Source organism: Abramis brama (genome assembly GCF_963993115.1).
Source record: "Abramis brama genome assembly, chromosome: 1".
Lineage (NCBI taxonomy): Eukaryota > Metazoa > Chordata > Actinopteri > Cypriniformes > Leuciscidae > Abramis > Abramis brama.
Window position 1 is genome coordinate 4,473,514 of NC_139963.1, and position 144,179 is coordinate 4,617,692.

At 37.1% G+C, this 144,179-nt stretch overlaps 3 protein-coding genes across 9 annotated transcripts in view; all 3 read right to left on the bottom strand.

The window, feature by feature from the left end:
- Positions 1–44,155: 44,155 nt before the first annotated feature.
- Positions 44,156–118,426, bottom strand: LOC311079384 (E3 ubiquitin-protein ligase rnf213-alpha). Of its 7 annotated transcripts, none has more exons than XM_084108768.1 (72): positions 118,272–118,426; positions 116,248–116,366; positions 112,648–112,802; positions 111,437–111,933; positions 111,282–111,357; positions 110,372–110,508; positions 110,202–110,277; positions 109,890–110,020; positions 109,710–109,776; positions 108,546–108,694; positions 108,302–108,472; positions 108,013–108,224; positions 107,647–107,936; positions 100,772–101,031; positions 98,145–98,360; positions 97,797–97,989; positions 96,245–96,300; positions 95,930–96,089; positions 95,670–95,828; positions 95,478–95,576; positions 94,936–95,058; positions 93,936–94,128; positions 93,283–93,456; positions 93,051–93,203; positions 92,372–92,964; positions 92,106–92,265; positions 91,794–92,011; positions 91,576–91,713; positions 90,708–90,872; positions 89,343–90,618; positions 89,034–89,215; positions 88,791–88,946; positions 85,089–88,688; positions 83,651–83,775; positions 83,467–83,562; positions 83,259–83,380; positions 83,049–83,180; positions 82,869–82,963; positions 82,633–82,786; positions 82,407–82,542; positions 82,087–82,278; positions 79,611–79,732; positions 79,291–79,448; positions 78,228–78,437; positions 77,961–78,148; positions 77,248–77,368; positions 77,063–77,163; positions 76,276–76,458; positions 75,070–75,236; positions 74,874–74,979; positions 72,668–72,782; positions 71,715–71,910; positions 69,892–70,088; positions 69,682–69,804; positions 67,837–67,947; positions 67,197–67,439; positions 67,031–67,106; positions 65,963–65,997; positions 65,723–65,823; positions 64,813–64,969; positions 63,478–63,649; positions 63,286–63,380; positions 62,701–62,952; positions 60,341–60,479; positions 60,043–60,126; positions 59,576–59,756; positions 58,312–58,513; positions 52,541–52,618; positions 48,677–48,874; positions 46,348–46,437; positions 46,079–46,257; positions 44,156–44,988 (listed from the first exon to the last, which is right to left on the bottom strand). In XM_084108768.1, the coding sequence occupies exons 2-72, from the start codon at positions 116,351–116,353 to the stop codon at positions 44,835–44,837; spliced, it is 15,927 nt and encodes a 5,308-aa protein (XP_083964894.1). In that variant the 5' UTR covers positions 116,354–116,366; positions 118,272–118,426; the 3' UTR covers positions 44,156–44,834. The 7 variants fall into 7 exon arrangements, with proteins under 7 accessions (XP_083964894.1, XP_083964893.1, XP_083964892.1 ...); XM_084108767.1 differs by having other exon boundaries at positions 109,890–110,017; positions 110,372–110,511; XM_084108766.1 differs by having other exon boundaries at positions 108,546–108,691; positions 110,372–110,511.
- Positions 118,427–120,632: 2,206 nt separating this feature from the next.
- Positions 120,633–131,379, bottom strand: LOC311066695 (guanine nucleotide-binding protein G(o) subunit alpha-like). The gene is made up of 10 exons (XM_084087991.1): positions 131,261–131,379; positions 131,060–131,168; positions 130,264–130,355; positions 128,709–128,801; positions 126,632–126,792; positions 124,912–125,040; positions 123,534–123,663; positions 123,379–123,450; positions 122,276–122,363; positions 120,633–120,928 (listed from the first exon to the last, which is right to left on the bottom strand). Exons 1-10 carry the CDS (start codon positions 131,294–131,296, stop codon positions 120,738–120,740), a joined length of 1,101 nt encoding a protein of 366 aa, XP_083944117.1. The 5' UTR covers positions 131,297–131,379; the 3' UTR covers positions 120,633–120,737.
- Positions 131,380–135,276: 3,897 nt separating this feature from the next.
- Positions 135,277–144,179, bottom strand: part of LOC311095814 (ethanolamine-phosphate cytidylyltransferase-like) — a 23,756-nt gene continuing 14,853 nt past the window's right edge. Inside the window, exons 7-13 of the mRNA XM_084134621.1 lie at positions 142,406–142,544; positions 140,608–140,690; positions 139,849–139,926; positions 139,689–139,754; positions 137,999–138,064; positions 137,828–137,916; positions 135,277–136,637 (exon numbers count right to left, since the gene is read on the bottom strand). Coding sequence (XP_083990747.1) covers positions 136,535–136,637; positions 137,828–137,916; positions 137,999–138,064; positions 139,689–139,754; positions 139,849–139,926; positions 140,608–140,690; positions 142,406–142,544 — 624 coding nt within the window. The 3' untranslated portion in view covers positions 135,277–136,534. The remainder of the gene's footprint in view (positions 136,638–137,827; positions 137,917–137,998; positions 138,065–139,688; positions 139,755–139,848; positions 139,927–140,607; positions 140,691–142,405; positions 142,545–144,179) is intronic.

Here is a 144,179-nt window from a genome sequence, read left to right on the forward strand (position 1 = left end):
TAGGTTATGCACTTTTCGCATTGCATCGCACACCAGAACTAAATCATTCACATGTTCATTAAAAGACATAACGTGTGTTGTTGCATTGCATTGTATTGCATTGCATTGCAATGTATTGCAATGCAATGTTTTGCATTGCATTACATTGATTTGCATTGCTTTGCACTGCATTGCATTGCACTAAAGATCTAACGTTGTGCACTGAAGAATAACATATAGGTTATACTCTTTTCGCATTGCATTGCACACCAGAACAAAATCATTCCCAAGTTCATTATAGAGATGATATGTGTGTTGTTGCATTGCATTGCATTGCATTGCATTGCATTGCACTGCATTGCATTGCATTGCATTGCATTGCATTGCATTGCTTTTATTTGCATTGCATTGCACTGCATTGCATTGCATTGCATTGCATTGCATTGCATTGCATTGCATTGCATTGCACTAACGATCTAACGTTGTGCACTGAAGAATTAACATATGTTATGCACTTTTTGCATTGCATTGCACACCAGAACTACCTCATTCCCATGTTGATTAAAGACATAACGTGTGTTGTTGCATTGCATTGCATTGCATTTATTTGCATTGCATTGCATTGCATTGCACTAACGATCTAACGTTGTGCACGTATTGCATTGCATTGCACACCAGAACTAAATCATTCCCATATTCATTAAAGACATAACGTGTGTTGTTGCATTGCATTGTATTGCATTGCATTGCATTGCATTGCTTTGCATTGCTTTGCATTGCTTTGCATTGCTTTGCATTGCTTTGCATTGCTTTGCACTGCATTGCATTGCACTAACGATCTAACGTTGTGCACTGAATAACATATAGGTTATGCACTTTTTCGCATTGCATCGCACACCAGAACTACCTCATTCCCATTTTGATTAAAGACATAACGAGTGTTTTTGCATTGCATTGTATTGCACTATATTGATTTGCATTGCTTTGCACTGCATTGCATTGCATTGCACTGCATTGCATTGCACTAAAGATCTAACGTTGTGCACTGAAGAATTAACATATGTTATGCACTTTTCGCATTGCATTGCACACCAGAACTACCTCATTCCCATGTTGATTAAAGACAAAACGTGTGTTGTTGCATTGCATTGCATTGCATTGTATTGCATTGTATTGCATTGCATTTATTTGCATTGCATTGCACTGCATTGCACTGCATTGCATTGCATTGCATTGTATTGCATTGCATTGCATTGCTTTAATTTGCATTGCATTGCACTGCATTGCACTGCATTGCATTGCATTGCATTACATTGCATTGCATTGCATTGCATTGCATTGCATTGCATTGCACTAACGATCTAACGTTGTGCACTGAAGAATAACATATAGGTTATGCACTTTTCGCATTGCATTGCACACCAGAACTAAATCATTCCCATGTTCATTAAAGACAAAACGTGTGTTGTTGCATTGCATTGCATTGCATTGTATTGCATTGTATTGCATTGCATTGCATTGCATTGCATTGCATTGCATTGCATTGCATTGCATTGCATTGCATTACACTAACGCTCTAACGTTGTGCACTGAAGAATAACATATAGGTTATGCACTTTTCGCATTGCTTTGCACACCAGAACAAAATCATTCCCAAGTTCATTATAGAGATGATATGTGTGTTGTTGCATTGCATTGCATTGCATTGAATTGCATTGCATTGCATTGCATTGCATTGCACTGCATTGTATTGCTTTTATTTGCATTGCATTGCATTGCATTGCATTGCATTGCATTGCATTGCACTGCATTGTATTGCTTTTATTTGCATTGCATTGCATTGCATTGCATTGCACTAACGATCTAACGTTGTGCACTGAAGAATAACATATAGGTTATGCACTTTTCGCATTGCATTGCACACCAGATCTACCTCATTCCCATGTTGATTAAAGACATAACGAGTGTTTTTGCATTGCATTGTATTGCACTATATTGATTTGCATTGCTTTGCACTGCATTGCATTGCATTACACTAACGCTCTAACGTTGTGCACTGAACAATAACATGTAGGTTATGCTCTTTTTGCATTGCATTGCACACCAGAACTAAATCATTCCCATGTTCATTAAAGACAAAACGTGTGTTGTTGCATTGCATTGTATTGTATTGCATTGCATTGATTTGCATTGCTTTGCACTGCATTGCACTAACGATCTAACGTTGTGCACGTATTGCATTGCACTGCACACCAGAACTAAATCATTCCCATGTTCATTAAAGACATAACGTGTGTTGTTGCATTGCATTGTATTGCATTGCATTGCATTGCAATGTATTGCAATGCAATGTATTGCATTGCTTTGCTTTGCATTGCTTTTCATTGCTTTGCACTGCATTGGATTGCACTAACGATCTAACGTTGTGCACTGAAGAATAACATATAGGTTATGCTCTTTTCGCATTGCATTGCACACCAGAACAAAATCATTCCCAAGTTCATTATAGAGATGATATGTGTGTTGTTGCATTGCATTGCATTGCATTGCACTTAGCGATCTAACGTTGTGCACTGAAGAATAACATATAGGTTATGCACTTTTTGCATTGCATTGCATTGCACACCAGAACTAAATCATTCCCATGTTCACTAAAGAGATAACGTGTGTTGTTGCATTGCATTGTATTGCATTGCATTGCATTTGTGCATTGCATTGCACTAACGATCTAATGTTATGTTGTGCACTGAAGAATAACATATGCACTTTCGCATTGCATTGCATTGCACACCAGAACAAAATCATTCCCATGTTCATTATAGAGATGATCTGTGTTGTTGCATTGCATTGCATTGTTAGATCGTTAGTGCAATACAATGCAATGGAATGCAACAACACACATATCATCTCTTTAATGAACATGGGATTGAGTTAGTTCTGGTGTGCAATGCAATGCAAATTTGCCTAGTAAAAACAGAGTTTGTGTTGTTGAATCATATGAATCATAGTACCTCTTAAATATAGAGCTCATGACAAATAAAAGTTCCAGATGGACAAACATTAACTGCAAAACCCAGTGTGAATAACAATATCTTAAAATAAACTAGAGAGTGGATACACAGATATGGCCTATTTATGAATGAAATTCATGCATTTATTTGTCATTTAAACTGATGCAAACAGGGAAAGAGAGTAGAAAACACTTATTGTCCTGTCGCCCCCTCTAGTGGACAGCATTGAGTATTACGGCCTTCATTGCTCAGAGAACGCAAGTCAATGGATTTTTTGGGGAAAGTAAGTCTTTTTTTATTTTTATTTTTTATTAATGTTTATTACAAACTCTCGTGGAGACAACAGCAAAGAAAAAGGCATGGTATCAAACAAAATGCAGTTTTGACAATGAAAAAGATCAAATAAATAAAAAAATAAAATAAAATAAGGCATTGTTCTCAAATAAATAATATGTTTTACAGGACCAAAAACATTTCAGCAGCATAACAAATAGCTTCTACAGTTTGTTTAGAATTTTTTACAAGGTTCAAGGAGGATAATAACATACGAAATTCATTTTTAAAACAGTTTACATTTGGCAATTGTTTTTTCCATTTATTTTTGTGAATGTTCAAACCCATAATGATGATAAGGTTAATCAAAAGTGAAATGTCCCTCGTCAGTTTAGAATTATAAATAAGAATATCTTCGATTGTAAATTGTTCAAGTTCACTAATTTTATGGAAAAGCTGGTTGAACAAAGACTTTTTGTTTGATACAAATTACTCTATTATTCCACAAGGTGGCACAATGAGGGGTAAAGTTATGGGTAAATACCATCTTCCAATGATGCAAACTTGTTTATGAAACTCAGATAATTTAAAAAAAATTAGAAAATTTCAAAGTCACATTTCAAAAGAAAGTTTAACCCACCGAACCTCTTGAAAATACTTTTTGGAATTTGAAACCATATTGAATCCGGCTTCAATAGAAACTCTTTCAACCACTTTATTTTAAATGTTCCTAACATTGCCTCAAAATCCAATGTTTTGACCCCCCCCTTTAACCAACATAGTAGGTCTTATTTCTCCATATAAATTTATATATAGTTAATTTTCCTCGCGTTTTTTGGAGCAATGTAAAGAGATTGACATGGATAAATCAGTTTGGATACCCTCAGCCTTGGACAATAAGTAACGCCCAAAAATGGAAAGATCTCTACTAAGCCAGTGGTTTAAGGATAATTGATATTTGAATAAGGAAAATTTGAATAAGGAAAATTGATATTTGATCAATTTTTTCTTTCATATTAATTTCCTCTCTTTGTTTTTCATCTTTAACCATCTTAACTCCAAGATATTTAACTTCTTTTTTTAACAGGGATTTCTGTATCTATACAGTCATATAACGCAAGTAGTTCACACTTTCATATTTAAACGAAGACCTGAAGCTTTGGAAAAAATTTAAATTATTTGCAATGAATTGCTAACCATAGATTTATCCCATTAAAGATTCGCGCAAAACTTTTGCGATTTTTTCTAAATATCGATAAAAAAACTATTGCGAAATGACGGCGTTTCCATTAACCGATGTTATGCGACTGAAACGTCATTTTTTCCTCTCGCGATAAGTCATTCCAACGGACGATCATGGCAACGGACGTTGGTAAGTTTATATATATATAACAGCCACGTACCGCACTAGACATTATTATTATTATTAATGGAAGGAAACGTAGGTGTGTTATCCAAGCATTAATGGCAAGGAAAGACTCTTATACTGTGAGCGGCACATATGAGGTGTTTCTGGGTTTTTCTCCCTCATTTCTGCTTCGAGGTCTTGGTTGTGGCATTTCTTTGAGGTTTAGAATCCAGTATTTCTATCATTATTTTGTCTTTTATGAATTTAATAAAGAACTCTGTCTCGTATTCTGTCCAAACACACCGCGTCATCTACGTCAGGTGACCTGTAAATGCGCAAAAACTGTTTCCATTGCAGTTTTGGGAAATATTTCTTTTTCGAATTGCTTGAAAAACCAGCGGAAAAACTTTTTTGCGATAAATGGGAGTTTTGGCGAAATTGACGTGTTTCCATTGGGCGTATTTTCAATTCGCAATTTCAATTTGCGCAATTTGAAGGGTAATGGAAACGCGGCTAGTGTCGTCTGCAAACTGACTAAGGCGAAATTCGTAATAAAAAAAATGTATAGGCTACCCTGAAAATTTGGATGATTTAATATCAGATATGCTAGTAGCTGTGAACATAAAATGAACAACTTGGGACTAATTGGACATCCTTGTCTTATTCCGCAAGTTATATTTATTCTGTTAGTCCTGCGTTTAAGGAGACATAACTGCAAATATCAGTATAGAACATATTGATTACTGAACAAAATTTTTTGTCGAATCCAAAATTTTCTAAAGTAGAAAATAAAAAAATCGTGTTCTATAGAATCGAAAGCTTTGTAAAATAAAATCAGGCTTTCCGATTCCAGAATAGACCGATAGTCCAGCATGTCCAATATTAATCTCACATTATTACATACTTCTACCTTTTATAAACGCAGACTGAGTTTCATCTACCATTTTATCAATTACTGTTTTCAATCTCTCTGCATATATTAACGCTAATAACTTATAGCCTATAATATAACTTAATAATAGGCCTCCAATTGTCTAAATTTGTTTTATCTTTTTGTTTTGTTTTGGGGAGTAGGGTTATTATACCAGTTTTCATTGTTGGAGTAAGACATTCGATAAATGCATTCAATAACAATTCTTTGATATCTTCCCAAAAAACATAAAAAATTCCGAGGTAAACCCATCAATTCCAGGTGACTTCCCATGTTTCATTTTTTTTTTCAGGGCATTTTCTATTTCTTGCAGATTTATTTTGCCGTCTAACCTTTTTTTTGTCATTCTCCCCAATCCTTTTAATATTGCTCTTAATCAGAGTAAAAGGGATTCACAGTCCTCTTTGTGGAAATTTGAGCTATAAGAGTAAAAGAGTTGAACTTCCTCCTCTATTTGGCTATAGGCTCTTCTATGACTGTGTCATTTTCTGTTAATTTGCAGATTCTTTTTTTAGACTACCTAGACTTTTCTAAGCCATAGAAATATGTGGTGTTCTCACCTTCTTCGATCCATCTAGCCCTGGATCGTACAAAGGCTCCACTTGCTTTTTCTTGCTGTTTTTGGAGGGAGTTCAACTCCGTTAGTTCTTCCTCCGAAGCATTAGTTTTACCACAGAGTATGTTAATCCTTTTCAGTATTTCTTTCTGTTTAAGTTTACTTGTTTTTGACATGCTTTTTCCCGTTTCAATTGCCAACCTTTGTTTCAAATTTAAACCATTCCCACTTCCCTTTATTTGACATATCCATTCCTTTTACTTTTAGACAGAGGGATTTTATTTGTTTGCAAAAACCATCATTTGATAAAAGTATATGATTTAGTTTCCATATATTACCCGAAGAGCGGGAAAGTAAGTCTGACCAGTTAGAAAAGATATAAGCGAGTCAGACCAGTCTAAAGGTCTGAGCTGAGTTTGGTGAAGCATTAATAATAATAATAATAATAATAATAATAATAATAATGTTTAAATATATGCTGGCTTTCTAAAGCCAACATAATAAAGAAAACTCAGAGAAACATCGACCAATTCAGTATGTAATAAAATTTTATTAGTTTTATAATAAAACTAATAACATTTTAAAGGTATGCCGTGCTCTTCAGCCGACATGATTTTAATTAATCCCAAACCTGGTAATTTTGTCAGTATTAATGTACGTTCACTAGCTTCTACACATGCTTTACATTCATAAATATACATTTTGTGTCTATTAAAATTTCAAAATTATATATAGCCTACATATGTCACACACGTCTACCTGCCTTTTGATGTAAATAAAAGACGAGAGTGGTAAATGTTACGGACATATGGTCCGTACTGTACATATGGTACAGTTCAGCCTATTATTGGCTTATTTTTATTTCCACTTCCCTTTTACACAAAGAAACGGATCTATTTGCACTGTATTTATCAATGGGAAATACATCATGCTAAAATAATCTGTCATATACTGTGGCTCACATTATTGAGGTCGCTTGCAAGTCTCAGCAGCGCGAATTACGTGACCAGCAACATATTTCTGCTTCAAATATTGTGCGTAGTTAACAGTGAGTGGTGGTTTCGGACATTTTATATTTTATTACAGTGCATTTGTCAGTGCCGCACTCGTACCGACTCTTATTCTGCCTGACAGAAAGAAAAGCTCGTCGCTTACTGAAGGCGGAGCGTTTCGACCAATCAGATGAAAGGGGCGTTTCTGCACCGCCCACGTGTGCAAATGAAATATCTAACCCATAAACCGATTTGTAAACCACAAACGAAAAATGAAAAATCAAGCCAAAACCTCATTTTTCATTTTTTAAACTAAACTAAAAAACGAATAAACGAGCTGGTTTTCATTTCTCGTTATTCCATTCCAAACAGGAAATCAAATGATCAAAAAGTTTTTATTTTTATTTTGTATGTTTTATTGAACACCAAAAACGTAACAAAAACAGAATATACATCTATAATGGCATTGACAAATACAGATAAATGAGTAGGCACATGTCAGTCAAATAAATGGATAATGACAAAAGAACATTATGTATATTTGAAGGAAAAAAAGAAAAAAAGAACAAGAAGGGGTCTCTTCATTTCTCTTCTAAGAGATCAAGGTCTCTTATTATTCTAGCCAATTTCTGGGCCTTTTTACTTTTCATACATTGCAACGATGGAAAGAAATTACAAATAAAGTCTCTTTTAAATACAGAAAAATAAGGTTTCGTCTTCATACATTTGCATTTATGAATAAAGAATTTGCCCAGAATCAACATTACATTAATAAAAAATTCTTTTTTTTTCTCATCCAACAACATTCCAAACATAATATGCTTCCTAGCAAAAGTTGGCAGTGAATGAATCTTTGTCTCCAACCAGTAAGACATATTTTCCCAAAAGGTATTTGAAAAAACACAAGAAAAAAAAAGGTGATCGTTGTCTCTATGTCAACTTGACAAAAAGTACAGGCATTTTCTTCAAAATTAAACCGTTGTCTTAAAAATTCACTTGACCATTGAATATTTTAAAATGGGTTTCCTTAGCTTTAGGAGCCACTGGAAAGCTAATATACTGTGTTCGCAATTCTTTAACAAATGTCATAAGCTTGCAAAACACAGTTATTATACAGAAATATCGAATATAATATAGAATTGAAACAAGAGCGAATAAGTTTGTTGGGAAGCATTGCCCTGAGGTCATTGAAGAGAAGGGAGTTCACAAGATCCATCTGGCATGTTGACAGAAGCGTTTTGTACAAAACTTATAAAACTTTTTGGAATGGCATTTAAGACACGCTCAAATTGTTGGCGTTCACATTGTAAATTGTATTTAGTACAAAAGTCTCTAAAAGTTAACAAGCTCCCATCTTCATCCATTACAGTAAATGAAGAACTGACCAAATACCCTTTTCAAGCCAATCAAGAACTCATAGAGACTTGTATCTAGATACAATAAATCTATTGTTCCATATAGGGAATCTGTGTGGAGAAAAGTTGTGGTTATATAACAAAATCTGATGGTGAAAGGAAGATAATTTGATTGGCAGTCTGGAAACAGTAAAATCAAATCTCAGTAGAAAATCAATTCCACCCAATTTTCTAAATATACCTCTGGGAATGCAAAACCAGAAATTAGTTTCATTTGTTATACATTTTTTAAGCCATTTGACCTTCAACATACCATTTATACAATAGAAGTCAAAGGCTTGTAATCCACCATTTTCATAATCTTGTATAAGATTTGCCCTCTTTATATAGTGCACATATATATACTCCATATATAATTGAAATGAATTTGATTAATGGTCTTAATAGCTCTATTAGAAATGGAGAGACAAGATGCAGGATAAATACACACTTTCCATTTTAGTTAAATAAATTCTACCAAAGATAGACAAATCCCTTTGCATCCATGCATCAAGCCTGCCTTTGCATTCATTCCAACTATTCCAGACATTTTGCTTTTCCATCATGACCTCATCCTTAGAAATGTTTATGCCTAAATATCTGACATTCGACTTGACTGGAATATTATATGAAATTTTTCATTCATGTATGGTAATAATTTCTGAGAATTTAGAAAAATAGTTAACTATCTCAATTGCTTTAGGAACCTGGTCAAGACCTTTTAAAAATAATGTTGTATCATCAGCCAATTGACTAAGTATAATTTCCTGTCCAAACACATTTCATTTTTCAATATTTGAGTTTTTAATTAGGAGAGCCAACATCTCTGTAGCCAGAATAAATAATGAGGGTGAGACGGGGCATCCTTGTTTAACTCCTCTCTTAATATCAAATCTGGGTGAAGTACCTGTTGGTAGGGCCACTGAACTATTGGTATTTGTGTAGAATAACTGAATAACATTACAAAAATGTTCACCAAACCCATACATTTTCAAACATTTAAAAATAAATGAATGTTCTAACGTATCAAAAGCTTTATAGAAATCTAAAAATAAAATAACCCCATCATCCTCTGTTTCTTGATTATACTCCAGCAAGTCCAAAACCAGTCGAATATAGAACCACGGTTTTAGTGATTTCCTGAAAAGCTGCAAAAATAAATTCCCAAAAGTAAAGTAAATAAAAAGTAAATAAAGTCCCAAAAATGGCGCTAAAAATTAGACATAATACCATCTGGGCCAGGTGATTTATCCAATGACAAATACATAACAGCAGAATCAAGCTCTTCGATTGTTAATTCTGCATCACATATCATTTTGAACTGTTCATCTATATGAGGAACAAATTCTCAGTATTTTTAATGATTAAAATTGCCATTATTTTATATGAAAAAGTTAATAATTTTATTTTATTGACAAAATATTTTATTTTGTCTATTGTATATTTTTTGATTAGATCAGATAACATTTTAATCTGTCATATGATCATGTGATAATGTCTACTTGGGGCATGTTGTCTCATTTCACTTCATTCATTCAGGGTAAATCAAGAGAAAAGTATACGCTGTAATGAAACAAAACCACTACTAGACGTGTGAAATTAAGGGGAAAATAAATACTCTGAACCTTAAGTAGATTTACACAAACTGAGAAAGTCTAAAAGCGTAAGGTTGTGCCCCGCTCTCCCCTATCTGTAAACACTTTTTTTTTTTTTTTAATTTATGTCTAAAAATAAAAAAATAAAAAAATATGTACAAATTTAACATTTGCTTCTTTAATTAAAAAAGACGTTAATGTCGAGCCCTGATATGTTTTCCTTGACTGGTTTTCCCTGCAGAATTACGTTGTTGAAAACGAAAGTAAAAGAGTGAGGCACGTTCATGGGCTGCAGCAGGCACATTATGTATTACATAATTATAAAGTAGCCTATTTCTTTTCGTTTTGAATATTTTCGTTTAAAAGTAGACATTTCAAGCTTTCTATAATAGATAGCCTATATTTCTCAAATCTGTGAGGCACAAGCTGAGTTTCGGCGCCCTCCAGTTCACGTGCAATGCAAGCATTGTCTGCTATATATTTGCTTATTATTTATTAAATACAGGCAATTGGTTGATAAAACATTGATCAAAATTAAGATACAATTTATACAAAACGAAAATCTTTTAATAAAAAGTCTTTCTATAAAACTAAAGTCAATGAAGTGGTCAAAATCACTAGGTGGAGTACATTATCACATGATCATAGATTAAAATGATTAAAATGTTATCTGACCTTATCAAGATTAAAATGTTATCTGATCTAATCAAAACATATAGGCCTACAGAAGACAAAATAAAATATTTTGTCAATAAAATAAAATTATTAACTTTTTTATATAAAATAATGGCAATTTTTAATAATTAAAAATACATTTTGACAACACACACAGCTATACAGCATAGTTCAAAACATAATAATAATGAATAATTTCAGTCTTTATTCACCTTTTTCTCAATAGAATTGATAAAAGTATAGAATAGAATATCATAGTTCTAATAGTAACATTCATTGTAACTCATTGTGACAACATGCTAATTAATTCGTGTGCACTTTAAACCGGTTTTGTTAGTTTAAACCCTGCGAGTGTTTCTGCATTAAACAACTATCTCAACTGTTAAATAACAGATGTAAGATTAAAATAATATCAGATCTGTCTTATTTTAAATAAACACAAAAAAAACAGAGATGAAAAATTAACATGAGTAAGAAATGTTAATTTGCTCCATCTAGTGGCAATCGTCATGAAATGCCATGTTATACTATTTTTGTCCACAAGAGGTCGGCAGAGACACCCAAAGCAGTGCAATGAGTTATTTTGTATTTAAATTAAAGAATGTGGAAAATGTGCTTTTTTGTTTTGTTAAAATGTAATATTGTTTTATCTTGTTTGAGAACAATGACTCAAGGACTTGTCATTCTGATGGCAGAGTTCACTGACATAAATACTGACTTTTGAGAGGTGAACTAAGGGTTTTTAGGCTTTTGCAGATAATCCATTGTGTTCTGCGGTTTGTATGAATTGTTTGGAGAATTGCACTTACTGGTTTGCAAATGTTTTTTTTTTTCTCACTTTATTTAAATTTTCCATTTAAACAAAATATAACATACACTTACAAAACATATACTTATATAACCTTCATATATATATATATATATATATATATATATATATATATATATATATATATATTGTTAATAAAAGGATCCACACAACAAATAACAAAAGAATAAAATGTATACTATAAAAAAAGAACAATAATAATATTATATTATATTATAATATTATAATATAAATAAATGAATAAAATAATAATAATAATTAAAAAAAGAATAATTTCACAGGTACAAAAAGGTGCTAAACATCCTGAGCACAGCCGACATATCCCTAAAGCAGGGTACCAATATACCGGGGGTGGGAAATAATTACTACCAGAGGAGATGTGTAGTCAGGTGAATGAAGGCCTTTCATTTCCCTACATATCCTAGGAAAGATCCCCAAATTCTATTGAAATTATCCGAGGATCTCTTCATTGTGTGTCTGCTTTTTTCTAGCTTAATAAAATGGAAAATATCTTGAATCCATAAAGAATGAGTCGATTTCCAGTTTAATAAAATTAAACGCCTTGCCAGCAGTGTGACAGAGGCTACGAAGTCAGACTTGTATTTGGGCATATCAAGAGAAGTGGGAAGAGTACCGAATAAAGCAGTGAAAGCCAGAGGTTCAATATGATTTGTTAGAACTTCAGATAATGTTTTACAAATTAATTTTGTAGGGAGGGACAGGACCAAAACATGTGTGCAGTAGTTGCGTGGGCCTGGTGACAACGGTCACATGTGGGATCCACTTCAGGATATATTTTTGACAGTCTAACTTTGGTCCAGTGGGTATGGTGGAGAATTTGAAACTGAATCAGAGCATGTCTGGCACAAAAAGATGAAGAGTGCACACTTTCCACTGTTCTTCTGACATGTTTTCTCCAATGTCCTCCTCCCACTGAGATTTAATAGTTGCAAGTGCTGGGCAAAGTGCAAATGGCATTATAAAGATATGAGATCATACCCTTCATAATATGGGTGGGCTTGAAAAAAAAGTCAATAGGAGTAGCTCTAGGGAGATTGAGGGTGCATGTCTCGAACGAAGCTACGAACCTGCAAATACCTAAAAAAGTGGTGTGTACATTTTTCTGCTAGTTGCTGGAAAGATGCAAAGACATTATCTATATATAGATCGTTAAATGTTATAATGCCCAGTGCTGACCACTGTGAAAAAGTGCTATCATCAATGATGGTGGGAAAGCAACATTTGCTGCTACAGGTGTGAAGATAGAATAGGTTTGTTATCCAAAGTGGTGTCTGAATTGCCTCCAGATTCTCAGCGTAGTTTTAACAATGACATTTTTAGTATAGGGAGACGAAGAGCATTTAATGGGGGCATGTCAGTGAAGTGGGCATGCATGAAGTAGCCTCCATATTAAACCATCCAGATCCTGATCCTGATTTAACCAGTATTGCATGGCTCTGAGATTTGAAGCCCAATAATAAAATTGTAAATTAGGTAGAGCCATTCCCCCAAGTATTTTGGGTCTATGAAGGAATGTCTTAAGAATTGTGGGTATCTTTTTATTCCAGATAAATCCTAGGATCAGGGAATCAATTTTACGAAAAAAAGTGTTCAGGCAGGAAAATGGGTATACACTGAAAATAACAGGAGAATTTGGGAAGAATATTCATTTTAACTGAATTAATTCTTCCAGCCAAGGATAGGGGAAGCAAAGACCAGCGCTCAAAATCTTTCTCCATCTGGAGTAACAAATTAGCAAAGTTAAATAAGTAAATCTATGGTGTGCAATCATAAATGGAAAATTATAGTCCCTAGCTGCAGAATTCAGTGGAGAAATTTCACTCTTGCTCAGATTTAATTTGTAACCAGAAATTATTCCGAATGATTTCAAAATATTAAGAGCTGCCGGTATCGATCTAGCTAAATCAGAAATATACAGGAGGAGATCATCCGCATACAAAGACACTTTTTGCTCTGTACCCATTCTTTTTATTCCTTTTATAGTTGAATCAACCCTCAGTGCAATAGCAAGGGGTTCGATAGCGATGGCGAAGAGGAGTGGACTCAAGGGACATCCCTGACGAGTGGACCGCGGTGGAGGGAAAATAGTCAGAACGGGAATTGTTGGTTCTGACAGACGCTTGGGGGGCGGAATATAATAACCTCACCCAAGAAATAAAGTTATCACCAAAACCAAATTTCTCTAGTGTGTAAAAGAGGTATTTCCACTCCACCCAGTCAAAAGCCTTCTCTACATCTTCTCTGCATTCTCTGTGACAGTAAATAAAGTCAGTCTGGTTAGCAATAAAAAGTGAAGCTGGTAATGCTGTTTGTGGAGTTGTTTAGTCAGATCTTCAGAGAGTTAATGTCTTTTATCTTCAGTTCAAGGCTGTGTCTGAATAAAGTTGTAGTTTGTGTTCTTATTACTCTTTCGAAAGATGATTGAAAGAATGTTTCAGGAACATCACACTAACCTTTCAATAACATTCTAGTAACATTCAGGAAACTGGACATTTTTATGTTCTTGGAATGTCACGTTTCAACAAGAACGTTTCAGGAACATTATACCTTTTAAAACACGTTCCTCTAAAGTCAAGAAAGCTGGACATTTTTACTCTTTTACTTTCGTTTTCAACGTAATTCTCCCCAGGGAAAGGGAAAACAACACACAAAAAAGCACATTTTCCACATTCTTTAATTTAAACACAAAAACCACAAAATAACTCATTGCATTGCTTTGGGTGTGTCTGCCGACCTCTTGTGGACAAAAATAGTATAACATGGCATTTCATGACTATTGCCACTAGATGGAGCAAATGAACATTTCTCACTCATGCTAATTTTTCATTCTTTCATTAAGAAAGAGGGAGAATTGATGCTAAATTTATTGATTAAAGATTAAAGTGCACACGATTAAACAATAAGAATAATGATAAACACTGTAATATTCTGTTAAAAAAATATGATCAATTTTGAATTCATGGTGACTTTAAGTGAATGTCGTCACTTCCTCAGTTCCCGTCACTATGGTTACGGTAAACAGACACGGCAGAACAGCAGTGGGTGGAGCTGAACTAATGTTCATTCGCATCATTTATTATCTAACAACAAACAAACAAACAAACAAACAAACAAACGGCCTCCACTTTCGTCTTGTTGTGAAAGCGACGGAGGCAGGTGAGAAAACTGATTTTTATTTTCTCTCACGAAGTATAAATCATTCGAGCTATTAATAACTGTATATTGGGAAATAGTTTGATAAATTATATGTTTTTTCCCCTGTTTTGCAGAGGAAGACATGAACGAGTCATCCAGTTAGAACTATGAAGAACTATTATAAGGTTATTATAACTATTAAAGGTTATATATTTTTTAACCTTTATAAATGGCATTTTTTCCATAATTTTATTAAATGCATGCTCCATCTTTCATTTCAAATTCTTAAATTTGATCAATACATTCAATTAGAATAATAAGACACTAGGTTGTTACCAATCAAATAAAATAATTTACATTGAAAAATTACTGTATTAAATGAGATTATGGGAGTGTAAATATTTTTTGAATAAACAAATAAGGAATGTTGAAAAGAATGATACTTTGAAACTAAACCGCCAGTAGGAGGCGGCAGGCGACCGTGTTAATGAGCGAGTCATTGAGTCATTCATTCAAACGATTCATTCAATGGGCCATTGAATCTTTGAGTCAACCGATTCGTTCAAAACGCTGAATCATTCAGCGTTTGAAACATGGCTGAGTGTTCATGTGAGATGCGCGTGATCTGTGCTATCAATCGCCACTTACATTAAATGAAATAAAACCAGAATCATCCTCGCGTTTTCGGAGATTCCCTAGTAATTTTTTTAATTTTTAATTTTATGATAAAAATTATTTTAATCATGGCATTTGTCCGGTTGGGCGAGTACACTTCTCTTTCACGTGTCCCTTCAAAAAAAAAAAAAAAAAAAAAAACACACCTGTGCAAGTTAATGTGGAGCCCTGATATGTTTTCCTTGACTGGTTTTCCCTGAGGAGAGTTACGTGGTTGAAAACGAAAGTAAAAAAGGGGGACGCACGTTCATTGCGTTTTACAGTGATGACTTTATTAAACTCAACACATTATAATGATTTATCTGTCATCCACCCTCGATTAATTAGAATGTTTTTTTTTATTACTTGGCCCGCCCGACCCGCGGGTTATGATGATCCGCAGCGCTATCGGAAAACTATACGGTTTGCATTGCACTGCTTTGGGTGTCTCTGCCGACCTCTTGTGGACAAAAATAGTATAACATGGCATTTCATGACTCAATAGTCCACTAGATGGAGCAAATGAACATTTCGTACTCATGTTAATTTTTTCATCTCTGTTTTTTGTGTTTATTTAAAATAAGACAGATCTGATATTATTTTAATCTTACATCTGTTATTTAACAGTTGAGATAGTTGTTTAATGCAGAAACACTCGCCGGGTTTAAACTAACAAAACGGGTTTAAAGTGCACACGAATTAATTAGCATGTTGTCACAATGAGTTACAATGAATGTTACTATTAGAACTATGATATTCTATTCTATACTTTTATCAATTGTATTGAGAAACCATGAGAAAAAGGTGAATAAAGACTGAAATTATTCATTATTATTATGTTTTGAACTATGCTGTATAGCTGTGTTTTGCAGTGTGTGTGTTGTCAAAATGTAATTTTAATTATTAAAATTGCCATTATTTTATATGAAAAAGTTAATTTTATTTTATTGACAAAATATTTTATTTGGTCTTTTTTATATTTTTGATTAGATCAGATTTAGCCTCATAGCATAATTGCCTAAGTCATTTTTTGTTTTTTCTTGTTTTCCAAAGAAATTGAAATATGACTTAGGCAATTATGCTATGAGGCTAACGATATGATCATGTGATAATGTACTCCACCTATGGGGCATGTTGTCTCATTTCACTTCATTCATTCAGGGTAAATCAAGAGAAAAGTATACGCTGTATTAATGAAAGTTCCGTGTATCTTTTGATCATTTCATTTCCTGTTTGGAATGGAATAACGAGAAATGAAAACCAGCTCGTTTATTCGTTTTTTAGTTTATTTTAAAAAACTAAAAATTTGATTTTGGCTCGATTCATTTGCACACGTGGGCGGTGCTGAAACGCCCCTTTCATCTGATTGGTCGAAACGCTCCGCCTTCAGTAAGCGACGAGCTTTTCTTTCTGTCAGGCAGAATAAGAGTCGGTACGAGTGCGGCACTGACAAATGCACTGTAATAAAATAATGTCTGAAACCACCACTCACTGTAAACTACGCACAATATTTGAAGCAGAAATATGTTGCTGGTCACGTAATTCGCGCTGCTGAGACTTGCAAGCGACCCCAATAATGTGAACCGCAGTATATGACAGATTATTTTAGCATGATGTATTTCCCATTGATAAATACAGTGCAAATAGATCCGTTTCTTTGGATAAAAGTGAAGTGGAAATAAAAATTAATAATAGGCTGAACTGTACCATGATAATATGTCCGTAACATTTACCACTCTCGTCTTTTATTTACATCAAAAGGCAGGTGTGTGTGACGTATCATTTTGAAAATTGAACAGAAATAAAGTTTATATTAATGAATGTAAGCATGTGTAGCCTACTCAGTTCACATGAAAAGAAAGAGACAGAAAAGAGAGAAGCTAGAATCAGTGAACGTACATTAATACTGACAAAATTAGCAGGTTTGGGATCAGGTTAAAATCATGTCGTTGAAGAGCACGGCATACCTTTAAAATGTTATTAGTTTTATTATAAAACTAACACAATTTTATTAAATACTGAATTGGTCGATGTTTCTCTGAGTTTTATTTATTATGTTGGCTTAAGAAAGCATTTAAACATTATTATTATGCATTATTATTATGAGAAATTGACTCCGCCTAGAACTTTAATGCTTCACCAAACTCAGCTCAGACTGGTCTGACTCGCTTATATCTTTTCTAACTGGTCAGACTTACTTTCCCAAAAAAAATCCATTGACTTGCGTTCTCTGAGCAATGAAGGCCATAATACTCAATGCTGTCCACTAGAGGGGGCGACAGGACAATAAGTGTTTTCTACTCTCTTTCCCTGTTTGCATCAGTTTAAATGACAAATGCATGAATTTCATTCATAAATAGGCCATATCTGTGTATGAGAACAAGATTTACACTTCAAGCTTTACAACTAATTAAAACTTTAACCCTACTTCAAAGTTTGCCACTCTGTCATTTATTTTAAGATATTGTTATTCCACTGGTTTTTGCATTTAATGTTTGTCCATCTGGAACTTGTATTTGTCATGAGCTCTATATTTAAGATGTACTAGAAAAAAATATGATTCAACAACACAAACTCTGTTTTTACTCGGCAAATTTGTTTTCCTTTCAAGTAGGCTATAGCCAACAGGTTATCCTGCTTTTTGCCATGGCTTGCCACACTGCCCAGAATAAACTATATTTTCTCCACACGAGATGTGGACGAGCGCATATCTTACACAGCTTCCAGTTCTGTTTAGGCTATTGTAGTTTGTAATGCTTGTTATGTTCCTTAATTTAGATAGAATCTGGTTGTCTGTCTGTCTGTCTGTCTGTCTGACTATAGTGTTTAAACATAAACATATTACCTTTTTTAAACTATTTAAAAATCTGCTATATATCACAAAGGAAGCCCATTTGTTGCCGTTGGTGTTATACGAGAATGACATTCTGAATATGAGCCTATTGTTAGCTGGTTTAAAAATGCGGATTGATCATTGCAGAGTTATTCCTTATTGCAATGCAATACAAGAAGTGCATAGCCTATGTTATTCTTCACTGCACAACGTTAGATCGTTTGTGCAATGCAATGCAACAACACACATGTCATCTCTTTAATGAACATGAGAATGAGTTAGTACTGGTGTGCAATGCAATGCAAAAAGTATTATTAAAGAGATAACATGTTGCACTGCACTGCACAAACGATCTAACGTTGTGCATTGAAGAATAGCATATAGGCTATGCACTTTTTGCATTGCATTGCACAGCAGAACTAACTCCTTCAAATGTTCATTAAAGAGATAACATTTTGCATTGCACAATCGATCTAACGTTGTGCAATGAAGAGTAACATAGGCCATGCACTTTTTGCATTGCATTGCACACCAGAACAAACTCCTTCCCATGTTCATTAAAGAGATAACATGTTACATTGCATTGCACAAACAATCTTGAGCATTGAAGAATAACATATAGGCTATGCACTTTTTGCTTTGCATTGCACACCAGAACTAACTCATTCCCAAACTCATTGCGTTGTGCTTTGAGGCAATACAATATGTGCTGTTGCATTGCATTTCACAGACGATCAAATTTTGTGCATTGAAGAATAACATATAAGCTATGAGTGCATTGCAAACATACAGCAACTATCTCATTCCGATGTGCATTGAAGAGATAACTTTTTTGGAGTTACATTCCACTGCATAAAAGATCTAACTGATAAAGTTAGATATAATAATACATTATAATTCAACGCTAATTCTTAGATCGTTTGTGCAATGCAACACTAATGTTATCTTTTCATTGCACATGAGGTATGAAGTAGTTTATTCTATGCATTGTGACGCAAGAGGTAAATTCAATAATTTCCCTTCAAAGCAAAAATGAATAAGTTAGTTATTCAGTGCAATGCGATAGCACATATGTTATGAGTCAAATCAGGCATACTCTGATATAATATTAAAAAATTATATCTGATATAATATAAAAAATTTTTTAGGACACTTTGACCACAAATTAGTTCAAAAAGTCAGATATGGAAATCTATATGGCTTATGAAGCATCAGAAGGAGTCTATGAGTATGTATAGAAAGCCCAAGATCGAGGACTCTTTGGCCAGAAATATGTTCTGGAGGTCAAAAGGGGACCTCTGTATAGCTGATTTATCATCAAAAGGAGTCTATAACTTTATATAGTTTGAAAAAAAAATAGGATTCTTTGACCACAAATAAGTTCAAAAGGTCAGATATGGACATCTATATGGCTTATGAAGCATCAGAAGGAGTCTATGAGTATGTATAGAAAATGCAAGATCGAGGACTCTGGCCAGAAATATGTTCTGGAGGTCAAAAGGGGACCTCTGTATAGCTGATTTATCATCAAAAGGAGTCTATCACATTATATAGTTTTAAAATTTTTTAGGACACTTTGACCACAAATAAGTTCAAAAGGTCAGATATGGAAATGGCTTATGAAGCATCAGAAGGAGTCTATGAGTATGTATAGAAAGCCCAAGATCGAGGACTCTTTGGCCAGAAATATGTTCTGGAGGTCAAAAGGGGACCTCTGTATGGCTGATTTATCATCAAAAGGAGTCTATAACTTTCTATAGTTTGAAAAAATTTTAGGACACTTTGACCACAAATAAGTTCAAAATGTCAGATATGGACATCTATATGGCTTATGAAGCATCAGAAGGAGTCTATGAGTATGTATAGAAAACGCAAGATCGAGGACTCTTTGGCCAGAAATATGTTCAGGAGGTCAAAAGGGGACCTCTGTATGGCTGATTTATCATCAAAAGGAGTCTATAACTTTCTATAGTTTGAAAAAAATTTAGGACACTTTGACCACAAATAAGTTCAAAAGGTCAGATATGGACATCTATATGGCTTTTTAAACTATATAAAGTTATAGACTCCTTTTGATGATAAATCAGCTGTACAGAGGGCCCCTTTTGACCTCCAGAACATATTTCTGGCCAAAGAGTCCTCGATCTTGGGCTTTCTATACATACTCATAAGACTCTTTGGCTCTTTGGCCAGAAATATGTTCAGTAGGTCAGAAGCGGACCTCTGTATAGCTGATTTATCATCAAAAGGAGTCTACAACTTTATATAGTTTGAAAATTTTTTAGGACACTTTGACCACAAATAAGTTCAAAATGTCAGATATGGAAATCTATATGGCTTATGAAGCATCAGAAGGAGTCTATGAGTATGTATAGAAAACGCAAGATCAAGGACTCTTTGGCCAGAAATATGTTCAGGAGGTCAAAAGGGGACCTCTGTATAGCTGATTTATCATCAAAAGGAGTCTATCACTTTCTATAGTTTGAAAAAAATGTAGGACACTTTGACCACAAACAAGTTCAAAATGTCAGATATGGACATCTATATGGCTTATGAAGCATCAGAAGGAGTATGTATAGAAAGCCCAAGATCGAGGACTCTTTGGCCAGAAATATGTTCAGTAGGTCAGAAGGGGCCCTCTGTATAGCTGATTTATCATCAAAAGGAGTCTATAACTTTCTATAGTTTGAAAAAAAATAAGGACACTTTGACCACAAATAAGTTCAAAATGTCAGATATGGACATCTATATGGCTTATGAAGCATCAGAAGGAGTATGTATCGAAAACACAAGATCGAGGACTCTTTGGCCAGAAATATGTTCAGTAGGTCAGAAGGGGACCTCTGTATAGCTGATTTATCATCAAAAGGAGTCTATAACTTTCTATAGTTTGAAAAATTTTGAGGACACTTTGACCACAAATAAGTTCAAAAGGTCAGATTTGGACATCTATATGGCTTATGAAGCATCAGAAGGAGTCTATGAGTATGTATAGAAAACGCAAGATTGAGGACTCTTTGGCCAGAAATATGTTCAGTAGGTCAAAAGCGTACCTATGTATAGCTCATTGTTATAACATTATGTGCTTTGCACAAACGATCTAACGTTGAGCATCATTAAAGAAACATAGGTTATGCACTTCGTGCATTGCATTGCATTGCACACCAAAACTAACTCAATGCCATGTTCATTAGAGAGATAACATGTGTTGTTGCTTTGCACAAACTGTCTAACGTTGTGCATTGAAGAATAACATATAGTCTGTTCACTACTTGCATTGCATTGCACAACAAAACTAACTCATTCCCATGTTCATTAAAGAGATAACATATGTGTTGTTGCAATTGCATTGCACAAACGATCTAACGTTGTGCACTGAAGAATAACTTATAGGTTATGCATATTTCGCATTGCATTGCATTGCACAGCAGAACTAAATCATTCCCATGTTCATTATAGAGATGATATGTGTGTTGATGCATTGAATTGCATTGCACTAACGATCTAACGTTGTGCACTGAAGAATAACATATAGGTTATGCACTTTTCGCATTTGCATTGCATTGCACACCAGAACAAAATCATTCCCATGTTCATTATAGAGATGATATGTGTGTTGTTGCATTGCATTGCATTGCACTGCATTGCATTGCATTGCTTTGCTTTGCATTGCATTGCATTGCATTGCATTACATTGCACTAACGATCTAACGTTGTGCACTGAAGAATAACATATAGGTATGCACTTTTTGCACTGCATTGAATTGCACACCAGAACTAAATCATTCCCATGTTCATAAAAGAGATAACGTTTGTTGGTGCATTGCATTGCATTGCATTGCATTGCACAAACGATCTAACGTTGTGCACTGAAAAATAACATATAGGTTATGCACTTTTTGCATTGCATTGCATTGCACACCAGAACTAAATCATTCCCATGTTCATTAAATACATCACGTGTATTGTTGCATTGCATTGTATTGCATTGCATTGATTTGCATTGCTTTATACTGCATTGCATTGCACTAACGATCTAACGTTGTGTACGTATTGCATTGCATTGCATACCAGAACTAAATCATTCCCACGTGTGTTGTTGCATTGCATTGCATTGCACTGCACAAACGCTCTAACGTTGTGCACTGAAGAAAAACATAGAGGTTATGCACTTTTTGCATTGCATTGCACTAACCTTGTGCACGTATTGCATTGCATTGCACACCAGAACTAAATCATTCCCATGTTCATTAAAGAGATAGTGTGTGTTGTTGCATTGCATTGTACAAACGATCTAACGTTGTGCTCTGAAGAATAACATATAGGTTATGCACTTTTCGCATTGTATTGCATTGCTTTGCACTGCATTGCTTTGCACTGCATTGCTTTGCACTGCATTGCACTGCATTGCACTGCATTGCACTGCTTTGCACTGCTTTGCACTGCTTTGCATTGCATTGCATTGCACTAACGATCTAACGTTGTGCACTGAAGAATAACATATAGGTATGCACTTTTCACATTGCATTGCATTGCACACCACAACTAAATCATTCCCATGAACTTTAAAGAGATGATATGTGTGTTGTTGCATTGCATTGCATTGCACTAGAGATGTAACGTTGTGCACTGAAGAATAACATATACGTTATGCACTTTTTGCATTGCATTGCATTGCACACCAGAACTAAATCATTCCCATGTTCATTAAAGACATAACGTGTGTTGTTGCATTGCATTGCATTGCATTGCATTGCTTTCCACTGCATTGCATTGCATTGCACTGCACTGCACTGCATTGCATTGCATTGCATTGCATTGCATTGCACTAACGATCTAACGTTGTGCACTGAAGAATAACATATAGGTTATGCACTTTTCGCATTGCATTGCATACCAGAACTAAATCATTCCCATGTTCATTAACGAGATAACGTGTGTTCTTGCATTGCATTGCATTGCACAAACGATCTAACGTTGTACACTTAAGAAAAACATATAGGTTATGCACTTTTTGCATTGCATTGCATTGCATACCAAAACTAAATCATTCCCATGTTCTTTAAAGAGATAATGTGTGTTGTTGCATTGCATTGTATTGCACTATATTGATTTGCATTGCTTTGCACTAACGATCTAACGTTGTGCACTGAAGAATAACATATAGGTTATGCACGTTTTGCATTGCATTGCACACCAGAACTAAATCATTCCCATCTTCATTAAAGACATAACGTGTGTTGTTGCATTGCATTGTATTGCATTGCATTGCATTGCATTGCACTAACGATCTAACGTTGTGCACTGAAGAATAACATATAGGTTATGCACGTTTTGCATTGCATTGCACACCAGAACTAAATCATTCCCATGTTCATTAAAGACATAACGTGTGTTGTTGCATTGCATTGTATTGCATTGCATTGCTTTGCACTGCATTGCATTGCATTGCATTGCATTGCATTGCATTGCATTGCATTGCATTGCTTTGCACTGCATTGCATTGCATTGCATTGCATTGCATTGCACTAACGATCTAACGTTGTGCACTGAAGAATAACATATAGGTTATGCACTTTTTGCATTGCATTGCATTGCATACCAGAACTAAATCATTCCCATCTTCATTAAAGACATAACGTGTGTTGTTGCATTGCATTGTATTGCATTGCATTGCTTTGCACTGCATTGCATTGCATTGCATTGCATTGCACAAACGATCTAACGTTGTGCACTGAAGAATAACATAGGGGTTATGCACTTTTCGCATTGCATTGCATACCAGAACTAAATCATTCCCATCTTCATTAAAGACATAACGTGTGTTGTTGCATTGCATTGCATTGCATTGCATTGCATTGCATTGCATTACATTGATTTGCATTGCTTTGCACTGCATTGCATTGAACTAACGATCTAACGTTGTGCACTGAAGAATAACATATAGGTTATGCTCTTTTTGCATTGCATTGCATTGCATACCAGAACTAAATCATTCCCATGTTCATTAAAGAGATAATGTGTGTTGTTGCATTGCATTGTTTTGTATTGCATTGCATTGATTTGCATTGATTTGCATTGCTTTGCACTGCATTGCATTGCATTGCATTGCATTGCATTGCACTAACGATCTTACGTTGTGCACTGAAGAATTACATATAGGTTATGCACTTTTTGCATTGCATTGCATTGCACACCAGAACTACCACATTCCCATGTTGATTAAAGACATAACATGTGTTGTTGCATTGTATTGCATTGCATTGCATTGCATTGCATTGCATTGCATTGCATTGCATTGCATTTCATTGCATTGCATTGCATTACATTGATTTGCATTGCTTTGCACTGCATTGCATTGCACTGCATTGCATTGCACTAACGATCTAACGTTGTGCACTGAAGAATAACATATAGGTTATGCACTTTTTGCACTGCATTGCATTGCACACCAGAACTAAATCATTCCCATGTTCATTAAAGAGATAACGTTTGTTGGTGCATTGCATTGCACACCAGAACAAAATCATTCCCACGCTCATTATAGAGATGATATGTGTGTTGTTGCATTGCATTGCATTGCATTGCATTGCACTAACGATCTAACGTTGTGCACTGAAGAATAACATATAGGTTATGCACTTTTTGCATTGCATTGCATTGCACACCAGAACTACCACATTCCCATGTTGATTAAAGACATAACGTGTGTTGTTGCATTGCATTGATTTGCATTGCATTGCACTAACGATCTAACGTTGTGCTCTGAAGAATGACATATAGGTTATGCACTTTTTGCTTTGCATTGCACATCAGAACTAACTCATCCCCATGTTCATTAAAGAGATAACATATGTGTTGTTGCATTGCATTGCACAAATGATCTAACGTTGTGCACTGAAGAATAACATAGGGGCTATGCACTTTTCGCATTGCATTGCATTGCACACCAGAACTAACTCAATCCCATGTTCATTAAAGAGATAACATATGTGTTGTTGCATTGCATTGCACTAACGATCTAAAGTTGTGCATTGAAGAATAACATATAGGCTATGCACTTCTTGCATTGCATTACACACCAGAAGTAACTCATTCCCAAACTCCATTGGGACAGTAGTCCATGTTTGACCTGCTGCACATATTTCTGACCCAAAGTAATCGATCTTAAACTTTCTATACATTCTCGTAGAATCTTTCTGATGTTACATCAGCCATACAGAAGTCCATTTTTGACCTACTGAACACATTTCTGGATAAAGAGTCCTTGAACATTAACTTACTAAACATACAAGACTGACTTCTTGTGATGTTATATAAGCCAGACAGTAGTCCATATTTGACTGATTGAACATATTTTTGACAAAAGAGTCCTCAAAAGGTATTTTGTGTATATTATAAACTTATAGACTCCTTCTGATGTTAAATCAGCCATATAGAAGTCCATATTTCAACTACTGGGAAAAAGAGTACTCGATCTTGAACTTTCTATACATACTCTAGACATCTTCTGATGCTTCATAAGCCATTTAGAAGTCCATATCTGACCTGTTAAACTTATTTCTGGTCAATGGGTCCTTAAAAGGTTTTAAATATATATAATCTTATATAATATATAATACTTAAGCTATATAATCTTATAGACTAATTCTGATGTTAAATCAGCCATACAGAGGTCACTTTTTTTACCTACTAAACATAATTCGGGCCAAAGAGTACTCAAACTTGAACTTTCTATACATACTTGTTGACTCCTTCTGATGTTACGTCAGCCATGAAGTAGTCCATATGTGACCCAAGGAACATATTTCTCATTCCTCATAATTTTTCAAACTATATAAAGTTATAGACTCCTTCTGATAATAAATCAGCTATACAAAGGTCACCTTCTGAACATATTTCTGGCCAAAGAGTTCTTGAACATTGTCTTGCTATACTACAGATTGACTTCTTGTGATGTTATATTAACCAGCCAGTGGTCTATTTTTGACCTACTGTACATATTTATGGCCAGAGTCCGTGAACATCAACTCACTATACATATAGACTGACTTCTCGTAATGTAAAATCAGGCAGACAGTAGTCCATATTTGACTGATTGAAAATTTTTTTGACCAAAGTGTTCTCAAAAGGATTTTGTCTATCATAAATGTACAGACTCCTTCTGATGTTAAATCAGCCATACAGAAGTCCATATTTGACCTTCTGAATATATTTCTGGCCAGAGACCTTGAACATTTACCTTACTATTTATATTTCTCCTACCATAAAGACTTCTCGTGATGTTATATCAGCCAGACTGTAGCCATATTTGGCTGATTTAACATGTTTTTGGCCAAAGAATCCTCAAAATGTTTTTTACTCTTAGAAACTCATAGACTCCTTCTGATGTTAAATCAGCCATACAGAAGTCCATATTTGACCCAAGGAATATATTTATGGCCATAGAGTTCTCGATCTTGACCTTTCTATACATACTCATAGACTCCTTCTAATGTTACATAAGCCATATAGATATCCATATCTGACCTTTTGAACTTATTTCTGGTCATCAAAAGTTTTTAAACTATATAAAGTTATAGACTCTTTCTGATGATAAATCAGCTATTCAGAGGTCCCCTTTTGACCTACTGAACATATTTCTGGCCAAAGAGTCCTAAAAGATTAACACTATACATTCAGACTGATATCTTCGGATGTTATATCATCCTGACAAAAGTCCATATTTGACCTACCGAATTTTTTTCTGGCCAAGGAGTACTCGAAACTTGACCTTTCCATATATACTTGTTGACTCTTTCTGATGTTACGTCAGACATACAGAAGTCCATATTTGACCTTAAGAACATATTGTTGGCCAAAGATTCCTCGATCTTGGGCTTTCTATACATACTCATAGTCCAACTCCTTCTGATGCTTCATAAGCCATATTAGATGTCCATATCTGACCTTTTGAACTTATTTCTGGTCAAAGTGTCCTCAAAATTTTTCAAACTATATAAAGTTATAGTCTCCTTCTGATGATAAATCAGCTATACAGAGGTCCCATTTTGACCTACTGAACATATTTCTGGCCAAAGAGTTCTTGAACATTGTCTTGCTATACTACAGATTGACTTCTTGTGATGTTATATTAACCAGCCAGTAGTCTATTTTTGACCTACTGAAAATATTTCTGGCCAGAGTCCGTGAACATCAACTCACTATACATAAACCGACTGAAAAAAAATTTGACCAAAGAGTTCTCAAAAGGATTTTGTCTATCATAATCTATAGACTGATTCAGCTATACAGAAGTCCATATTTGACCTACCGAAAATATTACTGGCCAAAGAGTCCTTAAAGATTAACACTATACATTCAGATTGATATCTTCGGATGTTATATCATCATGACAAAAGTCCATATTTGACATAGTGAAATTTTTTCTGGTCAAAGAGTCTAAACTTGAAAACGCCAAAGAATCATTGAACATTAACTCTCTATACATATTGACTCAAGAGTCAAAATTTGACCTCTTTTGGTCTGATTTATCATCAGATGGAGTCTATAATTTTACATAGTTTAAAAACTTTTGAGGAACCTTTGACCAGAAATAATAATAAGTCATAAATATGGACATAAATATGGCTTATGAAGAATCAGAAGGAGACTATGAGTATGTATATAAAGTTCAAGATTGGCCACAAATATGTCCCTTGGGTCAATTATGGACTTCTTTATGGCTGATGTAACATCAGATGGAGTAAACGAGTATGTGTAGAAAGAAACATCAGAAGGAGTCAATGAGCTTGTAAAGAAAGTTCAAAATCGAGGACTCTTTTACCAGAAATATTTTCAGTAGGTAAATTATGGAGTACTCTCTGGCTGATGAAGCACTAAAAGGAGTCAATGAGCATGTATAGAAAGTTCAAGTACATAGACTCGTTGGCCAGAAAAAAAAAAAAAAAGTCATTATGGACAGTTGTCTGGCCGATGTACTATGTGAAGGAGTCTATAAGTGTGAATAGAAAGTTCAAGATCAAGGACTCTTCAGTCAGAAATATGTTCAACATGTTAAATCTGAACTACTTTATGGCTAAAGAAACAAAATCACTAAAGGCGTCACTGAGAATGTATAGAAAGTTCAAAATCGAGGACTCTTTTACCAGAAATATTTCAGTATTGACTACTGTCTGGCTGATGAAACACTAAAAGGAGTCAATTAGCATGTACAAAATTTTCAAGTCAGAAATATGTTCAACATGTCAAATCTCGACTTCTGTATGGCTAAAGAAACAAAATAAAGCATCACTGAGAATGTATAGAAAGTTCAAGATCGAGAACTCTTTTACTTCAATAGTCAATATCTACAATTGTCTGGCCGATGTACTATCTGAAAGAGTCTATAAGTATGAATAGAAAGTTCAAGATCGAGGACTCTTCGGTCAGAAATATGTTCATTATGTCAAATCAGAACTACTGCATGGCTGATGAAACACCAGAAAGAGTCTATGAGTATGTTTAAAAGGTTCAAGATCGAGGACTCTTTTGCCAGAAATATGTTTAGTGGGTCAAATATGGACTGCTGTCTGGCTGATGAATCAGAAGTCAATGAAGATTGAGGAAGAAGATTATGAATAGAAAGTTCTAGTTCAAAGACTCTTCAGGTAGAAATATGTTCAGTGGGTCAATTATCTATATGGAGTCACTGAGAATCTATAGAAAGTTCAAGACAGAGGACTCTTTTACTATAAATATGTTCAGAGGGTCAATTATGGACTATTGTCTGCTTGTGAAACATCAGAAGGAGTCAATGAGCCTATATAGAAAGTTCAAGTTCAAGACTCTTCGGGCAGCAATATGTTCAGTAGGTCAATTATGGACTAATGTCTGGCTGATGAAACACTAAAAGGAGTCAATTAGCATGTACAGAATGTTCAAGTTCATGGACTTGTTGGCCAGAAATATGTTTAATAATTAATATGGACAATTGTCTGTCCGATGTACTTTTTGAAAGAGTCTATAATTATGAATAGAAAGTTCAAGATCAAAAACTCTTTGGTCAGAAATATGTTCAACATGTCAAATCTGGACTTCTGTATGGCTGAAGAAACATCAGAAGTAAATGATTATGTATAGAAAGTTCAAGTTCATAAACTCTTCGGGCAGAAAAATGTTCAGTAGGTCAATTGTGGACAATTATCTGGCTGATGAAACATCAGAAGGAGTATGTATAGAAAGAATAAGATCAAGGTCTCTTTGGCCAGAAATATGTTCAATTGATCACATTTTGAAATACTATATTGCTGTTGTAAAATCAGGAGTCATTGAGTATGTATTGAAAAATGTTCATAGACTCATTGGTCAGAAATAGGTTTAATAGGTCATATTGATACAATACAATACAATAATGTTTTGCTATTGTAACATCAGAAGGAGTCAATGTATAGAGAAATCAAGATTATAAACCCATCGCTCAGAAATGAGTTTAGTAGTCAATTATGGATCATTTTTTGGCTGAAGTACTATCTGAAAGCGTCTATGAGTACGTATAGAAAGATCAAGGACTCTTCCAGCCAGAAATATGTTCAATTGTCAAATATGGATAATAGCCTGGGTGATGAAAAATCAGAAGGAGATAGTAATTATGTATAGATAATTAAAGTTCTAGGTCTCTTTGGCCAGATATATGTTCAATGGGTCAAATTTGGACTAACAATATGGTTGATTTAACATCAAAAGTAGTCGATGAGAATGCATATAAACATACCTTTTGACGACTCTTTTGGCCAGAAATATGTTCTCTTGGTCAAATATGGACTACTGTATGGTGGATGTAAAATCAAAAATAGTCTAGGAGAAGGAACAGTAAGTTAAACTTTGATGATTCTTTTGCCAGAAATATGTTCAGTAGGTCAACATGACTTCTGTCTCAATGATGAAACATCAGAACAAGCCTATGATTATGTATAGAACGATCAAGATCGAGGACACTTTGGTTATAGAAATGTTCAATAGGTCAAATTTGAACTATACTGTATGGCTGATGAAACATCAGAAGGATTGTAAAAGCAATTAGTCTAGAAATTTAAAGTTCAAAGTCTCATGTCTAGAAATATGTTCAAAATATAAAATTTGAACTACTGTTCAAATACATTGGATAGCAGATCGGATAGAAGATACATAAATTAACAAGTATGTTTAGAAAGTTCAAGATCGAGGACTCTATGATCAGAAATATATTCAATGGGTCAAGTATGGACATCTTTCAGGCTGATGAAACATCGGAAGCTGTCAATGAGCATGTACAGAAAGGTCAAGATCAGGGACTCTTTGACCAGAAATATGTTCAGTAGGTCAAATATGGACTTTTGTATGGCTAATTATTATAAGAAGTCAATAAGCAGAGAAAGTTAATGTTCAAAGACTCTTTGGCCAAAAATGTGTTCAGTAGTTCAAATAGGAACCTCTGTATGGCTGAATTAACATAATAAGAAACCCTTTGAGGACCCTTTGACCAGAAATAAGTTCGATAGGTCAAATATGGAATTCTATATGTGGCTTATGAACCATCAGAAGCAGTCTAGGAGTGAGAATGCAAAGTTCAAGATTGAGGACTCTTTTTCCGAAATATGTTCCTTGGGTCACATATGGACTACTTCATGGCTGACGTAACATCAGAAGGAGTCAACAAGTATGTATAGAAAGTTCAAGTTTGAGTACTCTTTGGCCCGAATTATGTTTAGTAGGTAAAAAAGTGACCTCTGTATGGCTGATTTAACATCAGAATTAGTCTATAAGATTATATAGCTTAAGTATTATAATATAAATTATTATATTATATAAGATTATATATATTTAAAACCTTTTAAGGACCCATTGACCAGAAATAAGCTTAACAGGTCAGATATGGACTTCTAAATGGCTTATGAAGCATCAGAAGGAGTCTATGAGTATGTATGGAAAATTCAAGATCGAGTACATGTTCACTAGGTCAAATATGCACCTCTATATGGCTGATTTAACATCAGAAGGAGTCTATAAGTTTATAATATACATAATATTAGTCTATAAGTTTATAATATACATAATATTACAATGCATAGAATAAACTACTTCATACCTAAGAATTAGCGTTGAATAATAATGTATTATTATTATATCTAACTATATCAGTTAGATCTTTTATGCAGTGGAATGTAACTCCAAAAATGGTATCTCTTCAATGCACATCGGAATGAGATAGTTATTGTATGTTTGCAATGCACTCATAGCTTATATATTATTCTTCAAAGCACAAAGTTTGATCTTGTGTGAAATGCAATGCAACAATACACGTTATGACTTTAATATTGTCTCAAAGCAAAACGCAATGGAGTTTGGGAATGAGTTACTTCTGGTGTGTAATGCAATGCAAGAAGTGCACTAGAAGTGCACTAACGATCTAACGTTGTGCATTGAAGAATAACATATAGATGTTATTCTTCAATGCACAACGTTAGATCGTTAGTGCAATGCAATGCAACAGCACACATGTTATCTCTTTAATGAACATGGGATTGAGTTAGATCTGGTGTGCAATGCAATGCGAAAAGTGCATAACCCATATGTTATTCTTCAGTGCACAACGTTAGATCGTTAGTGCAATGCAATGCAATGCAATGCAACAACACACGTTATGTCTTTAATGAACATGGGAATGATTTAGTTCTGGTGTGCAATGCAATGCAATGCAAAAAGTGCATAACCTATATGTTATTCTTCAGTGCACAACGTTAGATCGTTAGTGCAATGCAATGCAATGCAATACAATGCAGTGCAAAGCAATGCAAATCAATGCAATGCAATGCAATGCAACAACACACGTTATGTCTTTAATGAACATGGGAATGATTTAGTTGTGGTGTGCAATGCAATGCAATGTTAATGCAATACAATGCAACAACACACGTTATATCTTTAATCAACATGGGAATGAGGTAGTTCTGATGTGCAATGCAATGCAATGCAATACAATACAATGCAATGCAAAAAGTGCATAACCTATATGTTATTCTTCAGTGCACAACGTTAGATCGTTAGTGCAGTGCAATGCAAATCAATGCAAATCAATGCAACAACACACGTTATGTCTTTAATCAACATGGGAATGAGGTAGTTATGGTGTGCAATGCAATGCAATGCAAAAAGTGCATAACCTATATGTTATTCTTCAGTGCACAAAGATCGTTAGTGCAATGCAATTCAATGCAATGCAATGCAATACAACAACACACATATCATCTCTATAATGAACTTGGGAATGATTTTGTTCTGGTGTGCAATAAAATGCTATGCGAAAAGTGCATAAACTATATGTTATTCTTCAGTGCACAACGTTAGATCGTTTGTGCAATGCAATGCAATGCAATGCAATGCAATGCAATGTAACAACACACGTCATGTCTTTAATGAACATGGGATTGAGTTAGTTCTGGTGTGCAATGCAATGCAAAAAGTGCATATGTTATTCTTCAGTGCACAACGTTAGATCGTTAGTGCAATGCAATGCAATGCAATGCAATGCAATGCAATGCAGTGCAATGCAGTGCAATGCAGTGCAATGCAGTGCAATGCAGTGCAATGCAGTGCAAAGCAATGCAAATCAATGCAATGCAATGCAGTGCAATGCAATGCAATGCAATACAATGCAATGCAATGCAATGCAGCAACACACGTTATATCTTTAATCAACATGGGAATGAGGTAGTTCTGGTGTGCAATGCAATGCAAAAAGTGCATAACCTATGTGCACAACGTTAGATCGTTAGTGCAATGCAATTCAATGCAATGCAGTGCAAAGCATTGCAAATCAATGCAATGCAATGCAACAACACACGTTATGTCTTTAACCAACATGGGAATGAGGTAGTTCTGGTGTGCAATGCAATGCAATGCACCAACACATTTTATCTCTTTAATGAACATGGGAATAATTTAGTTCTGGTGTGCAATGCAATGCAATGCAAAAAGTGCATAACCTATATGATATTCTTCAGTGCACAACGTTAGATCGTTGACACGTTTGCAATGCAAAGCATTGCAAATCAATGCAATGCAATGCAACAACACACGTTATCTCTTTAATGAACATGGGAATGATTTAGTTCTGGTGTGCAATGCAATGCAATGCACCAACACATTTTATCTCTTTAATGAACATGGGAATAATTTAGTTCTGGTGTGCAATGCAATGCAATGCAAAATGTGCATAACCTATATGTTATTCTTCAGTGCACAACGTTAGATCGTTACTGCAATGCAATGCAACAACACACATATCATCTCTATAATGAACTTGGGAATGATTTTGTTCTGGTCTGCAATAAAATGCAATGTGAAAAGAGCATAACATGTTATTCTTTAGTGCACAATGTTAGATCGTTTGTGCAATGCAATGCCAATGGAATGTTATCTCTTTAATGAACATGGGAATGATTTAGTTCTCGTGTGCAATGCAATGCAATGCGAAAAGTGCATAACCTATATGTTATTCTTTAGTGCACAATGTTAGATAGTTTGTGCAATGCAATGCAATGCAACAACACACATATCATTTCTGTAATGAACATTGGAATGATTTAGTTATGGTGTGCAATGCAATGCAAGAAGTGCGTAGCCTATGTTATTCTTCAGTGCACAACGTTAGCTCGTTAGTGCAATGCAATGCAACAACACACATTTTATCTCTTTAATGAACATAGCAATGATTTAGTTCTGGTGTGCATTCAATGCGATAAGTGCATAGCCTACATTGTTGTAAAAAAAGGCCAAATTCTGATAATATCATACCAGTTTCCATTAAAACAGTAAATATACTGTAGAAAACAAAAATAGCCTACAGGAATATACTGTAAATTAACAGTGCTCAAAATCGGCACTCAGAGGCTGTTTTTCCAATCACACCCCATACCCTCATTCACTATTCCCTACATTAGTCCCCTTGAATGAGTGAATGAAAATAAGTGAGTGAATTGAGACACTGATGAACACCTGATAAGCAGAATCACTGAAGGAAACAAGAACAGAAAAAAGAGAAACACAAGAACTACAACTGACTTCCAGCCACCGAGTGTGAAAACAGTTTACAAACCAGTTTAACATTATTTCTTTCGTACAAAAGTTATTGTTGAGAATTAACAGATATTTAGTTGTTGATGTTTTATTGAAAATAATAAAGTTATTATCACCATGATGGAGATCAGTATTTGTTTTAGTTGGGCTCTTGAACCATTGACTTTATTATATCAGTTTTTCTCTGACTGCTTTAACTATGAGTTTATAAAACACATTTGTTATGGCAAGAAAAGTCAAGAGAAAAATGATAAGGTGTTTATGACTTTTGTGATGATCATTTGTGATGATCCTGGACATGTCTGATTCTCTGATCTTAACCAGTGTAAAAGCTTTGGATTTATGGGTATTTCATATTAATCATATCTGTTAATCTATAACATGAAATACAGCAATGTTTCTGTAATTAGTTATTCAGAAGAATATTGAAATAATGTAGTGCATTAAAACATTTTGAACTCCTGCTTGACTCAGACACACAGACATCAACAATCAGCACATGAATCTCAACAATGGCGACAATAAAAACTTTCATGTCGCAGTGCATGCTGGGTTCCAGGATAGTATAAAATTCCCAGCATGCACTGCTGCATGAATAAATAAATAAAAATAAATTATTGCCACCATTGATGAGACATATGCAGAATTTTGATATATCTGTGTAAGACACTGTAGCTCTGTTTCTTTCTTTTTTAGGCTGTGCATTGTGTGTTCAAAAAATTATCATCGCAACTTATTACTGCAGTTTCACAGTGGTGGTAATATAACACTTTTGATACAGGATTTAAAACTGAAAGAGTGAAAGAGTTAGTTCTGTATGCATTGTAATGCAACAAGCGCACAGTTTATATGATATTATTGCTTTTTATTATTACTTGTATGTTATTCTCAATGCAAAAGTTATTCTCAATGCACGTTTGATCTTGTGTCTGACCTATTGAACTTAACATTCAGAGGAAGCTTTCTATAGTGAACAATACTTATTGACTCCTGATGAAGCATATAGAAGCCATATAGAAGTCCATATCTCGCTTATTGCTGGTCAAAGGTTCCTCAGATTTGAACTTTATATCCTCATAGACACTTTCTGATGTTAAGTCAGCCATACAATACACCTTATTTGACCTGCTGAACATATTTCTGGCCAAAGAGTCCTTTTTTAGCGCAATTTTCCAACGGACAAAATTGCGATTGTTAACTCATGATTTCTGTTCTGTCTGTGCGCACCAATCTTGCACTTCTATCTCCTCCTCAACCAGACCACCTAGAGACTTCGGGTTTTCGGCATTATGTTAAGGAAGGTCTAATCTCGGGAACGCACACAAAAAAAAAAAAAACATAAAAAGATTTACTATCTCTTAGTGTTGTGATCCCATCACGTCAGAAAATTGCGCTAAAACACTCACTGAGTTTTTATTACTTGTTTACATTAAGTTTACTATATATACAGATTGACATCTTAAGTTATATTAGCCAGACAGAGTTTTGACCTACTGAACATATTTCTGGCCAAAGAGTTCTTGAACATTAAGTGACTAAATATACAGATTGACTTCTTGTGATGTTATATCAGCCAGACAGTAGTTCACATTTGACCTATAACATAGCCTTTCTGGCCCAGGAGTACTTGATCCTAACTTTCTAAGCATACTGATGTTATGTCAGCCATACAATACTGTATATGACCAAAATAAGTTCAATAGGTCAGAAAGGCACCTCTGTATGGCCCTCTGTATTTGGGTGTTGCACTCATTCCGATTTGCATTGGTGCACAATTAAACAAATGAGTTAGTTCTTGTATTCAATGCATTGAAATATATGCATATATTATTTTTTGATGCACGGAATAAGTTCGTTTTTCTATAAATATAAAGAAAAACTACATTTCTAATTTCATTTTTCTCAGTGTGCCATGGTTTATTGGAAGATTGCTGCCATCTACTGGAAAACAGACACTTAAAATAAAAGAACATTACATTTCAACTGCAGCCACTGCAGTGCGTCTCTCACTGGCTCATTTGACACTTCTTCATAGATTTATGTTTAAATCTCGTTAATCTGATAATAAATAAATACTCTTTGACAATCAAAACAATCAAACTAGAAAGTTTGGTCGTGTAAGGCAGATCATTTGAGAAAGACGAAGGGAGAAAAAGGAGAGAAGAATAAACTGGAACAACAATAAATAAATAAATAAATAAATAAATTCCTTTTTATAGGTATTCAGTATTGAACATTATTAATAACATGTAAAATCCATAAAAATATAATATAAATTCTCATAAATAAAAATAAATAAAAAAGTATCCACAAATATGTTTTATGTCACAAACACATTTCTGCCAGGCATTCGTTTATGGGATGCTTTTTGTAGATCACTTCATGTGCATTTGTGGAAACATTTCTAGAGTCTAGAGCAGGGGTGGCCCCCAGAGAGACACAGTCCTGCAGGGTTTTGCTCCAAACTCTGTAAAAATAAAGTCAAGTATTAACTTAGACATTATTAAAAGCAAATTATTTTAGCCAAAGCATTTGTATCAATGCTTTGTGTCTTTTGCCCTATGCTGGTTTTGTCCTTTCCACACAGGTGGAGCTACAGCTTTTCAAGGGTTTCGCCCTCAAATTAGAATATGAGGGAAATAAATAAAATCCCATTAAAAATAATGCAGATATGCAAATAAAATACATTTGAATACTTTTAATAAGAACATGTGTTGGTGGAGGATAAAAAAGCACATGTTATGTGTAAGTGCGAATCTCGTGTGCAATGAGTGGAAATTATTGAGATCGCTTGTGCATTTGAAGTATTATCTGCAATGCAAAAATGAAAGCCATTTCTCATTATAGAGCTTTTAACCACAGCAATAATTCGTCTTTGCTTGTTAGTTCTTGAAAGAAATCTTAACACAACAACATTCTTTGATAATAGAAATCTATGAAATAGAGTAGCCTATATCTTATGTTTTCGCTTCTATAACAGTTATAATTCGTGAAATGGATGCAATTATGCTGTCATCGAAACAAAAGCTTCTAAAATGAAAATAATGTGCAATTTCAGCTAAAGCCACTAGATGGCATCAATGGCATTTACCATTTCCATACAAGAATAATATTTAATTTGCACACGTGGCCGGCGCTGAAACGCCCCTTTCATCTGATTGGGCGAAACGCTCCGCCTTCAGTAAGCGACGAGCTTTTCTTTCTGTCAGGCAGAATAAGAGTCGGTACGAGTGCGGCACTGACAAATGCACTGTAATAAAATAATGTCTGAAACCACCACTCACTGTAAACTACGCACAATATTTGAAGCAGAAATATGTTGCTGGTCACGTAATTCGCGCTGCTGAGACTTGCAAGCGACCCCAATAATGTGAACCACAGTATATGACAGATTATTTTAGCATGATGTATTTCCCATTGATACATACAGTGCAAATAGTTCCGTCTCTTTGGATAAAAGTGAAGTGGAAATAAAAATCAATAATAGGCTGAACTGTACCATGATAATATGTCCGTAACATTGACCACTCTCGTCTTTTATTTAGGACATTAGGACTTTTATTTAGTCTTTTATCAAAAGGCGATTTAATTAAATCATGTCTGTTGAAGAGCACGGCATACCTTTAAAAATGTTATTAGTTTTATTATAGAACGAATACAAATTTATTGCATACTGAATTTGTCGATGTTTCTCTGAGTTTTCTTTATTATATTGGCTTAAGCAAGCCAGCATATACAGTATTTAAACATTATTATTATGTATTATTATTATTATTATTATGAGAAATCGATTCCGCCTAGAACTTTAATGCTCCAAACTCAGCTCAGACCTTCAGACTGGTCTGACTCGCTTATATCTTTTCTAACTGGTCAGACTTACTTTCCCAAAAAATCCATTGACTTGCGTTCTCTGAGCAATGAAGGCCGTAATACTCAATGCTGTCCACTAGAGGGGGCGACAGGACAATAAGTGTTTTCTACTCTCTTTCCCTGTTTGCATCAGTTTAAATGACAAAGAAATGCATGAATTTCATTCATAAATAGGCCATATCTGTGTATCCACTCTCTAGTTTATTTTAAGATATTGTTATTCACACTGGTTTTTGCATTTAATGTTTGTCCATCTGGAACTTGTATTTGTCATGAGCTCTATATTTAAGATGTACTAGAAAAAAATATGATTCAACAACACAAACTCTGTTTTTACTCGGCAAATTGGTTTTCCTTTCAAGTAGGCTTATCCTGCAGGTTATCCTGCTTTTTGCCATGGCTTGCCACACTGCCCAGAATAAACTATATTTTCTCCACACGAGATGTTTAAAACCCTGCATTTAGTTTTTGTGAAGACGAGCGCATATCTTACAAAGCTTCCATCTAATCTAATAGAAATCTATGAAATAGAGTATATCTTATGTTTTCGCTTCTATACCAGTTATAATTCGTGAAAATGTTATGCAATACGCTGATTTCACGCAGCCGTTATTTTGAAATCGAAAAAGAGGCTCCGGTGGGAAGAAAATGGGAAGTATCGCGGACCGTGTACTACTTCCGGTTTCTGGACTGACTGCAGTAACACGTCTCTGTCCATGCGGGGGCGCTCGCAGGCGAGTGCAGAATGAATGGAGGTCTATGGCGCTATACCCCTCAAAATCCACTTTTCTCAGGATATAATTTTTTGTCTAGTAATTTGAATGTTGTATTCGAAAGGAGATGCAAAGAAATTACACATAATTACACATAAATTACACACAAAACACAAAAATCTAGGGTGTTAGATTTTTTAGAGTCATTTATTTGCTTTAAAAAGTCTTTTAAAATGTTAATGACGTCATACACATCGTACGACCAGAGATACAGCTTTACGGCAATCCTTCAGTCACTTTGGTGCTTTCGCGCTCTGCACTTTCTTTTCTCTCGAGGCATCGACAACACAGCTGACACAGGCAAATACACGTGCTAGAAGAGTTTTTGTTTTGTTGTTTTAAAAGACCACGCTGAAAATACACACACAGGATGACATCAAGCGGTGTCTCTGGTCGTAATCAGTCCTTCACTGACCAATCAGCGTTCATTAGCAGAATGCTAGCGTGTTATGGGCAACAACAACTCAACCTGTAAGAAATCGAAAGGACATAAGTACTCGTTCATTCAACTTTCGACCTATAACCCATGTTGAACTTGCAAAACCTACAATAAAATCTGAGATTTCTCAACGGCAATCGGGTGAAAGAGACACATTTAGCCGCCTAGCCCCATAGACTCCCATTCAGTCTGCACTCGCCCGCGATCACCTCCAGTGGAATTCTAATGGAACTGCAACCAAGATCTATACAATGGGGCTAATAGGAAGTGCCAAGGCTCTCCGTAGACGGGCTCTGGTACTACGAGCCTTTCTTCTGTCAGGCAGAATAAGAGTCGGTACGAGTGCGGCACTGACAAATGTACTTTAATAAAATAATGTCTGAAACCACCACTCACTAACTACGCACAATATTTGAAGCAGAAATATGTTGCTGGTCACGTAATAACGTCTTGTAACATATTATTCATATTTTTAATGAACACTCGTATAGCATTAAAAAAATCTGTACATCAAAAGTAGTACATCCGTTTGTTAATGGTTTTGATTACCTAGGAATTAAAATAACCCCCAAAATAGCTCAAATGAGGGCTGCGATGTTCTGGTTCTCTAGAGATACCAATATGCCTTGGTTACAGGTTGAAATGTTGGCTGTAAAAGGCTTGACACTGGACAGCTTTTTACATTCAGCACCCCTTCAAGAACTAAAACGAAAAACAGACAATCCATTTGTGAAGAATACCATTATGATCTGGTACGAAGTTCATAAATGTCTCGGAGAGGCCCCATTGCTGTCTTGCTTCTCCCCAATTTGGGGGAATGAATATTTCACTCCAGCTAAAAATGATATGGGGTTTAAACTATGGTTGAATAAGGGTTGAATATTGAATATTGATGGATTTGAGTATGAAGACAATATTTTAATGTCATTTGACAATCTGGTATCAAAGGAAACATTTTTTGAAATACCTGCAGCTTAGAAGTTTTATTTTGTCAAAACTAAAGAATTCTGTGCAACTCCCTTCATTATCTACACTGGAAACCTTTTCCACACAAGAATGTCTCAGTAAAGGGCGAATTACCCAATTATATAATATACTGGTACAGAATCATAAAGAAAATACTGAAAATAAAAGACGAGAATGGATGCAGGATTTAAATAAAGACATTTCATTAGATGAGTGCGGTAAAAGCACAAACTCAAACTATAAATACTCGTTTGAGACTTACAGTATAACTGTAGAACTTATATCACTCCTGTGAGATTAAATAAATGTAACCCCAGTATTCCTGACTTATGGTTTAAATGCAATAATTACCAAGGCACATTTTTCATTGTGTGTGGGAATGCGCCGCGGTGAGGTCCAAAAGTTTTGGAGGAAAGTGACTCTGATGTATCTCAATTTACTACTACCCCTATCTCTTTAAGCCCGGTAATATGTGTATTGGGTGGACAATTGCTCTCTGCCCGTCAAAGAGAAAAAACTGGTGGATTTGTGCCTACTACAAGCCAGGCGTTCAATTGCCCTTTGCTGGAAGAATACAAGTTGTCCTTCCCTTGAACTTTGGCTGAAAAACTTGATATCCAGTTTGGCCCTTGAGAAACTAACATATGTGATTAAGGGCAAGTCTTCTGAATTTTATGAAATTTGGGAGATGTTCTTGAGATTTGTCAAAGAAGGAGATATTGAAGAGGCTATAGATGTGTGAAGTTGTAGTAAATGCAGATTATATCTTAACAGATATAAATCACTGTGTGTTTAAGGATTTTTTTATTATTATTTTTATTTATTATTATTATTTCTGTATTTATTTTTTTATTTTTTTATATATTTTTTTACCAACTGCCAGGCTTATTGTGGAGGGGGAGGGATTTGAGTAAGTTATGTTTGTATTTAAGAGGACTATGTTTGTTCTTTTGTTAAATGTGTTGTAAAATTCAATAAAAAATATGTTTGCAAAAAAAATCTGATTAGGTAATGCATGTTACTTGTAACACATTACTCGTTACATCAAAAAAGTAATCTGAATGCGTAATGCATGTTACTTGTAAAGCGTTTCCCCCAACACTGCTCATTTCAGATGAGACTGATAAAACATATCTCTAGGTTTTCTCAGAGGAGGACTGTGCTAGAAATGTGTTCATCTTGACCATAAAATCTCTTTGAAAAATGTGTAAAAAAAAAAAAATAAAAAATAAAAAAATCTTGTTTTTCATGCCCTAAGAGCACTAAAAACACATAGGAAAAAAAATCCTGACTGAGGTTATCATAATTCATGCATGAAATTTATATGCATAATAATTTAGTTTGATATCATGTTTTTTCTTATATGATATTACAGACATTAATATCCCCATTTTCCCCATTGATGTAAATATACTCAAGAAATAATTCATTACTCTTAATTCATTTAATTGAAGACAGATATACACACAAATTCATTTAGTTTATCCAGTAATAATTCAGTTAGTTGGGATAACAGAGTTGTTCTTCAGCACAATGATAACCACAACATTCAATAACAGAAACAACTCTAAATGTCCCACTGAACATTAAACATTAAAAATGAAACTAGTGCTCATTTGCGAAGCCATTTATTGCTTCTAACACCAGAAGAAAGCAATTTCATTCATGATGATTACATGAAAACTGTGCCATGATTTAGTGGAAGATTGCTGCCATCTATTGGAAACTAAACAAAATTAAAGTAATATGACATTTGAACTAAAGCCGCTAGATGGCTGCAGAGATCCAGAGGCTCATTGGCCATTTCCACACAGGTGGAGCTACAGCTTTTCACGGGTTTCGCTTACAAATTAGAATAAATAAAATTCCATAAAAATAATGCAGATATGCAAATAAAATACATTTGAATAGTTTTAATAAGAACGTGTTGGTGGAGGATAAAAAAGCACATGTTATGTGTAAGTGCGAATCTCGTGTGCAATGAGTGGAAATTATTGAGATCGCTTGTGCAATTGAAGTATTATCTGCAATGCAAAAAAGAAAAAACATTTCTCATATAGAGCTTTTAACCACAGCAATAATTCGTCTTTGCTTGTTAGTTCTTTAAAGAAATCTCAACACAACAACATTCTTTGATAATAGAAATCTATGAAATAGAGTATATCTGATGTTTTCGCTTCTATAACAATTATAATTCGTGAAAATGTGATGCAATTATGCTGTCATCGAAACAAAAGCTTATAAAATGAAAATAATGTGCAATTTCAGCTAAAGCCACTAGATGGCATCAATGGTATGGAAATGGATGATACCATTTCCATACAAGAATAAATCTTTACACAAGTTTCCCATTTACATTTTTACTTAGACATTAGAAACATAACACTACTATTTAGTACTATTTACTATATCCTAATTTAAACTTTTCTCCTTTGCAAGAAATGTCAATTAAACATATTTATACATTGTTAATTTCCAATTGGATAAAGCCACTAGATGGCTGCTATAAATAAAGAAACAGTTATGAATAGGTTATATTCACCAACAATACTTTCTTGCCACAGATCAGACATTCTGCATATGAATATCAACAACTGTGACATGCTTCGTGCCGCAATGCATGCTGGGAGTCACCATAGTATAAAACTCATTGCTCCCAGCATGAAACATGTCACCATTGTTGAGATTCATTTGCTGAATCTTGATGTCTGTGTGTCTAAAAGTAGGCTACATATTTTACTACACACAATGTATAAAAAAAGTCTGATCTGGAGCAAGAAAGCTTTGTTTGATGAAAATAATCTATTAATAACAAATATCCACTATTGGTCAGTGATAAGATTAATGAATTATAAAATGACATCATTTATGATGCTGAAAACTATATCGCCTGATCATCTTTGTTTCTGGTTCCCTTTGCAACATATTATGTGTTTTGGTTCACTGTTACAAAGACCATAACTCGCATAAAAAGGACCATGGTGTAATGGTGACCAAACATTTTCAATAAAAAAACATCTGAATCTGTTAATTCTCAAATGAAGTTCTGTAGACTTATGACGTGTGTTTGTGATGATCTTTTTTCTGTTCTTTTTCCTTCTTTCCTTCAGTGATTCTGCTTGTTAACAGCAGGCGTTCATCACTAATGCTCAATCAGAACTTAATCCGTTATTCATCTCATTAACTTTAACTCTGTGAGTGTGGATTCAGAGAGTGATTTAACACTGGGGGTTTTGCTGTGAACAAGTATCAGTCTCTTATGTCTGATATTAAGGACAGTGGCTCAGTGGGAAACACTGTCGCCTCACAGCGAGAAGGTTCTGGTTTGAGTCCCAGCTGGGCCAGAACGTCTTTACCCTCACACCTGAGATGTGTGAATCATCTGAATGTGTGCCTGTCGATGGATCCACGGCTGAGTTTCTTGGTATCACTGGGCTAAAATCTGGGTAGAATACTGCATTTCTGAATTATGAGAGTTTTTGATGTAAAAACCTTACTAACATCATAAGTCTACCTCAGGAAACATAAAAAAAATGAATATATAGAAAGGCTCAAATGAACAGCCAACCATCCAAGGTGTTTCTACACTTATAAGGAGAGTTTCCAGAATCCCCACAACCCTACATATGACAAGTGAGGTTTGGAGAATAGATGGATGGAGATTATAATTCAACAATAAATGAGGAGAAGATGGTAAAAACAGTGGTAGCAGGAGAAAGCAGAAATGGGTTTGAGGACATTACAAGAAAGGTAGAGTAACAGAACAGAAGAGAAGAAACCATCATCTTCAGACATGCAGCCTTTAATATTAAACTGTCAGGACGAGACAGCAGAACGTGACGATGATCTGACCCAAATATTATATAACAACTTTATTCAAACCCATGTTTATCATAGAAAAAGACAAACAAACACAGTTTTGCACACAGCATAGTTCCAGCATATGTGTTGGTACACTGAAACATTGCTTTTAGCAGAGAACAAGATAAAGTGCAAAAAAACATGAGGTTGGTAAGGACATAAGAGCGTCCGGTTCTGGGCTCATGGTGCGCAGTTTATATTTCAAACCAGTCTACATCTTTAAATCAGTCTATACGGATTCTCAAGTAAACAAATACAGAAGGAATGGTAATACAATTGTTAGCAACTTCCCAAAACTGGAAGGAAAAAAAGTTACAGCACAGGTTTAGCAATGGATTCATGATTGTTTTGAACTTTGAAAAGATTTTAAGCAAGTAGATCACAACTTATTATAATCAAAATCAAAAGAGACCGGACCGTCATATGACAGTTTATGAACCATCATATGACAGAGCTGTTTATGAATGAGTAAATATACCGCAGAACACTGAACCTCAGGTGCATAAAAGGCACAGTTTTCCAAAGTCTGTAATGAGAATGGCATTTGTAAATGAAAGAGAATCTTTCCCTGATACGAGTGATTGGGTAAGCCAACAGAAGCTCTTCATCTTTGGTTTCGTTCTTGTCTGACGTGGACCGAGAACTTCCATGTGTCGGTGTATTGCGCGAGCAGGATCTCTTTAGGGAAGAACTCTTCCACCTCGGGAGGAACGTCCAGATCTTTACGCTCCATGTAGGACACAACCGTGTCTTTCAGACTGCAGACACACACAGATCACTGAGTTCAGCCAGAGCTTTAGAGACACATCAACACAATCTTAACCAGGCTCACAGTTTATGTAGAATAGGAATATTTCCCCATATTCCCCACCAAATGTGTGTTTAATTTACTAAATATTTTGCTTAAATTGATTATAGTAATTTAAGTAAGTATTTTCCACTTCATGATTACCACAGTTTTATGGAATGGTCCTTTTTTTGTCAAAATGGGTCAACGAAAAAAGCTACATTTATACTCTGATATTCTTACAAACTGTAGTAATTTTCGTGCTGCTAAGACGACCAACATCCACGTATACACTGCATTTAAAAGTGTTTGTCTCTCCTGAAACTCTGCAGAGTGAATCCGCTAAAATATCCCCAATATTATAAACACAGTGAAGGCTCATATTTAGCTATATGTTCTTTTAATTTATGGAAACATCTAAGCATTTGTTATACACGCCTGTGGTGTGATTTATGCACATTTGTTTGAAATAGCCTACATCATGTGATCAATCTGCCCATACAGGCTCAGATTTTGTATTGTTTACACGACGGATACACACTCTCATTTTTGTTCTGTTAATTATTACCATGTTGGGGTGCGTGTCTATTTTTCATAAAATGCATCAACTCGGAATTCATAATGTTGGTTTGATTGCTTGTTTTACATGAGAAAATAAATCATTTGAGTCTCCCGGATGTATTAGATTTAATGGTCCGGGTCGCTGTCTTTATGTCAAACGGGCCGGGAATTAAAAGAGTGGTGCTGTCGGATAACGGGTCGGTGTTCTGTTAGGTAGAACGTGTGCGGGTTCACCAAACAGGACTCTGACGTGAAACAGCTTCATAAAGAAATAAATACAAAAATACACTTTTTCAGAGCACTTGACAGATTCGCTCAGATCTCTCAAATAGGAATGAAAAGTTTTGACATTTATATGCATCTATACACCTGTAATTTAGGAATTATATGTAAATTATGAACTGAGGCAAAACTGAACCCCCTGCAAAAGAAGAAAAGCGAAAATTGGTCTAAAAGTTGCAGCAGAGCTACTACAGTATCATCCCATCATGAAGGCTCACCCCCAGTCAGGCTTGAAGGTGTCCGTGGCTTTGGGGTCCTTCAGGACCAGGAGCAGGAACTCGTGCATCTCCAGCAGGAAGGCGTCAGCGCTGGACTTGGTGAAGAAACTCGTGAGCAGAGTCTTGTGTTCCTCCTGCAGAGGACGCTTGTACTCTTTGCTGATTCCCACAAACGGGTCCTGAAGTGCAGATGAACACAGTCATTTTCACACACACACACACACACACTGAATATGGCAGAACACGGTTTAGTGTGTTGAGTGTCTCACCCTCTTCAGACGAAGCATCGTCTCAGATTTCAGAGAGCTGAGCATCTGCCACAGCGCCACACAGTGTTTCAGACTGCACCTGCTCAATGCCTGCGCACACACACGCACACACACACACACACACACACACACACACACACAGTCGTCAATTAGTTGAATTATGAATGAGTAAAACACTGCTGTGAGGATGTTTCGGTAACACTTTACAATAAGGTTCATTAGTTAACATTAGTTAACTACATTAGTTAGCATGAACTAATAATGAACTGCACTTATACAGCATTTATTAATCTTTGTTCATGTTACTTTCAACATTTACTAATACTTCATTAAAATCTTGTTAACATTAGTTAATGCACTGTGAACTAACATGAACTAACAATGAACAGCTGTATTTTTATTAACTAACGTTAACAAAGATGAAAAAATACAGTAACCAATGTATTGCTCATAGTTAGTTCATGTTAGTTAATACATTAACTAATGCTAACTAATGAACCATATTGTAAAGTGTTACCAATGTTTCAATACGTTTTACTGAGTTCCATCACACTGTTTTATGAACCAATCTAACTATACACAGCTTCCTTGAGGTGAGTTCTCCTAGTCAGAGATGCACCGAAATGAAAAATCTGGGCCAAAAACCAAAACCGATAATTTAGGATACACTGAAACTGAGTTATACAAGCATTTAAATTACACATAAGGCAGTTTTTATCTCAACTGTTTCATAACAGAACTATTTCTTGTTTTCATGACTGATTTATTCAAACATACATTAAATAATGAAGACAGGTTAAGTAAAAAATATTGAAGACAGGTTAAGTAAAAAATATAATGAATATGTAATACAGTGCATATATTTATCAAAATGCTCATCTCTAGAGTTGTTTTCTAGCTAACTAATGAGTTTATGGACACTGAATAGCTTTCTTGCGGTGAATGTAAGGTTAACTGTCTTACTGACGTCTTTCCCTGGTTGAAACACTGATAAACAGCGATTACATGAGACAGGATTCATTTTGGTAAGTTGTAATGTATCTTTGTTTCCTATGGAAGCTTGTTTCCGCCACAGAATAAAACATTTTAAAAGATAATTGCGACTTTTTATCTCACAATTGCTAGTTTATATCTCGCAATTCTGACTTTATTTCTCAGAATTGCAAGTTATAAAGTCAGAATTGCGTGAAATAAAGTCGCAATTGTGTGTTATAAAGTCAGAATTGCGTGATATAAAGTCAGAATTGAGAGAAATAAAGTTGCAATTGCGTCTTATAAAGTCAGAATTCTGACTTTTTTTCTCGCAATTGTGACTTTATATCACGCAATTCTGACTTTATATCACGCAATTCTGACTTTATAACACAATTGCGAGTTTATATCTCGCAATTCTGACATCTTTCCTCAGAATTGCGTGTTATAAAGTCACAATTGTGTGATATAAAAACTCCAATTCTAAGGAATAAAAAAAACTGACTTTTTTTTTAAACCTCAGAATAGTTTATATCTCACAATTCTGACTTTATAACACGCAACTGCGACTTTATATCATGCAATTCTGACTTTATATCTCCCAATTGCGTATTATAAAATCAGAATTGTGAGATATAAACATGCAATTCTGAGAAAAAAAGTCAGAATTTCAAGTATATTTCTCACAATTTTGACTTAATAACACACAATTGCGACTTTATATCACGCAATTCTGACTTTATAACCTGCAATTGCAACTTTATATCACGTAATTCTGAGATAAAAAGTCAGAATTGTGAGATTAAAAAGTCGCAGTTACCTCTGCTTACACACCCTCTGCTGTTCACCCATGTTTATTGCGTGCTGTAACTAGTAAAGAGGAGATGAGATGATCGGTTCTCATGCCGCTTGAACTGAGGTTACAGCGATCCGTCACGCCGTATTAAAGAGCGCCAAAATGACATTTACTGTTTGAATTTCATAATCAAATCGACAGAGCACAAAGCCTTTCGTGATTATTGGATGGCGCACTCCAAGTTCACTCCAAGTGTGATGTTCACGCATCAGCAGAGACTAAAAGATTTTAGATTTAAGAAACCATATGGTTACCGATTAAAATCGAGATATTAAGATTGTCAATCAATTCAGAGCCAGTGTCCACACAGCTGACATGTTAAACTGTTGTAGCTTATTGACATTATCAGCACTTCTCTGATGACGTTCTGACTGTAGCCTTGTTTCCACCACAGGGTCTTTCCCCAGGAACTAGGGACTTTGGGCTGGTACTCGGTGTGTTTTGACCGAAGGAACCAGGGGCTAAATGAAGTTACGGGTAAATACTGTGCTCATGACCCACCTTGTAGATGTGCGAGCCCATGTGGTCCGTCATCTGAAGCACCTCTTTGAGATAGGAGCTCAGCTGCATGTGTGGGTCAGCGCCGGTCATGGCGAGGAAGCCCAGGGCCAGCTGGACGGTGGACAACGCCTCACACACGTCGCTGTAGGACTGCAGATCCTTCACCAGGTCGTGCTGCGTCAGCGGCTGCAACGGCTCCTGCCACACACAACACAACACAGCTTGAGGAACGCTTTCAAATCTCACAAATATCATTGATTTCATTAAATATACAATTTAAAAGGCGCATTTAAACAACAAAAATGTTCATTAAGAGCATTACGCACTATACGCTTGCTAGGAACGGGTTTTCTTCGTGGAAGTTTTGCATTTGGTGAGCTGATAAAATATTAAAACTCAGTCAAATCAATATTTTGTGTACAGTTATTTAATTACGCCATCTCGCTCTCTCGTTTCATACAAACACAGTGACTTAAAAAAAGCGACATTTTGCGACTAGTGTTTTGTACACTGTTGGATTATAAAATACAAACAGGTATGATTTTAAACCAGTTCATTTTGAAATCAATATTTCTTATCTCCATAATTATTTATGTTGTGAAATGCTGTGTAATAAGTGTTATGATTGTACCATATCTCTGTCCGTCTAGTCTGAACTTGCCGCTGAAACTGCTCTCTCCAAAAGCTATGCATTTAAAGACCCAACTCAGATCAATACTTCTAATTATTTGTGTCTATGTGTTAAATGTGTCTAATTATTTACTTATGTGGCAAGTAGCCGTGTAATAAGCGGGATAATGTACATCCAGCCGGTTGTTATCTCAGAATAAACCCCCTTCAGGCTGATGAAGACCTGATCCTGATCACCCCGTTAGGGTTTATTCTGAGATAACAACCGGCTGGATGTACATACATAACCAACACAAAATATAAGTAAGGAATGATTGGAGTAAGGAATAAAAAGTAAATTATTCCACTTATACTACGGTTACGGTTTAAAGACAGCCCTACTGTGAGCTACGAAGTTGTTAATCGATAGTATTTGTTACTGTTAAAGCCGTTAGCCCGCATTATTTCAACTTCTTTAACACAGGGTTCGTACACTTTTTCCAAGGTCAAATTCAAGCACTTTCCAGGTCCATTTTAAAGCTTTTCCCAGCACCTTACACTACCGTAAATTACATACCAATACATAGTTAAAATTATTATTTAGTGTTTTTATCACATCAAAAGAGATAAACAGCCAAATGTTTCATAATAGCAGAGGGCTGCACGATATTGAAGAAAAATGAGATATGCGATAACTCATTAAATAATGCGATATTCAATATGCGATACGATAATGCTTAAAGTGTGTCAAATTAACTTAAATTATCTTTAAAATATCTTTAAAATTATATAACCTACACATACGTGTTTCACATTCTTTTTGTGATAAGAAAATATCCCTACAACTTCTGACAGTGAACATCAGTGTTTTACTATAGCATAAGAAGTGTTATTTTAACATCACTGGGGTTTAGGGGTTCAGGTTATCCTACATTAGGTTTATTTAACAACAGAAACTGATTAATCAAATGTAAAAATAAACACTGCTTAGTTTTCACTGCATGAATTAAATATACTGATTCTTATTAAAGCTACAAAAGTTAGCCTATTCAGCCAAAAGCAGTGAGTGATTTTCTTTGTCTTTTGTTCATGACCCCAGTTATTGCAAGCCGTTGCGATATGCAATTATGCATATTGTAATATATACATTTGCAATATTTCGATATATTGTGCAGCCCTAATATTTAAGCCAATCAGAAGTTTTATTCTTCAAAATGTATCACTAAGTATATAGCCTAAAGCAGGGATAGACAACTCCGGTCCTGGAGGGCCACTGTCCTGCAGAGTTTAGCTTCAGCCCTGATAAAAACTCACCTGCCTGTATTTAGTAATCCTGAAAACACTGATTGCCTTGTTCAGGTGTGTTTAATTAGGGTTGGAGTTAAACTCTGCAGGACAGTGGCCCTCCAGGACCGGAGTTGTCTATCCCTGGCCTAAAGCATATGAATAATATACTTTTCATTATATTAATGTCCAAATATTGCTTATCAGATAATGTGATTTATAGGCTGTAAAACTGAATTAATTTCAAATATGAAGACTTAATATTTGAACAGAAATATTTGACAGGGCTTCCCGTTTTGGGACACATTCTTGATATAGACAAGGTTTGAACAATATCTGAGTGCACAGGCACCTGCCTGATAAATGTATTTCATTGCCAAGATGTCTCGGGCCAAGACATAACGTTACCTAATATAGGGTGACCATATTCCAGGACATGTCCGGCCGGGGTTTCGAGATCGCCCAAAATATCCGGGATACGGCTTTTGCTTTATCGTCGCCATTCATTTTGTTTACATGCACACCTTTTGATTCAGTAGGACTAAATTAATTCCGATTGGTGAATCTGAATGTAGTGTTTACATGAACGCTAAACAAGTGATCGGTTGATGTGCGTTTTAGCATTGCTAAGAAAATTCCTGTGTTTTCGTCTCGATCGGGATCCGTGTGAAGCAGAATGCATGACCTGCAAAGCTGGCACGTAGGCTACATGTCAGTCAAATAATGTAATAATGTAAACATAATGAATGGTGACTGTAGAAAGCAAAAGCCGAATCCCGGGCATTTTGGGCGATCTCGAAATCCTGGCCAAACATGTCCTGGTTAAACAGGACGTATGGTCACCCTACCTAATACATTTACTGTAATAGAGCAGTGTAAATATTGCATAGGGCCATCCTAAACCTTACAGTAACAGTATAATACTTATGACACTGACTGATTTCAGTTCAGCAATCAACGACTGTTGTTATGCACTGGGCTAACGTTTGCAGGTTAATTTGCACGTTACAGTTCTGTAATTTTGGCAATGTTCACTGCATATTCCACAAATGAACGTGACATAACGGACATGCAATACTCACATTACATTATCACACCAAGTACTCTCAGTCACTAATGGCCCTTTCAGATAGGACGCGGACCGCGCTGCGCTATGAAATGAAACCGATATATTTCAATGGCTTGCGCCGCGCGACTCGGACCAAAGCGGAGCTCAGCGAGCTCGCGCGCACGCCGCGGTCAAAGTTTAAAATAGTTCAACTGTTACCGCTGCGTGGCCAATAAAAACGGTGCATCCAAACAACCGCGGAAATCAAAATGAAAACTCCGCCTACTTTTGCTCTGGCCAGCGTAACGCAAATCAATCTGTATCTGATTCTGAAGGGCTACATTTTTTTTCTCCATTTAATAAAGAACTATTTCGTCAGAAAGATATTTCTTGTGAAAGAAATACAGTTACAAATTCAAGCATTTTCAAGCATTTTATCCAAAATTCAAGCACTTTTCAAACCTTGAAAACACAACATCAAAATTCAAGCACTTTCAAGGATTTCAAGCACCCGTACGAACCCTGTTAACAGCACAATTTTTGTTGAAAAACTACATTACCCATAATGCTGTACAGAAAATTCCACCAATCAGAGTCAAAACAAGCAAAAAGCACCAAAGGATCTCAATAGCCCCGCCCACTCCCATGAATCACTGCGAAAGACGTAATCGAAGCAACCTCTCTACGCTCTCAAATTAGGCTAGTCTTGGTTCATGGCTGATAATGCTTCAATGAAGACTTCTTAAAAATCCCTATGGGCGAAATGATTGGAAAAATACTTCTGGAACCAAACCAGCACTGCTGAAAACGTGGACGGGTGATATTGCTTTATGATACACTATCGCACACGTTAGAACATCTGTCAACCAATCAGAATCCAGCATTAAATAAGATACAGATTAAACATGTATAATGTGACTTACTTGTTGAACTTTGCCCTTCACATCTTTTAATATGATCTCATAATTTCTGTCCTGTCTGTTCACCAATGTCGGAATCCCCTGAAAAACAAAATGAGAATAAATAAATCAGTAAATACAACTTTTCTAATACATATACTCTGCAGAAGCCTGAAGAACTCCTATAAATCGCTCTGAGCAGGCATTAGTCAGTGGTGCAGTGACGTACAGTAATGCTGACGTGTGTCAGTGGTGCAGTGACGTACAGTAATGCTGACGTGTGTCAGTGGTGCAGTGACGTACATTAATGGTGATGTGAGTCAGTGGTGCAGTGACGTACAGTAATGGTGATGTGTGTCAGTGGTGCAGTGACGTACAGTAATGCTGATGTGAGTCAGTGGTGCTGTGACGTACAGTAATGCTGACGTGTGTCAGTGGTGCAGTGACGTACATTAATGGTGATGTGAGTCAGTGGTGCAGTGACGTACATTAATGGTGATGTGAGTCAGTGGTGCAGTGACGTACAGTAATGCTGACGTGTGTCAGTGGTGCAGTGACGTACATTAATGGTGATGTGAGTCAGTGGTGCAGTGACGTACAGTAATGGTGATGTGAGTCAGTGGTGCAGTGACGTACATTAATGGTGATGTGAGTCAGTGGTGCAGTGACGTACAGTAATGGTGATGTGTGTCAGTGGTGCAGTGACGTACAGTAATGCTGATGTGAGTCAGTGGTGCAGTGACGTACATTAATGGTGATGTGAGTCAGTGGTGCAGTGACGTACAGTAATGGTGATGTGTGTCAGTGGTGCAGTGACGTACAGTAATGCTGATGTGAGTCAGTGGTGCAGTGACGTACATTAATGGTGATGTGTGTCAGTGGTGCAGTGACGTACAGTAATGCTGACGTGTGTCAGTGGTGCAGTGACGTACATTAATGGTGATGTGAGTCAGTGGTGCAGTGACGTACAGTAATGGTGATGTGAGTCAGTGGTGCAGTGACGTACATTAATGGTGATGTGAGTCAGTGGTGCAGTGACGTACAGTAATGGTGATGTGTGTCAGTGGTGCAGTGACGTACAGTAATGCTGATGTGAGTCAGTGGTGCAGTGACGTACATTAATGGTGATGTGTGTCAGTGGTGCAGTGACGTACAGTAATGCTGACGTGTGTCAGTGGTGCAGTGACGTACATTAATGGTGATGTGAGTCAGTGGTGCAGTGACGTACAGTAATGGTGATGTGAGTCAGTGGTGCAGTGACGTACATTAATGGTGATGTGAGTCAGTGGTGCAGTGACGTACAGTAATGGTGATGTGTGTCAGTGGTGCAGTGACGTACAGTAATGCTGATGTGAGTCAGTGGTGCAGTGACGTACATTAATGGTGATGTGAGTCAGTGGTGCAGTGACGTACAGTAATGGTGATGTGTGTCAGTGGTGCAGTGACGTACAGTAATGCTGATGTGAGTCAGTGGTGCAGTGACGTACATTAATGGTGATGTGTGTCAGTGGTGCAGTGACGTACAGTAATGCTGACGTACAGTAATGCTGACGTGTGTCAGTGGTGCAGTGACGTACAGTAATGGTGAAGTGTGTCAGTGGTGCAGTGACGTACATTAATGGTGACGTGAGTCAGTGGTGCAGTGACGTACATTAATGGTGACGTGAGTCAGTGGTGCAGTGACGTACATTAATGCTGACGTGTGTCAGTGGTGCAGTGACGTACATTAATGGTGATGTGAGTCAGTGGTGCAGTGACGTACATTAATGCTGACGTGTGTCAGTGGTGCAGTGACGTACATTAATGGTGATGTGTGTCAGTGGTGCAGTGACGTACATTAATGGTGACGTGTGTCAGTGGTGCAGTGACGTACATTAATGGTGATGTGAGTCAGTGGTGCAGTGACGTACATTAATGCTGACGTGTGTCAGTGGTGCAGTGACGTACAGTAATGCTGATGTGAGTCAGTGGTGCAGTGACGTACATTAATGGTGATGTGAGTCAGTGGTGCAGTGACGTACATTAATGGTGACGTGAGTCAGTGGTGCAGTGACGTACATTAATGGTGATGTGAGTCAGTGGTGCAGTGACGTACAGTAATGGTGATGTGAGTCAGTGGTGCAGTGACGTACATTAATGGTGATGTGAGTCAGTGGTGCAGTGACGTACATTAATGGTGACGTGAGTCAGTGGTGCAGTGACGTACATTAATGGTGATGTGAGTCAGTGGTGCAGTGACGTACAGTAATGGTGATGTGAGTCAGTGGTGCAGTGACGTACATTAATGCTGACGTGAGTCAGTGGTGCAGTGACGTACATTAATGGTGATGTGAGTCAGTGGTGCAGTGACATACAGTAATGCTGATGTGAGTCAGTGGTGCAGTGACGTACATTAATGGTGACGTGTGTCAGTGGTGCAGTGACGTACATTAATGGTGACGTGTGTCAGTGGTGCAGTGACGTACATTAATGGTGATGTGAGTCAGTGGTGCAGTGACGTACATTAATGCTGACGTGTGTCAGTGGTGCAGTGACGTACATTAATGGTGATGTGAGTCAGTGGTGCAGTGACGTACATTAATGGTGACGTGAGTCAGTGGTGCAGTGACGTACATTAATGGTGATGTGAGTCAGTGGTGCAGTGACGTACATTAATGGTGACGTGAGTCAGTGGTGCAGTGACGTACAGTAATGGTGATGTGTGTCAGTGGTGCAGTGACGTACATTAATGGTGACGTGAGTCAGTGGTGCAGTGACGTACATTAATGGTGACGTGTGTCAGTGGTGCAGTGACGTACAGTAATGCTGACGTGAGTCAGTGGTGCAGTGACGTACATTAATGGTGATGTGAGTCAGTGGTGCAGTGACATACAGTAATGCTGATGTGAGTCAGTGGTGCAGTGACGTACATTAATGGTGACGTGTGTCAGTGGTGCAGTGACGTACAGTAATGCTGACGTGAGTCAGTGGTGCAGTGACGTACATTAATGCTGACGTGTGTCAGTGGTGCAGTGACGTACAGTAATGCTGACGTGTGTCAGTGGTGCAGTGACGTACATTAATGCTGACGTGTGTCAGTGGTGCAGTGACGTACAGTAATGCTGACGTGTGTCAGTGGTGCAGTGACGTACATTAATGGTGATGTGAGTCAGTGGTGCAGTGACGTACATTAATGCTGACGTGAGTCAGTGGTGCAGTGACGTACATTAATGCTGACGTGTGTCAGTGGTGCAGTGACGTACAGTAATGCTGACGTGTGTCAGTGGTGCAGTGACGTACATTAATGGTGATGTGAGTCAGTGGTGCAGTGACGTACATTAATGCTGACGTGAGTCAGTGGTGCAGTGACGTACATTAATGCTGACGTGTGTCAGTGGTGCAGTGACGTACAGTAATGCTGATGTGAGTCAGTGATGCAGTGACGTACATTAATGGTGATGTGAGTCAGTGGTGCAGTGACGTACATTAATGCTGACGTGAGTCAGTGGTGCAGTGACGTACATTAATGGTGATGTGAGTCAGTGGTGCAGTGACGTACATTAATGGTGATGTGAGTCAGTGGTGCAGTGACGTACATTAATGGTGACGTGAGTCAGTGGTGCAGTGACGTACATTAATGGTGACGTGAGTCAGTGGTGCAGTGACGTACATTAATGGTGACGTGTGTCAGTGGTGCAGTGACGTACATTAATGGTGACGTGTGTCAGTGGTGCAGTGACGTACATTAATGCTGACGTGAGTCAGTGGTGCAGTGACGTACAGTAATGGTGACGTGTGTCAGTGGTGCAGTGACGTACAGTAATGCTGACGTGTGTCAGTGGTGCAGTGACGTACATTAATGCTGATGTGAGTCAGTGGTGCAGTGACATACATTAATGCTGACGTGAGTCAGTGGTGCAGTGACGTACATTAATGCTGACGTGAGTCAGTGGTGCAGTGACGTACAGTAATGGTGACGTGTGTCAGTGGTGCAGTGACGTACATTAATGGTGACGTGTGTCAGTGGTGCAGTGACGTACATTAATGGTGACGTGTGTCAGTGGTGCAGTGACGTACATTAATGGTGACGTGTGTCAGTGGTGCAGTGACGTACATTAATGGTGACGTGTGTCAGTGGTGCAGTGACATACATTAATGCTGACGTGAGTCAGTGGTGCAGTGACGTACATTAATGGTGACGTGTGTCAGTGGTGCAGTGACGTACATTAATGGTGACGTGTGTCAGTGGTGCAGTGACGTACATTAATGCTGACGTGTGTCAGTGGTGCAGTGACGTACATTAATGGTGACGTGAGTCAGTGGTGCAGTGACGTACATTAATGCTGACGTGTGTCAGTGGTGCAGTGACGTACATTAATGGTGACGTGAGTCAGTGGTGCAGTGACGTACATTAATGCTGACGTGTGTCAGTGGTGCAGTGACGTACATTAATGGTGACGTGAGTCAGTGGTGCAGTGACGTACATTAATGGTGACGTGTGTCAGTGGTGCAGTGACGTACATTAATGCTGACGTGAGTCAGTGGTGCAGTGACGTACATTAATGGTGACGTGTGTCAGTGGTGCAGTGACGTACATTAATGGTGACGTGTGTCAGTGGTGCAGTGACGTACATTAATGGTGACGTGTGTCAGTGGTGCAGTGACGTACATTAATGGTGACGTGTGTCAGTGGTGCAGTGACGTACATTAATGGTGACGTGTGTCAGTGGTGCAGTGACGTACATTAATGGTGACGTGAGTCAGTGGTGCAGTGACGTACATTAATGCTGACGTGTGTCAGTGGTGCAGTGACGTACATTAATGGTGACGTGAGTCAGTGGTGCAGTGACGTACATTAATGCTGACGTGTGTCAGTGGTGCAGTGACGTACATTAATGGTGACGTGAGTCAGTGGTGCAGTGACGTACATTAATGGTGACGTGTGTCAGTGGTGCAGTGACGTACATTAATGCTGACGTGAGTCAGTGGTGCAGTGACGTACATTAATGGTGACGTGTGTCAGTGGTGCAGTGACGTACATTAATGGTGACGTGTGTCAGTGGTGCAGTGACGTACATTAATGGTGACGTGTGTCAGTGGTGCAGTGACGTACATTAATGGTGAAGTGTGTCAGTGGTGCAGTGACGTACATTAATGGTGACGTGAGTCAGTGGTGCAGTGACGTACATTAATGGTGACGTGTGTCAGTGGTGCAGTGACGTACATTAATGGTGACGTGTGTCAGTGGTGCAGTGACGTACATTAATGCTGACGTGAGTCAGTGGTGCAGTGACTTACATTAATGGTGACGTGTGTCAGTGGTGCAGTGACGTACATTAATGGTGACGTGAGTCAGTGGTGCAGTGACGTACATTAATGGTGACGTGTGTCAGTGGTGCAGTGACGTACATTAATGGTGACGTGAGTCAGTGGTGCAGTGACGTACATTAATGGTGATGTGAGTCAGTGGTGCAGTGACGTACATTAATGGTGACGTGTGTCAGTGGTGCAGTGACGTACAGTAATGGTGACGTGAGTCAGTGGTGCAGTGACGTACATTAATGGTGACGTGTGTCAGTGGTGCAGTGACGTACATTAATGGTGACGTGAGTCAGTGGTGCAGTGACGTACATTAATGGTGACGTGAGTCAGTGGTGCAGTGACGTACATTAATGCTGACGTGTGTCAGTGGTGCAGTGACGTACATTAATGGTGACGTGAGTCAGTGGTGCAGTGACGTACATTAATGGTGAGGTGAGTCAGTGGTGCAGTGACGTACAGTAATGCTGATGTGAGTCAGTGGTGCAGTGACGTACATTAATGGTGATGTGTGGTTTGCCCTGTAGGAAGCGGGTCAGGATCTGCTGCTGGATCTGGGGCAGGTCGTACTCCAGCAGGGTCTCTTGCCCGCGCTCCATGCTGTACTGGCAGTGGGACAGCACCAGCGGCAGCAGGTCCCGCTCGTACTCGTAGCGGATCACGTGCAGATCGGTCAGGTCCGCTGGGCTCACCGTGTAACTGGAGGAAACAGGGCAGAGAATGAGCTGGAGAAACTGGGAAACTTTAACTGCTAGCTCTGACAGGACAAAAGTTCAGAACAGAGGAGGTCCGAACAATGCTTTTTTGGAACAGTTACTTTTCATCGAAGCCGTAGTACTTTGTAAAAGAAAAGAAAAGTATGGACCATTTTTATATTTTGCTCAAAGTAATGTACTACTAAAAACAAACAAACAATGTACATAATCTAATAATTCCCAGCATGAGGACAAAACAAAGTTAACTAGTAATTTAAAACTTTTTTTGTCTTCCCTTGCATCTCTAAAATTTTTTCCAAACTCTAACATTGTTTATTATGAAATGCTTTCATATGCTGATTAATAATGCTAAATATATGAAAATTGTCTTAAACCTGGTTTAGTTAAATGCTCTGTATGACAGATACCAATAATTGTATTAACTGCATTCTCGTTTTCTGCAGTGTTTTAGAGAAAGTATGTATTTTCCTGCTCACCTTGATTCTGCTACTGTTGTTATTAAAATAACCGTGTTGTCTGCAGCTCTTAATGTGCCGCTTTAACGTTTTTTATCGGGAGAAAGCATATATAGAGTGGAAAGGGCTTGAATGAAGCATTTTTTATGTAATAGCTCCGAAAGATCATTCCCATAATCAACCCTGTGGTGTGAACCGCTCCATTGTTTTGACGCGCTACTCGCTTTAATTTGCAGAAACGGTAAAATGGCGCAATTATGTCCTGCGGTCCGGATGGAAACAGGCCTCGGTCCGGATCCGCCGTTTGAATAACACTGGTCTAGACTCTAGATATGGCTCAAAACCCTCCTTTAAAGCAAGTCTGAGGGTGTTTTTTCCCTCATCCTGCATCGAGCATATAATATGCCAGGTGGGAATCGTGAGTGTGATCATTGTTATTATCCACAAGCCACATGATTTGAAATATCTCCCACATCCACTAACGTTATAGGAAGAGTTGCACCATGAAGATTAAAACTTGGGTTATGGGTTTCAGTAACCCCACATGAGCAAACCCCAGAATGCCAGGGGACAGCGTCTGAAGCTCTTACCCAGACTCCTCTCCGGTGTGTTTCTCCACAGCGTACACCAGGTCATTGTGAAGCGTGATGAGGTAGCTGACGAGCGCAGTGGAGCACAGGCCCAGACCGTGTCTCTGAGGCAGCAAAACCTGCAGGTCAGCGTCCAGACCCAGATCCTCCTGAGTGTAGTCAGCCGGCAGCTTCAGCTCTCCTGACACACACAATTAAACATTACAATAAATCACATCTGTGTCCATGAAATTACTTTACAGTGGTCTAAAACAGGGGCAATATGAAAATAAATTCAGATCAGACCTCATTCAGAAATCCACGTCACAATTATCAACAAATACAATCTGACTAAACTAATAACGTTCAAACAACTGTGACTTGGATGAAGATCAGAACACATTTTATGAGTAGTCAATGCAGAAATCCAGTTATTTTCAAAGGGTTCACAGACTTATTCTCGCCACTGTAAGAAGTAGTCGGCTTACCTGTGGTAGCCAGAGACACCCTGATCTGGTTCCATGTTGACAAAAAGATTTTTATGCGCTTTTCATACCAGGCAGAGAGGGAAGCTGTTGAATGAAAACATGCAATGTTTGCAATGAACTTAATCTTTATTTATAGAGAAATGACATATTCTTGCATGATTACTCAAGCACATTTGTGCTGAAATGGGTAAATCAACCATCAACAAGCTTCCTGAAATAATTTATCATAACTCAATCATGAATGCTCCACACTGACCCGATGGCAAATGATCTCTTAAATGTGTGATATGGGCAGTACCTGCTCTCTGGCTGTTCAGGAACTCTCCTATGGTGGTCTGTCTGTCTGTCAGGTCTGTCACGTTCTGGAACTTCTTTACCAAATCCCTCTGGAGAGCCAAGATGTCAGGCAGGAACCTCACCAGCCGAAGCTCTGCTTCCTAAAATAAACACTTGGTTAACATACAATACAATACAAATTTTTATTTCTTTAGCACATTTAAAACTGCCGTTGACCAAAGTGCTTACTAGCATAGATAATACAACAAAAGCCATTACATACATTCACACAAACAAAATTAAATCCTGTTCACTCAATCAGCTCTAAAAGCCATACTAAAAAGATACGACTTCAAACTAGACTTAAAAGCATCCACAGATGGGGAAGATTTAATGTGCATTGGAGGAGGTTTCATGAGGTTTGGACTTTAATCTAGTTTTAGGAACAAAGAATCATCTGACTAGAAGATCTCATATTACTTGTGTATCAAAAGGTCAACAATATATTTTGGGGGCAATACCATGCAACGCTTTAAAAACCATAAAACTCAATTCTGAATTTTTCAGGCAGCCATTGTAAAGAAACCAAACCTGGAGTAAATTCTCTCTCTCTCTTCTTTGTACGGGTCAAAAGTCTGGCCGCAGCATTTTGCACTAATTGTACACAAGATAATTGACCCTGTGAGATACCTATATATGAAGAACTACAGTAATTAATGCGTGATGCATGACTAACAGTGAATGCATGACTAACTGTCTCCAGGTCCTTAAAGGAGAGAATTGGTTTCAGCTTAGAAATAGTTCTGAGTTGATAAAAACCAGCCGTAACAACACTAGTGACCTGTTTATCTAAAACCCAAGCCGAATCCATGATAACGCCAAAATTCTTGACATGATCTGAAAAACTTATCGACAGAGAGTCCAACCTACTTATAATTTTCTTAGAGGCAGAAGAGGGTCCAAAGACAACACACTCAGTCTAATTGGTATTAAGATGACGAAAATTGCTTGCCAACCATGCTTTAATCTCACCTAAACAATGTACAAGTGCATCAAAAGATTGAGAGCCTTTCAGATCTATTGCAATATATATAACTGAGTGTCGTCTGCGTTTCAATGATACATAATATTGTATTTAAGATTGCCCAAAGGGCACATGTACAAAGAAAATAAAATAGGCCCAAGTATGGATCCCTGTGGCACACCACAGTGTAAATTAGCTGATGTAGAATGCAAATTTCCAATGCAAACCAAAAATGATCTATCCTTCAAGTATGATTTAAACCACTTTAATAACTACCTTTTCAGAATCAACTGCTATCAATAAAATATCATTAAAAACCTTAAGGAGGGCAGATTATGTGAACAGTCAGTAATAACGTAAGAACAAATAATTACAAGCATTTATAAATATAATATATTAAAGGGATAGTTCACCCAAAAATGAAAATTCTGTCATCATAGACTCACCCTCAAGTTGTTTCAAACCTGTATGAATTTCTTTTTTCTGCTGAACACAAAAGAAGATTTTTTGAAAAATGTCTGTAACCAAACAGTTGATGTGTCCATTTACTTCCATAGTAGGAAAAAAAATACTATGGAAGTAAATGGACACATCAACTGTTTGGTTACAGACATTTTTCAAAATATCTTCTTTTGTGTTTCAGCAGAAAAAATAAATTCATACAGGTTTGAAACAACTTGCGGGTGAGTAAATGATGACAGAATTTTCATTTTTGGGTGAACTATCCCTTTAAAGTTACAAATAATGTAATGTCTAACAGTATTCAGGTACAGAAATGTAATCATTAAATGTAAAATAACACTATAGTGTTCACTGTATAAATTACACATAGATTCATCTTTGTAAAAGATGTGTTTTGTTTGATTAACATTAATGACTCAGACAGCAGCAGATATTTATAGGCTGCTGTCACTTTAAGACCAAATGAACGGATACAAATATAATGATACACAACCGATTTCTTTCTCAACCGTTTACATTCACTTAAGACATAACCGACTGTTTTTACGAGAGTACTTGCTGAGATGTGCATTTTAACATTGACGTTTTGTGTGTATGAGTCCCTTCAAGCACAAGGAGGTGCAAAAGAGGAATCAATTTGGTGTGTGTGTGGGTGTGTACGACTGTGCGCTCAGATAACAGTGCGCGATTGGTTTAAAATCACTTTAATGTGTAAATTGCTAAGAAAAAACACGTGCAAATGATAAACTTTCACTCTGTGATGGTTAAACAACTGCAATCCATTGCAACCCTAGTGCTATTATCCAAAAGTCTGACTACACAACATCTAGGATGTAGCTGTAGTGTCTGGTTGTTCAACAGAGAGAGAGAAACACTCTGGTTGATGTATATCTTACCCGTTGAAGAAACCTCCAGAGCACAGGCAAAGTGTCCCGGCCGTTGTTCTGCTCCACAATGTGTGTCAGACTCAACATGGAGACCTTCCTCCGGCAGCTCCAGATGGAGGAATTATGGATGAGGGATTTCTTTGGCAGAGAGCGCAGGAAAAGCCCTGGTTCCCCAAACGTCAACTTCATCACCTGATTGGAAGACACTCGCTCATCTTCCCTGATGAATGCGTTCACTTCCTTCAGCTGATGCTCCAAAACCTGAGAGAAAAAGAAAAATCCAATAATGGAAATCAGAGCTTCAACTAAATATTCAGCTAATCTAGCGGTTATTACAAGTACTCGGCTAATGAGGTTATTAATGAAACAACTAATCAACGGCTCTTAATCGACCACTCAGCTTTGCTTTATGTTATGTGATCAAACTACTCAATAAAGAAAAAAGCTTTTTTTTATTGTCGATATCTCAATGAAGTTTTAAACAAAAGACGGAAATAAAAGTAAAAATCAAGCATGATAAACACAACTAAATGAACCAAGAAGAACTTTAAGTTGCATAATTCATTCTGGGTGCTGCGACGGCATGTTGTTTACCTTCAGCTGATGTGTGATCACATCAGTATTCATGGCAGTTTCCCACGCATTTCTTGCATCTTTAGTGGAAAGGTTTTGATCATAACGAACAGGCCCTGTTTAGAACAACAGAATGTTACATTACTTGAATTTCTGAAGCAGGAGCTCAATATGGCACGTGTCGAATGTAATGCGAGTAGTGTGGGCTCTTACACTGGCTGTGATGGGGCTCCAGTAGACTGTGGATGGTCAGATGGACGGTACTGACCGTATCATCCACTCCTTTACCCAGAGCTCTGCTCAGCTGCTCCATGTCCTTCAGAAGATGGGCCATCAGGAACCGACCAGGATCCAGCACTGCAGGCTTGATGATCTGCATGACGCTCTAGACACAAACATGCACAAACCTGGGATGAGCAACTCCTCAGTTCTTCAATCGCATGTGTGTCTCTGATCTGGATTGAGTTGTCTGAGAGATAACTCAATGTCTGTATGCTTCACATGTACAGGGACGCCAACTTTGGATTGGGGGGGGGGGGGGGGGGGTGCATCACAATAAGTGTATTGTGATTGTTAAAACATTTGGTAACTAAACAATTTCATTAAGTTTAGTGACAACATGTTAGGAACACGTTTACATGGTACAATAACTAGCAGGCTACTGTTATTAGTGCTTGACACAAATTTCACGATTTCAATTCATAAGCTTGCGATCTTGATTCAGTATTAATTAATTTGGATCAGGTACAGTAGCTACATGTTAATTTTTCTCAAGGAGCAAATCTCTCAACTAATGCTGTAAACATATGTAAGCCATGTCAGCTGTTCAACACACTCAAATTAATTGTACAATTCACTCAAATTAATAAAATGCGTTTTTTATGATAATAATGTTATAATATTTTAATTATACGAGTAAAAATACAATAAACATGTAATTTAGTGCATATATTTATCAAAACACTCCTCTCTATATTCAATTTTTCTAGCTTTCTAATATGCTATGGTCATTAAATGGCTTTCCTGAGGTAAATGTAACAGTACGTGTGTTATAGACTGATTGTTCCAGCTGTTTTATTGACATCTTTCCACCGATTGAACAATTACATGTGACATACTACATTTCGGTAAGGTGTACTGTATCTTTCAACATTTACCTTCCAACATTCACTGTATCTTTCACCTTCTAATGTTCATTCATGTTTATCTTCTATTAAACTAGTCGTAAAGAGGAAGAGATGAGGCGCTACAACGATCCGTCATGTTTAAGAGCGCCAAAACAGTATTTATTGCTTGAATTTCGTAAGAAAATTAACATTTTATTTATGTTAATGTTAATGTTATGTTATTTCATATCAGAGTAACCCTCCTTTTCTGTCGGTGTCAGTGTCCTCGTTGTGTGAGAAAATGGATGTGTAAATTGCGTGAGTCTCATGTGAGAGAGTCCAACATGTATCGATACTCAAAACCAAAATAAGCATACTTTCATAAATATTTAAAAATACATAACAAAAATGAAATCCATGGCAGACAGAAGGGATGAAGCACCTGAGGGTTGTTTTGAGCTCCCAGCAGCATGGACATGTGTGTGAGCAGTCTGAGAAGAGCGAAGGGGGCCGGAGACATGTTCTTGGTGTCCTGCATGTCAGGGTGATCACGACGGTGTGCGTCGCCCAGGATGTGTCCCGACTTGGTGCGGTCCCCTCTGCAAAGAGGAACAAGAGCCTCATATTTAATGAAAAACGGCTTAAACAATTACCTCTAACACCCGGGATCACAGACAAGCTAAGCTAGTCCCAGACTAAAATGCATGTTTGAGCTGTTTTCACTGACAAATCTTAAATTATGTCAGTGCCATTGTTTTGTCTCAAGATTCACACCAGTGATGTTTTATTCTAAGGCACGTTCATTAAAGCTACTTAAATGCTCTAATTGAACTAAAGCCTAATACTGGCTTAATCCAAACACTGTCTGTGAAACACGGCCTAAAACGTTCTAGTTGTACTAACATTTGCATTAGTAAATGTATTATGAACAGACAATAATAACAAAGAACAACAGTATATTAATCAATTAATAATAACCTATATTAAGAAATGATTGTTGTCCATTGTTAGTTCATGATGCATGTTAACAAACTGAACTTTATTGTTTAGTGTTACCAGAAATTCATACTAGGGCACAATTATATTTGTCCACACAACTATTTATAAGCATTTAAGTATAAACCTTTGGATGAAAAGTTTTTAAGATCATGAGAAACAAATTTAGTTCAAACTTGGTAGAATATCGGCTGTCTGTGACAATGGTCAATTATACAGTTTAAAGGTTATTATATTAAATAATGCAGTCAGAATCAATATTTCAGAGAGACAGGTAATAAATTATATTTACCAACACTAGCAAGAATAAAAGAGGAACAACAAGCATTCGCTGCAAGAAAAAAACAAAAACATACTGTCTCTGCATGGTTTGGAAGCCATGAACAGGGATGTGGTTGCTGCCACCTATCTCTGTGTTACAGTCTGGACAGCGACTAACCTCCATGGGTCGACCACACTGGACAGATGCGGGAGGAAAATACATATATTTTTAATTTTAGGTGAAGTAAATAATGATTTGATGACTAAATGTAATTCTGTGTTCTGTTAATGTAAAATGTAAAAGCAAAATCATAGGAATTAAGACATGACCCTACCTCACCAACAGTGCATGGATGACCATTAGGACAGACTGTCAAGATAAAGAGAACAACAGAGATTAGGAAATGATAGAAAAAAAGTGATATCTAATCCTCCCAAATCAGAATGCCTCGTCAATGTCAAAGACCTGTCAAAATTCCCCCACCTTTAGAGCTTAAATCAATTCTACTGGCTCAAAGACATTTTTGGAGATTTAATTTGCCACCTGAGTAGAAATCCTGCAATAATTGTCTATGTTTGTCTATTAACAGTCAAAATGTGCACATCAAAAAGGTTTTCCCTTTTACTTTATAAATACATGTTTCTAGTCTTGTAAATTATTCTTCAGTAAAACTGTTTTTTAAAAATCCTGCCATACATTTTCCCTTCTTTTTTATCCAATTTCACTCCAAACAATGTCACATTACAGCAGTGGCATGGCTTGGAAAACAGTTTTATGTTCTGCCACAAGTAATTATACATAATCATAATCATAGGCTAATTTTCACTGTGTATAAAACATACAATACGCTTCAAATAATTATTAATATACACTATATTGCCAAAAGTATTGGGACACCCCTCCAAATCATTGAATTCAGGTATTCCAATCACTTCCATGGCCACAGGTGTATAAAATCAAGCATCTAGGCATGAAGACGCTTCTACAAACATTTGCGAAAGAATGGGTCGGTCTGAGGAGCTCAGTGAATTCAAGCATGGTATACCGTGATTTCCTACTAAATTACTAAAAACTAAACTACTAAATATTCCACGGTATTATAACATTGTCCATAAAAGCAATTGAGAACAACAGCAACTCAGCCACGAAGTAAAATCCCAGAGCGGGGTCAGCGCATGCTGAGGCTCACAGTGCGTGGAAGTCGCCAACTTTCAACCATTCTCCTCTATTATGAAAGTTCTGATAATGAAGTTCTGTTTAATTATGATTACATGAGGTACAACAGGCTAACGCGTTTCTGATCAGACATTAACATTAATTTTGACAGGTCTTGAGTTTTGCATGTCACTGGATCTTGTGTATATTTGTGTTCTGTGGTGGAGCTTTAGAATTTGCCACTTACAATACCAATGAAGTTGTCCCATGGCCTGCTGGGCAACAGCCAACATGTCATCAGGCATAGTTGGGATGAATGAAGCCTGTGAGGAGAACAGGACATAAATATCACAACTCGGTCACATTCCTGTCACCATGTGACTCCATGATGCCATGGCGTGAAGGGTTCGTACCATCATGTTGTTTGGGGACAGCGCCAGTCGCTGCAGTGGCTGCAGTAAAGGCAGATTTCCACACAGCAGGACTGCAGCCATATGAACTGTGACCTCCACCAGCACGAACTCTTTGCCTGACGTCTGCGCTTGAACATGCAGAGCCTGCAGTCGATTATTCACCAGCGCTTCAGCAAACCCTCGCATTTCATCATTGACGAAGACGTCTGTGCTTCTGATAAAACCTCCAAGGCCAGCACATTGCTACAGAAAACAAACGCAACATGAATATCAGGCATGGGGATAAACATGTGACTCAAGTTTCTGATCATGCCTAAACACAGGTCATGTGTCGAAGAATTCATCTGTGTAATACTGTAAATGCTTTTTGAACTGGGGTCCAAATTGGGACCAGAGTTTTGAATTCTGGAACTTACAGTATGTTTTCATAAAACATCATTATGCTCTTTAATCTCAAAATATGAAACAATAAAAATAAAATAAAAAAAGTAATTCCCCATATGACATATTATGATAATTCCCCTTATGACTTTTAATCATGGCTTTTTATTATTAATTCCCATGTACGTTTGAGCATCTATTAATTGTTTTTCCAAGATGATAAAGTAGAACTCTAACAGATTGTTGTTGGTGTTTTTACCTCAGGTTTAGGGTGCATGTTTCTGTTTGCGCTTCTGTACAGGGAGGTGACTTCTCTGAACAAAGCCATTAGCAGATAAACAGCTTTCTTCATGGGTGTGCAGTTGCAATCCTTCAAACAAAGACGTTTCGAAAGACATGTCAACGGATTAGCACTGATAAAGCAGTTTAACAAAGTGAGGAGAGAAATGCCAAGAATTTGACTGCATAATAAGCATTTAATTACAGTGTTCATGTAGTGGACATAATTGCTCCGTTCCAATCCCCAGTGAACCGCCTCACTACTGTCTTAATGGGGCGTCCTAACCCAACTGGGACTTCACATGTCACTGAACTAAGACTCTGTTAATGTTCACTGCCAGAGTCAGAAATAAACTTTTCTATTAAGGGCCAATCTGACATCAAGGGGCAATTTTTATAATGACTGCATTAAATGTATCTGTGCTCTCTTTTACTTGAATTTAACCAATTATTTTAATCAATCAGAGAACTATATGCTACTGTACCAGTACAATTTTACCAACATCGACAAAAGCCATCATTACACTGCAAAGGTGGAACCGAAACTGCAACTGACATGACATTTACAGCACCTGTCAAAAGTTTGGAAACAATAAAAATGTTTGATTTTGTTGAAAGAAGTCTCTTATACTCACCAAGGCTGCATTTATTTGGTCACAAATGCAGTAAAAATAGTAATATTGCAAACAATTATTACAAATTAAAAGAACTGTTTACTATTTAAATATACTGTATGTTAAAATGTAATTTATTCCTGTGATCAAAGCTGAATTTTCAGCATCATTACTCTTACAGTGTCACATGATCCTTCAGAAATCATTATAATATGATGATTCGCTCCTCAAGAAACATTTATTAATATTATTATCAATAATGAAAACAGTGGTGTTGCTTAACATCTTTGTGGAAATGGTGATACTTTTTTTTACCGGATTCTTTGACGAATAGAAAGTTCAATGAACAGCATTTAATACAATTATTAAAATGTATTAAAAGCATTTATTATTTAGAAATATTTTGTAACATTATAAATGTCTTCACTGTCACTTGATTAAAAGTATTAATTTATCTCCTTTTAATTCTACCTGTTGAATGGTATTCACTGTTTCCACAAAAATGTTTTCAACATTCATAATAATAATGAATGTTTTTTGAGCATCAAATCATAATATTAGAATGATTTCTGAAGGATCATGTGACACTGAAGTGTAAAGCGTGAGTAATGATGCTGAAAATTCAGCTTTGATCACCACAGGAATAAATTACAGATTTAAATTGATTAAAATTCTTCTAAATTGTAATAATATATCACAATATTACTATTTTTACTGTATTTTTGATTAAATAAATGCAGCCTTGGAGTGCAGAAGAGACTTCTTTCAAAACCATTACAAAACTGTAACATTTCCAAACTTTTGACAGTGTGTTTGACTGTATGATTGTTTAAAAGATTGTAAAAGGTGGTATAAATGTGTTAACACAACAACTGCATAATGTAATAGCCTACATAAAGTATATCAATTATCAAATTGAAAAACAGAAACTAATTAATGGGTAGGGCTGCAATAATATGATCATGATCAAAATCATGATAGCCAATATATTGATGATGTGACTCGTATGAAAACCTCCAATTGGCCATTGCATTCATAAGCTCAACAGAAACGTGGGATTAGTTATAATGTTTACGATAAGAGAATTCATAAGATTGCAGAATTCAGTACTACAACATTTCATTCATAACAGAAACATCAACAGATATATGTGTATATACGTTGTGTCTCACTGTGTGTGTGTGTGTGTGTGTAAAGGAGTAAATAAATACCTCTATGGCTTTCTGTAGTCCATTCATATTGCAATCTAGCATGGCTTTGGCTACGGCATCTCTGATAGTTTTGTAGTCCATTCCACATGCTAGATACTGGTCAATCTGGCTGCCATCTTGATCCTGAGAGAAATAAATGTATCGGTTAAAGCACAAAATAAGCACAAATACTCATATCAGCATTATGAAATGAATTCGACCAAAACCCACCGACTCAAGGATCTCCTGAGGAAACAGCCACCTGAAGCTTTCCTGTGGCAGAAGTTTCTGCACATATTCCACCCCATGAAGACTGCAGATCTTTCTGATGAGGTAAACCCTGTACCAGTCGTTCCTGCTCCGGCAGCACAGATTAACCACACTCTTCAAAAACTCTGGGCCAGAAGCCGAAGAATCATCGTGCACACCTAAAACCAAATATGATCCAATTCATTTTCTTTATGCACAATATAACTGTCGATTTGTGGGTGAAAAAAATGTGACTTGGATATGTTCTTGACAGGGTTGGTGAGTTCATGTCAGGCACTAAATTAATTAAAGGTGCAGTGTGTAATTTTTAGCGGCATCTAGTGGCGAGGTTGTGAATTGCACACAACAGAAGTTATGGTGGCCGACAGGAAGTGATGTCGTCGTCTGAGACAGCAGAGAGTAGCCAGTTCAGCAATGAGGTTTCTTTACAAAGATAAATTAAAAAATTAGGTTTACTTGATCATTCAGTAAACTGATTTATTGTGATTATTATTGTTACCTGTTCATCATTCTGTCAGTGTTTTATTCGCTGACTTTAGCTAGCTTCTTTACATGAAGAACAACATAGTGACGAAACGCGTTTGTCCGCTCAGGGCCAATGTAGAAACATGTCGATGTAAGCAGACACGCGGTGTATGTAGACAGAAATGGCTCATTCTAAGGTAATAAAAACATAATGGTTCATTATATAAGGTCTTTATACACCACTGAAAACATAGTTATGTACAGAGAATGTCTAATAAGGGGAGAACTTCCACTCTCAGTAAACTTCCGGCTTCTGAACTGGTTGCAGTTCCACTCTGGTTCCATATGAGGGCGCTCACAGGACGAGTGCAGAATGAATGGAGGTCTATGGCGCTATACCCCTCAAAATCCACTTTTCTCAGGATATAATTTTTTGTCTAGTAATTTGAATGTTGTATTCGAAAGGAGATTCAAAGAAATTACACATTGTTGGGTGTTAAATTTTTTTAGAGTCACTTATTTGCTTTAAAAAGTCTTTTAAAATGTCAATGACGACATACACATCGTATGACCAGAGATACTGCTTTACGGCAATCCTTCAGTCACTCTGGTGCTTTTGCGCTCTGCACTCTCTTTTCTCTCGAAAACTGACACAGGTAAATACACTAGCTAGAAGAGTTTTTGTTTTGTTGTTTTAAAAGACCACGCTGAAAATACACACACACACACACACACACACACACACACACACACACACACACACACACACACACACACACACACACACACACACACACACACACACAATGTCATCAAGCGGTATCTCTGGTCGTAATCAGTCCTTCACTGACCAATCAGCGTTCATTAGCAGAATGCTAGCGTGTTATGGGCAACAACAACTCAACCTGTAAGAAATCAAAAGGACATAAGTACTCGTTCATTCAACTTTCGACCTATAACCCATGTTGAACTTGCAAAACCTACAATCAAATCTGAGATTTCTCAACGGCAATCGGGTGAAAGAGACAAATTTAGCCGTCTAGCGCCATAGACTCCCATTCATTTTGCACTCATGGGCGATCGCCCCCAGTGGAACTCTGGTGGAACTACAACCACAATTCGGTACAATAGGACTTAATAGGGAGTGGCCAGCCTCTCCGTAGACGGGCTCTGGTTATGTATATGATCTTGCATTTCTGTCAACAGATCCTCCTAAATATTACACAATGCACCTTTAATAGAAAGTTTAATGAACAGCATTTATTTGCATGATTATTAAAGCACAAGCACTAAAGACTTGCATCCTGCAGCACCGGTACCTCTGTTGACCAGCAGGTCAGCGGCCACATCCAGGCCCAGTCGAACCCTGGCCACCCGCTGCAGGTGCTCTATAGACGCGGTGTGTGAAGACACGGAGTCAGAGCCAGCGAACTCCAGCAGAAAGTGTGTTTCCTCCTGCAAACAGGCCTGCTGCTCCGCCACGGAGTGCCACTGTGTGCGGTCGTACATCGAGTCCTGCACACACAGGAGGAATGTACTGTACTTATAACCAAACTTATGCCACATATCGGTGATTTCATACTGATTCTTAAGAAAGGAACCAAAATGCTTTGTAAGTTAATTGGTAACACTTTACAATAAGGTTCATTAGTTAACATTAATGCATTAACTAACATCAACTAACAATGAGCAATACTTGTGTTACAGTATTTATTCAACTTTGTTAATGTTAGTTAATACAAATAGAACTGTTCATTGTTTGTTCACAGTGCATTAACTAATGCTAACAAATACAACCAATGATTTTAATAATGTATTAGTAAATGTTGAAATTAACATTAACTAAGATTAATAAATGCTGTAGAAGTATTGTTCATTCTTCATCCTAACTAAAAATTAACCTTAAAAACATAAATTTTCTTTAGAACTTACATTCTCTTTACACTTTTACATCTTAAATCCTAAACTTTGGTAAAATTTGGTTAGGGTTATTCTTAAATTACAAAATACACTTACACTAACAGTCACACTAGACTGAAGTTATCGTTTACATAGACTAAAAACATTTTGATCTAAATGTTGCTTGAATTTGAAATTAAATGATTGAGTTTGAGTGGACTGTAAAAGAAAAGCATTAAAGTTTTCAGCTAACTCTTCCAATACCTCTTCTAAGAGAAAGCCTAGAATACGCAGAGAGAGAATCTAGAAAACTACATCTAAGCTGTAAAATATGGCAAGTGAACCGATTTGGTGAGGGCAGGGATATACACACCTCCAAACAGTTAATGTACAAGCAATAAAGCTCAGTTTTATCAGTCTCCTCCATGATGTTGCTCTGCTCAACCTCTGTCAGATGTGCTTGAAGATAGTGCTTCACATCATCAAAGCTGAAATAGGAAAACACAATGATTATTATATACATATATAAATGTGTAAGAAGGGTTGCCTTATTCAAAGAAAATATATTTCCATCAGACAGTAATGACTTGATTATACAAATCAACACTAATGACCATAAAATCAGAAGATCCTTTTATGTGACACCAGCCAGTCTAGGAAACTAACAAACTCCTCCACAATTTTGAAACAAAGAGCAAACATGTAAACATTTCTAATAAGAAATGTCAACTGTTAGACAGTTTAACATCGACAAATGGGTTCGGCGATGGCACATTTCAGTCTCACAAGGAAAATCACGAAAGGAGGATGATTCCCAAGACTGAGACCTAAAACAGACCTTCGTTTTGACCTCTTGAACACAGGACTGAAATCCTCTCTAAAACCCACAAAAACGACCTTTAAATATCAAAATGCATCAGATCATTCCAAAACAATGCTAGAAAGACTTATAATCAAATATCACTTTCACTTATAGGAAGTATGGTTGATATCGGTGTGAATGGTTTTCCATTTCTCAAATTATGTTATGAATCAAATCTCTGTAAAGTGTATCATATTCATATTGTCGAAAATAAACCCTATTAGAGTGGGAAAGTTAGAGATCTTGTCACTAATAAGATAGCATGTTGATTTATGTATGAGGAGGAGAAATAGTTACGCCCAAACTAAAGGCAATGTCTAAGACTAAGGTTAAGCTGAAATGCATCATGAAGAAATAACCCATCTAGCCTCATTTCACTTCTTTGCTTCCTTTTCTTAGTTTTTGCCTTAAAGCTTCAGTCCATGACTCAGTATAGTATTTCCTCGCCTTAAACTACAACTTCAACCTGCAGAGACTCCATTCATCAGCCAACACAACAACTGATCGGCTTCCTAAGACGTCACTCCAGATGCGAAAAGACCTCAAGCGAATCAACAAACAACAAAGAAGGGAATCCCCATTCAAAGACGCAATCTAGGAAACGCAAGTAATGCCTCCAGATTCTCGCATTAAGAAAGTCAAAGCCTCATTGAAGACTCAATGCAAGGGCTGAATTAATGATTGATGGCTCGTTCAGGTCAAGTCCTAGTAATTGCATACATTGCTAAAAACATGGGATTTCATTATTTCACTCTCTTAAACTTTCCTCACTTACTTTCTTTCTTTCTGCAACTGTTTGAATGCGCGTGAGTTAATGTAATATTAGTTTCTGCGTATTAGAATAGTTCAATAACTATATGTGACCCTGGATCACAAAACCGGTCACAAGTCGTACGGGTATATTTGTGGCAATAGCCAACAATACATTGAATGGGTCAAAATTATCGATTTTTCTTTTATGCCAAAAATCATGAGGATATTAAGTGAAGATCATGATCCATGAAGATATTTAGTAAATTTCCTATCATAAATATATAAAACATGTATTTTTGTGAGTGAATGCAGCACAATCGTGAACATAAATGAACAACTTTAAAGGAGATTTTCTCAATGTTTAGATTTTTTTGCACCCTCAGATTCCAGATTTTCAAATAGTTGTATCTCGACCAAATATTGACCCATCCTAACAAACATACATCAATGTAAAGCTTATTTATTCAGCTTTCAGATGGTCAAAAGTTGACCAATGTGACTGGTTTTGTTGTCCAGGGTCACATATTTAAAAAGAAGTATCTTGTGTTATGTGCTTATGAATTTAATGTCTTTAAACTGCTGATCTTGTTACCTAATAATAGTTATTAATAATTATAATAACAATTGAGAAATTAAGGCAATATTTTTTACACTGAAACTGATTGCCTTAAGTGAAACAGCATCAGAATTGAGTATTTTGAACTCAACTAATTTGTGTTTGACCAATTAGACTTTACACCCTTAAGTAATACCAACAAAACTTTCCCTGTAAACTCAACTCAAATACTTTGTGTAGCAGAAACATAACTCAATTGAGTTAAAGCAACTCATGTGATTGCACTTTAGTGGCAATTCCTTATGCATTATTCAATATATTAACAAAATATATTTTTCAAATGTAATATATTGACCATAAATATACGGAAATATGTTTTCTTTGCGTAAGGGTATGTCCTGCACTCACCTGTATTTGAGCAGGAGTTTCAGCACCACTGAACGCACCACTGGATTTTTATCCACAGAGTCATCGAAGGGAGAAAGAGCCTTGGTCAGGAACCTGCGGTCTTGCCCTGAGAGCACGAGCAACAGCGTTCTGATCATTTATTCCTACGCACACACACACACACACACACACACACACACACTACTACCAGACGTACCTCTGATCTGAGGGAGCGAGCAGGCCTCGACCATCAGAAGAGACAGCAGGTGGAGTATGATGTCTTTGTTGGGAGGAGTGTTGTCCTTGAAGCACACGCTGGACACCACGTCAATGAAGAACGCATTACATCGCATTCTGAACAATGCGTTTTGGTTGATGAGACCCCTAATGACCAAAACAAGCACACAATCTTTTAGACTGACAGAGAGAGATACAGGCAAACAGAAAGATAAAGCACAACTATTCAACACAAGTCTCAAATCACATTTATTTAGTGCTTTTTACACTACAGATTGTTTCAAAGCAGCTTTACAGTAGGCGCGTTTCCATTACAGATTTGCGCAAAACTTTTGCGATTTTTTTTAAATGTCAACAAAAAACTATTTTGAAATGACGCCGTTTCCATTGACCGATGTTATGCGACTAAAACTTCATTTTTTCCTCTCGCGATAAGTAAAATCATTCCAAAAACCATGTCAACGGACGTTGGTAGGTTTATGTACTATATCCCAGTCACTGCACTGGCCATTATTATTAATCGAAGGAGATGTATGTGTGTTTTCCAAGCATTAATGGTAAGGAACGACCCTTATTATACTTGTGAGCGGCACATATGAGGAGTTTCTGGGTGTTTCTCCCTCATATCTACTTCGAGGTCTTGATTGTGGCATTTATTTGAGGTTTAGAATCCATTATTCCTGTAATTCTTTTGTCTTAAATTAATTTAACCGCGTCGTCTACGTCAGGTGACCTGTAAATGCGCAAAAACTTTTTCTATTGCAGTTTTGCGAAATATTTATTTTTCGATTTGCCTGAAAAACCTCCTCATGCGACCGGAAAAACTTTTTTTGCGATAAATGGGAGTTTTTGCAAAATTGACGTGTTTCCATTGCCCGTATTTTCAATTCACAATTACAATTTGCGCAATTTGAAGGGTAATGGAAACGCGGCTAGTGATAACAGGAAAATAATGAAACAAAGTTTGTTTCCAGAAGTAAATAGCGTCACAGTCCAGCTTAAGTAAGTTCAGTGATGGTTCATTTCTGTTGTAAAAAGTTATTAATTTAGTTAATTTATATATATAGCCGCTCTGGACAAAACCGTGATGTCATCGTCCAGCTCAGTTCAGTTCTCATATAATGGTGTCAATGCAGTCAGATCAAAAATATTGTTGAATATTCAGCACAGAAAACTATTAGATTACCGTATTGTGTCAGAGGCCTTGAGCTCAAAGTCATCAGGCACTTCTTGTACACACAGAGGGCAGTGCATCTGACCGGGCACCAGCCACTGCTTGATGCAGCTCAGGCAATAGATGTGGTCACACGGCAGACTCAAAGGGTCCCGAGGGTCTCCCATGCACACTGGACAAAGTTGGATCCCAAACCTGGGTAAACAAACAGAAGCTGTGTTTACATGGACCCTAATAATCTGTATGTAAGCACTGACTAAACAAAAGTTGCATGGAACCACGTCAATCAGACTGAAATTTAATCCGGATTGTTAAGGGCTGGTTTAAACATTTGGTTATACTTTATTTTAAGGTGTCATTGTTACAGTGTAATTATATATGTAAGTACTGAGTAATATTAATTAACTACATGTACTTACTATAGGGTTAGGGTAGGATTAGGGTTTGGTTGAGGGTTAGTTGCATGTAATTATGCATAATTTACTGTTATTACTATGGTAAGTACATGTTACATATGTAACAAGGACACTGTAAAATAAAGTGTTACCAAATATTAATCTGAATCTCTTCAGGGTGCACATGTCAAAAGATCAATATGTTGTATAAACACGCACATCAACTTTACTTAGCGTTCATGTAAACACTACGTTTGGATTAATCAATGGGAATGATTTCATTCTGATTGAAACAGAGGGTGTCTATGTAAATGTAGCTAGAGCCAAATCACCAAAATCCTGTAAAAGCAGCCTCTTACTAAATCCTTCGACAAAAAAAAAGAATAACTATCATCAAATCAAACCTAAAAATGCTCTGAGATGCTTCATCTTTGCAGGCTTTGAGTACGGTGATCACTGCCTCGAACGGCTGCTTCTTTTTGAGGTCCGAGTTCTTCTCTAGGACCTTCAGCAAACAGAGGAGTATCAGAGATAAACAGTTCCTTCAGGAGTTTCATTTCAGCTTGAGGAAGGAGTATAATCGACTCACTTGTGCTAGGCGTCGAGTGTGTTCCAGAACCAGCGGCCTGAGTTTCAGCTGCAGCTCTCCAACGCCCAGTAGCATGTGCTCCACAAACAGGGCCAGAGAGTAAATGCGCTGCCAGCCTTGTCTGAAAATTAATAATACAATGATGCAAATGACCATACATGATAATATTGATAATTACAAGTTTTGTTAGCAGCAGCACTGTGCACATGGGTTGAGTGTCATTCGGAAATGAACTGGGAACACCTTGAAAATTCCAATTCATTTCCCAAATGAGGCAGCAAACAGGAATTACATAATTGTATTTAAATTTTGAATCTATGGAATATACAAGTGAAATTCAGAATAGAATAGAAGAAAATGCATTATCATACACACACTCACACACAAAAATACAACACACATTTACAGCAGTATCAAGTTAGATAATAAAATCATAAATGGAGAAAAAAATATTTTCATGGCCAAGGAGTCTTATACTTTTCATTACAGCTGATGCACCAGAGGAAACATATTAGCCTACATTATGGGGGGAAAGTGGTCAAATAATGTGGAAAACGGGAGTTTTCGAAGTTCAAACCAAAGATCTAGAGTACCCAAGTCCCACACAAATAGACTGAGAACAGCTATTATGCAATAAATATAACTAAAATATACAGATAACCTGTTACTTGTAAAAGATAGGACAACATATTTTCTAGCTCATAATAACTCACTGGATGTGGGTGACCATCAGTTTGCTCTTCTCTCCGTAGTGGCGTACGCTCTCCTCACAGCAGACCAGCTCGATCGGCACCTGGAGCTTTTTCACACGCCTGAGCCAGGCCAGACTTTCAGCATCTCCATTTAGATTCTGGGGCTCCAGGTATTCAATACAGGCCAGAGCGGCGAATGCATCTAACGCCTGAGAAACAGAGGGAAGTAAGCAAAGAAGAACATCCAGATCCGATCCCCGTAATATCATGTAAACCTCAAGCACTTACAAGTTCTCTGCCCTCTCTTGCGGGTTTGTTATCTTGCAGCATCTGAGCTATCTGAGGCTGTATACTGATCATCCGGTAGAGGTTCTGTATTCGGTTCTTGAAGTGATGGTAGGCAGCATGAACCCACGGCAGAGAAATGACTTCACCCTCGTGCGCTTCCTCACCATCTCTAAGCTCATGCACACTGCAAGTAAGGGCTCCACACAAGAGCTAAAATGTAAAAACAGACACACACATGAACAAGTGTATGTGAACTGTCACGTGTGCTAATGTAGACACCAAGGCATAAGCAATGCATTGTCAGAATGTGATGCTGTTTTACATGACATATTTAAAGGGGTCCTATTATGCCCTGTTAAAAAGTCTTGGTTTTGTTGTTGGGGTGTACAAATTATGCTTTCATGTTTGATTGTTCAAAAAACATTATTTTTCACATATGTGACCCTGGACCACAAAACCATTCACATTGGTAAATTTTATTTTTATTAATACTATTATTAGGTAACAAGATCAGCAGTTTAAAGACATTCAATTCATAAGCACATAACACAAGATACTTCTTTTTAAACCTGTGACCCTGGACCTCAAAACCAGTCACATTGGTCAATTATTTGATCATCTGAAAGCTGAATAAATAAGCTTTCCATTGATGTATGGTTTGTTAGGATAGGACAATATTTGGCTGAGATACAACTATTGAAAATCTGGAATCTGAGGGTGCAAAAAGAATCGAAACATTAAGAAAATCTCCTTTAAAGTTGTCCATTTATGTTCGTGATTGTGCAGCATTCACTCACAAAAATAAATGTTTTATACATTTACGGTAGGAAATTTACAAAATATCTTCATGGAATATGATCTTTACTTAATATCCTCATGATTTTTGGCATAAAAGAAAAATCGGTAATTTAGACCCATTCAATGTATTGTCGGCTATTGCCACAAATATACCCGTGCGACTCGTGACTGGTTTTGTGATCCAGGGTCACATATTTTATGGTATGTGCTTGGAAATGCAGATGATGGGTAACAAAAAGTATCTTTAAAAGGGTCTGACTCTCACCTCGAGGTCCACCTTCGATATTACATTCATGGTCATGGAGACGAAATCCTGGAGATACCTGTGGAAAAACTCCATCTGCATATCTTCGGATGCTTCAGAGATGTACCTGCCCAAGGGCGTCTTCCAAAAAAACTCTTCAAATTGCTTTAGAGAGTGTCCTGGTGACAGAAATGCAAATACAGCATTTATTATTATTTATCAAATTAAAAACATTTATTAGTTTTTAATTTGAACTGTAAATAAAAGAGTTAAGGAATGGGAAAACTGTGAAAATGTTTTTCTTTCAGGAAAACTAACCACAAGCAATTAAGCAAAAATACCTTCTCGCTGCAAAGCATGTACCCAGAGGTCCTCTAGGCAGTCTTTAATTCTCCAGCTGAAAGGCATGGTGCAACCCATGTTCCTGTCAACGGCAATGTAGTTCTGAACCAAGATCGTCGAGCTGTTAAGATGGAGGGTTTTCAGTTATAATAATGACATTGCTTTAAAGTCAGAAATATACTGTACCATACACGTGTGCTAATGTAGACACCAAGGCATGAGCAATGCATTGTCAGTATGTGATCCTGTTTTACATTACATATTTAAGGGGGTCCTATTATGCCCTGTTACAAAGTCTTGATTTTGTTTTTGGGGTGTATTAGAATATGCTAACATGGCAAATTTTCCTAAGGGGTGGTGAACAGCCTTACAAAAGCGAGAGCTTACAAAAGCTACAGTAAACACTACATCAATGCTGTGATGTTAGACAGCAGGCTAGCGAATGCCCTTAATTAACATCATAGCAGCTACATAAAATGTATTATTGTAGTTGTGTTTTCTATTAACAATTCCAATTATAAGACATACTTACACAGGGTTTCTGCACACTTTTTAAAGTCAAATTTAAGACCTTTTTAAGACCCGAAGAAATCAAAATTAATACCATGCATTAGGGGTGTGCAATATTGACAAAATATGTCTTGATATTTTCAAAGTTTTGTTGATAATAAGTAGATAATATTTTACTGATTGTGTTTCTGTGCTTGGCGCCATGGCTGGTTTAGGCCTGTTGTTGACAGCTGACTGACGAAGATATTCATATTTTTCATATTCTATGCAGTGGTCAGTTCACAGCAGTGACAGAAATTATTTTTTTTTTATTAAGGGGTAATATTTGCCACCTTAAATTGATTTCCAGGGGCATTTTCACCTATATATGGACATTTGTAGATGTATGCATCACCTTTTATGTCACCTAACATTCAAATTAAATTATATTAGAATAATTACACAATACCACTGTTACCAGTCAAATTAAATCATTAAATCAAAATCCATCTTTGCAGTGCAGAGGTGACACAGAAGTGGCATCAGATCTGGCATTAATATATTTACACTGCATTTACAATTGCATAAATAAAGCTATGAGATTGTTAAATATGAACTGATTTCTAATTTTAACGTTCTAATTAAAGGGTACTTTAAATGTGAAACTAAAACTGCCAGTAGGTGGCGGCAAGTCACTGTCTTAATAAGTGAGTTGAGGGAGTCATTCATTCAACCGATTCGTTCAAACGGCTGATTCATTCGGGAAAGAAGCAAGTGATTGTTCATTGAATCATTAAATTGAATCATTCAAAACGCGGATTTCATTAAAAAAATCATAGCTGTCTGTTGCATTGAGACTCTGCTATGGCTTCATTTTGAAATTCTCATCAGCGAAATAAATTGAAAACAAACAATATTGACAATATTGTTTATAAAATGTATTAATTTTTAATTTATTAATGTTAATTTATTGTTAATTTAACTGGTATGTAAAATAAAAATATCACATTTGCAACTGTGCACGGGAAAACGGAACTCCTGCTGATATGATATTGTAGGCCTATGATAACAACATAATATGATACAAATATAAGACAAAAACTCATTTGGGAACATAGGCTACCTATAACTGCACACATCACGCAGTGAAAGCATGAGAGACAAAAGCGATGTCAGCTCGAAAAACAATGATTACAATATCATAATAGACAATACACATCGCACACCACTAACGTTACGCACATAAAGAACGAACTTAGAATTGAACTGACATTTACCAACTTGCTTCTCCTTCTCTCCTCCTGTTTCGCGTGCAGGAGACAGAGTTAATTCCTTATTCGCTGCCGCGAATGTGACGCGCAATGTCATGTGAACAAGCAAATCCACAAAGAAAGAATAATAAATAAAAAAGTACGCTAATTAGATGGTTCTAATTCAGAAAACATTTAGATATTTAGAAAATTTAAGACCTTTCATAAGTAAAAAATAAGACTTTTTAAGACTTTTTATGGATCCGTGGACACCCTGTTACAAGCTGTGAACTGGAAAAAACTTCTTGTAGTTCTTGAAAAGTGGATTCTGTTAAATAAAATATCTACCTTTGGAATGAACTTTGAGCTTTGTAACCTTGAATATCTTTTTTTATGCTCAAACAGCAACATTACACACTAACTAAAGTTGAAAATGTGAAAAAGCATAATAGGACCCCTTCAGTGTTCTTGCTTTCCATTTGAGACGGCGATTTACATTGCGTTACCAAAAGGTTCAGGTTAATGGAAGGTTAATGTTAACATTCTAGCTAAAAAACATATCAACATTAACTTTCTGAAATGCCAATAATGATGAAAATGCAACGCATATTTGCCTTGCATAATGAATTGCTGTTGAAAACATTGTAAAACAAAACATAATAAAGCTTGTGTAGCTAAGAGCATTAGTGTTACAAAAGGCTTACAAAATGTCTCTTGAAATCAAATGATCACATACTTGTTTTTCACATTTGTGTGAGGAACATTCAGTAACATGACATCTCCAAAAATATTCAACCACAGTTTCTTCAAGGATTCTTCAGCGTTTGTATCCAGCAAGAGGTCTAGATTGCAGTCACGGTCAATAACTGAAACAAGCTGAGCCAAGAAGGGAGTTACTACTGCTTGAACTCGCCTCCATAGGGCGTGCCTAAAAAACAAAAATGAACAAATATTGAAAGTAAAATTGTTTTAGGTATTAGGTATTCACAGAGAGCTAGTAAGGCCTAGTCAAAATCTAAACATCTGAAATACAATCCAAAATACGGTGTAATTTACCTAAAAGTTCCACCCTCTTGCAAGGCATCAATATTTAGTGCTTCCCTGGAGACCCAACTCTTGGCGGAGATTGCGTTATCATCGTGAGCCATCAATAGATTATGAATTCGCTTCTTTAACGTTTTCAGAAATTCAGCTGGTAACATAAATATACAAATATGAGTAACCACTTACAGTGCAATTAATGAAAGCTTTGAATAATAATAGAAACAGTGATAAATCTCACCTTGTAGAGTCTCATTGTCAGCCAGGAGCATGAGCAGGATTTGTACTCTCTTGGTGCTGCGGGTGCCGGCCTCGGTCTGATCTCTCAGCATGCCAACTGCACTCTGAACACAGCTACGCACCAGCGCTGTGGTGTCCACAACATTCTCCAAGCCCTAAAGAGCACAAGAAAATCACCTACTGAGTCAACATAGAAGCCAACTGAACTCAACAGGGTGAAAATAGTACTGAAAATACATTGCTGTTGTTGAGGTTGTGACTCACAGTATTGTCTTCTACTTCCATCTTCTCTTCTTCTCCTTCTTCTGCGTACATTTCCTCAACCTCCATTGCTGCAAGCAGTAAAAAATATTTGGATTGTTTGAGAAAGTTGATAATCACTTAAAGAGAACTCTCAATATTTGATTGAGACGTCACCTTCAGGCTCAGGTACTTTCTCTGCTTTCTCTTCAAACAATTGACTGATGGTCAGACCCTGCAAGGCTTTTATATCAGAGGCGATATCTTTCGATTTCCTGAGGTCATCGATGTGGACTGACTTCCAAGGGCCTTATTAAAAGAATGTTAAATGAGATTTTCTATAAAACAAACAAGTTTTGGTCAGTGATGAATTCAAACTCGTCTTACCGCCATGAAATCCAATGTAAGAAGTTCCACCATCCATTCTTGGCAGTTTAGTGACAAAGTACATAAAAGTCTTTCCATGGCCCTCTTTCCTGAATTTGTTGATCTCATTGATGGAAGAATACCTGGAAATATTTGTCAGGTTCAAATCATGCTGCTTTCATTGCATTTACTGAACAAACAAATGTGCCACCAGCCACATTTAACTCACTTCGCAGATGCAATGACATTTAAACTTGGGGAGCCTTCATCAAAATCGGTTTGGATGATGAGTATCTTGTCCCCGGTGGTGTTCTCCAAATAATTTCTGAACACAGAAAATGAGTTTTAATTCATTTAATTAAGGATAGGTGTGCTTTTTGTTGTGATGTGATATAATGTAGTGAACACAATACTTGATTTTCTTGAGGAATGAGTGTTCTGTGTCAAACTGCTGTAGAGAGAGGAGCTCTACATTTTGGACCACGTTTTGTAGCGGTTCAATTTCAGCTGCGGTCAGAAGCCTTGAGAAGGTGGTCACCTAAAGGATCAGGACAAAGATTGCAAGTTTAGTGTACAATATTTCTTCTCACAAAGACTGAAATGTAATGGATTTTTCAAGAGCAGTGGTTCTCAACCTTATTGTCTCGAAAGCCCCATCTAGCCCCCATGTAGACTAAGACATTTCGGGTACCTCTACCTCTAGTAACAAAAGCCGCTTTCCGACCAAATAGCTACAGGAACTTAGTTCTAGGAACTGTCCACTTCTAAACAGTTCTAAGAACTACTCTCCCCCAAACTCGGTTCTGCTGTTTGCGTTCGCACTGGCCAAGTGGCCATAGGAACTGGTAGGAGGGGTAAGGGAGTGACGCAAGCACGGCGACTTTTATTTTGACGGCGCGACAGACCTTTATTTTTGCGGCGCTGAGAACGCCAGAGCAAACAATGCTTGCATTCTCTGTGTTTATTAGTTAGCGATCTGTCTAACAGTACTGTTTAATATGTTATTAGATAGAACTGTTATAGAAAGTAGACAGTATATGAAAAAAAGGTTATTAGTCTATGCCGTGTGGTTGATGTCCAGTGTTGCTAGCTGGGCAGATAAACATAATCATGTTTGACTTGGTCTCCTCAAAGTTGCGTTAGATTTTCTCTTCAGCATAAAGGTTTAGAGACCCATCTATCACTGTTTTCCATGTTTGTATAGTTAGTTTATGGAGTAAATATATAGGCTATAATCTGTGTGTTTACATTCTAGCTGTTTTAAAAATGGCGGGTGCTGGTGTTCTGCGTGCGTTCGGTCAATCAGCGTACACTAACGTCACAGGTAGTTCCTATAGTGCTGGTTTAGACCCTACTCTGAAGTAGGACCTAAATTAGTTCCTCCAAATGGAGTTCCTAGAACTAAAATCGTTCCTAGTTCCTGCGGTGCGAACACGCTGACATCCGGGTACTTTAGCCAATAGTTCTAGGAACTGTGAAAAGGTTCCTCCGGTCGGAAAGCGGCTAAAGCTGCCTGTTTATTTTTACATTTTTTACTCACAAATAGCAATTTATCAGTGGTTTCTACCCAACAAAATACATCATGACATAGCTAAAATAAAAATTATAATCATTATAGACATTTTCATGACCTTTCAAAAATGTAATTATTTCCAGGTCTAGAAATCACGCTTTTGAAATTCTAGCATATATACAGGTTTTCCGAGACCTTTGTTGAGGGAATTAATTAAAATAAGAAATATTGTTTTGATTTTTAGCTGGTTTGGCTTATTTTAAAGCTTGTTTTAAACCATCTTGTCACCTCTGATTTAGAACCACTATTCTAGAGTAATAGTCAAAGTATTGCTTTACCTCTGTGAAAAAGGCATGGCTAGGCCCTGCTTGCTGTATGTGGGAAAGGATGAAGTCAGCAAGGGAGCTATGCTTCTGCTCTTCAAAGTACATCCTTGACAAGTGATCAGTTTCTACACTGGACAGGGAAGTGCAGTCTAGCCGAACCACGGCATCTGGTGTTGCACAGTTCAAAAGGATCATTTTGGCCTCATCTAAGATTCCAGGATCGGAAAGCTCCATTTTCCCTTTGAGCTGCTCTGTGACTTGCAGGACAACAGACGCACATGTGTCCGAGTGGTAGCCAATGAAAGCATCAGCTGGATGATAATGACGTGCTTGGGGAGCAATTGGGAGCTTGCTTCTAGCAGAAATGAACCATTTAACCCACTCTTTAAGCTTCTCAACATGGTCCTTTTGCTCACTCTTTAGTACAGTATTGATGTCAAGATAATGTTTCTCCAATCTGTTGATCAGTGGAATTGGAAACTGCTTGTACACGACGTCCTTCTCCTCAATGACGATGAGCCTGAAGTCCTTGTGCACTCTGCATTTGACTCGATGGGTTCCAAGCCCCAAATCCACATATTTCTGACCTCCAAGGCTAACGTAATATTGGTTGAGAGCATCATACAAGCTTTCGTACAAGTTCTGCAAGTTCAGAAGCACAATGGTTTGACCAGTTTCCATACAAATCTTCACACGGTTGATGTTGCGGCAGATCTGAGTATACTCCTGGTCTTTTGGAAAGCTTGAACCAAAGATAATCTCTGGTTGGCATTGGTCTGCAAAAAACATCTGTTGTAGAATTCGAAGGGCTGCATAGTTTTTGGTCAGAACAAGCAGGTATCTGCATTCTTCATCTTGGCCAATGGCTGTGATGTTCTCTCTTACAAGCTCAATGGCACTGATATTCTCAAGCTTCGTTTGGATACTTAGTCTGCTGGTGAAAACTGAGACAGCATCCACATTATCCTTCCCACTGAAGTTCCTTAGCACAGCCTTCACAATCTGGTCTGCACTAGGCTTCTGATTAGAAGCTTTGACAACAGCAAACATCATCTTTATCAAGCTGTAATAGTCTCGCAGACCAAAGAAACCTCTTCCCTGTTTCTTACAGATGTTCAGGTAAGCACGGGCAAATGGCTGAAAGAAATCTCTCACCCTATCAAGGATCATGGCATCCGAGGAACATATTCCTTTTGCACTCTCAATCAATTCCTTTTCATCGGGATCGCCACGTGAAACAAATATCCCTCTGTTCATCTTGGCAGGGTCCAAAGCCCAGTTCGAGATGCCGATGAATCCCACCTTCTTGTGGGGTACTGGCTGATCATCTATGCATCCCTCTTCCAGCAAAGGATGTAAAGTTTTAAGAGGCATTTTCTGGGAATCTTCAGCCAAGCCTATCTCATCTAGCACAACGACTGAGACATACTCTGTTAGATTCTTGCCCTCCTGAAAACGACCACATTGCTTGAATGTATTGATGATCCCCTCTGGTGTAGAATGAGGACTGCACTGAAAGGAAACGAGATGGATCTGCTTCAGTTTTCTAAACAAATCCGAATGGGCTGCTTGGCCTTGCATGCCATCTGCAACCAGAGTTTTAGACAAGGACTTGGAGCTCCCAGGTTTTCCAACCAAAAAGAGAGGTATTCGTAGCTCGATGCAAATCACCATCATGAAGACATTTTCCTTCAAGGCATTGTTTCGGGCAATGGTTTCACCCAATGGAACTCCACTCAGAAAAAGATCCTGAATGACTGAAATCTCCTGCATCACTTTCAATGGGCTGTAGGTCTCTGGAAGGCACTTGCAAATTTTTCTTCTGTATTTCTCTTTATCCTCCAAGCAGGCATGGTAACACACACCAACAGCCATCAGTAATGACCAAAGAATTGGGTTTCTTTCATCAGTATTCCTCTGATTTTCATTTCTCTCTGTCCACTGCATGCTCTCAAACTGGTCAAGCTCTGAGAGTATCATTGGGTGGTTTTTGTAGAACCAGCCAAAGACTTGCATGCAGCGCTCTACATCCCGCAGACTCACAAAACTGCATTCATCCTCTCTTGTTCGCATATACATCTGTGAGGCCGAAAGAACATCAGTGATGGTTGTGATGTAATCTGAACTAATGGAATTGGTTTCAACTACCCTTTCGACTATTTGCTTGATGTACATTTTCTCAGTATGGTCATTGAGCTGCCCAAAGTCCCAAACTAGTGGAATCATGCTAGGTGGTAAAGCCTGCACTCTGTACACTAGTTGGCGAAGTGGAATGGATCCAAGTTTTTCATCTGTTTCCTCAGCACGAACTCTGTATCCCAAACCAGCGGACTCCAATCTCTTGATCATCACGTCTGTGTGTTTTCTGTACGGGTTGCAAGCAGCAATGATTTGCAAGCCAGTGTCACCTGTCAAATGCTGTCCATCAGCAGTGTTGTCGCAGAGAATTTCCTTAATGCTGCTAATGGCCTCTGTTGTGTTTGCTTCATCAAAAAACAACACAGACTCAAACCCATAATCCACCTTGTTTCTTAACGCCATGGCCTCTGCTTCTCTTACTTTGGTGTAAATCATGTCTGAACTTGTCCCTCCATGAACCTTGACTAGTTTCATGTTGTCAGTGGCAACTCCACCTCTGTGCATCTCACAAAGGAACTTGATTAGCCTGGTCTTCCCACATCCTGTCTCACCCATGATTATAACAGGAATCCCACAGCGGAAGCGCATGTGAATTGCCAACATTTTCAATATGTTGTCTGTGGTGAGCTCGTAGGTTTCATCTGGATCAAGAGGCCACTGTATTCCCAACACCCTGGAAAGCCTCTCAATTTTCTCCCATCTTGGGAGCTGGTCAAAATCGATGTTGAAAGGGACCCTCTGAAGTTTAAGGCCCTCATAGAGCTCTTTGGTCATGATGTTCTGCTTGATCACTCTTTTTGTTGATGGATCAATCGCATCAATCCCATTCTGTGCATTTGGCTGAAGATGAAAGCCAATGAATGTCATGGACTCATGGTCATCATTGAAGAAAATGTACGGATGTGGTTCTGACTCCCATCGTTTTCTTATCCTAAAGGGAGCTAGATCCTCCTCATTGGCAGAGGAAAGGTCATTGTGCAGTCTTCCTGGACTCTGGTCAGAGATACTAAGTGAAGGAGTGGCAAAATCCTTTGCCATGAGAATCATGAAATCAACAACAAAGTTTTTGAATCCCATCAAAGTATCCCCAATAAAAGACACATCACAGAAAACCGTTCTCTCACAATCCTGAAGTTGTAAGTTCAGGAACCAGGCAAAATTACGCAACTCTGCCCAAGAGGGGTCTATGATGCCACAGTACACGAACAACATCTGCAGGCATTCAACATGACTGCCCTCCACTCCTTGGTACATGAAGGCATCTAAATTTTCACCATTGTAGAAACGTCGCAGGTACTGATAAGGCCGCTGGTAAGCCTCACTTCGGAACTCTTGGTCATCCATAAGAGGACCTTCATCCTCCATTATTGATGGATTTTCCTGGATTCTCATTTCCAACTCAAGTACCTCTTTGGGAGGACGGCAATAGACACTTGGGAACACATCCAAGTAAGCAGATGGAGCTTTTGCACCCTACCAAGATAAAAAGGCACATTAATACATGAGGCATTTGTCTGATTAATGACAAAAAATTCCTATGTGATTTAATGAAATGATTTATATCCATTTACTTACAGCTCTTCGGTCATTTCGGGATGTGCTGGCATCAGGTCTCAGGATCTCAATGACATACAAGTGCTTATTACTTGTTTTCCACATGTTTCCTTCTGTGTCTGTGAGGTATCCAAGGATCAACAGCCTGAACAGAAATTCATGAAGTCCTTTTTTTACCTGTAAGTATATAAAATACATTGAAAAACAGCAGCAACATATATTTCTATTTGTTCATTGAATTAAATGAATAAATAAAGTAACTACCATGGTGGTGACATCAAAATGATAGACCGAAAGCTCCTTTTTCTTGGGGCTGTTGAGCAAGGACTGAAGGATGACATTTTCATCAATTCTTGGGTCAATTAACCTGATGCACTTCAACTGCGAAGGCTTCTTGGTGTTCTTCTTCAAGTTCTCATACATTCTTTTAATGTAAAGTGATTTTCCTAAAATGAACCACATAGATTATAATTCTGCATCTTACACGTTTTGCAAAAAATATTTATATTTTACCAACTGACATGAATTCTGAAAACTAAGTAATTTAAATCCATTACTTGAATGCATACTCACCAACTCCTGATCTTTCTGAGGATACAATTCCCACACATTGTCTGTTTTTGAACACAGCAGCAGCACTGGATATGTCAGCCGGGACTGTAAAATGCCTAGCAAGGTATCGTTGAATAACGATTATTGGTTCTTGGGGAATCAAGTGCAATCTAAATTGACTAAAAGCTGAGGGAAGGTATGCATGTTCTCTATTAGAGCTGCAGACCAACACCAGCCTGTAATCATTTCTGCTCAGTGCATTTTGACGCTGAAAAAATTGCTCCACTTTGTAGCTCACTTCGTAGGTGAGTTGGTCCACATAGAGCATTGTGTATATCTTCTTTCCCCTGTAGCCAGCAGAAAGACAGCGCCTGAGAAAAAGTTCCACTTCTTCATAAGGAGTGGAAGAACTACAGAGGAGTACTTCATCGTAGGTTGGTAGAGGCTCATTCTTGCTTCTCATGTAAATTGAAATGCATGATATCAGAATTTCTTCAGAAGGGCAGATGATTAGATTTGGTCTTCCAGTAGCCAATCCATTTGGAAGTTCCCTCTGAATGTTCCTTGTTCTCTCATCCTGTAAAAACCCATCACCCTCAATTTCACTGGGGCTGTTGGCCAAAATTTCAAGAAGATTTCCAAGACTACCGACATCAAGGGAGTCTGGCAGAAAATTCTTCATGTCTCGCATGTACGCATTCCAAATCACATCTAGCCTTTCCGATCCATTCGCATTACCCAAGAGATTTTCCAAGTCGTCAAACGTTGGGCATGGCTCCTCAGTACTCTCATTTTCAATCACACTGGGGACTTCAACAAAAGTTTGGAAGTCTAAGTCATCATTTTGCTCAGGACCCTTCTTAATTGCTTCATACTGAAGCCTGTGCCAAGCCCGTCTTAAATCTGAAGTGGAGCAATCAGGTTTGATAAAGGAGAGCATCATAAGAACTTGATCTTCCATTTCGGTCAGATTGTTCTGGCTGAGCTGACGGCACATGTAGACTACTTGTTCTGCAGTGTAATAGTTTAAGTAGTAATGCTGAGATCTCTGCTTGGCCATAAAAATCTTCCAGAAGTTTAGACACCTCTCGATTTTCTTACAGACTTTAGGCAACTGTTCTGTGACATCACCTTCCACCACGATGGCACTGACAACACTCCCTAAGTTGAAGTCCATTACGATGCATGCATCTTTACTTTTAGAGTTGATATTTGCCTCCCAATGCCTGAACAATGGATTTCCAGCAACAAACAAATCAATAAAAGCAGAGGCCAACCTCTGTACATTGGCAAAGACCTGGAAACAAGGAGGAAGTTAATTCAGGGATAATTACAATAGCATGGTGAAATATAACAGAATAAAACAGTTAAAAGCTGAAAGGTCACCTCTGCAAACTGATCGACTTCACACTGGCCTTGATCTCCTTTGCCAGACATTAGCATCAATTTATTCTGAAGATCCCTGAGGTCTTCAAGAGAATAAGTGCGTGTCTCATAGCCCTCATCGTGCTCTTCCATAATTTGTAGCTTCAGAATATTTTCCAAGCATAACTGAAAAAAAAAAGCAATATTCATGGGTTGATATTTCTGAAATATTATCTGTATCAGTTAGGCTATTCGATGATGATAAAGACAGCTTAAAATAAGCACTGTGCTAATTTGGCATGTCATTGCTCCTGAAGGAAACTTAGCTAAAATGTAGCTTAAGCAGTGTTTTGGAACTGGTTTTGTAGCTGGTCCAAGCTAGTTAGTTAGTACGTTGCTGGATTATCAGCCTGGGGTGCGCTTCCCAAAGCCAATTACGGTCGTAAGTTCTGTCGTTAACTGAATAACATTTCAGTTCAATGGAAATGCGAGCATAGTTGGCAAACAATGCTTTTGGGAAAAGCACCCATGGATGGGGATGAGCTGGTAACCCATCTTGGTCTAGCAACTAATCAGCTGCCATTTTTGTCAAAAATCGGCACGACCACTTTTCATCCCACCTTATTTATTCGAGCATGGTCTCTATTAGCTTATAGTCCAGCTTGTCAATTACCTAAACCTTCTTGGACTAACTAGAAACCTGAATTTCCCAGCAATGCCCCTGACAAAGAATGGTCAACCAGCTTGGACCAACTAGAAACCAGTTAGCATGTTTCAAAAAACACAACAAGATTTTTGACTAAAATCTATTTATATTCATGAATATTTCAAACTGTCTGTGTGTATGATCTGTGCAACATCTATTTGAACTCAAACAGTAATGACAAACCTTTTTTTGGTTTTGTGCACTGATAATGTAGATGCCGTTTGTGTTGATAGCTGATGCCAGAGATAGAGAGGACAGTTCCACTGACCCATGGCTATCCTTGACTGTCTTCAACCATTCAATGTGTCTTGCAGAGTCACACTGAAACAAAGAAAATGTTGGTGAGCAAAAATATAAACAATCTTGTTTTCTTCCTTGTCAAAGCTGGCAGATACTCTTACCAATTTTTTGGGGAGGTTGGGGTCATTGTCAAGTGCCTTCCAAAGTTTTTTCAGCATATCTTTAAAAAGCCTGAAGTCAGTCTCTGGCTTTAAATCATAGAGCATTGAGGAGTAGCCAAGAACTGCGTCATGAAAACAGGCCACCCGATCCACATCCAAATCATTCTCTCCAGCAGAGATGGAAGCCAAATCCACAAAGACTTTCAACTCATTGATGTCTGAAGTGATAAAGAGGAATAACATTTGCTTACAAAAGAGCATTCAAATTATAAAATCACATTCAATTACCAGTGCAAACACTTATTTGGTTACCTTCAAGAGCCTCTTTAACCCATATAACAAAATTCTTCCTAAGGCCAAGCTCCTGAAGGCACAGTCTACGGGAATCTGTGATGTCCACAAGCACAGTTTTTGCCTGCATCAACTCATTGTCAATGCTGTCAAGACGCTCTTGTTTAAAATCCACCTGTGTCTAAAGGGAAGAAAGCCTCATGGGTTAAACATATCCCTTACTTATTTTAATCAAAATGAATTTATTTAACAACAGGAAGCATATTGGCAAAAATTAGATGACTTACAGTAATAAGCAACTTCTCCAAGACTTGAAAGTCTCCTTTAAGGCAGAGCGTCTGTTTGACCAACATGACCACCTGAGCCGACTCTACTGCCAGATGAAGCTCATGGTACTGCTCGATCTGCTGGATTCTTGTCTGGACCCAACGCCGGTCATCACTGAGATTTAGTTTGCAAATGATTGCAACTTCCGTTGCAAGTTCTTCATATTTTCCCTTGTAGGCCTTGAATGTTGCATCAACCTCTTCAAAAGTTATGCTACCGTCTTTGAGGGTTGTGTATATGTTTCTGTAGGAATCATGACATGATTTGAATATTTCTTTGTTAAGATCATCGAGAGTGATTTCCAATTCCTCCTCACTGGCACTCTCTGCAAACTCTTTTGCCTCATTCACCCAACAAGATTTGAAAATGTAGCTGTCTTTATAGGTATTTAGGACCTCCGCCATAGATCGAACATCATCATCAAGCTCAAAGTAGGTGACTACTTGTGACACTGGAGAGGGAATTTGATTTAATGATTGAACGTCCATGAACTCATCCAGGTCCATCTCATCTATGTCAATATGGTGTTTTTCTTCCAACCCTTCAAAATCAACTGTAAATCACAACAAATATTATAGTATTAATATCTCTAGATAAAAACAATCTGTTATTCTCAGGTGATCAATAGACGGCGTTTACCAGTCACATGCTCCTCTAGACTGCGGCACATTGTAATGAGAGCATCCACCAATGCACTCTCATGCTTGATAGCCTTCACCTCCTCTTGTCTAGACTGAAGAAGCCTCTTCATGGCGCTGGTGTCCTTGTATTGTTCACTTTCACAAAAACACTCTGGAAAAAACAGTTAGGTCATGACTCTTCACATTATAGTATGTTAAACGGGTAAAATCTCATGTGTGAGGTATTTTACCTAAATTAAGCAGCTCAAAGAAGGCACTCCTCTTCTGCAGGATGAGATTGAGAAGCTTTATCTTTATTTTCCCTGTTACAAGTTGATGTAAAATGCTTGTGAATAATGATGTTGCCATGGCTAATCTCTCTTTAGCTTCTTCAGAAAGCTTATCGATCAGTTTTTCATCAGCACCTGCAGCCAAAACATAAATAATATCTCCGTCATCATACTGTTTCAGTCTTTCAGTCCATTCTTTTTTAAATCTCTCCTCATTATTTGTGCAAGGTTCTTCATAATGATGGGGCCTGATAGCACCTGATAGGGCCATTATGGGAGGGTCTTTGTCTTTCTGAGGTGTGAAACACATCAATATTCATGATGATTCACGCCTCACACCTTATTTCAGTGACAATTTTTTTTTTTTTCACAAACCACGCATAAATGTCATTATCTCAAAACTACAAACTTTTACATACATGCTGCTGACATATTATTGTAGCAGAGTTTGTGCTGAATACAGTGTAATCAAACTTTAGCCATGAAAATGTCACAAGTAACAAAAATAAGCACAAATGTAAGAGCATGTCAGAACACCTCCAAGGCCCAGAAAACACCTCAGACCCCAGAGGGTTAAACACAGAATGACATGTGGATGGAAACCATATAAATACCATGAAGCTGAAAGATATTTTTGGCTGCTGTCCAGTCCAGAAGATGTTTGAGAACAGCTTCTTCTTCCTCCAGATATTTTCCTTTGTCATCTTTTGGCCAGGACTTTAGGATGATGGTGGACACAAGCTTTCCAAATTTCCAGTTTATCCGGTATTTATTTAATATATCAAAAAGTTTTCCCTCAGATTTAGTCTGTTAAAAGAAGTCTGATCAGTAACTTAAGTGTACATTTTTCATAAAACAAAGTAATTTGAAAGTGTACTTTAAAACAGATTTGCTCAAACAAACACTGCAATTCCCAAAGAACAGAAAAAGTTTACACCAAATTTATTTCCCTCTCTATGTCCTAATGACTTTTGAAAGTAATAGTTCACCCAAATGAACACAAGCTATGTTTCCAAAGTTGTGAATATAACTTATGCTCAAAATTGGAATATATCGCCTTAAACATTTGCGAATAAAGAACCGTTTCCATCCACTGAGCCGAATAAAACAAAATCACTTCCTGATAAACTGGTGATAATTATCTCTAGAAAAAATGGAAGTTGCTGCAGTAGGAGAAGCCATTGCATATAATAATTTTCGTATAAAATATATTACTCCTCAGATCGCGCAGCAAATAAAGAGCTATTTCAACTACTTTGTTTGATTTGTTCATTGCAAACAGCTGAAAGCCTGTACATTTTGCCAATAAACCTGATTTGCAATGGGGGTCATAATTAGTAACTGTATATACTATATATTGGCCATATAGCCCACTCCTAGCACAAGCATGTCAAACCAGCACACGCATTCACAACTAAATTCTGCGAAATAATAGGTTTTAAAATACTTAATTACACAGCTATCAACGTTACATGATTCTGATTCGTCAATTGCAGCATTCAGGGGTCAGACTAGGTTTTGGTCCTAATCTCATTTAATTAAGTGTTCTAATCTATGTGTGTATGATGTTGTATGGCTCATAATGTCAGTGAGAATGAAGTGCAAGACCTTTACCTGGCATATTGTGGTAACAGCCTGGAGAGCACACTTCTCTACACTATCCACCAAAAATGGCTGGGAGCCGTTAAGTTCCTCAATCTTTGAGCAATAAACCTGGATTTGATCCAGCTTATCTTCCTAATAAGGGTGAAAACAAATAGCTTATTATCAAATACAGAAGATGTGTCACCAAAATCTGCAACATTTTAATATCAACAATTACACTGATTTACATCTGATGAGCCTTAAGTTCATATAAATCGATAATATATTAATATGATCAATTCATACTGCAAGTTCAGAACTCTAAAGCTAAGACATAATTTCTTTTGCCATATTACTGTAGCTTCAGTAGTGTGCAGGAAACACTGTCAAGAGTATTTTATTACATTATTCCCTGCACAGTGGAATTATGCAGAATGTTAACACAACTGAAAGTCAAGCATTTTTGATAATTAGTTTTTTTTTTTTTTTTTTTTAAGATGTAATTAAAATATTGGACAGATTCTTGACTCCCAACCCAACTAGATGTGTACACTGGAACAGTGTTGTATTACCTGTTGATATTTCCCCTCAAAGTCCATTGTAAATGTCTCCCTCCATTCTTTAGTGAAGTCCTTACTCATGAAATCTATGGCAATAATGTTATTCCAAATCTGTAAAACAGAACATAAAATATCACAATAAATTATATAGATTTAAAATTTGTGGACTAAATTGGTTAGTTTAGATGAACATGTTCTGCGTACCTCAACCTCTGTTGTGAAGCTGCTACCCGTTACATAACTTCTGTTTAAAAGCCTGCTTTTAAAAGTTTGTCTGATCCACGCTCTCACAGTCTGCTTGGCATCATTGAGTAATGCAAGAGTCTTCTCAGAAAAAGTGTCTGCTTCTGCTTCTTGCGTTGCCTTAGGGTTGAATTTGAAATTGACATTTGATGTCTTCTAAATGTTTATTGGCTTTAATCAGTAATTTTAAACAAAGATAATATGATCTTAGGATGGATTACCTGGGCAAATCCTGATACAGAGGCCACAAGGTTCATGCAAGCAACAGGAATATCAGTGTAATTATGTGCATAGCCGTAGTAATGAATTAGATTGCAGATCTTCTCGAGAAGTTTGCAAGTTGCTTGTATGCACTGAATGCCATAATCCTCATTCAGACAGCTGCAACAGTAATGAAAACAAGTTAACCAGTACAACTTGATCAGGCTATTAGATCTAAATTTCTCTTCTGTATTTTCTTGCATTCTTGCAAAAAGCCCCCATTTTTTATTTTATTTCTTCTTTTTAACCTTAACTTTTTAGTGGAAAAACTTTACCTGTATCTTTGTTCGAGCAAGTGACTTTGAATGAGTGCCAGAGTGTCCGCTACACTCTAAGGGAAAAAAATTAAAATTAAATATGGACAGTCCAAACGGCACCATTTTTCTCGGTTACAGTTCCTTTTATTTGTTTTATTTATATACAAGCTCTGAAAAAAAAATTAAGAGACCAAGTGCTGCAAAATTATCAGTTTCTCTGGTTTTACTATTTTCTATTTGTTGTCAGACCTCGAATAATGGAAAGAAAATAAGTTCATATTAATTTTTTAACAACACAATACTAATGTTTTAACTTAGGAAGAGTTCCCGAAATCAATATTTTGTGGAATAACCCTGATCTTCAATCACAGCTTTCATGCGTCTTGGCTTGCTCTCCACTAGTCTTTCACATTGATGTTGGGTGACTGTATGCCATTCCTGGAGAAAAAAATTCAAGCAGCTCGGCTTTGTTTGATGGCTTGTGACCATCCATCTTCCTCTTGATCACATTCCAGAGGTTTTCAATGGGGTTCAGGTCTGGAGATTGGGCTGGCCATGACAGGGTCTTGATCTGGTGGTCCTCCATCCACACCTTGATTGACTTGATTGTGTGGCATGAGCATTGTCCTGGTCAAAAAAACAATCCTCAGAGTTGGGGAACCTAGAAGTGTTCTTCCAGGACAACCTTGTACGTGGCTTGATTCATGCGTCCTTCACAAAGACAAATCTGCCCGATTCCAGCCTTGCTGAAGCACCCCCAGATCATCACTGATCCTCTACCAAATTTCACAGTGGGTGTGAGACACTGTGGTTTCTATGCCTCTCCAGGTCTCCGTCTAACCATTAGACGACCAGGTGTTGGACAAAGCTGAAAATTGTACTCATCAGAGAAGATGACTTTACTCCAGTCCTCTACAGTCCAATTCTTATGGTCTTTTGCAAACCTCAGCCTGGCTCTTCTTTGCTTCTCATTGATGAAGGGCTTTTTTCTAGCTTTTCCCGACTTCAGCCCTGCCCCTAGGAGCTGGTTTCGAACCGTGCTCACCGTGCACTTCACCCCAGTTTGCCATTCTTTTTATAGGTCACTTGATGACATCCTACGGTTGTTGAGTGACATTCGAATGAGTTGGATTTTTTTTTCTTTGAAATTTTAAGGATGGAAGCAACCCGACGCTCACTGTATCCCTCTGCCAGTAAAGCCAGAATTGAACCCTTCTTTTCCTCACTCAAAACTTTCCTTTTCAACTCTTTTGGCATGGTCAATAGTTATTATTCGATTCCAATTACTTTTGAGGTACTACTACCACTGTTTTTGCCATCCAGCTGGTCCTATTGCAAGAGGATAGTGAGGACCACAGCAGTGTATAATATTTGGTTCAGGTGATCACCTAATAGCCACCTCATTCTACTGTGCCTGTGTTGGATTACAACAGACACTGGAATGGAATGGCTGCCATACATGTAGATATGCTGATTTAAGAAAAATTTGCTGTGGTCTCTTAATTTATTCCAGAGCTGTATATACATTATATATATATATATATATATATATATATGGCTTGATACTCACGGTGGAAGTGCTGTAGTTTATATCATTGGGGCATTTCATGGAGAAAAGCTGCAGGATGTCCAGGAGCTCTACATGGATGATGGAGCTGCACTCGGCCCACTCATCTACAGTCATCAGATACATCCAAGACCGGGCCAGCAGTCTGTCTACCTCAACCAAATGTCCATATGTCTTCATGAGATTGAGCATTGCGCTAAAGTAGAGGGATTCAACAATGACGTACATTTAAAAAAAATAAAATCACACAAAAAAAAATAATTCCACTGAAACCCAAGTGTTTAACCAAAATGTTTATACCTGGAAGTACCACAGAAAAAATATTTGGAAACCTAAAGACAAATGTAATACCTTCTATCTTGTGCTCTGACGGAAGGTACAACAGGTGATCTGAGTCCCTGCAGTCCAGCCCAGCTCAGCTCAGACTTTGAGTTGACCTTAGTAACCACTGGCTCAAATGGTTTTGAAGTGCCTTTGAGAAGGTGCAGAAGTGGAATTACGATGATCCATCTAGGCATGTCCTCGGCTCTCACTCGGTTGATCAGCGCTTCCACCATGTCAGGCAAGCTGAAGAATGTAATCAATGTTATCAAGACCTTTTAGATACTGATACTTTTCTCAAAACAAGCTGGACCTAGGTCTGTTCTTGGTACATTAAACTGTATAAGCTTCCTTGACAGCATTTGTAACGTGTTGTCAGAAAACAAATTGTGCTGGAACAATTTTGCTGTAAAAGATTCCATATTTTGTTTAATTTGATAACAGATTGAATTGTTTAATGTCTATAATTCTTGGCTTTAATTCTCCTATTCACTTTATTTATGGTTTACATCTCCAGCCAGTGGCAAGTTTGACATTGCTTTAATTCTGCAAATTCCGGTATTCACGTGAATCAGATGGCTCTCGTTAATCGCCACATATCTCTATAATTTTAAACCTTGCAACAGCATTGCTTGTGAGTATTTATTGATTTGCATGGATGTTTATAATACTTGCATATAAATGTGAACTGTTCCAGTTAAATAATCATCCATGCATATCAATAAGAGGAGAGGTTGAGGAGAGATCCCCTGATATGATTGTAAAGCGCTTTGGGTGTACAGTAGTACATATGAAAGCGCTATATAAATGCCTCATTCTATTCTATTCTATTCTAATAAATATTCACAAGCGATGCTGTTGCAAGGTTTAAAGGGTAACTCTTGCCAAAATGCAAACTATGGTCTTTTGTTAATCTACCCGAGGCAAACCTTCATTTAAAAACAGAATTAGGATGGAAACGCCACTTAAGTCTGACTGTATTTTCGTTTTCGGTTAACAGGGTTTCTGCAGGTTTCAGTAAGTCAAATTTAAGACCTTTTTAAGACATTTTAAGACCATAAAGATTGAAATTTAAGACCTACACGATGCATTATCCAAGTTAGATAGATAGTTACCTCGGGATCATTAGAGTATCTATCTATCTATCTTTCTATCTATCTAGGATTATCTGATGTGTGTGTGTGTGTGTGAGAGAGAGGTAGATTTTTTTTAATCGAAAATTGTACTTTTGCATATTATACTGTAAAAACAAAATTATTGTTGATTTTAGTTGATCACAGTTGATCATAACTAGAGAGGAAGTGATGAGATGATTAAAGTGACCAAAATTATCACGGTTATCACAGAATCCTGTTCAAAAAGTACTAATACTACAGAATGAAGTCAAGTCAACAAGTTTTATGTCGAAAAACAGCAAATAACAAATTGATTAGCATCAATATGCACTTTTTGTTTACGTAAACATTAAAATACTATTAAAAATGATGGCCAGATTTTAAAAGAGTGTCTTGCAACATGTTATCTACTAACATGTACAAGTTCAAATAAAGTTTTGACAACAAAAGGTTTTATACAAAGATAAACCTCACATTTCAGCCTTTAAATAATTTTTTATAAAAAGAATGAGTCAAAAAAGATAAATTACTGACATTTACACATTAGCTTATATTTATTAGCACCCCCATTCTTCATGTTGACTGAGCTTCCAGTGTTGTTATGGAAAGGGGTGATTGGTTGGTTCCTGTCACATGACCTGCGGTGCGTTTGCGGCATTCTGAAAAGTTGCTTGCCCGCGCGCCTACATTTGAACAAACTTGAGCGTGCAAAAGCTGCGATATGTGAACGGCCTCTGGCGAGCTAGCTCATATCAAGCCACGAGCTATTGGTAGCTGTACCTGTTCGTTTTTTTAATAAAAATGACTAAATTCACACACTTTTACGATGTTTTTGGGACTCAAACTGTTGGACAGCTAATTCAGAAAAAATACTTTCAAAATTTAAGACTTTATAAAGCCGTGATAAGACTTTTTAATACTTTTTAAGGGTCTTAATTTTCCCAAAATTGATTTATCACCTTTTAATACTTTTCAAGACCCCGCGGATACCCTGGTTAAATTAACTTCTATGATAGCATCAAAAATCACTATTTTTAAAAAACTAAGAAGGCTCGACACAACATGAAACTTTGCTGGAAGTATCACCAGGGGCTCTACACATGAACTCCAGCACTGAGAACATTGTTTGGAAAGCATGATTTTCAGTGAATAATAACTTAAATTTCAGTTTGATCCACACACAAAGCTATTGTATTAAAGAAGACTTAAAAATAACAAGCAAGAACTACTTTTGTAGTATATGTAGTATAATTTCACCCTATGGAAAAAAAAGCAGCGTAAAGATTTTGCTGAATCTTTCATTTTGTATTCCATGAAATAAAATAAAAAGCCAATATTTTTGTTAAAGAAAAATTCTTCCCTAAAAACTATCATTTGAACTGTCAACATACCAAACTTATTTTTGTGAAAATTAGTTAAATATATATATATATATTTTTACCTTTATATAAAGAATTAAAAAGAACATAGCACATATAGCACCTCTTTAATCTAGAGGTGTTATGCTTTGCAACACAATATAACCAAAATAACTGTACTCACTTTTTTATTTCTGAGAACGATTCTGTTAAGTCAGTCCAGAAGGACAGGAATTCATCCTTAGGTAATTTGGGCAGGCAGAGGGCAGTGCAGAGACGAGAAAGAGCTCCATTGTCTAATTCTAGACCATACTGTCTCCACACATACAGCATGATGAGGGCAGCCTTCAGTGGCTCCTTGATGAAAGCACTCTTTCCCTCGCTGTCCTTCTGTAGATCTGGGGTCACTCGCTCCAGCATGAACTGCTTCAGAAGCCTGCTCACCTGACAGGATGAAATGAGACATTTTTACATTTTAACACTAGATTACGTCTTCTGGTCTGTGCTCTTATTTACATTATTGTCTCAAACTTTAAACATGCATGAACTTCTTTTTTCAGTGGAATACAAAATGTGTATATTGGATCAAATAATATGTCAACTGGGACTGTCCAGTTTAAAAAAATGCATAGATATCAAACCTTGAATGGCATGTCCTGATGTGCCATATTTGAATTGAATGTGACCAGACCACAAATTATTATTTAGAACAAAATTATATATATCAACATAATCAAAATTTATTCAACCCCATTGCAAATCAGGTTCGCAATGAGCAAATCAAACAAAAGTAATTGAAATAGCTCAACACAACAAATGTTTCAAGTGGTTTCCCCAAATTCAACTGAAAATGCAACTTTTAATGACTCAAAAGTAATCAACCTCTTCATGTCAAGCATCTTTAGTACTTAGTTGAACACCCTTTTGCTGTTATGAGCTGCTGCAAACGAGATGTACAACCAGACAGCAGCTTCTGGCAGCGTTTCTGAGGAATCTTATCCCGTTCCTCATGAGCAATGGCCTGCAGTTCAGTGATATTCTTGTGTTTGCTGCTATAACTGTCAAATCCCACCAGAGATGTTCTATGGGGTTTAAGTCAGGCGACTGTGATGCCACTGTATCTTCCAGGACTTCTTCTGCAACCAAGCCTTGGTGGAATTTGAGGTATGCTTGGGATCACTGTCCTGTTGGAAGGTCCAAGCTTCAGCTTCCTCACTGACAGCATGACGTTTTCTCCTAGGATTTTCTGATACTTAAATAACTTCATCTCTCCTTCCACACGCTGCAGGCTTCCAGTGCCAGAGGATATAAATCAGCCGCAGAGCATCATCGAGCCCCACCGCGATGAACTGTAGACAGAGTCTTTTCTGCATATGCTTCATTCTTATTCCTCCAGACACACCGCTGATCCAGAGGGCCGACAAGATCCAGTTTTGTTTAATCGCTCCAAAGAACAGAATCTCAAAACTTCTGCGGCTTGTTTATATGATTTTGAGCAATTTGGATTTGGCTTTTGGGTCAGTAGTGGTGTAGTCTTGGAGTTCTGGCATGCATTTAGTAATCGCCTATATGAAAGCTGAAACCTCAGAGCCTGTGGCCACCGAGTGTTGCTGCAGGTCTTTTGCAGTAACTAGAGGGTTTTCTGAACCTGCCTTCTCAGTTGCAGCCGTCAATGGCTTCCTTTCTCTGCCCTGTCCAGATAGTGTAATCACTGTTACTTTAACTTTGAACTTGCGAACTATGCTTCGAACGGTGTCTCTAGGAACATTTAGTCCCTTCGCTCTTTTTGTATCCTGTTCCTTGTTTGTGAAAGGCAATGATATCTTCTCTTAACTTTTTGGACCAATTCTTGAGCCATATTTCTAACATGCAGTCAAACGTGACACTCAGCAAACCTAGCCTGTATTTCATGTGTTCTAGCTCAAGCACACCTGGTGCAACTAATGAAGCCCTTGATTAGTGAGACAACACCTGTTATGCAGATTTGCGCTGTTGTGAGGGATTCTATTCAGCGGGTTGAATCATTTTGAGACTGCAGAATTCATTAAAAGTTGCATTTTCAGTTTCACTTGAAACATTTGAAGCGTTAAGCTATTTCAATTAGTTTTGTTTGATTTGTTTATTGCAAACAGCTGAAAGTCTGTACATTTTGCCAATAAACCTGATTTGCAATGTGGGTTGAATAATTTTGATAACAACTGTATATATAACTTCATGACCCTAGCAACAAGTTGAGGTATAAGGTAGCAAAGAATTATAAACATAAAGAACCAATCATATTAGAGAAAAATTACGTCACCTTAGTCATGCACTGATTCTATATAAAATGTTGTACTCTTTTAGTCGGGGAGGTTCTCTGTGATTGATATGAGGTCCTTCTGGCTGTGATTAAAGCATTTTCTGTCTGGCACTGTCTGAAGTTTGTCTGTTACTGCTGTCTGTCTGGGCAACACTAGAGACCAGAGGTGTATAGTCCAGGGGTCAGAAAGTAAAGTCCTGCCATATGTTTATTCCACCCATGAACTCGCCCAGCTGATTTCACTAATTTGTTAAAACTAAATCTCCTGGCTGAAAAACTGCGCTAATTAGCAAATCCAGGTGATTGGAACAAAATACTGAGTAGGACTTTTACTTTCTGAACCTGGACTTCACACCTCTGCTAGAGACCTTATGCTAGAGACCATATTCAAGATGGCGCCGGGCTGTTTGCTGGCTTGCCGTCGGATGTCAATGCCATTTGTCTTATATGTATTGCTATGGGCGATTTGTTCGATTTGGTCGCTGATTGAAACCACTGCTGTACTCACCTACGATCGTCAAGCCCTTCTTTATTTACGTCTCTCTTCGGCGGACTGCTGCGGACGCATCCCTATTGAGGATTATTTCTTCAACTCACGGGCCTCCTCTATCTTTCCTGCGATCAGCTGTCACTCGACGGGCTGCTGTCTCCATCGTAAAAAGCGTGCCAGAAAACGAGGAAAACGCAGTGGACTTCTTGTTAGGCTAAAAAGACGCGGGGCTTCACCGCCACGGATTATCCGCGCCTGGCCTGGAAGCTATTGGTTGCCTAAACACAACAGCGCCTCGGAGTCACAGCCTATCGGTCCTGTTCCAGTCCTCTCGGACTCATGGACCTCCTTTCGCCAATCGTTAAGACAACGCCGCGTTAACAGAGGTGTCGACATTCGGAACCTTCGCACTCTGGAATATGTCAAACCACCGGCTGTGCTTACGGACACCGGACCACAACAGGTGAAATTGGCACTGGTAAACGCAAGATCCATCTGCAACAAATCATTTATTTTAAATAATTTTTTTACATCTCATGACCTGGACTTCCTATTTTTGACGGAAACCTGGCTCAATGCTGGTGAGCTGGATTCTCTGACTGATTTATCTCCAGTTGATTGTGTTTATTTTAGCTCTCCTAGGCTAGTGGAGGCATGGCTACAGTTTTTAAAAAACGTTTTAGGTGTAGGCTTTTGCCTGCCACCCAATATCATACATTTGAATTGCAACTATTCACAATTCAGCTATCCAGCCCAGTGACTTGTGCCCTTATTTATAGACCACCAAAATATAATAAGGACTTTATGCAGGAATTTGGGACATTTCTTTCTAATATAGTCCCGACTGTGGATAAATTGCTAATCCTGGGTGATTTTAATATTCATGTCTGCTGTCCTTCCCATCACCAGGTAAAGGAATTTCTACAACTCATTGACTCATTCGATCTCATCCAACATATTAATGGCCCTACACACGAACACGGACATACCATTGATCTTGTTTTAACTTATGGACTCTCAGTATGTAACATTGATATTGAGCAAAGCTGCCTGTCGGATCATATGTCTGTCATGTTTAATATAATACTGCCATATCTACCCCCTAACGACGAGAAGGATGTACATTTTTCTCGTGTGATAATTCCCTCTACTGTAATTGAGTTTTCTAATGCCTACACAGAGTCTTTAACAAGGTCTGTTTTGGAAGCTCCATCGCTTAACCTCAATACTGAGGAAATTACCATGTTGTTTAATGAGACATGTACAAATATCTTAGATTTGTTTGCACCACTAAAATCAAAGCGCTTTAAACGCAGCTCTCGCCCTTGGTTTAATCATCATACCCGGGCTCTCAGGCAGGAGTGCCGTAAAGCAGAACGTAAATGGAAAAAAGATAGGCTACATGTCTCATCTGAGATTTTCAAGAACCACCTGTCTACCTATCAGTGCGCTGTTAAAGCAGCTAAAATTGAGTACTTCTCAGATTTTATAAAGAAAAATTCACATAATCCTAAAGTACTGTTTAATACTTTTGATAAAGTGGTTAATCCGAAGCCTTCTTCACACCCAGATGCTACCCCTGAGTTGTGCATACAATTTCTTGATTTCTTTAGGAATAAGATTGAGCTTCTATACTCTTGTATCCCCAGCTATCATGCCTCTAATTCTTCCAATTCTAGCCCTAATAAGGTCCAGCTAACACATTTTAATCCAATTGATCTTATTAAAATGACAGAGTTAATTTTAAAATTGAAACCGACCACCTCACCAGCGGACATTATGCCAACACGTTTTTTTAGAGAGGTGTTAGGAGTGATTGGCCCTTCTGTTTTAACTATCATGAATAGTTCATTATGCACAGGCATTATTCCATCCTGTTTTAAGCATACCGTGATTAGGCCATTTTTGAAGAAGCCAAGTCTTGATCCATCTGAGTTTAATAACTTTCGACCTATCTCTACAATACCTTTTCTGTCTAAAGTGTTGGAGAAGATTGTCTTTCTCCAACTCTCTGCATTCTTAACAGACCAAGATCTTCTTGATAAATTTCAATCGGGATTTAGGACCCGTCATAGCACTGAAACTGCCCTCCTTAAAGTGACAAACGACCTTTTGCTCACTTTGGACTCGGGTAGCTCCGCTATTTTAATTTTGCTCGATCTAACCGCCGCCTTTGATACAATCCATCATAATATTCTTTTGGATCGTCTAAAGCAGGAGGTTGGGCTTAGCGGCATGGTCTTACGCTGGTTCTATTCATATCTTTCAAATAGGTCTGTCTCAGTTAAAATTGGCAATTACTCATCACCTTCAGTTCCACTATCATGCGGACTCCCACAAGGGTCCATACTGAGTCCTATTCTATTTTCCTTATATATGTTACCTTTGGGCTCTATTTTTAGGAAATATGAGATCACATATCACTGTTATGCTGACGACACTCAAATGTATGTCCCACTACATCCTCTTGATAAGTCTTGTTCCAATCTTGTAAAGTGTCTTGATGAGGTAAAGTGCTGGATGGCTAAGAATTTTCTCCACTTAAATGAGAGCAAAACTGATGTTGTTGTTTTTGGCCCTTTTGGATTTTCACCACTTATCTCTACTCATTTGGGGCCACTATCTAGAAATGTTCACCCATGTGCAAAAAATCTGGGTGTATTTTTCGATTCTGAAATAAATTTTACAAAACAAGTGAGTGCTGTGGTTAAAAGTAGTTTCTACTACTTAAGATTAATAGCGAAAATGAAACCTATGCTCTCATCGAGGGATCTGGAGACGCTCATCCATGCTTTTATACTATCTAGATTGGACTATTGTAATGTGATATATTTGGGACTCTCTCAGTCATTGCTGAACCGATTGCAGCTGGTTCAAAATGCCGCTGCCAGACTATTGACCAATACGAGAAAGAGTGATAGAATCACCCCAATTCTAACATCCCTTCAATGGCTACCTATCAGATTTCGGATCGATTTCAAGACTTTACTATTCATTTTTAAAATTTTAAATGATCTCGCACCCTCCTATCTATCTGATCTTATTATTTGCACCAGCCAGTAAAGAATCTGAGATCGGCAGATAAATTATTGCTCCAGGTACCGCGGTCCCGACTCAAGCGGAAAGGTGATCGAGCCTTTTCGATAGCCGGTCCTAGGTTATGGAATTCCTTACCTCTTGCCATCCGCTCCATCCCCACGTTGCATTCTTTTAAAACGGCTTTAAAGAAGCACTTTTACAGCTTGGCATTTAATTCCGACCCAGGAGAGACCTAAATATATTAATTTTATGTTGTTGTGTTTTGTATTCTCTTTGTTTGGTTTTATTGATGGAATTGTACAGCACTTTGGGCTGCACTCGAGGCAGTAGAAATGTGCTATATAAAAAATAAACTAAACTAAACTAAACTTATTCCAGAGCGATAGGGCTCATAAGGGGCGAGACGTCACCCAACTCGAAGCAGGTGTCAATGTGAAGATGCCCCGTTTAGCTGAAGTCAGGTGCGTAGGGTAATTTCTACCACATGCCATTACACCACCGTCACCAGTCTGGACTGTTGACACAAGGCAGGTTGGGTCCATCATTCATGCTGTTGGCATCAAAAACGTTGACCCTACTGTCCATGTGCCTTATCAAGATCCTTCAGATCAGGCTATGTTTTTCCAGTCTTCAACTGTACAGTTTTGGTGAGCCTCAGCCCACTCCAGTGTCTCAGTTTCATGTTCTTGTCTGACAGAAGTTGAACCCAACATGGTCTTCTGCTGTTGTAGGCCATCCGCCTTACAGTTTGATGTGTTTTGTGTTCTGACACGCTATTCTGCACACCATAACAGATTGTTTATCCGAGTTGCCGAAGCCTAAGTTTTCTGTCAGCTCCAACCAGTCTGGCCATTCTCCTTCGACCTCTTTCATCAACAAGACATTTTGGTGTGCAAAACTGGCCCTCACTGGATGTTACACCATTCTGAGAAAACTCTAGAGACTGTTGTGCATGAAAATCCCAGGGAGATCAGCAGGAACACTCATGCCAGCCTGTCTGGCACCAATCATCACTGTCAAAACCACTGAGATCACCATTCTGAACATTTACTGAAGCTCCTGACCCATATATGCATAGTTTTATACACTGCTGCTACCCGACTGGCTGATTCGCAAGAATACGTTGTTCTCAGTGCTCAAGTGAGTGTATGTAATAAACACAACTTTGAATATTATGTAGTACTTTTTTGCATGTGTTCAGTATATGTCAAGATACAAATGGTTTACTTACATCTTTTTTACTGTATTCGAGTTGGTACCATTGCGTCTGTTTCCTTTCATATACATAAGGGTTTCCATAGATCTCATAAAACTGTCGGAGTTGACTGAAGAAGTTGTTGAGGTTCACTTTGCTCCAGCTTGTCAGGAGGTCAAAGATATTTTCAAGCATGATTGTACCAGCGATTTTTCTTCCCTGGAGAACACTTTTCTTCTGATCAGGCCAAACAGCCTTTTTGATCCATTCAAACATATTATTAGATGGTTCTGCGCAGATGATATCATCATACTGATGCCATTCCCCTGAAACACACCAAAAGAACAAATCAAGTATCTTATAAAAAATAAAAAAAAAAAAGTTCTGGTGAGCTTCACCTACCTTCATCATTTAGGAAATGTGGTTTGACAAACAGACATCGGTTGGTGGTTTCATTTGAATCCAGTTTGTAGATGTATTCATAATGTAATTCAAACTTCTGACGCTTTTTAGCTTTATACACTACATACTTGTAGGGGATGGACACAGTTTCAGCGTCAGCTTTTTTGCAAACAAATTTCCCTTCAACAAGAAATCCATGCTCTCCGAGATTCCTGAAATCAAATTATTCTTAAAAAAACTGGTTATAGTAATGAATAATCAAAAACGTATCCTGAAAATCTTTACTAACCGTGACACAGACAGTTCGACAAGATCTTTATCCCAGCTACCAATGCGACTACCGGCCCTTACAAAAACAAAATCCTCTTCTGGGTTAAACTTGAAGTCTTTTGACAGGACTGCATGAAAGTAAATGGTGAGTCTGTCACTGGAACTTATATGTTGAGTTGATGCTGGATTTCTGCAATTTCAAAAATATTAATGAGATAATACAGGGGGAGAAAAATTAAACCTTAAGTGTTATGAAAACCTACCTTTTTGGGGGCTCAACACACTGACTCTCTGTATCACCACTTTCTTTGCCTTTCTGGTCTGCAGCAGAATCTTTCTTTCCCGGGGCAGACTGTTGCTTCTGACTCTGCTCAACCTTCACTGACGAATCTCCACTGGAACCTTGATTCTTCTAAGCGCAAAATAAACACAAAATGTCATCATTTCACTCCATGTTTGTAATTTCTAGTAACAGACTAAATATATCAGTCTGGCCAATGAATCAAATAACATTTGTGCTCTTTGAGGTTGACATATTTTCTATTTGCAAATTATGTACAGTATATAAATATAGGGTAACACTTTATTTTACAGTGTCCTTGTTACATGTTACATGTACTTATCATAGTAATAACAGTAAATTATGCATAAATACATGCAACTAACCCACAACCAAACCCTAATCCTACCCTAACCATACAGTAAGTACATGTAGTTAATTAATATTACTCAGTACTTAAATATATAATTACACTGTGACAATGACACCTTAAAATAAAGAGTAACCAAATATACATATAGAGCCTTATTACACGGCTCTGAGGATATTCTGACTCAAATCAATATTTCATGTCTAATTATTTACTTATGTGGCAAGTAGTCGTGTAATAAATGGGTATAATGAACATCCAGCCGGTTGTTATCTCAGAATAAACCCCGACAGGGTGATCAGGACGTGAAGCGGAGGGGTCCTGTATGACACTGAAGGGGTTTATTCTGAGATAACAACCGGCTGGATGTTCATTATCCCGCTTATTACACGGCTACTTGCCACATAAGTAAATAATTAAACATGAAATATTGATCTGAGTTGAAATATTTTACTGATAAACTATTTGACTGATAAACTATTTGAGTGATAAAATCGTCAGATCAGCGCTGACAACACATTTCTGTGTGTATGTGTGTGCGTTTGAGTGGGAGAGAGAGCAGGAGAGTATGTGCTTTTCCATAATAAATAATAAATACATAATAAAACACATTTTTGTGTTTTTATCCTATTGTTTATATTTATTTGCTTGTTCGGTTTTGGTTATTTTGCTGTTGTCGGCTGTAAGGACCTATGAAATAACTGAAATCATTTGGTGAAGTCATATGGAGCTGTGATAACAGAACAAACTGTATAAAAACATACACTTTTTGTTTACCTTGGATTTATTCTGTGGGCCAGATGCCCCTTCCTGTGACGGCTTCTGTGGTTCATTCTTCTGATTTCTGTATTTTTTAAGAGCAAGTACACATTATTATTTGACATAAAAACAAATAAAATAAAAAAAGACATGAAAAAAAGAAGACAAAGAAGCACTTATCAAAAGGCTCTGTCATACTTCTTGTTTTTAGATGAAACTTGCTGAACGCCTTTATTGGTGTCTGTTTCCCCACTTTCAGTTTGTTTGTCAGATTCAGCAGACTTCTGCTTCTCACTCGTCACCGAATCTCCACTGGAACCTGGACTCTTCTGAACGCAAAATGTCATTGTTTAACTCCATGTTTGCGATTTCCAGTAACAGACCAAATACATCAGTCTGGCCGAAGAATCAACTAACATTTGGGCTTGTTGAGGTCGACAATGTTAGCTGATAACCATGTCTGATTTAAATTTATATATAAAAAAAATGTATATGTATTAACATGTTTACCTTGGGTTTACCCTGTTGGCCAAATACCATTTCCTGTGATTGCTTCTGTGGTTCATTCTTCTGATTTCTGTCATTTCTAAAGTCAAAGTGTACAGTATTATTGGACATTTCAATAAAAAAAGACATAAAAAAGCAGCATTTATCAAAATACATCAAAGGCTCTGTCATACTTCTTGTTTTTAGATGAAACTTGCTGAACTCCTTTATTGGTGTCTGTTTCCCCACTTTCAGTGTGTTTGTCAGATTCAGTTTTCTGGTCAGACTTCTGCTTCTCACTCATCACAGAATCTCCACTGGAACCTGGACTCTTCTAAACGCAAAATAAACACAATGTCATCGTTTAACTCCATGTTTGTCGTTTCCAGTAACAGTCTGGCCAAAGAATCAACTAACATTTGGGCTCGTTGAGGTTGACAATGTTAGCTGATAACCATGTATATATATATAAAAAAATGTATTAAAGGAGAACTCCGGTCAATTTTAACATTGATCTCATTTTTTTGTACAAGTGCCCAGCCAATGTGAGTGATTCCTTCAGAGTGAACACGGGTGAATCTGACTGCAGTAGATGTGAAAGATATGAATAAAAATGATGTTATTTCAGCCAGCGCTCATACCTGTATTTACATCCTGTTTTCGGTCGAAGCCCATAGTAATCGATTGTCGAGTTCACGCGCGTGATCATAGGTACTAAACCAATGCGCGTGAACTCGACAATCGATTACTATGGACTTCGACCGAAAACAGGATGTAAATACAGGTATGTGCGCTGGCAGAAATAACATCATTTTTATTCATATCTTTCACATCTACTGCAGTCAGATTGACCCGTGTTCACTCTAAAGGATTCACTCACATTGGCTGTGCACTTGTAATGACACATCAAGGATGTTAAGAGGCTAAAAGCAGGTTTAAAACTTGCCCTATTGAAGTCAACAGGGTGCAAGTTTTAAAAAGAGAATAACACGGTGTAGGCAACACCGATTTTTGTCGTTGTTCTCTGTACTGATACCACTCCAAATGTACAAAAAAATGAGCTCAATGTTAAAATTGACCGGAGTTCTCCTTTAACATGTTTACCTTGGGTTTACCCTGTTGGCCAAATACCATTTCCTGTGATGGTTTCTGTGGTTCATTCTTCTGATTTCTGTCATTTCTAAAGTCAAAGTATACAATATTATTGGACATTTCAATGAAAAAAGCAGCATTTATAAAAAACAAAGGCTTTTCCATACTTCTTTGTTTTACCAGGCTGAACCCCTGTATTGGTTTCTGCTTCCCCACTGTCGGTGTGTTTCTCAGGCTCTGTATTCTTCTGTTGACTGGACGGGTCCTCATCCTGACGGTCCGTCTCCATCTGACTGCTCTTTGTGTTGGCGTTCTGGTCCATGTTGGCGTTCTGATCGAGAGCAGTGGATTTACTCTTCTTCTGTTCAGCTTTCTCCTTCTCGGTGTGCTGATCTGCTTCTTCTGACGCTGGTGGAGAAGCGCTGGTGCTGATCAGCTCTTCAGTCGCTCCACTACTATCAGACCGAGCTCTCGCAGTGGTGTGGGTCTCAGACTCGGCTGCTTTAGGCATGTCCTCTGCAGCGCAGTAAGAGCCGTCACTGTCAGAAGAGTGGTCTTCCTCCATCCTCTTCTCTTTATCAGTCAGAGATATATCAGAGAGTTCAGAGGTCAGGGACGAAGGCTCCTCCGCAACACCAGCTTTTTTCTTCTTTTTCTTTCTTTTCTGTAGGAGCAGGATAAAGAAAAATAATTAATCACCAACAACACAACCTCAGAAGAAAAAAACATTAAAAAAAACTCCTTGCACACTGAATCTGAAATGTTTTTTCGTATTCCTATGGAAGTTTGTTTCCGCCACAGAATAAAACATTTTAAAAGATAATTGCGAGTTTACGTATATTTCGCAATTCTGACATCTTTTCTCAGAATTGTGAGATATAAACTCACAATTCTAAGGAAAAAAAAATACAGACTTTTTTTTAAACCTCAGAATAGTTTATATCTCACAATTCTGACTTTCTAACACCCAATTCTGACTTTATATCTCGCAATTGCGACTTTATTTCTCAGAATTGGGACTTTATATCTCTGAAGTTCTGACTTCTGACTTTATATATCGCAATTGTGAGAAAAAAAGTCAGAATTGTGAGATAAAAAATCGGCATTATTATTTATTTATTATTCAGTGGCGGAAACAAGCTTCCATATATTCGTGATTCAGTGGCTCTGAATTGTCAAAACTCCATTCAAAAACGCAGAAAATCGAACCCGATCCGAATTTTTTTATGAAGGACGAAAGTTTCGGAGGCAGTGTGTAAACGTGAGGTTGTGTTTTTATTTTTTAAACGTGTGAAAATTTCAGACTCTGTGTGCAAGAAAAAAAAAAAAACTTAATCCAGGACTATTTAAATGTTAAGTTGATTTTCATCTGCGGCACCTTCTTCTTCGGGCTCGGGAGGGCATCTTCATTCGGACGCTTCGGAGAAACATTGGCATTCTGGAGATCCAGCGCTTCAGACTCAGGTCTGAGATCAGTCATTACTGCATCCGTGTCAATGTTTGAGGATGAGTGAGGCTCGTCTTGTGCCTTGGCTGATAAACACAAAAGCAAAGGTCACACACACACACTCGGACTAAAACTACTGATATCCTCTTACGAAGGCTTTGTTCACGCTTCACCTAATTCTAGTCTCAAATCCTATCTTTAGGACTGACTGTCACATTCCTTGAATGATGAAATCAAATAACTTACATATCAACATCGGTTCCCACTTAGGCTTGCTTATTTGGGGATACTTCATTTAATTTTCATCAATATTTTTGATCTGCCTGCATTGACACCATTATATGAGAACTGAACTGAGCTGGGCTGTTTCTCCAGAGTGGCTATATATATAAATGAACTAAATTAATAACTTTTTTACAACAGAATTGAACCATCACTGAACTTACTTAAGCTGGACTGTGACAAACTCTGTTGCATTATTCTCCTGTTATCTCTGTAAAGCTGCTTTGAAACACTCTGTATTGTAAAAAGCGCTATATAAATAAATGTGACTTGACTTGACCACAGTAAAACATGAAGCGTCGTTCTCAACCCATTCTGGCTCTGTGATGTGAAGCATTTCTAAGTGGAACTGGATGTTCAACAGAAAACACATGTAGGGCAAGACCTGACTTCATTCCTCTGGAATTCACTGAATGATGAAGAGTGTCTTGTTGGGGTTTCCATCTCAACGCTTTGTATGTTTTAAAGCACATTTCTGAAAATTTGACTGAATAAAATGCTAAATATTTTGCGTTTCCAGTTTCAAGCACCAAAAAGAACAAACCGTATTTCCAGACTATCATCATCTGAAACGTGCGGCAACTTATATTCCAGAGCGAGTTAACCATTAATGCTATTGATGTGAAGCACACAAAAGAGAGCACACACACACACACACACTTATCTGCCTTCACACACAGCCTCTGGCAGAGGTGTGTCCGCTGTACGGTACTTTCGTTTCAGAAATTTGCTTAGGCTTGGCATTTAGAATAAATATTGTTTAAATGAACACCACTATGTCAAATATGCACTGGTATATTACACACTTTCTGAACGTAGTAATACAGTGTGACCTTCACACCAAATGCAACTTCAATCACTTACTAAATTTAAATGGTTATTCATTCTCAAATTAAATGTAAGCACTGTTCATCTCATGTACACAGAGCCCAAGTAAAATATGGTGTCACTTCAATAACATCAAATTCATTTATGTGATACAAAGAACCAAAGAGGTTTGATGTTATTAGCTGGTACTTTATGTCCTTTTTGGGGCTTGAAAACTTTCACTGTACAGACAAAAACAACTAGTGTGGTCCGCAAAAGACAGAAAATCAAGTCTGGAACAACATGATTTGAAAAAAGTGCTGGACAGAGTTAGGATATCAGCACAAAACATAATTCACACACACACACACACCCCTCACTCACGGACATATCTCACACCAGAGGCACAAAACATAACTCAGGACTGTTCCCACCGAGGTCACAACCTCTTCACTCGGTTGCCATCTGGAAGGCGTTACAGGTCTTCCAAGGGTCGCACTTCTAGACTTCTGAATAGTTTTTATCCAAATGCTACTGTATAAAGCAACTGAACTCATGAACATTTGGATTGCACTGCACTTTAATGACATTGGGGTCTCATTTATGAAACATTCGTAAATATACGAGTAAATATGTGAGTGATTTGCGCGTAAAGAGACATTCTCGAAAATTCTTCTCCTGATTCACAAATACTTCGTAAACGTCAGATTTGATAGTGAAATGTGTGTGTGTGTTAATGAATTCCAATCAGTCGTAAATGGGACGCGCGTGCACGCTCATTCTCAATTACCATAAATCCCGCCCGTTAAAACCGACTGACAACTATATATGGGCATCATATTATGACACGAAACGAAGGATTTCAACATGTCTTCTCAAAAGCGAATGAAGAACAGAAATTTCTCAGATGCAGAAATTGAAGTTTTATTATCAGAAGTTCATTCAAAACGCCACATTTTATTTTCAAGCGTACATAGTGGCGTATCAGGTCCTAAAAGAAGAAGTTTCATCTGTTAATCGAACAGTCCCAGAAGTGAAAAGAAAATGGTTCGACATGGAAGCTTGACTGCAACACTTGTGACTTGTAAAAAATAAAATAAAATAAAAACAAAAATGAATAAACAGCTTGAATATAAAAAATAAGAAAAATAAAAAAAGACTTGCGGACTTGTGTTCCATTTGCAGATGCTATTACTGGGCTCTCGTAATAAAAGTAAAAAGAAAAACCGTATGTAATTACTATCATACTACTATTTTTTCAAAGTTCTGTGTAAATATGTACCCGATTAAGGTGAATTAAAGTGCAGCCTTATTAATGAGCAAAACGTTCCGCACTATTCACGCGTGGCTGGGAGCAGGTGTAGATTTCTTTCGTACCAACTAACATTTGGAAAATACGAACATTTTAATGAATCCGAAAATTTACGCCAGAACCACTTTACACACGATTTACACAAACATTTGTTCTGCTCGTGTTTCATGAATGAGACCCAGTGTGTTTTTTTTAAACTTATGTATTAGTTTTTCTATGCGTCACCACCAGGGGAAGTGCAATTGAAATTTCATTGTTATGTGCAATGACAATAAAGGCAATAATAATAATAAAAATTAGGGCATTTCCATTAATTAAATTTGTATAAATTTGCACAAAATGAGTTAACCCTATATTAGTCAAGTCAAGTCCCCTTTATTTATACCACACTTCTAACAACACAGACTGTTTCAAAGCAGCTTTATTAGGCGATCTAGAATAAAGTTATTGTCCAGCTAAAGTACGTTCAGCATTGATTCATTTCCATTGTATAAATCATTGGTTATAATTTAGTGGCAAAAACAGAAAACTTTTAAAGCGTTCTGGCTGTTCACTTTCACACGACATCAGCCTTGAGAAGTTGAGAACGCAAGCTTTGAAACACAAAGTTTTTGGAAACGATACCGTTATCATCTCTGTGTAAACTTCACTCTGACATGTGGTTGGGGGAGGGGTTGAAAAGTGAAATTTGTGGGAAAAATCTATATTTTGATGGAGATTACAAAGAAAAAACATCCCCTCTTGGGAATAACCTGTGTGAGTGAATCATGCACAAGAAGAGCAGAAACATGTGTATTGATTTCATGCTGACTTTAAGCATCAGCACAATAACAAGACTTTCCTCAACAACAACTGATGATAACAGCTGTGTGGAAACAGAAGATGGGGAACGCTTATCATGATGGACAAGCATGTGCACCTTCACACATCTGAGGCTGTGTCCGAAACTGCTCGTTCGTTCCCTATTTGATTTTAATAACGTATTAGTAAATGGTGAAATTAATGTTAACTGAGATTAATAAATGCTGTAGAAGTATTGTTCATTCTTAGCTCATGTTAACTAATGAACATTATTGTAAAGTGCAACAGAAGGTAAAATCGTAGCGAGAGAGATGTGACGTATGACTCACCCGGTGCTGTGTCACATGACTCTGACATCATCAGCTTACAGCCACACTCACTGCAGAATTTGGGCGTCTCGTCCCTCGACTCATGACTGCATTCGGGACACTTCATGCTGAGGTGAAGTCTGCAGGAGCAAACGCATGAGGTTTAAGGGGATGTGACCACTTTTAAATAACAGAATCACACACACACACACAAGAGGTCACATGATTTCTAAGAACTCCGTATTGCTTTCAATTTCCATTTGCTTATAAATCAAAGTTCATCATCGAGAAACTCAGTAAGCACATGTCCCACTCCCGCCAGTGTTCAGGAACTCGGGAAAAGTGGGAAACATCTCACAGCGAGAACGGAAAAATACTGCAGGCCACACACACACACACACACACACCAGACACTCACTGTGGCGAGACCGTTTGACCTTCATTCATTCAATCATGACGTCACTCGCAAAAATACAAATTCTTGATATCAAAAGTTGCAGTTCAACTAGTAAAAACTATAATTCTTGATATCTGTAATCGTATGTTCACTAGTTAAATGTCACCCTGAGCTGCCATTCAAATTCAGTTGTTGATTATCAGGAACTGATTTCTTCCTATTCCAACTTCACATATCAGAAATGAATAAATGTAAAAGTAAATATTTTTATAGAATATAAAATGTCATTGTTCATATCAAGAATTAACATTTTAACTAGTGAAAATTTTATTGTTGATATCAAGAATTCATATCCTGGGAATGAATAAAAGTCAAAAAGGCTTGCCATATACAGTCTGCTACTTTTGATTTGACCTTTGATATATATATATATATATATATATAGATATATATATATATATATATATATATATATATATAGATATATATATATAGAGAGAGAGAGAGAGAGAGAGAGAGAGAGAGAGAGAGAGAGAGAGAGAGAGAGAGAGATTTTGCTTTATTTGTTCTACATTACATCATCATTATTCAATATATTTTGCACTGCTATTGTTAACTGGAAAGCATTTTGTAAACACATATTTCCTCTCTATGTTCTGTTTGGATGAGTCGTGACACACACACACACACACACACACACACACACACACACACACGCCTGAATATCAAAGCATCAATCATTCGAATTGTGATTTTGAATATTATCTTTCCTATCAAACATTAACAGATAAGTGATTTTATAAAAGTACCAAGCCGCATATGTTGCTTCCCCTAGTCTTGCTCAACCCTCTTTGGGAATTGTGGGAAAAGCCCGCGCTTTTTGACTTCCGTGGAAATTTTCACAACAGAAACATTATCGAAAGAACCGATTAAAACAAATAAATTAAAACGGATAACACATGAGTTGAACTAAAATTAATATAGAAATGAGTAAATAGATTTTAAAAACTTGTTGACTTCTACAAGTCCCCAATAGAGGCCGCTGTCGCTCAACTCACCGTGAATTAAAAGTATTGCGAGCAAGAAGAAAACGACCATAAAATGAAACTATAATAATTTACAGACATTACGAGTTTAATCATCAAGCGTAGATGGATATATAATATTTACACATATAACTGTTATATTATTTGACGTCAGACATGACGTGTCTGAATGGTGAAGCTGTAAGTTATGTCACATGTCACATATTTCACCATCTTCTAATCTAACCTATTAAACAACACAAAACTTACACGTCTCACATCTATTGACAGATTAACATCGCGGTCTGTGCATAATAAGCTAGTATTAAATCAGTAAAACTGCACAACACACAGCCCGAAATGAACAAACACGACACCGCTAGTTCACAGGCAAGCTAACCAGAAATCAGCTCTGACAAGTTTACTTACTTACAATAATAAAGAGCCAGTGCGAGAGTTATTTTAGCTGAAGAGACGATATGATGTATGATTTATTATTAATGGCCGATCCAGACGAACTAGCAGCTGAGCTCTTCCTTGTGTGTGTGACATGCTAAAGCTAAACACACACAGATTATTATTATTATAAAGGAGGCAAGTGGACCCTGAGGTTTGCGTCTTACCTGTAGTGCAGGTGTGCTCAGTTGTCACAGGTCAACACACATGTCATTGTGTATTTGACACTCACAACACACACAGATCTGATCACGTCCACACACTCCACTGGCTCGCAGTGAAGACACCGAGGAAGTTCAACATCTCTGAACTTTCGTTTCGTGAAAAATGGGCGTGAGTTTCAAAACTACAAGTCAATAACACCCATGTCTTCTTCAGAAATCATGAGATGAAACTGATATTTTAATAAACCGGCTGCTAAAACGGTCAAATTCTTGCTCATAATTATGTTATATTATAATATTTTATAATTGCTTATGCTTATCAAACTGTACAGTTCCTTTAGAAAACACCCCCACACTCGCCTCAGTTATTTTTCATTCAGGTCAAAGTATATTTAATGTATTATTTCCCCCCAATTATAAAACTGGCAAAAAAAAGTGCAATTGAAAGTTTCCAGACAGGTGAAAGTGAAACCCTTTGACTGAAAATAAACTATATTTCTTTCTTTTGTTGCCCTTATTTAAAGACACTTATTTATACTACATGTTCCGCTTACTGTGGTTGGAGGCCCTCAGCTTCTGAACTAAACATAATGCAATGTAAATAATAAAGAAATAAATAAACAGAATAAATGTGATTAATAGGATTACTTAATAAATGCACTTAAAGTCACCATGAAATAAAATGGACATTTCTTTTCTTTCTTTTTTTCTTTCTTTTTTTTTTTTTTACGGAATATTGCATTATTATGCTGTAAATTGGTTTATCCGTGCTCATCATTATTTATTTATTTTAATTCATGTGTAAAATTAAATTCATAGTAATCTTTATATATATATATATATCTCCCCAGATCACACACAGTAAAATGTGTTTTTCTATCAAAACAATGTTTTTTAAAAAACAAACAAATGTAATGCCACTCACTTTATTAATGTTTTGACTGCACAGTTTTGCAGTTTTATGGGAATTTCTGGCGTTTTTTAATGTATTTGCCTCAAATGGTACTAATGTAAACCGCCACTAGATGTCTACAGAGCATCACTCATTGGCTCATTCGCCATTTCGAGTTTTTTTATTATTGAGATTTATGTTTAAACATTATAAAATCATTATAACAATAAAAAACGACTTTGTTTAGAATTTTATTTTTCACTGAAGTATCATTGTTTTGCAATTATTTCACAATATTAGTCACACCTAAACATGGTGTTATGTGTGTTAAATGTGTTAATGTGTGTCATTCATTAATTTTTGTTTGGCTAAAATGTAAACAATCTTATTGCTGTTGTATTGTACATATACAATACACTGTGAATTCAGAAAATAATGTATTTCTGTATTTGTTTTCATGTGTGCATAAATTTAAGAATTATATGGACTCCTTATACAGTATAATTTGGTGTCCTTTTGGAGTCTCCAAAGTGTCTTTTTTGGAAAGACACCTAAATTTACTTGAAAAAAAACACAGTAAAATTGTATTTTACAGGGTCCTAGTTACATATATTACATGTACTTACCATAGTAATAACAGTAAATTATGCATAATTACATGCAACTAACCCTCAACCAAACCCTATTCCTACCCTAACCCTATAGTAAGTACATAATTAATATTACTCAGTACTTAAATATATAATTACACTGTAACAATGACACCTGACAAAAAAGCTAGCAGAAAACACAGTTTTGGGGGAATCACCCTACAATCTGATGCTTACTTTGCTGGATATAGCAAATGATGACAAAGCAAACATGTTAAACAAGGTAAATGGTGTATGCTTAATTTCATAATAAGTGTGTAATTAAGCACACAAAAGGTGCAATTAAAAATGAGTGAACCATAAGGCATCCTGATCCAATCACAGCTTGTTACAATATCAAGCAGTGTTTTATAATCTGCATTATCATCATGTCCTATGAGTGTTTTTCTCTCTGTAGCCCATGAGTGTGAAGACGGTCTTCCCGAAACTGCAGTTTATCCAGGACCGCAGCTTTCCTCAGTCTGGACTCGAGACTCCTGATGGCCTGTAGGAGTGGATCATGGAGTCCAGCTCAGACAGGAGTCCTGGAATAACCACAGATGTGCAGTTTCATCTCCGGTCTCGAGTCCCACGGAGGAACTCCTGAAGGATAAGAGTGACGAGAGAGAGGACCAGGCCTGGGACACGTATGCTGGTGTGTTTTAGTTTATTCAGCAGCCACTTGCTTATTTTACAAGGCTCCTAATGTGTGTGCACTAACTTGGATGGGTTAAATGCAGAGTTACCATACTTATCCTTCACGTCACTTTCACCTTCCATTAAACAACGCCAATACTTGGTCTTGTTTTGAGCAGATCCACAAATCAAAGATACCCATAATTAAAATCTTAAAATATATTTATTGCTTTAAAATATGCATTTCATGATCAACTAAAACGAAGCAATTTTACAACAGACACAGTAAAAGACGATGTTCTAGATAAAAGGTCAGAGAAGCGAGCCGGCGTGAAGGTTGTGTTTGAGGACGGTGCTGACGGTGAACTGAAAGGCGTCCTGTATGCTAGAGCGCTCCGTGGCGTTGGTGAAGTGAGGGAACACCAGCTTTCCTGAGGCGGAGGCACACGACACAAACTGATCCGTCACGTACTGAGCAGCGCAACTCACATCACGCTCAGGACCTGCAACACACACAGACAGAGTAAATCTAACTGTATTCAGGTACAGACATTGAATAATCAAAGTATTCAAATTAAATCTAATTAAATTTATCTTTGTTAGTGCTACAAAAGTGATTTTCTCTTTCTCTTTTGTCGTTTGATTAGCATTGGTGGTGACAAACAGCCAGCATGCTGCTGTCCCGAGAATTTTAGGTTTCTTTCTTAACCGTTCTATTTCATCAGAAACGATCTGTAAACAGGGCTTTAAGTGTAAAATACCGAACTTGTCCTTTAAGACGAATGCACAGATCCAATATACTGATACACACCCGGTTTTCTTTCTCAGTTGTTTACAACATAACCGACTGTGTTTATGTGGAAACTCACAGAGACGGGCATTTTGACATTAAATTTTGCACGCACGTGTCCGTTCATATATGATATATTCTAAACTGACAGGACTTGTAAACACATGCAAATGATGAACCTTCACTCTATAATGGGTATTAATCCACGAATTAATGCGTTCTAACACATGACTATTGCAGATGCGCACATCGTGTTGTCAATGCTAAAATTATATATTGTTCAGACCTAATCATGACTGCCATCTTCCCAGAGATGGAGAGAAACCCTACTAAGAAAACAGTAAGAAAACGTGTAATTTTGGTACTTTGGTACTTCCCTCCATGTTTTCTGCTGCACATCGTTTATTTTTAATTAATAGAATTGTTATTAGCAATAATAAATCATTTTTTTTTATTTTTTTTTTTTATATATATATATATATATATTTTTTTTTTTTTTTTTTTTTTTTTGAAACAATAAAATTACAATACTAGCATTTATGGTTGTCTTAATTTCTTTGCTTTCAAACATTAAACCACTTTTATTCTAGCGGGAAACCAGCAGAAAGACCTTAAAGCTTCTTCAACAGATTTAAAAAAGATTCTCATTACAAATTTGGGAAGATGATTGGCGCATGTTGCGTTACCAAATACTAATTATAAGCGAGTCAAACACGCAGCACTTGCAGAGTAGCATTTACTGTGAATCGAAACTCTGAAACATGCAGCGAGTCAGACTATATATATTTATATAATTACATCACAAACGACACGGTTCACATTCTCACATCCATGTATTGTCAAAATTCATAAAAAGTTACCAGGCAACTGGCGAGTAACAGTTTCAATGCTGATTTTTACTCACATTTGGCTCTTTTTGAACCCTGGCTAACATGCTAATCTGTGCATGAAATCAGTGTATTAGAAAATTTAACATTTAGCAGTTTATTTTAGAAATTATTTAAGGACATTTCACGATTACAGAAACCAGATTGTGTAAAAAAAAAAGAAAAAAGTTTACCTTTGTAGTCTGGCTGATAAAGTCGCAGATGTCTCCCAGAATACAGTATTTTCTCACCAAACAGATCAATTTTATTCATAAATAAAACCTGAAAAAGAGTTTAAAAAAAATTCTCATTAACCAAATTCTGACCTTCATTAATATAAAAATCAAGGTTTTGTATTTACAACTATGTCTTTATTTGTATAAAATGCTGCAAATTCATGTAATTCTGAATTTTGCTCACACAAGTTGTAAAGTATCAGTTTAAATGTAGAAACGCTCATTTGTCAAATAGATGGGTAGAAGTGCACACATTAATAAAAAGCACCAGGCCTATTGATTTGCAGTTGTTTGTGTGTCGTTGTGAAATGCTTGAAAACCGCGAAAATAAAGTCTCAAAATCCAATTGAATCAAATGAGATCGACTCAGAAAAGATGTCAATGAATGAACGAGTGTCACCTGATCCATATGCGCACATCTTCTTTGTTGCTTGCACAAATTATGATACACTAATACATTTGTATTCACAAAAATCTCTCTATTTTTACAAATTGCTGCACATTAATTCTCAATTTTGCACACGCAAGTTGAAAGGCATTTGGTTGTGGATAGTAAAACACACCTGCAACATTTATCAAGTTCATGGATAATTGTGCATGCATTTATTAATCATTTTGAGACTAAATTCATCCCATATCCCACTGGCGTGTTCGCGAGAAGAGCGACAGGATCTCTGGACTAAACATAACATGATCTTCTAACGAATCCTAATTCTTGTATGCAAATCCTCAAGTTGTTCCAAACCTGTGTGAATTTCTTTTCAAAAGATGATATTTTCAAGTATATCTGAAACCAAATAAATGATGGGCCCCATTGAGTTCCATAGTATGGAAAATAAATAAATAAATAAATAAATAAATACAATGGAAGTCAATGGGGACCAGAAACGGTTTGGTCACCAACATTCTTTAAAATATCTACGTTTGTGTTCAGCAGAAGAAAAATTCATACAGCTTTAGAACAACTTGAGGAACAACTTGAGAACTTTAACAGGATTAAGTATAGAGTAAATGTCAGATGCACACAGGTTTCATGAAGTAGGGCCTGAAGTGCTGCTCACCAGTGAAGCTCCTTTGAAGAAAGCACTGTGACATGTGGAGCTGAAGCACTCCAGGCTTTCATGGAGACGGTTCTGTTGGGGAAAAGAAAAAAGTGATAGAGTTACAGAGTAGAGTTCAACACTCCTGTCCTCTGAAGATCCGGCATGTTTCTCACCGTGGAATGATGTTCATCGAGGTTTTGATCGTATCCACTGAGAGCCACCATGAACAGCACGGCCTGGACATTGTCAAAATAACTGTACCACTTCTTTCTTTCTGAACGCTGGCCACCAACATCGATCAGCCTATAAACAAAAGATTATTTACACAGAAATTAGTCAAGTGGTCTACTTCACCAGAAGAGGAGAAGAGGTAAAATAACTTAAAAGAATAGGACTGTATTTGTCTGCATAATTTGTATAGACATCACATATGAACAATAAATCCCTTTGAGAAAACCTCACAGTAAGATCCTCCTACATATACAATGAGCTGCCTTTCACTCGCCTACTACTTTATACAATACAACAGCCTGTTCCTCACAAAGAGCGATTATCATGCGACTAGCACAGAAGACTTGGGATAGAGTGCATGTGTCTTAAAGGCAATTATTTTGTTGTTGATTATTGCGTTAACAGACCCTGGTCACTGCATGCTTTCTTTGTATAGAAATAAGCAACAAACATTCTGATTAACACCATCTGTTATGAAAATTAAAGTGAATATGTGAGCCTGGACCACAAAACCAGTCTCGAGTCACACGGGTATATTTGTGGCAATAGCCAACAATCAAAATTATAGATTTTTCTTTTATGCCAAAAATCATGAGGATATTAAGTAAAGATCATGTTCCATGAAGATATTTTGTAAATTTCCTACCGTAAATATATAAAACATGTATTTTTGTGAGTGAATGCAGCACAATCGCCAACATAAATGAACAACTTTAAAGGAGATTTTCTCAATGTTTCGATTTTTTTGCACCCTCAGATTCCAGATTTGATCTCGACCAAATATTGTCATATCATAAACCACACATCAATGGAAAGCAATGGACCATTGAGGTAAATGGAATGAACCTCAATTTAAAAAAACTGACCCATGTGACTGGCTTTGTGGTCCAGGGTCACATATAGGAAATAAAGAGAATTTTGGGGTCACCAATTTTCGAAGTCGTCCTACAACCTATATGTAATTTGACCAGATCCATAGGAACGATTCTGCAACGAATCACTCTCAATTCAAATTGGGGCTCAAAGAAGTTCCTACTAAAAGAGCCCCTATTTGAGAATGGATGAGTGGGACGAGGTTTCAAAAGCTCCTCAGAAGATCGTTCAGATATTTCCCAAGCAGTTTTAGTTTAAACATGTGCGTGTCAGTGCATCTCTGTAAAGAGCTGGAGGTGATCTGAACCACTGAGGGAAATATGGATAAAGGTCTTTGTTTCTCATCTTGGTCTTTACAAGCGAACCACTGAGGTTTGGCTCTAACATCGGGTGGACCATTTTAAATATGAAGCATGACAGCTATGATAATATTGTAGAAATGTGTACCTGTAGAGCGAGTTGTTGACTCTGATCTGGGTTTCAACGACTCCACGGGTCCGCACTCGAACCCTGAGAACATCTGTTTCAGTGGGGATGTAGTTTGGTGCGATGATACGACTGATGTTCTCGAAGAAACTAGAGATGTGGCACATGCAACACAGAGGGAAAACAAAAGCACAAAACCAGAAAACACGCTTAGTTCAATTTCACACACATTTTGACAACCCTTCAACAAGAACGTAACTAATCCACACCCATAAACAAAGGCACTAGAATTATTAGAATTGTTAATGTTCTCTTTTTTATTATACCTTTGCTTCTAGCTTGTGTACTACTCCAGTTTATACTGTAAAAATGGATTGTAGTGCACAATGCCAAGTATGACAAGTCACTTGCGATGATCTTCATTTATTGCTTTGGATAAAGTCTCTTTGGATAAAACTGTCTACTAAATGAATAAATGTAAGACAATATGGATTCTAAAAGACTTAAAATCCAACGTTAAAATTGGAAAATGAGTTGGTTAAACGAAGATTTCATTCAGTAAATGTCAGGGAAGTAAATTACTGGAAACAGTTTAACATTCTACGGCCTCATTGTGTATTGATACAAAGACACCTCTCTGTCTTTGCATCAATACACAATGAGTCCTTAGAATGTTAAACTGTTTCCAGTAATTTAATATAATATGGTGCATTCAAGTCATCTCGTAAAGATCATATTTACTGTACGAGTTGAACGCCACCTCAATGTCGTAAATACGAGTGGGAAGCTCGGGATTTTCTTTAAGCCTCGATCTTTACGAGTTGTGGTCGTATCAGTGAGAAACATGGCGGAATAACACAATACTTAAGGTATTTAGCAGTGATATTGTCAGGCTTTTCTAGCGCAGTAAGCTAATTGCATGCACAGAATATGATGCCATTATAATATAACACTGTAAAATGTAACGATAAAGTTTGCAATGGCTTCATAAATTAATTGAAAATATAAAAAACCAAAAGTACACCTGATGCACATTTCTTTGTTCTTCATTTCTAAAACTAGAGTTTAAAGGGTAACTAAACCCTAAAACAACTTTTTTTAGTTAATGATCTGTAAAACTTTATTAGTGCTGTTCATTGACTCGAGTAAACGTTTTGACATTTGAGTGTTTTATTTCTACAATATATGGTGTAAAAACGTCTGAGTGCTGCCCTCTTCAGGTTGAACGGTGGCTACTGCAGCTGAATTTTCTTATTGGAAGTTGTTTCCCCGCGTGACGTGTGCTGGCTCTGCAAAGGCTCACTACCCACGCCCCTGGCACGAGCTCACCACGCCCTTCGCCAACATCGGGAGTTAAGAGTTAAGCCAGCTGCTCGAATTGATAAGGCTCTGGCCCTGTGTCCACAGGCAATTCACCCTCCTCCACCTCAGATGAAGGTGCGGGAGAAAAGTCCTCGACTTCAAATGACCGCTCTGTTGCAAAGCTACTGGCGTCACTCTCCATCTTTGAGAGTCTGACAGCTGTCAATCACTCCCGTCACTGCGGGTCTCAGGTGCACACCCCCCACTCAGCTCCCCCTCGGTCCGCCCCCTCTGTCTCCGCTCAGCCCCGCCCACTTTTACAGCATTTTTCAAATATTGCCAGTGGGAGGAGTCAGGCTCTGACCAGGGGTTGAGTTACACTTTAAGAGCCGTACTGTATTTTTGTGTAATTCAGAGACTGTACACCACCAGTACTCACTAGCGAGCGGAGTCGTTGAGCTGGAACTCGTGTCCTCGGGCCACTGCGGTCCTGAAGCCCAGATCCCCCCAGAGACTGCAGAACGCATGAGCCACGAACGGCAGCAGCTCCAGATCCGCTCCCACACAGCACTCGCACGACAGAACCGCACGCGCATGACCCTGAAGCACACAGGACACAAGATCATCAATCATCTTCATCTTCGAAACACAAATTAAGATATTTTTGATTAAATCTGAGAGCTATCTCACTTCTCCATAGGCTAATTGAAACTTGCTGGCCCAGAAAGTTAGTAAAGACAATGTTTAAAATAGTCCAAGTGACTACAGTGGCTCAACCTTAAGATTATCAAGCGATGAGAATACTTTTTGTGCGCAAAACAAACCAAAATAACGACTTTAGTCTGAGTGAGTTCACGTAATGTATTCACGTAGTGTTGTACATCAGAACGTAGGCTCACCATCACTATACACTATCTCAGATTTAATCAAAAGTATCTTAATGTGTGTTCTGAAGATGAACAAAAGTCTTACGGGGCTGGAACAACATGAGGGAGAGTAATTACTGACAGAATTTTCATTTTTGGGTGAACTAACGCTTTAACCATCATCCTTCCCTCGCGTTCTGTAACAAATCCTTCCCTCGCGGGTCAAAATGACCCAAAGCCGGTCATTTTTTTGTCCAGAAAGCTTATTCTATTTCATTTTGTTATTTTTAATACTTTTTTTGTGTTTTGTTATTTTTATTTACCTTTAAATTACTAGATTTGTTTAATCTACACTGTAAAAGAAATCTGTAGAAATTACAGTATTACTTGCAGCTGCTTGCCAGTAACTTACTGTAGATTTAAATTGATGTTATTTACTGGCAACAGTTTGTTCAAAGTTAAATGAATATTAAACATTAACAAGTCTTTATCTTTACAGAATAAAACTAAAATAACAGCCTCATGCAAAGCATTCTGGGAACCAAAATCTGAAGGAAAAAAACAGAAAAAGGTTGATGAAGATTTCTGGTTCCCAGAATGCTTTGCATTAGGTTGTTATTTTATAGTTTTATTCTGTAAAGACAAAGACTTGTTAATGTTTAATGTTCATTTAACTTTGAACAAACTGTTGCCAGTAAATAACATCGATTTAAATCTACAGTAAGTTACTGGCAAATAGCTGCATAACTACAGCAAATTTTTTACAGTGTAGTAGATTAGTCTACTAAATCTGTAGACTAATTTTAAGCACATTCCTCACATTCTTTCAACTTAAGTTCAAAATAACTCATAATTCCATGCATAAACCTTTTAATTCAGCTCAAAATATCTTACATTGGGTGTGTTTGCCGACCTCTTGTGGAAAAATAATAATATAACATGATATTTCATGACTCTTGCCACTAGATGTCCTTATAGCTCTATATGGAGCAAATGAGCTGTTCCTCTGGGTCCTAAAGTCAGTTCCTTTCAGTATGCATTCAGATACACATGTAGACATTATAAAATAGTTTTTTGTACAGTTTTAGCATTTTTAGTTTGAATTTTGTGCATTTTTAGGTTTTTCTATGTGTACTGAAGCATTCCTTGATTTCCATTCATTCCTAAGGGGTCAAATTGACCCGCGAACGAAGGATTTGTTACTTTTTTAAATTCAGCCACAAAACTCCTCAAATATATTCAATTTTATTTTGTGTATTCGTGGTTCAAGTGCGCCAAAAGTCATTTAATAAAAAAAAAAGCCAGAGGGAAGGATGAAGGTTAAATTGGAAAATGGATCATATACGTCAATAACATTTTTGCAGCATTCAACTCACCCATATCATTAGTTTTGGGTACATTGTTTAATAATGTGAACTACAAATGGTCACCCAGTGTCAAAGGTCATGGTACATCCATGCAGCTACAGTACCTACATTCCCTTGGCAAGGATATCGTTGCTTGTATAATATTTTATATAATATTCTTGCAATATTCTCCTACAAAACTTTGGTTTGGAGAGGTAGTGGGAAGATATTAATAAGCCAATACAGTATTGGGGTCTAATAGAGCTGCTATGATCATAATGACCACCAGTTCTGTGTGCCTGACCTTGTTCTTCTTGTTAGACAGATTAATACGCAGCATTCCCATGCCATGCAGCACAAACTTCAGGGATGTCAGCAGGTTATCCAACACAGCAGCCTGTACAATTAGACAAAACAATAAACTTTAATATCAAACGAAGCCTTTGGAGAATACAACATAGCTCTGCAAAGTAAATGACTAATCCTGTAGTTAGTCGAGTACGGTTTATGGATCATATTATTATAAAATCTGCTTTTGTAACGAGGTTACAAACAAATTCATATGCGTACTTGCGTGTTGTGAACTAGGCAGAAAGTTTTCATGAGAAGTTCAAACGTGCATATTAATTCGAATAGTGTACGCAATTATTAGTGAATGAGACGCCATTTTGGAAAGTATTCATGTGAACACAGTGGGTTATGTCTTAAGTAAACATACCGTACACAGTTGAGAAAGAAAAAGCGTGTGTAACGGTATATCAGATCTGTGCATCAGCTCTTAAAGTGACAGCAGCCTAATAAACCTGTGTCATTAACCATAATCAAACAACAAATGACGAAGGAAAAATCCCTCGCTGATCTTCACTGAATAACTCAAGTAGCTTTAATAAGGAATAATCTGTATTTAATGTGTACAGTAAGACTATGCAGTGATGTTTTACATTTGATTATTAGGCTACATTTTTTGTTGTAGGTTATTACTTATCTGAATACCGCTGTTAGTACATCATCCTACAACAACAACAACAACAACAACAACAACAACAACAACAACAACAACAACAACAACAACAACAACCTTAAAACACTGTTTATTTGTCAAACAACTGTTAAACATTTGTATGTTCAGTCTGTTGTATTTATTTGCCAGTTTTTTTGTAATTATAGTTTCTTTGTTCTTACTGTATTGCTGACCGTTTACTTGTCTTATGTAATAATTCATGTTTTTAGATCATCATGCTTGGACTTCTGCAATTCACAGTATATAAACGCCACCTCATTGGTCCAAAATGCATCAGCAAGACTTTTTTAATGGGCCTCCATAAATACACTCATTTGTGTTTGATTTCACTTGTGAATTTATCATTGTACTTCCTTTGCCTCTTCTTATATGATGTAGTAAAGCACAATGGTCAGCTGTCGCTGTTTTAATAGAGCAAAGGTAAACTTATTGAGGACTTATTTCTTGCATTAGTTAACCTAGTATTAGTTTTTGCTGAAGCAACGATAATTGTGAAATTTCACTGATATTTAAAATTACTCGTATTGTGAAATAAGAAATATCGCCCAGCAATAATAGTGATTTCAATATTGACCAAAGATAACTGATTATGATTTCTGCCATAATCGAGCAGCCCTAAGTTCTAGCGTTGAGTCGTTAATGACACAGGTTTATTAGGCTGCTGTCACTTTAAGAGATGATGCACAGATCCGATATACCGTTACACATGCATTTACTTTCTCAACTGTGTACGGTATGTTTTCTTAAGACATAACCCACTGTTTTGGCATTATACCCCGCCAAACACTAAATGCCAAGGCTAACGACTGTCATGGTAATGAACAGATGAACGCTGCACCTTGAAGCTGAGGAGCTCTTGCTTGTTAAAGCCATGGCTGTAGATGATCTTCATCTGCTTGACTAATGTGCTTTTGCCGCTCTCTGGAGTGCCTATATGTTTGAAAGAGCACACAGCAATATATGAATAACGTGCCAATGAATAACAGTCCAAACCATTAGATAAATCAGTTTAGAAGCAATAAAAAATAAATAAATAAAAAGTAATCTCGGCTTCTGATTTCACAAATCAGAATTGTGAAGTTAAAGACTCAAGGAAGGGTTAACAAGCCCAAAATTGTACTGTGAAAGATTTTACAAATCACAATAAAGGTTCAACAGATTATTGTGAATTATTTCATAAAAACAATAGTCTTTGAGCCTATATGTCCTGATTAATAGAATAATTAATATTTTAAAATAGGGAGTTATGCTGCATTCCAGACAGTTCAGAATTTGATTCATAAACTTTTGTTGTCCACAGAGCTCGTTTTTCTTTTCTTTTTTTGCATAATCCAAAAGCCTATGGGTAAATCCTATTGGGTTTTTGTCAAGGGAACCAGTGTGATGCGAACCGCTGGTTGTAAAAACAAAATGTAACATTAGACATTAAGTTTATGTAGCCTAATAATACCTTCGTTTTTGCTTTTCAAAGTGATTTATGTTGTTTTTATTCATTTTTAAAAAAATAACTGACACATAATTGTGGTCAACACGTGACCGTTACGTCTGAACTCATACACCTGTAATTCACTGATCGCATATTGTGATGAATCCGATTGCGCGTACATTATTGTTATTATTATTTGCGTTATTACCCAGAATCAGGACTCTGTGCGCGTGCAGCTCTGTTCGCACACTCTGATTGAAGGATGTTTTCTCTTCATTCCTCGGTTTCACACACTTCTGCATCGCCGCAAGACACGCCTATAGAGATCAATGACAACTCTACATCAACTAGGCTACTACTCAATCATTGCCTTTCTTCTTCTTAAAGTATACCTCCATAATTCACTTACCTGCAGGGATGTTGGAAAGTCAAAACATCGAAACATTTCTAAAACTATAGAGTTAAAATCGTGTTTAAAAAGCCAGATATCAGCGGTAACCCTCGCGCACCACACCTGTTCAGGGACGTGACGTCACGGGACATAATTGGGGGACTTTTTAAAGTGACTTGAAACGGAAGTTGCGACACTTTTTACATTTCTTATTGTGACGTTTATCCTCGAGTGAAACGGCTTCTCGAACAAGAAACAATGTACAGTAAGGCGAGGCTTGATTTTGTCCATCGAATGGTCAAATATAATAGTTAAATTATTTGTATGATTTGTGTGGAATTAATCGTATGTCATATGAATGTAATCATATTAAACCAGACAAGGAGTAAAAACTGCCCAGCAATTCCAGATGAAAACATTTGAATTTTAGAAAATAAAAATAATAAACACACCATGATGTTGTTATTGATGAGGGTGGGTGATGTATTTTTGGAATTATGAAAATGTTTTATACTTCAAAGTATTTAATTTCCAAGGACATACAAAAAATACATATACACTACCGTTCAAAAGTTTGGGGTCAGTAAGATTTTTAATGTTTTTAAAAGAAGTCTCTTCTGCTCTCAAGGCTGCATTTATTTGATTAAAAATACAAACAAAAACAGTAATATTGTGAAATATTATTTCAATGTACATCAGCTGTTTTCTATGTGAATATATAGTAAAGTGTAATTTATTCCTGTGATCAAAGTTGAATTTTCAGCATCATTACTCCAGTCTTCAGTGTCACATGATCCTTCAGAAATCATTCAAATATGATGATTTGAGGATCAAGAAACATTTATGATTATTATCACTGTTGAAAACAGTTATTTGAATTTTTATTTCATGATGCTATGATGAATAGAAAGTTCAAAAGAACAGCATTTATCTGAAATCTAAAGCTTTTGTAACATTAAACACTACCGTTCAAAAGTTTGGGGTCAGTACGATTTTAATTTTATATCTGGGGAAAGAAATAAAATAAATCAATACTTTTATTCATCAAGGATGAGTTAAATTGATCAAAAGTTACAGTAAAGACATGCTATGGGTAAAACAGTAAATGCTGTTCTTTATATTCATCAAAGAAGCCTGAATTTTTTTTACATTTTATTGTACAATTTGTTGCATTTTAAATTGTCATAATATTTCACAATATTATTTTTTTTTATTATTATTATTGTTTTTTATCAAATAAATGCAGCCTCGGTGAGCAGAAGAGACTTCTTTTAAAAACATAAAACAAATCTTACTGACCCCAAACTTCTGAACAGTAGTGTAGATTACAAGTGTGCCACAACACAACACTTTCTGATTACAATAAAAGAAGAAAATTATGTGCTAATATCTTCTGACAAAAAAAAACTTTATTTATTTTTACATAACCAACCAGCATAATGTAATAATTACCTGCTTAAAACATCCAATTAACAACCTTTTAAGTTTTAAATAAATTAAAACTAATTAATAAATAAAACTTAATGAAAGTCAGTTCAAAACTGACTTAAATAATCCCTGAAACCATTATTATAATGTCAGAGAGTGGTTTCTTCTTTCAAATATTAGTTATTATTAAACACTTTATATAACGTCAAATTAAAACAGATAGTTAGGTTTCAGTGTGGTGATTTTATTTATCGAACTAAATTAGAGCATTGTTGAGTCCTAGTTTGAGGTCACTAGTTTATTTTTAAAACACAGATTTTATTTTTACAATGAGACATTGTGACACACTTTGTCAGCATGTTTCATCGCATGGGTATTTATGCTGCTTGAATCTTTGTAGAAATAGATAGACTTAGATGACTAAATATTTTTTGTTTTTAAAATGTAAAATAATCTAAAGTATTGGAACAGGTTAGATTGAAACAAAACTTTATACAGCTTCTCAGAAGATAAATAGAACATATGCTTTTATTAAAACTTTAAAGATTTAATTTAAACAATCTTTTCATTTTGAAAGATCACATTTAAACTTTTATGATTAAATAATGTTTTGACTCTAAAGTCAGGGGAAAAAAAGTTTACAGACTTTGCTGTGGCACAACGGACAAGACTTTACTTAGAGAAGTACTCTGAGATTTCACATTTCAATTTAAACTACAGTATTTGTAAGCCTTTCATTTACAGTGTGGATATCATTGCATAAGGAATGATTTCACTCTCAGAAAAATGTAAGATGTTTTTATTTTTTATTTATATGTTCATTTAGCTAAACTATAATAATTGTTTTGCTTTTTATTTTGATATGATGTTTATTTTAATATTTTGCGTGTTATATATAATTATATATAGTTTTTATTACCATCTTCTTTAAAATAGAGAAAATTTCCTTTTATAGAACCAATGTGTGTGTATGTGTGTGTGTGTGTATTCTAATTCATTATTGTTTGATCTGTTCAAATAAAAATGTTTATTCCTTTTACTTATTTCTCACTTGCTCATGAGACGGGGAGCAGCCAGACATGACCCTGTGAAGGAGTGTGGAAGAGGAGGAGGACACGTATGAAACGTCTAAATGGGCCCCGGGAGTTTGAATTTGCGATGTCAAAGTTCAAAATGATCAAAGCTCATATTAATCACCAGATAACAGGTACAACATAAATATCACAAAAATATGCAAAAGTCTCCGGAGAATATGATAGGTCAAAGTTGGGGGAGGTGTCCCGCGTAAGTAATTCTTATTTGTTCAAGCTTGACAACCTTATTGCCTTTTTGTTTATTTTCTAATATATATTTCTAATTACAGATGTGTACACAGATTACATTGTTAAAAGGGATGCTTATAAGAGAGCATAGATCTGAAACTGCTGAGGCTGTGAAGGGTTTAGATTACATTACCTCAGCGTAATGTCATTCTTAAAAAGAAAATAAAGCGTTTTTGTGTGTGAATATGAATTAAAATGTGTTGTTTTTCAGAAAGGCTGCTATATAAGACAATCTAAAATCAGAGTGCAGAGACAAGCACAGAAGAGAGTAAGTATGTTTTAATCTCATATCACCTCTGTATTGAGATTTTGGGAAAATGTTAGCAACATGTCCATTTCGTGGATCATTTCCGTCCTTCCTTTGAGTCGTTCAAGTTCAAATCTGTTTGTTTTGAATTGTTTTTGTATTTGGTAAAGCTGCAGGTCACTTGTTCTAGTCGACCTGGCATGTGACATTTTGCACGACTTCTAATTTCCTCAAATCTTTGCAGTAGAGATTTTTGCATGATCACAATAGACACATTAATGGGAACCACAATAATCTACAACATATACAACATACATGTGCCCTAACACACCCTAACCCTAACCTAATGCACACTGATTGTTTGCTGCAAATAACAATATCAGTGACTACGTGATGTTCAATGTAACTCATAGAGTGCTGTATCGTGACGACAGACAAGAGGATAAAAATAGACACTCATATGTCAAGCTTGATGAGGATACAGTCAAAGCTTTGTAAGGTAAACTGAGAAGTCAACGAAATTCTAATGCATATCTATACAAATTAAAATACATATATTCCAACATGGATACAAAATGTAAGTTAATCATTAATATGTCTCAATTTGTTAATTATGTATCAATTTCTGCACAGAAGATTTAGCATTTATGGAAGATCTCAGAACTTCAGTGTTAATGCATTACAGGGATCTTTCTATCACAACAGCTGAATTTATTTTTATTTAGTTCATTAATGCTTCAACTTCATGGATATTTAAGTCAGTCATGAAACTACAGAAAAAGCAGTTGTTTAAACCACTTTAATGCAGTAATTTGATTGCTATTACAGCAGACATGTTGATCTGCTTTTTCGTCAATGCCTTTCTTAATCAATGCAGAAACACTTTTGCAACTGCTGAAAGAGAAATAAACTAACACAAGTCAATGACCAAGAGCCCAGCTAAAGCAAACACTGATCACCATAATCGTGACTACGACGAAAAAACATTTAATAAAACATCAACATCAAAAACCTCAATAAGAACTTCGGTAGACATATGACAGAAATAAAGTCAAACTTTAATCACTTAATTAACTGCAGTTGCTTCAGTGTTACGTTAACACTCTTTAGATTGGACCCATATAGATATTAGAACATTAGTGTTCATTTACACTGAGAAGTTTTGCTGTGACGAATGTTGAGTTGTTAATAAAAAAAAAAATAAGTTGAAAGAATGTTTCAGGAACATCATACTGACCTTAAAAAAAAACATTCCACGAACATTTAAAAAACTGGACATTCCATAAGCAAAACAGAATATTTGGGAAAACATTTCTAGAACAAAACTTTGTTTGCTGGGATGACGGATTTTTTCTTTTTGGATAAACTATCCAAACTATCCACAAGAATGTAGCATTGTGAGGAAAATCCATCTAACAAAAGAGCAATCCTGAAACATTACTTTTGAAGTAAGGTAAAGGAAATACAATTCTGTTAAAAATAATAAACATAAAAAAGGGTTTTTAAGAACATGTTAAAATGCATGTTTGTTAAATAGCTTATCCTAGCTATTCAATTTTCTTATACAGTTTAATTTGCTGGAGTGCTTTACAATGAAAAAAAAATACTAATAATATGAGGATTAGCCATTGATTATGACAGATATATATATATATATATATATTAATAATTTATCATGAGTACATGTTAGGACAGAAGACTGTAATGCTCTTCCAGCGGATTCAGGAGCGTTGCTTTCCAAGCGAAACAGGAGTCTCTGGACTTGCATGTAGAGGTAAAGGTCATGTAAGTCATCTTGGTTTCTTCCTCGGTGAGTTTATCTGATCAGACTGATGATGAGGAAGGACATGATGAAGAGTCCTTTGAGTGTGGAGAGAGGTTCACAAAACAGATGTCACACACCGACACAATCTCATGGCAGGTCGTAATTATTTTACGTTTTGGCAAGTAATAGGTAAGAATTCGTGCAATCTCTCATAGGATCTGCTTAAGCCCCATTGACGGTGTGGTTAGCTAGGGGTGGATTGCTTTTTTCCCATCAAAATTGTATATTTTCATACGATTCACATTGCATGAATTCACACGAAATCGCCACCTCGTAAAATAGTTGCGCTTCCCCATGAGATCGGGTTAAACACACAGCTCCCAAAACAACACGTGCTAATTCAGCAATAAAAGGTGCTTCCAGCTGCTGGTGTTGTGATAGTATGTAAGTCCAGTATGTAGAAGAAACATTAGAAAAGAGTCAACTGCATGTACTGGGTTTTGTTAGTCTTTGAGGATGTGTTTCCCCCCCTACAGCACAGCCTGTGCCCTCTCCTCTTCTTGTCGCTTCATGGCCTGGATCACTGCCATCTCTTTGGCCTCCTTTTTCTGGTTTCTTGCCTCAAACAGCAACCTGGCAGAAACAAGAGGTAATATTACTGGCGTTGCATTGGTAATTGCTGACAGTGTTTGTCCATTCCAACATCTCACATGACCAGCCAAATATTACTTGCTTTCTATTGTTATTTTACTCAAACCTGACAGTGCATTTCTACAACTTACTTTATAATTGAAATGTTTGGAGTTTTGGAAGTATAGCCACAACATTTTATCATTAAACATGACATAAAACTACTCCTGTTATGAGCTTGTACAGTACACTCTAAAAAATGCAGGGTCATTTCAACCCAAATTTGGTTTGAAACGACCCTGCATTTTTTAGAGTGTAAGCTGTTATACATGCCATAGGATATGGCCAAAACATGTCTGAAAGTACTTTTTCTGTTGTTGTTGGAGACACTTATATAGGCACTTTAACACAGATACGAGTTGCAAATGTCTGAAACTGAACCATTGTAAGTGCATTAAACATGTTTCCAATTGATATATGGATACTGAGATATGAATTTAAATAATTTTGTCATGTTATAGATGCAGTCAAAAGAGCTTATCTTGTTTTGAAGCTGAAACGGTTAACCTGTATCCACACTTTGGAGCACAGACCAAGGGCCTCGTGTACAAAACGTTCCATAGATTTCATCCTAAAAGTGTGCATACGCACAAAAGCTAGATTTTGCCAGAACCTGCACAAAATTCTCTTTATAAAACCCAGTCAGCGGAAAATTGTGTGTGCATGCATCTCCACCCCATCTCCTCCCCGAAATAACCAGATATGGAGCTTACAAAGCCTCGTTTTACAATGCATATGCATTTCCATGCATATTCCCATTCCCAATGTGATCCTTGACGATACAAGACATTAGGAAAATATAATATATACTAAAAATCATTCAGTATCCGTGACTTATTTTTGAATAAATAAATCAAAATTGTATAACATTTTAGTGAAAGTTTTCAGAGAAGAGTCTCAATCTTTTCCACTGGCCAAATAGTATTTTTAATTGCTTTATGCAAATCAAATGTATACAGTTTTGCCTAGAAGGTAAACATATATTTTAGGATGTTTATATAGGCTATTTTTTAAGGGAAACAAATAATTAGTAAATAATTGCTCAGCGTGCATAAAACGTGCATAACTTTCGGTTGATGTGTGTTTGGTCAAGATTTAATAAGTGTGCATTATTACAGAGAATATTGCAACACCTGTTTTTGATGATCCTCTGCACAATGTTGTCAGTGGTGAGACTGTTTCCACTATCCACTGTCCGCAATATTCCCATTTTCCTGGGTACCTGTGTGTGTAAAACATGCACAGATGATCAAATGTTGTCAGTAATTTTGTAAATCAGATGTAATTATTGATGTGGCACTCACAGCATATGGGTCTGATCCATCTCTGTCTAGAAACACTTCAGTTTCGCCATGGCACACCAGGTCTACCTACACCATGAGGACAGTGTATTACTCTATGGCCACGTTTACACAGGCAAAAGGTAGTCTCAGTCTCAGATGGCGTGACTGCACTGTAAAACTTTGACTTGTAAATGAATGGTGTCTTTACTATGCCAGGTCTTTACTATAATCTACAGTATGTTGCTGTAAAGATCCCATGCACTAAATTAAAACTCTTTTTAATTCATTTCATTTGCAGACACCGAATGCCTTAAATTGATCAACTGCCATTATATTTAAGAACTAATATTTATAATGCGAGCATATTATTACTGTGAACTTATTTCATTTGAGTCCACTAAAATATATTTTAAATAAAGAGATTTTCCCTAAATCAGCAACTACACAGTCACCGCCTGTTAAATAACGCAACATGCAGCATATCATCAGTGTTTCTAGATCTTCTCCTGGACTAAAGCACAGGCTTTACTCTTCAGCACAATGGTGACTTACAGCTGTAGTGAGATAATTAAGTGAATATGTAATTGATGATTATGAGTATTAGTGATGAACGCCTGCTGTTAACAAGCAGAATCACTGAAGGAAAGAGGAACAACAAGAACAGAAAAAAGAAGAGATGAGCAGAAACACAAAAACTACAACTGACTTCCAGCCATTACACATTACACAACCAGTGTCGATGTTTAATTGAAAATATTTGGTTTAATGTCACCATTATGGAGGATCAGTATTTGTTTTAGTTGGGCTCTTAACTGTTTAACATAAAAAAATAAATTCTCTGGCTGCTTTGCTTTGCTCTTCTCAGCAATGGTGACAATATAAAAAGATCATTCAGCTGCATAATTTATTCATGCTGCAGTGCATGCTGGGAGTTTTGCACTATTCATTGATTGTCACCATTGTTGAGATTCATATGCTGATTTTTGATGTCTGTGTGTTTAAGTCAACTAGTTTTTGCACTATAGAAATCAGAAATTAGTTTTTGATAACTTCTTGGCTTTTTCTTGCCTTAATAAATGTGTTTTATAAACTAATGTTAAAGAGTCAAGAGTCCAACTAAAGCAAACACTGATCACCATAATGGTGACTACAAACTTTATTATTTTCAATAAAACATCAACATCTAAACCTCTGTTAATTCTCATCAAGAACTTCTGTACATGTACGAAAGAAATAATGTTAAACTGGTTTGTAAACTGATTTCACACTCGGTGTGGCTGGAAGTCAGTTGTAGTTCTTGTGTTTCTCCACGTCTCTTCTTTTTTTTCTGTTCTTGTCCTTCAGTGATTCTGCTTATCAGGTGTTCATCAGTGTCTGAATTCACTCTGTCAACTGGACAATATTAGTGAACTAATGTAGGGAATAGTGAATGAGGGTATAGGGTGTGATTTTGAACACAGCCTCTGAGTGTCGACTTTGAGCGCTGTTAATTCACAGTATATTCCTGTAGGCTACTTTCTAGAAAATGACAAATATTACCCTGAATGCATTGTTTTCTATGGTATATTACTGTTTTAATGGAAAATTGTATGATAACGTCAGAATATGGCCATTTTTTACAGCAAAGTTTTACAGTGTTGTCGATATGGTCTCTGTCAAAAGCAGGTCTGACAAAAAGTCAGAAGTCAAATTCAACACAAGAAGGGGATACCTTAAAATGGTCCAGTAAGTCTTTTGTTACAGCATATGGTGCTCCTATAACAACCTCAGAGACATACTGAGAGATTTGAAGACAAAAGAAAGACATTCATATTACACAATTAATTTCAAGACATAAACAGGCATTACCTGCGATCAGATCAAACACTCACTCGACAGGCCAGCACACTCAGAGTCCTCTCATGGATGTTCATGATGGGATAGTTTTTTCCCTTGTAACGATTCACCTCCTGGAATAATAGTAAAAACCAAACAAACATGCAGTTACTCCAGCTTCTCACACATCTCTTCCAATATTAATGAGCATTATGCTCAACTGAGAAAATAATTGTGTGTGTGTGTGTGTGTGTGTATATATATGCTATCTCCCAGATAGCAACATTGTGACGGCCCAGATCCGGCCCACATCTGGCACATGTGTAAAGATGATCCGGCCCACATGCGGCGTGGAATGATGGCACTTGTGATAAGTGAAGCTGGTAATGCTGTTTGTTGAGTTGTTTAATCCTCCTCTGCTGAGATCTTAAGAGATTTAATGCCTTCTTTTATCTTTAGTTGATTTCATCTAAGGCTGTGGCTGAAGTCAGTTGTAGTTCTTGTGTTTCTGCTCGTCTCTCTTTTTCAGGTCTCTTCTTTCCTTCAGTGATTCTGCTTGTTGCTGCTTGTTCGGCTTATTAAGGCTGAGATGACTCCATATTTAATATACACAGGTTTTGTGGCTCAGATAAGGTCCAGTTGTGGTTTATTTCTTTGCTCTTGGCTGACATGTGGCATTGCTATGGCCTGCTTGTGGCCCAGATCTGGCAAACAGGAGTGAGCCGCCCAAGGGCCATCATTCCACGCTGCATGTGGGCCGGATCATCATTACACATGTGCCAGACGTGGGCCTGACTTTCCAGTATCCAGCCTACCTGATCAAAGTGCAACCCCACAATAACATATGGCTTCTCTGAAAGCTGGGACACCGCGTCCAGGAAATCCACATGGCCGATGTCTGATGTGCATCGGGTCAAAAAGGACAACTTTAACATCGTCTTAGGAGGCATACACACATGCATCCAAAGAAGAACGCAAAGGTCTCGAGAAGTGTTTTTAATGTCCATGTTGACTAACCAGACTGACTTTATTTCTGTCAGGTGTCTACAGAAGCTCTTTTTGAGATTAACAGATGTTGATGTTTTATTGAAAATAATAGTTTGGTTTGAAGTCACCATTATGGTGATCAATATCCCATTTAGTTGGATATTCCATTAGTTTTTCTCTGGCAGCTGTGTTTGTTATGGTGAGAAAAGCAAAAGAAAATGTGATCAGATGATATTGTTTACTTGATGTATGATATATGCATCATATAGTGGTCTGATTCACTGATGACATCCAGTATCTAATCTTTGGATTCGCTATCATTTTGTATTTTTCATTATAGCAAGCCTGAAATACTACGTTTTCCACTAAACATTTTGAACTCCAGCATCTATTAGACTCACTCAGACATCAATAATCAGCATATGTATCTCAACAATGGTGACATGTTGTCACAGTGTCTGGTTTATGTTCCTTGGGTCACCACTAAATGTCCTCCTTCCCCACGGTGTCCATCACACACTTGAACTACATCCCCCATGATCCTTGTCTTTTCATTGCACTCAGCTGTCCCTTATCACTGATCATTGCACTCAGCCTGTTCCCCATTAGCATTGTCATTTCCCTGTGTATATAACCCTGTCTGTTTTAGTATGTGTCACGGAGTCCTTGTATTTCACACCACTTCTGAGTACTGTCGTTAGACCAGTTTGTTTGTTCTTGTGTTTGTTGGATTGCTACCTTGGTTTTGACCCCTGCCTGGACTGTTATGAGATTGGATTACCCTACATTAAAAACCACATACTGCAAATTGGATCTACCTCTCTTCTGTTCTTGTGTGGATCGTGACACATGTTTGACGCCACAATGCATTCTGGGAGCCATAGATGAGTTTTGTATGATGCACCCAGAATGCATTGCGGCATGTGACCTTTATTAAGATTCATACGCTGATTCTTTAATGTATGTGTGTATCTTTAAAACTCCTTGATGCACAATCCCTCAGATTAGAACATTGCTGGACTATCATAGGACTATTACAAACAATGATGTGAAATTAATATCATGATATCTAAACAAAGAATAGACTCTGAACATGATCAGTGAATCAAACACTGCATTATGATCATGTCTTTATTATCATCAAGAAGCTAACATCATCTGAAGACAATTTCTCTTGCAGTTCTTCCCATTACAAACACAGTTACAACAGCAAGAGAAAGACTAATGTTAAAAAGTCAAGAGTCAAACTGCACAACTAAAGCAACACTGATCACAATGATGGCGACTTCAAACCAAACATTAACATCTAAACAACTTCTGTAGACGTCTGACAAAAATAAAGTCAATCTGGTTAATAATAAGTATTATTATTATATTTTTTTTGGTGGTGTTTATTCCCACCAGAGCTTGACGTCAAACAAACATTGGTTTTAGACGTCAACCCGACTTTTAATTTTCAACCAAAATCCAACGTCATCCTGTGCCTGCTGGGAATATTCCCTTCCACCAGATATTTTAACAGCCCCAGTCTTCATTATAGAGAAGATAACACTGGATTATTTGACAGTATTTGTTCTTTTAAGTTTAACAGGAGAAACTTTGGGAGCAGAAAGCATGAAAGGATACGGAACAGGTCGAAGGCTCCCGCCACATAGATGATGGTGTCTCCTGGCTGCGGCTCCTGGCCCGAGGCAAACTGGATGATTTTCTGAGACGTCTGCAGGAACTGTGACACTCCTGTCCAGGGACTGTGGCCCTTAGGACCCTGTGGCCAACGGTACAGAAATGATAACAAACAGACATTACAGCAATATATGCCAAAAGAGGGGTTACGATGAAATCATTCCTCTTTCAGTGACGTCACTTACGATCTATACCTGCACATGCCAGGTTTAGAAGTGCTTCCTATGGAGTCATCGTTGGCGTATGTGAATTTTTTTTGTCAATGTTGTGTTTAGAATTTAACTCTTTTCCTGCCATTGATGGAAATTTCCGTCATTTGTGAGAAAACGCTGAATTGACAGAATTTTCCAGCTATTCATGTTTTTCACTGTTATACGCTAGGGGGCGCTATTACTCTTCTTCTGAAAGAGTACAGAATCTCCTGATCAAAACACAGGAGAAGAAGAAGCAGAACCAAGCGATAGCATATGTACCCTTACGGAAACAAAATTATATTGGAATATACTGCAAAATATAATGCAATATATTACATAGTACATTTCCATATATGGGAAACTACTAGTGCTTATATTTTTCAGTATACTTCAATATATGCATTGATCATGTATGGCTATCTATTAATGAATATAAAATATTTATAAATGAAGACAAAAATAGCATTACATGTAATATTCACAAAGTTGTATCCTTTATTGTGTACATATTAAATGTTCCCATATAAATGTGAATGTATGTTCACACACACACATATACACACACACATTCACGGAATGAGTTACAACAGATTTCTAGTTCCCAGCATGCTTTGCTTCTGACGTAAAGGAGAGTAAATGTACCACAGATGTAAATTAGCTGTATAGCTAACTCTGGTACAGGGCCTGAACTGTGCATGGTCCCTGTCAAATAAACTAAATGTTAAAATTAAGTGTTATTTAATGTGTTTTGCTCAATATTAATATAGGGGGGAGATATGTTAGTTTTTAATGCTCTATTATTTTTTTATTTAAAAAGGTTTTCTGGTATGTGTGAGTTTTTGGGGTTACTAATGTGCTGAAGAAGAGTAGAGAGATATACTGTCACATACTTTTCAATATATGAAAAGCGGCAATTCCTTATGTATTATTCAATATATTGTAATATATTAACACAATATATTATTCTGTATATTTTCAAATATACTGTTAAACCGTTTATATATATATCGATAACTCATATATAGGAAATATATTTTTGTTCCGTGAGAGTAATCATATGCATAATGTAAAATAACACAATCATCAACATTAAACAGCATGTAAATCAAAACTGCGTAATGTTACTGAATGAAATGTGGACCCAGAAAGGGTTAATGACTGGAAAGCATTAGTGGTGTTGATGGACTCGATCGACTCCTTCTGTGTTTTAATCATCGTTCTGAATCTGATCCAGACGAAGTCTTTGACAAAAACATGATTTTTCAGCTTTTTGCTCAAAATGTTGCTTTTTTATGAAACACATTCAAATGTTGATTAAAAAAAAGTATTGCACAAAGCTAGAATAAAACACTTTTTTTGTTTAAAGCAAAGTTCTTTCTTTTGATATATTGCATATATAGCCATGAAAATTTTGTGAAAATTATCAAAAATGCTGGCGGTGGCTGCCAACTTAAAAAAAAACATGCTGGCAGGGAAAGAGTTAATCTCTGATAGACAATAATTAAAAGGAATTATATTGGTTT

Coding starts and splice junctions, on each gene's coding strand:
- LOC311079384 (XM_084108765.1), bottom strand. CDS start 116,353: ATGAAGTGTCCCGAATGCAGTCATGAGTCGAGGGACGAGACGCCCAAA. Junction 107,937..108,012: donor ACATTTCCTAAATGATGAAG/GTAGGTGAAGCT, acceptor GGTGTGTTTCAG/GGGAATGGCATCAGTATGAT. Junction 52,619..58,311: donor AACCACACATCACCATTAAT/GTACGTCACTGC, acceptor TTTGTTTTTCAG/GGGATTCCGACATTGGTGAA.
- LOC311066695 (XM_084087991.1), bottom strand. CDS start 131,296: ATGTTTCGATGTTTTGACTTTCCAACATCCCTGCAG. Junction 128,802..130,263: donor AAGAGCTCCTCAGCTTCAAG/GTGCAGCGTTCA, acceptor CTAATTGTACAG/GCTGCTGTGTTGGATAACCT. Junction 123,664..124,911: donor GTCAACAACTCGCTCTACAG/GTACACATTTCT, acceptor TTTTGTTTATAG/GCTGATCGATGTTGGTGGCC.